Raw genomic sequence first — 144179 nt, 5'->3', positions numbered from 1 at the left:
GTATAACATTAGTTTTTTATTAATAAAAAAAGGGATAGAAATATCCCGTGATTTTCTACGTCCAAGTCAATATTTAAGATTAATTTATAAACATTAGTTACGGTACAAAATCTAATAAACTAAACCAATTCAACACACACAAATCAAATACAATTTTCTTAGCCATACAAATCTACACTCACGATGATGATTCGACAAGAGTACAATGTTATAAATCCAAAAACACATAATCGAACGATGATGATTGTTCGATTCTCAATCGAGCATTACATAATGAGTTCATCTTTTTTCAGGACCGTTACGAATCAACCGAAAGCAAGTTAATTAGCGACTTTCGTCTAAAAACTAATTGCTGAATTGCGATTCGATTACATGGCGAGTGAACCGTACCGAGATCGTCGACTTTAAACTATACCAAGTTTGTTAAACTTCGTTTATAATTAATCGAGCGATGCACAATTAAGATACATAAGCAAATGAAATATTTGCTCGTGGTTTCACTTTCGAGCAATCATCACGTTCATCGGGTTAAAAGTCAAAGTGGCGAAGGTTGTGCATTATTATGTATATGTACGAGAGCTTTCAATATATATTATATAATATAATACAAGCTTCGACCTTTACGAAATGAAATTATATTATTATTTAACGCAACCAACCCCTATTGATTGTTTTATTTCGCATTATTTGATATACATTTCGAATTGTATTTCATAGTGTAATCTATTGAAGGTGAGTGCATAATTCTCACGAGAAAATTTTCATTATCAATAACGACTTGGATGCTCACGAAGGTTGTACTTGGGTTGAACTTAAGACATTTTTTTCATGGATTTACTCCTTTTTCTCACGTGCAAGCCATAATTTAACTAATAGAACCCGCATAATGGAAGCAATAAGGATCGTCGGCAGGGAGTAGAACACGATTTTGTTTAACGAAAGCACGTGACTTATGGCCAGCCTCTGTTTTGATGAGCTTGATCTTATGGGGCGCTGCGAATAAGCTGAGTATAATAGTTAATTTTTTTATATGGAATGATATAAAGAATAATAAGTAAAATAAAACAATAGAAACATAAACTTAATTTAGAGATAAAGTAAATTGTATAGTTTATAAAAAAATATATTAATGTAATCTTATGTTTGAAGCTATATTAAAATAGTATAATGATAGCTATTTGTTGCTATAAATATTGTTTTACTACACATTATTTTTTTGTATCGTGTAAATTACAATGTAAAATATAGATAATCTATTGTGAGATACATATATTAAATAAGAAGTTTCCTACATACAAATAAATAATATATTCCTGAAATAAGAAAACAATATTAATACCTAGTGGAGTTTTAATGTTTCCAATAATAATGAGAAACTGAAAGATCTATCTTATTTAAATTTAGAAAATATCACTGACTTGACTTAAAGCAGTTATTTTAAAATAAAATAAAATAAATTTTTTAAAGATAAATAAAGTTATTTTATATCACTTATAATTTTTAATTTAAATATTTTTTTCATTTTTATGATTTTTTATCCAAAGTGCTCAAAAATATTTGTAAGAATTACACTTTTTCAACATGCTAATAATAAGCTATGAACAGCTGCTTTATATTAATTATACACGTTTATAATATAACCACAAAATAGATTTATATGCCAACAATATTTATATAAATATTTTAATATATAAATCAATTTAAATATATATCAAGCACATGCAAAAAATGTGTTAAATATATATGTTAATCCATACCCACAAAATCTAACCACAGATTAGTACATTATTGTATTCGGTTATTAAATAAAGATTTATAAAAATAAATACAACCGAACTTTAAAATTATTAATACTTCAGAAGAAATGTACTATTTATTATTAATATATTTAACTGCCTAGGACTTCATGATAATACAAATATGTGTTGTTTGCTAATTTTCTTTTTATTTGTCAAAAATCTTTTTACAATTTGTCAATACTATTACAACATAAAACATATATTTTTACAGGAAAAATAGTATGAAATTATATACCTATTGGTGAATTAGTTATAATATCTTTCTGGTAGATCACCGGGTTTGTATCTTTGTAATTTTTCTTTGATTATTTTTATATTTTCATCACTAAGTATTCTTTTGTTAAAAATGTTTTTTTTAATTTTATAGGTCCAAATCGTTGTTTTTTTGATCAAGGAACCTAGCTGCAGAGTCTTCATGTGAATCAAGGATCGTTGTGTCATCCAGGAATGTGGCAGTGGTGGTGTCCATAGACGTTAGAATATCTGCAGTATATATTAAATACGGAGTTGGTCCAATGACGCTGGCTTGTGGAGCTCCGGCGTTTATTTCGTAAAGCTATGATAATTCCTCTTTATGATTCACGAAGAATAGTCTTCCTTTAAAGTACGACTTTAGAATTGTTAGTGTGTTAAAATATATTTTTATTTTATTTTTTTATCTATAAATATAAATGCAGCAGAATTCTTAAATTCTATGTACTTATTTGACAGTGGCATGCTGGTGACAAAAACTGAATTGATGTTCCGTAATTAGGTTTGCTAAATGCAAATATAAAATTAATATAAATTAATAATTAAACTATAATGTTATTACATTATACATCTAATGTTTTGCCTGTAGTGTCGAAGTAATAAATCCTTAAAAGTGGAATATTAAGATGGAGAATTTACTCTTTGTACAATAAAGTCTGGTTTGCTTAAATTTTATTTTTAATAAAAATTGCAGACTGAAAATGAGTAAAATGTGAGCTTTACTGATGGCAATGTTACTATGAGACAATTCTACAGAATTTGATATTTAAAATAAAAATTAAAAAATATAAAGAAAATACCATTTACACAAATATGTGTAAAATATTTGGCGATACACACACATATATATTTTGAAAAAATGTTATTTGCAAATTGCTTGAATTTTTTTTTAAATAGACATCGAACTGCTCGTATATAAATCCAAATTTAAGCCAAAATGAGTGTATGTAGTACAAATATGAGGTTAAGCAATAGCTCTAATATTATCTTATATCCTATTAAGCTAAAAACTAACCACCAAAAATCAATAAAAATGCTAGCACAGCGTATAAAAATATCAATAACATGTTAACGAATTTACTTTAATCCAAATCACAAAATAAATGGATATACTATATGTATAAAAAAATAATGAGTAAATAACAATTTAAAAGAAAATGTTTTTTCTTGAATTTCCACAAGGTTGCAAATTATAATTTTAAGCTAATATTATTTTTACACTAATTTTATTCGGGAGTCTTAAGATCCACAGTACTTTGAACAATACTGTAAATTTATTAACTGCAGTAAAAAGTATCACAAAAACTTCTTAATCAATTTCGAAATAATGGAATCCGACAATTGTTCGAATCACGCAGAACGTGCTGTTAATTTGACAAGTTTTTTCAACACAACTGAGAAACAATCATACAATTACGTTTTTTTACGACTTGACACTTCTAACAAGCCAAAAACGGTATTCCAATCCATTATCAACTGCATGCTGAATTATGGCAAACTAATTCCATGGACAAAATTTTCAGCGCAGACGCATTATATAGTAAGTATAACGGTCTCTCTAACTTAACAGTAAACAAGCGTGCGACTAAACACACGTAGCGAAACGTGACATTTTTTTCACTTTCATATCATACAACAACTGAAGATCGTTCACCCGTCTTAGGGCGAGCAAAGGGTTAAACTGTTAAAATCAATTAGGCAAGGAATAAATTAGCTGTGCATTTCAATAATGGATAATTTCCGGTTAACAGGACACGACAGTAGTACTGTCAAACAGGGAGGGTGGTCGTGCGTTTCCTTAACATCTTAGAAGCATTTGCTTACTGTAATTAATTGTTGATACAAATATTTCACACCATTCATTCATGCGTGGTTCACATAACGTATGACTGTATGAAGGACGTACATTATTTTTATACATGGAAATTATCGTGTTAAACATGCAAAAGGCCTTGCTTTTATCAATGATTAAATTATGGAACAATTTAAAGTACAATAAAATCACTTTTAGTCTTTATATTATTAAATTTAAAACCATATAGTAATATATTTTTATAAGACATAAATAAAACAAAACGACTAAGACTAAATGCAATGGACCACTTCATCGCCAATTAATATATATAGTGATTAAAAATATTGTTTAGCATTATAGTTTAGTAATTAATTATGAATGTAAATAATAGTATGAGAAATAATTTCATCAAAAACAAAAACTGATACATACTTTTATTTTAGTTAAGAGGTATTGTATTTGCTTAATATGTAAAAGCCCTAATTCACACATCATAATAAAATTAACCTTAATCATAAAATCGTACATTATTATAAAATTATAATATTATACTGTTTTATCAAGGTAGAGAATATGTTGTATATTTTTCATACCCGATAAAAGTAATTTTATTAAATATTTTTAATTAACACTGATCTAACAATAATAAAAATTAAAATATGTAGAAAAAATCACTAACTTTTTACTAGATATATAAATGCATGAAAGTATTCTAATAAGCTATTTTTTGCTAGTTTTAAAATCAAAAAAATTATTGGACTACAAAATAAGGTTATAGGAAAACTTAATTGAGCTGAAAAACAATGTTGCTAAAATAATCCAAATATTGACGAATCAACGCGCAGATAAATCACCTTATACAAAAGATACATTCTCATCCATTGTTCATTATTATATTCATAACACAAACGAAACGCTGACATTGAACGCCATCAATGAGACATTGTAAGAGTAAAATCGTATTTTTATCTATTTTATTATGAATTTATCATTGATAAATATTGTTTTGGTTAAAAAAATAAAACACATCCGAAAGCTATTTCCGAACGCGTTAACCCAATTGATTTTCGTCGATTAAATCGGTATGGTTATTGTTTTACGGTCGATTTACATCGCTTAAGGCCGAGTTGAATATTAAAAACGTTTTTTTATATAAAAAAGAGCATCAGCTCGGAACGCTGCTCCGTTATGTCACAGAAGTGTGATTGCAGCTAAACATCTGCAGTATTTTTTTAATTTGCACACAATTCAGCACGGCTCTTTAAGCATTCGAACTGCAATGACACTCATTTTTGTGCAATGAATCGATTATTGCCTTGCCATTGTATTACGCTTTTATCCGAATAAATTTGACTTCTTTGATAATCTTTGACGTTAAATCATCCGAAGCGTCAAAGCGTGAGAATATTTTTCAAATGACGCGACGGGTCATATAAAACAGCGAATTGGGTCCATTAAAACATTACAATTAAAATTGCTCATTTTTAATCGTCGATATAAAATAATTTATATTTTGCTGTCGGGGGGCGCATTGTGTGCTTTAATCTTTATTGCGGCTATAAACTTTAAACAAAGACAGATGCTACCCGTGCGACCTAGACAATCATTATCCATATAATATAGACCACTTTACTTTAACTGGATTTTTATTAATAAATAAAAAAAACATCTAAGAAATCAGCCGTATCAATACTTTATCTAATGAGTGAGATAACTTATATTGTAAAAAAATCTATATTATTAATTTTAACTGATTATTTTAAACCGAATACTTTAAAGCTTTATCTCAACATATAATTTGAAAAATCTTTTTTTTTGCTTTCTATAATAGCTTGTATTTTAATAGTATGCCAAAAAAGTTTTTATAATTCTGGAACAAATAAAAAATCAGTAGATTTTAAATGAATCATTCAGAAATATATTTATTTTATTTAATTAAGGTAAGGTAATAATTATAAATGGCCAGCAACTTTGTTTAAAACAAAAATATTTATTTGTAACAAAGTGGATTTTAAATGAATATAATTAGTTTATTATGTATAAATGGTCAGAGTCCTTGCCATTAACATTAAGTTTATTATAATAATAAAGCTCTGTTTGCTACTTTTAACCCGTATTAGTGAAAAAAAAGGTAATCTATTACTTTATTACAAACATTCTTAAAATACTATTTAAATAAATATGTGTATACATTTGTATGCATTATTTTATTTTCAATTTTATCAGAACCATTTTAAAAGGTCAGAATAGCGTAGTCCGTAAAGTCTAGACTGGTTACCTAAAGGCCACCGGCTCAAGCCACAGCAGCTAACACAATTTATTTATCTATAAAAATGCTTATTTTAATTATTAAAAATAAAGCTAGCCCATGTTCAATTAATTATATCACAGACTTTAATTGTAGATTTTCATTATGTCTAAATTACTTAACCAGTTGGTATATATTTATACCCCTTAGGCGGTATCGCCGTACATGTACGGCGATCGATCCGTTAATTGCTTAGTAGTACCGCCGATATAAATATATTTACATATATAACTGAAGAAATAATACATAAATAACATTATATTTATATAATATTTTTTTTAGATTTGACTTCATGTAAATGGTTTTAATAGAAAATAATACAGATAAATTAAAAAGTACAAAATAAATTAGCATAACAAAAAATATTTTATAAAAAAATATTGAGAGTCTCTGAATTAATATAAAAAAAATCCACAAGAGCTTAATAATATATAAAAAAATATATAAAATAAATTGACGAAATTTATTAACAGAAAAATCTAAAATTAATTATTAATACATACTAATACAAAAAAGTAGTAAAATAAATGACAGCAATAAAACGCTGAAAATCACAGATTTTCTTATGTAATTTACTATAAATTAAATGTAAAATAATAATAAATAAATAGCAACAAAAATTAACTCACTCCCATGTGTATACTAACAAATTTACAGATGTTCTCACTATTCAAAAGGTTAAACTTAAAAAAATAAATAATAAACCATATCTAATAAAATTCATTTGTTATGAAAATATCAATATTAAATCAAATCATAATCTACTATTAATTTAAAAAGCATATCATTAGATATTATAAATAGCCCCTTTAATAATAAATATTATAACGTATACAATCATCATCCCTTATTTTTTTTTTACAGAAAGCTCTCATCGCACTTTTCATGAATCATCAACATACCAACCAAAACAAACGTATACCCGCTGACCCAAAAACTTTATTTTTTTATTAGCAAGTTTACGGCCAGATATGCGTCGTTGTGATGTTCCGGCCATTGACCACTCGGTTACTTAACTTGAATAAATTAAATGAAGAGCGAACGAAACAAAAAATATACACTTTTGTTTTCGTTCATATTATACGAAAGTGGAAACCTTCATCGCGAGTGAATAGACGTATTCGAGTATGATTTTTTTCTTGTTAACTGGGTCAAGAAAAATATTCCACCACCATTTTCGCGGCGGCATAATTAGTAATTGAAAATCGCTACGAGTTTTGCAACCGAATTAATTAAACATAAAACAACGGAGTGCTAAACGTACGTATTTATGATATGAAAAATCTGAGACACGAGTTTAGATTATTAGATATGCTTATATTAGATTAAATTTCATTTTAGTGCGTGACTGCGTACTGTAAGCTTTTATAACAAAATTATAAGTATACTTAACTTTTTTAATAGTATTCAAAAATAATTTGAATTATTTCCAAAGTAAAATAATCTAATAAACTTATAAAATTTGTATCATTTTCAAACATATTCAAAATAGGTTTATATTTATGTTAAATCAAATCGATAAAATTCTCCATTATGCGTAAAACTATTATATACTTATGTATTTTAAACTTCTACTTCAATTTATTATTTGTTGTTACAGTAACGGACACTTTGCAATGTATGGAGACAGTCATCTAAAAGAAAATACAAGTATGTATAAAATTATCTCGCATATTAGCCTGAAGGTTTGTTTTAGGACAGAAATTTCTCACTCTTTTAAAATAAGCTGCAAGGTTGAGTTTAGTTGCAAAATAATATATTTTAATTTAATTATGTTGATTGTGATTCCTGAAAAAATTGGCTAAATGATTTAGATATATTTTAAGACTTTATTAACATATAAATAAAGCAATAAATATGGGATCTTAAAAAACTCCAAATAGTGCTTTATTTATTAAATGTAAGCAATGTAAGAAATGGGTGATACGTTATGCTCATCTGACTGATTAGTACATTTTATATATAAAAATAAAAACGTAAAAATAAAAAAAATATAACATATGTATATAGATATGTTATATTTTAATTATTTTAAGCAGTTTGGCTACAACAGAGTAAAAGTAAATTATGATATTGATATATTTAGAATAAATGGGTCAGAATTAATTGCTTAAATATATTAGTAAAAAGTTTAACAATGCTTTTTATAATAATAAAGAATATTATCGTGAAAATATATTTATTCTAAAACAGTTCTTACAAAAATAGAATATAAAGAAAATAGAAAAAAAAGCATATCACGATTCAATCTAAAGAATCGTTTTCTATAGAAACGTGGTGTGTAATTTCCATTCAATTTGATTTATATTTATTTATATACATACATATATAAAATATTATAAGATGTTTTTTACGACCTTTAAAATATCAATGTTGTTTTTCAGTAGCAGTGCTACAAATTATATCTATCATGAATGGTTTTATATAAAATTAGCCATCAAATTAATTAAACATATAGTTTTATAATATTATGTAGTAAAGTAAACGTTTATATCAGGAGTATTTTTTTCATTATTTTATAACATGGTTTCTACATTATCGTTATAGAAACTGACGAAATGAAAAGGTCTTTTTATTTCAGCATTTATTTTTAATGAATACGACAAAAAAACGTTTCATTAAAAAAAGACTCTCCACTATTATTTTTCAAAAGCATTTTTATGCAATGCAATTAAACTTAATTTTAAAGCTTATAACTGCATAATAAAAATACCATGCACCAAAGAATATGATGTCTCTTTTGGAGAGTACGTTTATTTTTTCCATACAAAAAGTATAATTAAAACAAAAATTTCAGACGACATCTTTAAAATACTCTTTGTATTACTGTGATGCTTTTAATGCACTTATATAGAAAAAACATGCTCAGTGTTCACATCAAGATGTTATTATCTTTTGAATAAAAAGTAAATATGTAATCGATCCATTCACATTTTTTTGTGCGGCAAAATCCAAAAATTTGTACACTCTTTGTTTATATTTATACATTACAATTAAATTCCATGTGACAAATTATCTATCGAAATATAGTTTCAAAATTTAAATTTATTAGTATTTCCTATAACTTGTGAACCATTTTAATAAATTGCATTTTGGATTATTATTACAGTAAATATTTTAAAGTTTTATTCATCATTACTTTAAAATAATTTTTAAGAAGATAAAAATAGCTAATATATTATAGACTATAATAATTATTTGCACTTTGGACAAGTATTTTATTCTAATTAATAAAAAAAATACATATAATATTATATAATATATTTTTATTATATATTTTACACTACATATGTGGTGTAAAATATATAATAAAAAATATGTTTCATTTACCTATTTTTAGTACAGTGGAATTAATTATTTTATTTGACTTTTATTTTAAATTTAATTTTGGATCTGTTCTATAATTAGGTATCAGTTTTTAATCTATAAAATTAAATTATCTTGTATTATTTTAATCAAGATTACAATTAGAAGTGCCAATATGCAACTAAACTTTATTTATATTTCATGTTTTTAAGACAGTAAATAAATTAGTATTTCCTTCTTATAATATATCACTTAACATCTTCTGACCTCTAATTAATTGTTTTTATTTGCTTGGGCTTAAAATTTTTTTTATGACATGCGTTTTAAGTAACATACAGGTTTGAAAGAATTATAGAATCTAAGTAAAGTAAAGAAATTATTTTTCTTGATTTAATCTTAAATTAAAAAGAAATGATTTTAGAATTGGACTATTGGACTATATTGGAAATATAAATAGCATAATATAAAGCATATTATGAATCAGAGAAAAATACGAATAACATAATTTATAATGTATAATATGAATATATAAGATGTTAAAAATATTAAAAATTTACTCAACAAACGCACGTTTTAAGAAAATTGCATACAAATTATTTAAAAATAGTGACTAATTAATCGCATATGTTTGATATGAAAGTTGAGTTACCGGTTTTTGATCTACTCAACATTATCTAATCATTATCCAATCCTTTGAAAAAAATGTTTTATTAAATATTAAGTTTTACCCTAACGATACGTATTTACATATATTTTTAAAATATTATTTCTTCCTAACTAATACTCCAGATTTTACCAATAGGTATTTTTATCTATTTTTCCTAAGCTAAGAACAATAATAATCTTGATTATTTTATAACCTATTTCATCTTCTTTTATCTATTGTCATTTGATCCGTAGCGTGTTAGATAAACTTCCTGGTAATTTTCTTTTTAATCTCTTTCACCCAATCGCGCCGGAAAACCGCCTTGGCGAAACGCTTTCGCTTAAAATTTGGCAAAATAGCCAGTGAGGCACCTCTTAGTACTAGTAATCCAAATCGGCACGATTCCACACAGTCCATTCCACTCCAATTAATCTCGTTCACCTTGCACAACGCATCATCCGCCCATATTGTTCCCGTGCCGTTCATCATCTGAGTATCAGCGCGTGCCTCTACGCAATCAAATCCGTTCACTTGGAAAAGTGCCTGCGAAAATTACGACACTTCTGATTTTACATGAATAATACGAGCATACAATGGGAGATAAAAACGTGCATGTGTTTTAAGTATTATAACGCACAGGTTATCATTGTTGCGGTCGGTTTTGTAAACGCATCTTGGGATCGAACGGTGCACAATGAATGCAACCGTTGGGCAATGTTAAGCATGGTCAGCTTTTGTAGTGAAAAACGTTTGATTTTTGAGGTCATTCTTTAAATTATACTTTTCGGATACGTTTGATATTTTATAAAGCACTAATATATACATTTTTTATTTTATTATTAAGTGGAAAGGAATGTTCTTAATGACAAAAAATTGTTCACAATAAGTATGAGTCAAATTTAAATATATTAAAGCAAACAGAATCCAAGCGTGTTGAATTGCCTTTTAAATTTTAGATAAAATGGTTACTTTCATGTTTTTCATTTAGACATTTAGATCTAAAATATAAGTAATATTAGTACAAAATATTAAAAAATATCATATATGTACTAATTTTAAATTGCCACATAAATGTTAATATATGTATAATATATTTAAATAATTAAATGAGTGATTAATAGAAAATTTTCAAAATTACTGTAAAAAAGATGATGAAATAAATTATAAGAAAAAAATGACTTAGTATAAAAAATTTGTCTGTAGCAGTTTTCGAAATTAAAAAATAACTTTTAAAGCTTAAAAAATCACAATAAAATGAAAATAGTATTTGATAAACAATAATAAAGCAAGAGTGTCGAGAAATCAGTGTTTAATCTTATCCCTAAACTAAAACCATGTACAGATTCAACAATTCATTTACACTAACTGTTTTTCAATTGAAGGGTCAATCTTACGTGATTGTTATTTGTATTTCAAAACTGTTGTGATTTATGTGCTTATATACTTTAATCTAATCTCTGTCGATCTTAAGCCTAATCTGATTTCAAACAAGCGACAAGTATCATGTCTACAAATCTTGCTTTTCATTTTTATTTTGAAGAATTAAATATACAATTTCCCAATCAAGTCTTATGTAGATAATAAGTCTAAATATCTAATATTATTTTTAAATAAAAATCAGTTTTTAAAGCTCAATAATGTTTAATGTTAACAAATAAAATGTTATTAAAAAGCTTTGTTATATTTAATTATAAATATAAATATCATTATAATTATAATTTAAATAGGCATTGATGTATTATATAGCTTTTACTATATCTAATACAATAACTAGTGCTATTGGGTAATAAAAACTCAAATTACACTAAGTAATGTCATTATCGCATTGAAGTGAACCTTAACAATTTAACACCAAAGATACCTCAACCATCAATTACGTCTGATGGTCTATAATTTAGTTGCAATCTTTCTAGTCTCGAATGCGCTGCAATTCCATAACTCACAAAATTCCTAAAAATTGTGACGAGTTTAAGGTCGCTGACATGCAATTTCGAAATTGTCGGTTATGGAATCGCACACGATATAATTGATAGTCATGGAGAGACGAACAACGCGTCGTTACTGACATTATATAACGTCGATTTTTTTGACAGACATTTGAACTTGAACGGTACCGTAACACTACACACATTATACAATAATATGGCACCGTTTTGTATAGCAAAAAAAATGATAACAACAACGGTGTATGTGTGTATAAAAAATATAATTGTTGCAAAAATGCAATCATTTTACACACCACGCGCGATTCGCATCGAGGATGAGATAATTATCTTACCTCGTTGTCTTGTGATGCACTACTTTGGAAGTCGTCGTAGAGTCATTCATTGTAGTTATATTATTATTATTTAAAATTGTTCTTAAATGTCCAAATATATAGTCAATCACGGTCGATTTAATAGCACGCACGATAATGATACATTATAATATTACTTAAATATTGATTTATTTTTAATTTTTTTATAAACTTTATAACACCATTGTTTATATAAAAATATAAAAGTTTCAAATATTCGCACTGATCACTGTGTGTTTGTTAACAAAAGTCTTCTGTGCGGGTTTGCCGCTACCCCGCGCGTCGAGGTCTAAACCGGCGCTTTTTCACGTAGTGGCAAAATTTTCCCGGCGCTGTTCTCGTAGCGGAGGTCTAACGTAGAATGCACACACCGCTGACTTTTTGCATGGTTATAAAACGTCGGTCGGTCGGTATGCCAGTGCTGCAGATACTACGAGTCAAGGAAACGAGAGTGCACCGTTTTTTCGTCTTAATTTGCGACGACAAAAAAATAGTATATAATTGGACAGGTTGAACGAACTGAACTTGCTGAAGACCGCGTGTGATCGACGATTAAATTAAACAAGAATATGCCCTATTGTTGACAATGTCTAATTGGAATGGAGCTTTTAAGGCACGTTAATTAAATATGTTTTTGAATATTAAAAAAATAAAATGTCTATTGTTAAACTAAGAGATTTCTCAGCGTTTTTTAGGGTTTATTTTTAACGATTTGTGTAGATGCTCCCGTGATGTCATGTAGTTATTAAATGCAAAAAATACAACCAGCTATTATATAATAATTTATATTTGTAAAATACTAGATAGCTATTGTATATTTGTGATAAAATGATCAATAAAATTAAAAACAAGATATCGATTTTAAGTGAAACCTTTTTTATAAAAATATAAACCATTAGATAGTTAGTGTTTGTTAAGCCTGTATATTTAACATTTTATTTATTATAATATCTTAAATATGAAAACCTTGTGTATATTTTATATTTGCAATAATCAAAATTATTATGGGAAAAGTATTTATTTTACTGCCACAAAGACAAAATAAAACAATTCAATAGATCTTTCTTAATATATTTTTTTTCATTAATCTATATTTCATTTTATGTTTGATTGTTTTTTGTGTACGTATTAAGTTAATTTAGTTACATTATTTAGGTTATTGTAAATAATAGTTTAAAAAAATCGATATAATACGACTTTTTTCAAACATCTTAAAAACATAATCTGTAATTTTTCGATATTTTTACAATATAATATTAATTGTTATTTTTCTGTAATAACTACATAGTTTCTGTTATAGTTGATTTTATGGTTCAAGTATAGCAAGTGTCGCTTAAATTTACCACAAAAATTAAATTAAATTAAATTTTAATATGCAGTCAGTTTTTGCTTTTAGGTATTTAGCTACACAACATACTAAAAGTGTACAAATATTTTGCTTTAGATATTGAGAAATACTTGGTGTATATAATTGGTCTCTTTGAAAATTTAATCAAATATAGTACTAAATTGTATTATATTATTTGGAACATAGAGCTTTGAAAAACTGTCTATCGTTCTTAATTTATTTTTATGAATTTAGCTCAACAAAGTTTTGAATACACATATCCAAAAATTCTCTTTTTTCTGTTCTCAAGGTCTCTTTTTTAAAATTTTTAGGCTAAGGTTTTTTAGTTTTATTGTTTAAAATGTTCAAAATTATTTTTTAACTTGCCTCGTAACAAAACATGATTTTTACGATATTTATTTTGAAATAAAAAAAACTACCTAAGCCAAGAAAAATACCGATACCATAAATATTGCAAATAGAGGTGCATCTAAATATTTAATCAATAATTAAATATTCTAATTAAATAAATTATGTTAACAATTTAAATTTAAATTATTTACATACATTATGCAACATTACCCATATTGCTTAATTATCAAACCATCTAAAATGTGTAAACGTACATAAAAGCGGCGAAATTCGGAAGCGCCAAATATATGTACCAAACACACATTTAAAATTCATTTTCTCATAATAAATTGTATTATACGTTTTTAGTCAGATTACAATCGCTCAATTAGTGCGCAGATTTAAATTCTATTTGATACAGTATTTTAAAGCTAACAGTGTATTTTTTTTCCCTCCATAGTATTCTGCTAAAATCGCTTTAATTATCGCACCCGTAACTTTGTACCAATTACGTTATTTTTACCATTCATATGTATGTATTTTTTTCTCATAACGTACTTTTTTCGCAAAACGGTAATACGGTACTTTACATAGGTATCGCTCGGAACCTACGGAAGTCATTATGCGCACAAGTCGAGTGACTTTTTTCTATTTAAGCGCTTTTTTCCTAGAGTGAATCGCATTAAAAGTTTTTGTATGCAAAGACATCAGTGATGTGATCTCTTACGCAATAATGTAGCCCTTCATTTAGAATCGCGCACGATTTCCTATCCCTTGATAGGTTAAATTGTCCGTGTAATGCTATGTATACATGTGCATCTTCTCAGCTTTTTTGCTTCAGTATTATATGGATTTGAATAAAAATGTCATTTTATTAAATACTTTCGTGACACATCAGTTAGGGCCACCAACGAATTTAAAGTCATTATTATGCGACAATTTTTTATGGGGTCAAATCCCTTTGTAGCATGCGACAAATTGACAAGGGTCACTGCCTTCAAACGGAACCTTTTATATTTTAATTTTATGCATCGCTAAATGATAAGTCATCAACACACTTAAACATAAATTACAAAATATTTTTAATTGTAAATCGACATAAAAAAAACTATATATGCTTATTTAAATCATTATTTACATATTAAAATGTTTCTTTTAAAGGCCCTGATATGTAAAAAAATATTTAAGAATAATATTTCTATAAGCAAACATTTTTGTACGAAAATTTACCATATGATGAATAGTATAAATTAATTAAATTCGCTATCAAAATATTAAAATATTATATTATACATCTACAATTATAAAAAAATTCTTCAATGTGATTTTGATTAACATACCTCAAGCTACACAATAAACACTCATTGCACAACAATTAGGTGACCCCGTGAAAATTCTTGCTGGCAAAAAAATGTATATACTTCTCTGCGACATTTTCGTGCTCGATTCGTATTGTATAACAAATCCACGACAATTTCACGCTCGTATTATCGAATTAGGCTCGAAACATTGTCCGCGAACGGGTCATGTTCGTCTTTCTTCTCGTTAACCCTACGACTATCCGCTGCTTTTGTCAAGAGTCTGTTTGCATTTCTCTGTCAACTGGTGCATGAATAATGCCTTAGCCATGTCACACTAACCGTTACAGGCACTTCCCAAGTTCACGAGATAAGAACGCTGAAAATTTTCACATGGTCTTCCGGGGAGCCGAATGAGATGCTGACGAGATGAGCTAACAATGCCCGAAAGACAGCATTTCTCATGCAGATTCGCACACGGATGAAATTGTATGATGGGTCATCAAAAACTCTTTGCTAATTAAATTAAATTAAATTTTGTGTGTAAACATTGTGAAGCTCATTAAGTGTGGTTTATAACTATTTTTAATTAATTTAAATTAATAGTTGTATATACCTTTATATAAATCGTTACCTTATTATTAAGACTTTACCACTACATTTCGAAGGCGTCTCCAATCTTATTCGATCTGCTGCCTTTATGGTTCACGTTTTAGAGGAAAAAAGACAGATAGAGACAACTTAATTTATTTAAAACGAATCTTTTATCGTTAAAGTTAAAAGCACTTACTAAAGATAGTCCTAACTTATGCAATAGAACATCTTTTCTTCATAGCACTAACCTCTCGACTTTTTTCAATGAGTTGCCGTATATTAAAAATGAATTTATTGCACTCCTTTCACAAATTCAACATTATCCTTGGGTATTGGCCAACTATTGTATTGATGCAACATAAATAACATATATGTATATAAGAGGCTCTGTAGATTTTGGGGATCATGCGTACAATCCGCGCCGATAGTGATGCATCGCGATGGAAAAACTTTCGATGGCTAAAAAGATATCGCTAATGCTTTCGCGGAGTATTTTTATTCCGTATATAACATATCATATTTAGCTTCCGATTACATTGAAGACAATCCAGCCTCACGATCTAGCTGGTCGTCCGTTTTAGCCATAAACAAAATTTACATTATAGTCATGAAGTAAACTCAAATCGTGTAGTTCCACAGAACTGGACTTCACTCCTAAATTTATATTGAATAGCTGTCAGGTTAATCTTCTTGATCCACTTCGATTCATTTTTAATTTATTGCTTAAAACTTCATTATCTAATGAAGATCCAAGTATGTGACATTATTAGTTCATAGCCAGTTCTCTTTGATTTATAAAAATACCTTTGATTTATAAAAAAATCGACATGATAACTCATTTTAAAGATAAATCGATTTTTAATATTTTGATAGACTTTATTAAAGAAAAAATAATTCCGAGAATAATATCATGAGTGGCTACTGATGGGGCTCCAGCGATTATAGGGTGTAATCGCGAGTGTGAAAAAATTGCTGCCTAATGTATTTGCTGTGCATTGTATGATTCATCGACAGCATTTAGTTAAAAAAATAAATGCTACTTATAAATATTAAACGCTTTTTATAAAATAAAAAATACTACTTACAGAATAGTAGATGCTGGACTAATTAGCCACTTTTTTTATTGAAATAAGATTTTTTTGCACTCCTCAAAGAAGCCAGACCGTTTATATTTAAATTATGTTGCTAAATAAGGTGGATTTTAGCTCAAACCTGGATTTTTCCGCACTTGAATCATTGTCTTCTATTTTTTCTTTTTATTGTGGAATTTGGTTTTTAGAAAAAATAAATTAAAAATTTTATTTTCTTGAAAAAACATAATCTTATTCTTTTGATGGAACCCTTTCTTTAATATTAGCATTTTTTTATTTTAGTTTGTGTTTTTAATGCCTTTTTAATATAACTAGCAAGGTGTTGAAGTTTAAATAGTATTAATTATTTTTAGAGTTGCCTTTTGCTTTTTTTTTATTGCGAATACTCAGTAGTAAATATTTCATATACGTAGCATTTTTATTTTTATTAGTAGAACCATATAAATAATTATTTTAATAGCAAAAAAAAATTTTATTTGATACAAGTCAATAATATTTGTGAAAATCTTGTGCTGGATTTGTTTCTAAATTCATTTTGTAAATATGATAAAAAAAAAAATTTTTATTGAATCAATTTTTTTTTTAAAGAACTAGTAAAACAGGTATACGGTGATCATTGTTAGTGATCCTCTTATGATCAAATTTGTATAAATGTTATTTTGTTGGTCTTAAAATTGTCAAAATGTTATTTTGACAATTTTAAGGCCATCGAGGAATATTTTCTTTTTACAAATATTTATTGAACAATTTTACTAAAATAGGTACAATAAGATTGCTAATTGATTTGATTATTTTTAACTGTTATGCCATCACTACCGGGCGCTGAGTTATTTTTTAATTTGTTTGGTTATCTTATGACTTCTTCTAATTTATTTTTGTGAAAATAAATAGATTTATATTTATAGAGCTATATTTGTAATAATGTTATGTTATGTGATAAAAATGTTTTTTTTATCTGTACTTAAATCTCCAATAATATTTTAAGTATTTTTTTTCTTATTTATATTTTCTTGACTATTTTTGATAATTGTTTTAATATTTTTCCATATTTTACATTGATTATTATTAGCATTATTAAACATTTTATTTTAGCAATCTACTTTTATTTTTCTCTGAAAATTATTAATGATAATGAATGAAACTTTGATAAGGTTTATATTACTTTCGTGATGCTGTTTCGTTACATATCCATATAAACATTGTAGCACATCTAGTGGAACTGATTCTATCTGGAAGAAACTATACAATCTATCCCTTGAGCGGCAAACAAAAAGCAAAATAATAAATAAAGATTGTCGGAGTATTCACGATATCAATTCCTTCTGATCATTCAAATTGCACCTTCGATAAGGTCTTCAAATCGAATCGCGAGCAAAAGAGAGGAATTCTCACGGAAAAGCCGCCGTTGAGCGTAACAAAGAAATTCGTTAACAATATATTACGCACAGTTATTTCACAACGTAAAATTCGAACTGAGCTTCGTGTGATAATACAATAATTTTAACATTAAACTTTAATAATTATCGCGTTTAACTTTTTACACACGGCGACTGGCGATATGGTGTGGTATCACATGCAAATTATACATCAAAACAATGAGAGTTAAATGCAAAACGGATAATTGGCGATGATGATGAGAACGGTTGATACTATTTCATTAACTCTGATTTATGATTCTAGAAATGTGGTTTTATAATGAATCTATTATCTGATCTTATTTTATTTGCAGGCGTCGTTAGGGTGTAGTGTTATTAACCATATTTTTAATAAGAAAATAATATCTAGATAATCTACTAATAAATACTAATTAACTTATTAATTTTAGATGATATTCTGAATTTGTGTATCTAATCTAATAATGTGAATAATCTTTCATTATAAACAATTAAAACAATATAAATGTATGAGAACATTAGATTAGCTATGGACAAAATGTTTAACACCAACTTGCAAAACAATGAAATCAGTAGATGAGAATAATATACCCATGGATTACTTCTCTTTAAAAGTAAATACTCGTCAAAAAATTTATAGCATTTTAATTCATTCTGAAAACAATACGTCGGAATGTTTTTAATTATTGTGATTCATGAGTTATATTGTTAATGTTAACGCAGTTTATCGCTGCATATACTTAATTACCTTGATTTTTTGAAAAATGTATTTATGCAAATTAATTTTTAATACTCATGCATAAAATTTGGTTTTGCTCTAAATATTATACTATGAATTTAGCATTGAATATTGAATGCAATATTATTTAATTTCTCTTTAAATTATTTGTATTTATTATATTTTTAAATAATATGCAAATATTTTTGGTACACAAAATTAACAACCACTGCGGTACTAGCGTTTCACAATGAACTCATTTCCGAATAATAAATAAAAACCTTTACACTCGTTTCAAGGTTAGCCCAAAGGTTTGCGTAACGTTTTCGCAACGAGAAATCATCGGGCGGATCACTTTCGTAACAGTATTCCAAGTTTTCAGAGATGAATCAAGGCACAAAAGCATCACATGAATATTCATCGGCACGAAGAAAAATTCTCACGGCGTGTCCGGCCAAGACTTTCTTAACGGCGGGCATAATCACATTAGACTCGAAGTGTTATCGATAAACGATACAGTGATGGTGAACCTTTGGAAGCGACCTTTACTATAAAAATAAAATAAAATTACTTTTACAATTCTCCACTTAAATCATTATCAGTAACGTATTCAATGTATACTATTAAAACTGACTATATGAATGTTTCTATTGTTAAGTGGAAAGCGAGTTACAGTGATATTTTTCACGTTAAACATATAACAGTTGAATTTAACTCTAAGCGAAGTAATGTGTCTATTTTTAAAATGACTTTATTATTTTTATTGTAGAGCTACTCAAAGATCAACAGTTGTTAACACATTATCAAAATAACGGACGTTATTTGCCCACGAAAGTATTGAGCTTTTACTTTGGAATAGTCGAACGGTATTTTCAATTTTTTGTCAATTTCTACGCTAATCAACATTTATATTAAACAACTATCTAAGAATATCATGAGAATAAGAGCAGATAGTTAATTAAAACATTTATTTTTTTATTTTTTAATGCTTTCTATTTACAATATAGTAACAATTAATATAAATAATGATACATCTATAGGTGGCGCAATTAAAAGTAGCCTAAACATACATAATATTAATCGTTTTATAAATAAAAATTCAAATATTTTATTTATTGATTAATATCGAATCTATAAAAAAGTAACGATGAGTACATAAATCGTATTAATTAGAAAAATAATAAATGATTTTTTTATAAAATATTGTTGTATTTTATAAAATCAAACAGTATGTTACTATGTAAAGATATTTTATTTATTTATTTATTTATTTTATTATTAATTTTATTATTTATTTAGCTTAATAGCTAATCTTTACATCTAACAAATTTAGTAAACATATATAAAAATATAAAAAATACATAACAGAAAGAAAAAATAAAAATATACAATAATAAAGACTTAATATTATAATTTATTTCTATATGTACGAAGGTGTTTTTTTATTCCATTTATGAAACCCGTTATATTTTTGCTGTTTCGGATTTCTCTTGGAAGACTATTATATAAATCAAAACCTCCGTACATAACTCCCCTAGCCGTACTCGTTTTCTTATACTTAATTATCTTTAAATTTTCTCTATTTCTAGTATTATATTTATGTACATCTTTATTTCTTATTAAATACTTATTAAAATATTCTGGTAACATATTATTTTCTAACTTATATATAAATACTAAAACATTCATACTCAATATTTCTTGAACATTCAACCATTCTAATCTATCAATCATACTTTTACAATTAGTTAATCTATTTTTATTTAAGATTACTCTCATTGCCCTATTTTGTAATTTTTGCAACATTTGTTTATCTAATTTATTTAACATATTTAACAGTGTTGCACAATAATTAAAATGGGGCAATATTATACTATTGTAAATTATTTTTTTTGTATTTATACTTAATATATTTCTTAATCTAGATAATAAACCTATTTTTTTACTATTTTTTTTTAATATGTAATTACAATGTTCTTTAAAATTTAATTTTGTATCAACAATTACTCCTAAATATTTTATATTATCCACTATTTCTATACTAGAGTTATTTATTACTATTTTGGTACTATTATCTAACACATTTTTATAATTAATAAACATACATTTAGTTTTATTCTCATTTAATTTAAGTACATTATTCTTTAACCATATTTCTAATATACTTAATTCATTATTTAAATTATTTACAATTTCTTTAATGTTATCACTTATGCAATACATTAATGTGTCATCCGCAAATAGATGAATTTTACATTTTTTCACGTTATTAACTATATCATTAATATACAAAACAAATAACAATGGTCCCAATTTAGACCCTTGTGGTACTCCATAAGACACTAATTTCTCTTCAGAATATACATTATTTATTTTAACTTTTTGTTTTCTTTTATATAAGTAATTATTAAACCATCTTAAAACTATATTACTTATACCTATACTCTCCAATTTCTTTAACATTATTTTTCTGTCTATTGTTTCGAAGGCTCTCTTGAAATCCAAGAAAACTGCTCCAATGATTTTGTTTGTATCCTTAGCCAACAGCCAATCATTTATCACTACTTGTAATGCAGTTTCAGTGGAATGCTTTTCTCTGAATCCCGATTGTTGTTCACAAATTATGTTTTGAGAAGTAATAAATTCCCTTAATTGTTTGATTACTACTTCTTCTATTATTTTTTCTATACACGGTAGCATGTTGATTGGTCTCATTTCTTCAACTTTTTTACTATTTTTTATTTTAGGTATAGGTACAATAGTAGCAATCTATAAATTTTCAGGCATTTCTCCTAAGGAGAGTGCTTTATTTATTAAATAATTTAATTTAGTTCCTATTATTTCCCATGTTTCTTTAATTATATTTATATCTAGTTCATCAGTACTAGTTCCTTTTTTAAATTTACATATTATGTTATGAATTTCATCTAATGATACTGATTTAAATTTACTAAATTTTACAATTATTGCTTTATTATTATATTGTACTAAATTACTAATCCTTGGTATTGAATTCACAATTTCTTCTATGCTCTCAATGTAATATGTATTCATTTTTTCTGCTATTATATAAGGATCTTGATATATATTTCCATTAATTTCCATTTTTATTATGTCGTTTTTCTGAGTTTGATTAATTAATTGTTTTATTGATTTCCACATCTTATTTGGATCAATAAAAATAAATATCACATAGAAATAAATATAAGTACATTTATTAAACCACATAATTTATCAAGAATAGTGATAACAGCTGCATCTAGTACTACTTTTAGGTGTGTATATCTTTAATATGAGGAATATTAATAATAAAAATAATAATAATAAAATTAGTAAGGAAAAATAATAGTAAATATATACATAACATGAAATGGTAAACCTTAAAAATATTTCGAAGCTTTCTATCTATTTTCATAATATTATAATTACTACATAGTTAAAAGTTCAGTACATATAAACATTATATTAGTTTTGTTTTTAAATTTATTATTTTCCATTAAAGTGTTTTTTCCCCACATTTTGTATTAATATTAACGATTGGCCTGACATACGTGACGTCACAATTAAGTTGCGATTAAACTGTTTGGCTTTTATATAGATGGTGTTCGTTATAAATGGATCTAGATGTTTTTTTAAGTATTATTATAACATATTTGATACAAAAACAATGCTAGGTATAAAAGATAATTAAACTTTTCTAGATCAAAATATGTATTTATTGTTATGTAAAGAAAATTATTAAATATAAACTCGTTTTAACAAATATTAACTCAAGTTTGTAAATGGAAAGTTTAACATTGCTTTTCTGCATTTAAAATACTATCAAATTTTAATCTAACTTATAAATAAATTTAGCATATTACAAATTAAAAAAAATGGATTAATTAGTATAATGTATATTAATGTATTAAAAGCAGTTAACGTTGTTGAAAAAAATAATAATATTAAAATTTGTATGTGATTATTATTTTTAATTTATTATTAAGTTATAATTTATAGCACAATATTTTGATGGGCCTTCAAACATTTTCTTTATTTATTGCAATACTAGTACTATAAATTATCACATCCAATGTAGCTCAAGTTTGAAGTCTTAATTATTAAACGGCAAATTATAACTAAATGCACATACAAATATTACAATTTAAATGTATTAACTGGGTGCGCTCACGACCAAAAGCTAATTGTCGATGCAAAAGAGTTAATTTAAAATATTAAATTTTACTTTTTTAAATCAGCATTTACACATATGAATAAGTCATAAAACGTTTACGGTAGTGGAGGATACAATAATGAATTCCGAATGTTGAAAAAAATCGGAGCAAGTTCCGATTGCTCAATGTTCGAATTTAACCAAAAAAAATAAACTTTCGTAGCACACAAAGGTCGTTTGTTAACGTTAAACTCATTCGGATTTGCGAAATCGACCGAAAAAACTGATTGGTATTCAAACGGAATCTGTTTAAAAAGTTTAAAAAAATCGTTCGAATGTTTGAGTTATTCAAAGCGTTGAATTTGGGCGACACGATGACCGATAGCTGTTTTATCTATTTTTACTTGGTCATGACAATGATCCAATTTGATTATCTCTGCCGTTTACCCGCGTTGTGAATTGTGTTTTTTCGCTATTGATTAATCGTTAACGATCTGATGATAAATTGTGTCGGTTAAATTTGCGGAATGTAATGTTATGAAATACATTCCGGTAACAAAGTTAAGTTTACAGTTAAAAACGAACGGAGCGCGCGTCATTACAATGATGAGTTAGCATTAGGATGGCATCTTAAAAGTTCAACTTTTTAACACGTTAACTTTAATGGTGCGCTACCTGTTGTTCCGCCTTCAACGAAAATAATGTGTAATGATATTTTTTCAAACCGCAAATCTGTGTGCGTAATCGCAATTCGTGACAAGGAGACAAACAAGTCGTTATTATTTGATTCTGCATTAGTAGCGTTTTTCGTAAATTTTCCTTTACAAACGTATTCATTTTAATAATTATTATGAAGCTACAAAGCATAAAATAAGTTCATTTCAAAACGTTTATTTTTTTTATATTTTTATATTTATATTATTGTTCAATATCAAAGACCACATATATGTCACCGATTCTCAGACTTTCAGTCTGATGGTTAATAAATACATACTTATATGTAGATATTCATTATGTCTAATTGTCTTACCCAGTTGATACAGATTTACCCCGTTGTAACGCATTGGGCTTACGCATGACAGTTTGCAATGAAAGATAAATATTTAAATATCAAATCAAAAACATGTATTATGATGTAAAAAAAGAATCTTCCCATTTTTATATGGTCAAAGTAGAAAATGCATATTATGAAGCTGCATTGAAATTCACTGAATATTGCAATAATTTTTATTTTATATTTTTATAAATATATATATAAGATCAGTAGCATTTGCTAATTTATTAGTAGCAAATTATGGTTTCGCATTTTATTCTAATTAACACTAGCTAATATAAAATGACGCGCCAATGATAAATCAAACACATTTTCAATCACACTTATTTGCGATACGCTCGTTTGATACAGAGAAACGAATATCCTTCTTATGACAGCACAATGGTTTAATTCTCATTTTCCACGTCAAAGGCGACCAACAATGCGGCAAAGGTAACAATTAAAAAGGATTACTTTCGATTTCATCTTCGGCCGTTAATCACGGTTATTATTCGGCCACTATAATCGCCACATGTGTGGAGCATCGCTGAAAATTTTTCGCTATATACGCTAATAGCAGTATAACTAAAATTCGGGCGGACCGACTTGCCAAGTGGGTGAAGGTGAGCAATTTGAATAAGGCTTATATAAGACTCAGTATACGGCCGTCCGCTAGTACCGTTGCATTCTTATAAATTCAAAATAAAAATATTTTCCCAAAACAATATACACACAAGTGCAAAAGGTTCACACCATTAACTTTGCGCGGGCTTGAACAAAAGAGCTTGAACTGTTATATAACCGAATAAAAGTTAGATAATCGTAAGCAGCAGATATATCATAACCGAATAATCGTATCTGAGTCTGAATCTGCAATGCGGTACCGTTCTTTTGTTATGATCTTCGCTTTTATTTCGACTAGGAGCTGATCTTCTCCTGAGAAAAAAAATAGAGACGCACTCTTCCGTGCGTTATCGCCTCAATTATGTAACAGTAAAAGTTATGTTTATTTTGGGAATATACACTATTTGACGTAACAACGGCGATTCGTAATAAAAGTAAAATTAACATAGGAATATTTTCATGTGTATTGTTATTTTTTTAGTAAGTGTCATAACGGGCAAATTTATCTGAATTTGTTGATCTGATAATAATACAATTGTATTTCGGTTAACTTGATAATTAATTTAATATTTCCGAAGCAATTATAATTAAAGACAAAATTAAGTCTGTGAGACTTTTATTATTTAAATTACGCATTGTCAAATTAGAGACGAAACAACAAATAATTAAATTAAAACGAAATAATGTATTTTTTGTGTTTTTCCGCACCCGCCAGATAAGAAGGCCAGTTAAAAATGGTTGAATATAGATGAAGCTTTTTTTGTAATCCTTAATTTCTGCTGCTGAAAACACTAACAGAAAATTATCTGAAAATAAAAACATCTTTATGCATGACAAAAACACTTTAAATAAATATATGTACTACCACATATAATACATATATATTTAAAGACATTCAATATATGTATGTATGGCGCGTTGCGGAGGGTTTGTATTCCCGAATAATATGATCCGTAAGCCGTGTTTCTAATGAAGTTTTAATCATGTTATTTAGTCCTTCTATATATGTACATATATTATAATTTAATTCTAAAATGTCAATTAATAAATATTTTTTTGAATTACACCGTCACAAAATTATATTTATATTATATATTGATACTAAAATAGTAAATTAATCGTGAACTTGATTGAATCTTAAGCTTAAGTTCTTAAATATAAAAAAAAATATTATATGAATAAATATAAAATCATATTTAAGTTTTTTTTAGATTGAATAATATGTTTATGATTTTCAGTCTCGCTGTATGTAAACGTGAGATGTTACACGATATGACGCCTTTGAATCGAGTAAAAGTGCTTCAGGGGCGCCGTTTCGCAATGTGTCCGACAATTGAAACATTTATCTCCGCATCCGTGACATATTGTTATAGTGATGGAAATTATGCGAATAAATTAAAAATAGCATAGTGTAAAATGTATGCATATTAAACATAAACGCATTAAAATTGCAGAGCTTCCTTAAGTGCCACTGAATAATAATTTGCATATAAAATATTTGAATGCATGCAAATCTTATAGTTACTATTTAGGAAAAGATAATGAATAAAAATATTAAGATTTAAGTATAGATACAATCTTAAGCAACATGTCGAAGTAGGAAATGCATCCTATATATGTTTTTATTATTATTTTATAATTAAATAATTTTTATAAAATAATATTTGCATACATTATCAATATTTTAGAATAGATTATATGTAATTTAGATATTAATAATATTATATTTTAAATACTTAATTTTATTTCTTAATCATTTGTTTTTATCTGTTTAAAAAAAATCCATAAGAATTCGAAAAAAATAGTTTGAATATAAGCAAATATTTTTAGGTTAAGTTTAATTTAAAAAAATATTTTAAACTAATGGCAGCAGAATCGAATTTCATTATTTGAATCGTTACATAAGATAACAGTTATTAATAGTTTTTTCTTAGCATATCTCAAAGAAATGAAAAATTATAATTATGGCGAGTAGACCAATAATCTTATATACATTTTTCAGGCCATAATTCCATATTAAAAATTACTCTAAGGAACGCTTTCATCTCATTGATCTTAGTATCTTTCCAGCTATTCCATACCGATCTTGAAGTTTCGTCATATATGCATATTTATTTGTTTCAGAAATGAATTTGTTATTCAAGCTATTAATTTAAAATAATCGAGAATAATATATTGGTTCTGTACAGTTTGTAGGAACTTGAGAACCAGGTCATTTATCAATCAAAGAATATTAATAAGGCCCATAGTCATTATCAGTAAAAAAATTCTAATTTACTGAATTATTACTACCTGTTTGGGGCATTTTTTCCTCGTTACTTCCATTGCTTTTCGTTTTTGATTAATACCAACAGTTGTAATTTCAACGTCAATCACTAAAATACGCATAACCAAACACAAAATCATTATTTTGAGCAATAGTTATTTTTACAATAATATTTTAATTATTATTATTTATTTGATTATTACACGAATGATGAACACCGAGGTAATCTCAAAAATACAATATAGGCAATAAAACCGCCATCCGCTCGTAAATCACAGACTCAATTGAAGAACGACCGGACACTATTGAGACTGGGACACAACGGAACTTCAATTTTGTCACCGAAAAACTCACATTATCTTGATTATGATTGATATTTACATTTGCTTATATAAATTTATATCTACAACAAAAAATATATTAAGGGTTAAAATTATTCGTTTTGATTTAAAAGAGATCAAGAGAGACACACAAATCAATACCAGCCTTTGCTTTGAGAAAGTCCACAGCTGCACAATATTAACTCAGAAATATAAGTAATTTCTGGAATTTCACAATTACAGCATGTTTTTATTGCTGTTAAGTAACACAAATATAAGTAGATAAATTTCTAAAAAAACAAAAAGAGCACCATTAGGCTGTAGATAATGAAGCTGTTTGTTTAATAAAAAATGTTATGTTAAAAATGTTTGTTTAATGCCGAGAATTAAAATCTCTATTCCTATTAAAGATATATTTTTTTATCAATAGGTAAATAATTCTAAACTCGTTTTGTTATTTATATCACATACAGATAAAACACTTCAACGTGTAAATCGCTGTGTTAGATAGCGGTGCGATTTGATAATAATTAGCCCCGAATTTTTCGGAAGTCGGCACACGTAAATTAGCACGTAATAAATTCAGTTAATTAAACATTTACATTAATTAAAATTTTAATTCGCAGACACGATAATTTGTATTATATAATAACATAAGCTCAGCGTAATAAACACATTCACATTTAAATTGCGTTTTCTGCGCGACGCAACCGACATTGAAAGATCTTGTGCAGTTTCAAAATGTTCTTTAAATTTATTCTCGTCATTAATATTGTAGTGTTGTTAAAAATTTCGTCCGGCTAAGGATATTCAATTACTGTGCTCCATTTCCAAAATAATTGTTAGTCAAAATTGACTAGTAATGCAATCGTTTTGACGAGAGTTTCCCAATATGATCCGTTCCACGATTACATGGCCACGCGATTAATTAGAAAAATTGGACGTATTAATAACACAAACATTTTTAATTTTGAAATTTTATAGAACTTCAATGTAATGTCTACATGTTTTGAAACAAACTAGAATTTTGAAAGTTATGTTATAATTATCTGGAAATTTTATAATTCAATAAACGCAAGTTGATCTATTAGTATGAGTAAATTATTTCAAATAACACACACATGGATTTAAAACTTATTATTATTTTAATTTTAAAATTAAATATGACATTAAGAACTTACTCTGGCAATTTATAGTTATACAATTAAGGTTGTGCATATAATCATTGTGCTACTGCGAATATCCTTATTTCTTATTCATCAATATTTTATTTAAATTAAATTGAACACATTTTACTTTACAATGATTTCTTATAAGGTATCTGTATTATTTATATAACTTTGATTTTTATTAATTTATCGTGTCTTGAGGGTTGAAATTATTAATAAAAATATTTACAATATACAGTAAGATTTTTACTACAATATAATTATTAAGTTTTTTTTCTCTATAAGATGCTATTTATTTTATATTGTCTATTTTGTTAAAGAAAGTGTGTATAAAAATCATCGTTCTTTTTATTATTATGATTATTCAGTAAGCCTTTAATTGTTTTAATTCTTTAAATAGAAGTATAACTCATCATACACAATTATTTTAATACATTAACAGAGATCAAACGATACACTATCAAATATTTTTTACAAACTAGAAAATTCTCACACTTGACGCGAGCTATCATTTTAATACAACGATTGTCTTATAAAATTCACATATGTGAGTTCAAGGCAATTAGTCGATTAACAAATTGAACGCTTTAAAACACATTAATGACACACATTCGTAAATAAAGATATCAGTGTTTTTCATCGTCAAGATAACAATCTACAAACTTCCTTCTTAAGCTTTTACCATACAGTTATATTAAAAAATCCTAAGAACGGCTAATGGAATTCCGGTGCCGAAAGGTTTCATCCAATACGTATTATACACATAATAATAATAATAACAATAAAAATACACATTACGAAATTGAATTATACCGTTTTTGTAAACGATCCGCGCGTTTAATTGACTTTGTAATACAACACTATATAGTTGTGTTAATAAAATTATGTATACGAAGTGGCTCAATGAAATTCGCTGGTACGTAGTACATATTGTAATATATCGTATCCTCGCGTGACTCAGGAAACACTTTGCCTCAAAGGCCAGCTGCGATTTTCTTACACGAATAAACCTGAAGACTGGCTTGAATATTATGACACCAAGCGTTTCCTTCCTTTGACCCACTGCCGATGAGCACCCATCACAGAAGCAAACATGAGCATTAAACATCTCGTGACGAAACTCTCTACTCAGAACTTAAACGTCCTTATTGTCTGTAAAAGCAATATTGGAATAAATGATATATAAGCATTTTGTATTGGGGTAAAGACATGAACTAACCGAACTATCTTGGTGGTTACCCAATGATGAAGAGTGAATATTAGAGCCCTACATATATAGCCCTACCTATAATTATCCTTCATTCCTACATATAGTAAAAACTTATTTTAGAAATCCTTCTTTTATTTATAAACGCATAAACATATCGTATTATACATAAACACGCTAAATATTTGAGAGTGATACTAAGAAAAAATAGTATTTGCGAACACATATGCCACGTCAGAGAAAAGTCAAGAGGTGCTATGTGCGGGTATGTGCGATTCGACGGCAAACATTGAGACGAATTGAACACTATATAAAGCGTTATTTACTTCTACTTGGGGGGAGAGACTGACCAATACCTCCTCCCTGATAATTTATCCCTAATATATCTTTTATGGATCCTTAAATCGATTAGTAATGCTGGAAAAAATAATAGTTTCGTGCGATTTACTAGTGACAACCTAGGTAGGAGGTCGGGCTTAGCCTCAGTGCACGCAGCTTACTTAAGCGAAACCCACCTAGATAAGGGTCGTAGTTTCTAATGGGCCGAAACTCATATGAAACTACTAAAAGTGGACTGGCTACCATAGACCAAAAGTAAAGATCGTATTTGTTTGTGACATACGTATATAAAAAAATAGTTTCACAAACAATGCTGTGACTTTACAAACGAAACAGTTTATTTTATAAATATTTTTAAATAACCACATATATAAAAAATAAATATGCCGCTATTAGACAGTTAAGTTGAAATGGCATGTCTTCGCTAGCGTGTTGAGTTGTATTATTGTCGGCTGTAATTTCGTAAAGTAGCTAGGATATATCATGATGTGTTCTCGCGAGTCTCTGGTGTTTTGACTCCGTGGCTTCTTCCCCTTCTTTGAGCAAGTTTCACATATTTTATAAGTCAAGATAACTCTGACGATCGCAGATGAAGATGTTTGCTAGCCAATTGCATCGCTATTTAGACACACCCCCAAAATGTGTTCACACCTTAATATAAATGGTCCAGATTGCCACTCCAAAGAGTCAATGACCAAAGAACAATATTTTGCACAATATTGAAAAATAAATCAACATTTTCTAATAAAAAATTAAGTTGTCGTTTATTTTTACACTTAATACATAAATAAGTAATTAGTAAAAAATATTTAGACAAATATTATGATAAATTAATTTTACTAGTGTATTAAATAAAGAAAATAATGTATTAAAAAAACGGCATTCAAATCATTAAATAATGAAATAAAATTGCAATAGCCAAGCGTATCTCCCATGTAAAAATGAACAGTATTATGATAATAATCTGATAATTCTGTCCGGTCATTATTGTATTGATGCGATTTGGTTATGATTTATTGTCTACTTTAATTTCTCATATATAATCCTAGCTCTAAAAAAGTATAAATAATATGCTTATACATAAAAAATATTATATATTACTAAAATAATTAATATATGGCTTTCCTTAGTCAATGTAATAAATTATCCTATCAACGCAATTCTCTAATATTACTTATATTGAAGAAACAAGATAAAAATACAAGCATACGTTTATATCTTTGTACAGCATCCGCACATGTACGTTAAAAAACAATCTAACATTCAATTCATCTTTTTTCCGAATTTCAATTATGCTTTCGATGTAATCTTAAACGAAGAAGAATTGTTCTTAAATAAACAACAATAATTGTCTCTACAACTGCGAGTGAGATCTCACATGTGTTAAAAAATGTTTTAAGTCGAATGACCATTGTTCGTGCGGTATTATTGAATTCAACCCAGAAGCAAAACTGAAAACAAATAGGAAGAGGAAGTATAAATTTGATGAAAATGGCAAAAAAAATAATAGCTATTAATGAACAAAACGTCGGACTGCCCACTGAGTTAATTCTTAGCAATTTCGTGTAATAATGTAATAGCTCAATTTTTAACAATTCTCATCAGATTAAATCGAAGCGTTTTTACTTTTATGAATCTTCCTTGTTTATACTATGATTTATATTTATCTAATTATATGCGTTTTTGAACGTATTCATAATTAAATGGTAATTTTACTATCTAATTAAAAAATCTTGCACATTATATGTAAGTACAAGTGTCAAAAAATAATTTATTGTTTGTGCAATATTTCAATATCCCAGGGGGTTGTTATTTATAACCTTCGTTTAAAGTAGTTTTTTATTGGTTCTTGATCATCTCAATTTCATATCCTAAACCTTGACTATCGAGGCTTCACAATACGCACTTTTATTCTTCGAAATTAAAGCACTCATTGTATCCAATTAACATCCGCTATCGGTTGATATAAGATGCGAATTGTTTGCACTTGAAATGACAGTTAGTACAAAGGAAGGTCTCATTGTAGTACCAGGCCCTGAAAAAGCACCCAGTGTACATCTCATTATGTATATGCAAATCTACGTTCTCAGTGTGTAAAAAGAACGAATAATTATCAGACAGATACACGGGTGTCTCACAATGAGCCATATAACTTTATTATTCTCGACAGAACTCGGAGGTGTTGAGAGTTACTGTTGTGCCAACATTGTCACTAATTGTGATCACTTGATGGATTACTTTTGAGAAGTAATGTATACAAATTGTAATTTCTTAGCCTTCTCAATTCATTTATGATAGACTATGTATTATTAAAAATGTATCGGTGGTTCGCATTTATAAAGTCGTTGGCATATTGGATATAAAGCTCAGCCAAGATATTTTCGTTAAACTTGATTATCTCACACAATGATACGAGCTATTTTAGCTTGTAGAGAATATAATATTTGTATTCAATAAAGAAATAATAATGTGATAAGTAAAAAAAGTTAAACTTCAACTCTGTTTGATATTCTATAATATAGAATCTATAAGAACATTGTAATTGCATCATATGATGAAACTTTTTAACGAAAATGATAATTATTTGAGAGAATAATTTGTTCTAAGTCGTTTTAAATATTTTTAGAATCAAGTTACACGCATTGAGTATATGTCGTAATGTAAAAATTGCCCAGATGCCCAAAAATTTGCCAAACGCAACACTTTCAAACACAATTGCAGAATCAATGCATTACTTTAATTTTAAAATTCAATGTCAAAACAATGTGTAAGAAAAACAATATATGTATAGAGAGGAATTTGATTGACCAAAATGTTAACACTTAACCATTTTCTACCTTTTGTAAAATTACAAAATCAGGGCATGATAACTGAATGGTTATCATGCATTGTTTTTTTGTTAGTTTACAACAAGTAAAAATTAATATGTATTCATCCTTTGTAGAATCAAGCGATTAACAAACAATAACCATTCAATCTTACAAGCGATTTAGGGGCAATCTGTTCAATATTATGATGAAACAATATGGGAGTGTCCGAATATTAAGCATCCGACTGGCAAAAATTTATATCTCCGCTCATACAAATTTGTGCCCTTTTCGCTATATTTTCGAAGGTCGATAAATATTTTTTTTATTCAATAAACAACAATTACCAAGATAGTTTCGATGATTGCGTGCAGAGAATACAATGTGGCTGTCGGTCGTCTCAAACGAAGACATGTGGCTTTTGTGTACATTTTTTTCCCTTTCAATTGTCGATCGACAATAGCGATAACATTATAAGCACTTAAACAGTGTCAATGATCATCACATCAGCATCCTCCCAGATGACGAGATGTTGTAACAAAAAAATCGTAACTAAAAATAGTATCGTAGTTTAATATAAGAACAATCACAATTTTGATTAGTTTTTACATTTATTATATACTTCATATAATGTAACCATCAAAGGCAATAAAAGCTTTTACAATATAAGCTTATTCGAACATAAAATCAACATGAAATCCACTTTTTAACAACCAATGGCAAAATTTGCTTCAATATTATGTTAGTCTTTACTTACTAGCTTTTCCCAGAAACATGTGTTCAGATTCTTACATTAAGAAAAATCGCAGCATATGTACCTATATGTTCACACTAAAATACAACATTATCAATTGCAAATTTCTAGAACCTACAATTTTAAGATGCACATAAAAATCCAGGGCTGTGGAGTCGGAGTCGGAGTTGGAGTCGTGGAGTCGTGGTGTTTTGGCCGGAGTCGGAGTCGGAGTCGTGAAAAATGAGCGACTCCGACCATTTTTTTAAATTATGAAATTTATGAATTTTTAATTGTGTAATAATGAATGTGTATAGCGTATGAATATTAAACGTGTAGAAGAACACCAAAAATACCAGATAAATTAAACTTTTTTAAGTCAGAGTTGAAATCGGAGTCGGAGTGGAGTCGTGTTGTTGGTAAATATCGGAATCGGAGTCGGAGTCGTGTTTTTTTTTAACGACTCCACAGCCCTGTAAAAATCACAACAACTAAAATAGATTTGTCCAAGGATTGATCATATTTAATATGATTTATTCTATTAAAATAACTTATATGTGCTATAGAAAGAATTTTTAGATGTGATTTTATTATAGTTTGACATTAATTGATTTCACCAAGTCACCAAGATAATATTATAATTCGGCAACTTGTGCATCAGTGGTGGTAAAGCCTATGATAAAAGTAATTTCATAATAAAACCTCAGAAAATAAAAATAATTAATCAAGATTTAAGTTACAAGTGTTGTACGTCAAGGATCTTGCTTGGATCCCGTGTAAACTAAAAGTCTGGGAATCTGCGACATCTATATAATTAATTACAAACTATTATGTGTTATAAAACATACATTTCTTTTGTACTTCTAATTATTTTTTAACTTCATACAATACAACAAATTTACGGCATTTAAACCTTAATGCGGAGCAAAAATCCCAACGTCTGAGCCGGGCCAGGGGAGGAGATCAACATTCCTATTCTACTACAATTTCTTGGCCAATTCAGATGATTTAGGGCGAAACTGATATATATATCCCATGATAGTATTATATTTTATGGAGCTAGTAGGTACATTTCATTTGAGATTGTATAAATTTGGCGATGGTAGTCCGTAACTTACTTCCTTAGAAACGATACTTTGTGGTACGTGTTTTAGAATTGAATATAACAGTTGTATTTTAAAAGTGCACATTCTTTAATGTTTTGTCAGCACTATAGATCCCGTTTTTTGCATCACAGCTGGTGTTTTATTGTCCTGCGTTAAAGGTCCCTGAGATTCTTAATAAATGCGGAGGACGCAAATCTATTAGTTTGTATGACTCCCTTAACGAGTCTTGTACAGCAAATTGCAATACAGAAGTTAAGGATGATCCAGAAAATACTTAATATCTGTATTTAATTAACTCGCTAAGTGTCATACTTACGATGATTTATTCTTGTCTATTATTTTATCTTGTAAACGATAAAATGGGTATAAACCAGTAACTTGTACTTAATTTTAAAATATGTATTTATCTGTATTTTAAAGAAACATTTACAAAAAAAACATAAAACAGCATATTTGTATTTCTCAAATTTTGTGTATGTGATGTCTTTTGTGTATATATTTTATTTCATTAACTATGCTGATTAGTCGATTCCAGATTTTTATAAGCTACTTAATTGGTTAAAAATTAAAGTTTTAACCAGAGCTGTGAAGTCGTGGTGTTTTGGCCGGAGTTGGAGTCGTGAAAAATGAGCGACCCCGAACATTTTTTATATAAAATGCATTTTTTTAAATTATGAAATTTATGAAATTTTAATTGCGTAATGATGAATGTGTATAGCGTATGAATATAAAACGTGTAAAAGAACACCAAAAATACCTGATAAAATTAAACTTTTTTGAGTCGGAGTTGGAGTCGGAGTCGAGTCGTGTTATTGGTAAATATCGGAATCGGAGTCGTGTTTTTTTTAAACGACTCCACAGCCCTGGTTTTAACTATGTTGGTTAGAATATAGCTACGCTAGCGAATCCTAATTTAATTGTACATTAAAATCAGGCAAATAATAGGATGTAAAATAAATTATTATTATAAATAATTGAATAAAAATACAGAATATACACATACATATGACATTTTATTATATTTTAGATATACATATCAATTGAAAATACACTACAATAAATATAAATGAAAAAAAATCAGAATATAATTTTAAACATTTAGAAAGTTTATATAAATATGCAAATAGTACTTCTTATATTAATTATTCTTAAGAAGAAAAATTCTCTTTTCAGTATTTTTTTGTTTATGTTCAATCCTCAAGAATTTTAACCTTCAACCCATACATATTATAGTATTTTCTTATGATTAGATGTTGAAAAATAATTAAAGAAATGGAATACAGTTTTACTCAAGCTTTACTTAATTATAAACAAAACTAATTAATAAAACATGAAAATGGACCATTAAAATTAAATTATGTGAGGCTGAATTTTTCTTAATAAACATAGCATACTTCTACAAAATAATATACCAAAAATGATAAAAAAAAAAGCATAACATAATTTAACGGCAGAAATAAACGCCGTCTGGTTCCCTCTTCGGCTTCATTCCCGCAAAGAAACCTTTGATGTCTTCCTCCCGAACGACTTCGGATTTGTCTTGGAATGTCTTCAAAAACTCCATCAGCTTTTCCTTCATTTTATTATATTCTGTAATGGCGTTAATTTGCTGTATTCTGTCCAAAGAAGACAGGGCCTCTAATCCTTTATCGTACTGAGACGAAGACGATACTGTTTTCATTTTTCCTAAATTCTCGTAAGCGTCCACTGTATCCTCATTGTCTAGCAAAAACGACAACTCCTGCTGTCTATATAAATTTGTACATTTTGGACAGGAACAAAGCTTTGTTCTCCAATCGAAAGGCCAGAAGACAGCGCCTTTATGATTAGCTTGCGACTCTTCATTTGGTCTTGTGCATACATCTTCAATTTTAGATTTTTTTATTACACATTCATCAGCTTCGCCATTATCTGAATCAATTTTTCTTTTTTTAGTGTTTTCGCCATTTTTAAGCAATTCTTCAGACTGGGGTTTATCTTTTGACAATTTTTCAGATTTAGGTCCATTATTCGCTTTGTTTTCTACTAATGCTTCAGATTTTATTGCGATCTCCGATTTAATTTCATTTTCGACCAATGCTTCGGGTTTTGTTTCATTATTTTCAGATATTTCTTCAGCTTTTGTTTTATTATTCTCAGCAATATCTTCAGTATGTGTTCCATTATATTCAGATATTTCTTCAGCTTTTGTTTTATTATTCTCAGTTATATCTTCAGTATTTGTTCCATTATTTTCAGATATTTCTTCAGTTTTTGATTCACCTTCAGATTTAGTTTCTTTATCTTCAGCTTTTGTTTCATTTTCAACGAATACATCAGATTTTGTTTCATTATTTTCGGCTGGTTCTTGAACTTTAGTTTCATTTTCCACTAATGCTTCATCAGCTTTAGTATCATTACTTTCAGCAAGTTCTTGAACTCTTGTTTCGTTGTCGATTAATGCTTCAGATTTCGTATCATTATTATCTGCCAAATCTTCAGATTTATTTTCTACCCCATCTTCAGATTTAATTTCATTTTCAATTAATGCTTCAGATGTAATTTCATTTTCAGTTTTAGTTTCATTTTTTTCTGCTATCCCTTCAGTTTCTACTGCTGCCTCAGTTTTTTCTTCACTTACAACTGTATCATTATTTTCAGGTGTAGGATCGTTTAATGGAATGTTATCTTTCGCATCTTTAATATCATCTGTAGATAATTCAGCCATGATTACATCATCTGAAGGAGCAGCTTCGGTTGAAATATTTGTTTCCATATTCAATTCTTCAGTGCCTACCATTGGCATTTCATTGTTCTCCAAAGTTGTGGAGTTGGTATCTTTATTAAGATCAGAAACCTCAGTATCCGGTTTTGGCATTTTTTCATCAAAAGTTTCAACAACATCGTCAGCCTTAGCCAGTAAGTCATCGATTATGTTTTTTACATCATCCGTTTCCATTGGGGAAACTTCACTTTCCAATGTGGGTACATCATTTGTCAATGAAAGTTCATTCTCTAAATTAGGTTTATCTACATCTGCTTCAATCGCTGCATCCTCAGTTTCTACTTCCATTTTATCTTCAGAAGGAGATTCAATTATTTTTTCATCATTTACTGAATTAGTTTTTTCATTATTAATATCAGTAACTTCAGATAAAGGTTCAGGTAATTTTTCATCATTTATTAGTTTTGACTCATCATTTTTTGGGTTATTAACATCAACATCTTCAGATAAAGGTTCAGCTAATTTTTCTTCGTTTGTTGGGTTTGACTCTTTTATTTTTGGGTTATTAATATCAACATCTTCCGATGGATGCTCAGTCAATTTTTCACCATTTGTTGGGTTTGACTCGTCAATTTTTTCGTCTTTGATATCATTATCTTCAGATGGAAGTTGAATTAATTTTTCAACAATAATTGGCTGTGTATCATCCATTTTTTTGCTAATAATATCTTCAGATGGAGCTTCAGTTGATTTTTCATCGTTCACTGGACTTGTTTTATCAATTTTTGAGTCATTAATATCAGTGACTGAAATAACAGTGGCGTCAAGCATAGAAGTATCCATCGTCGTCTCGAAACCGGAAGAATTAACGGTAGCTTCGAAAGTCGCATCTAAAGAACCGTCGTCTGGTACTTTATATGCCAAATAATTTTTCAGGAGTGATTTGACATTGACGCAATCTTCGCAGATCATTTCCGAGTAACGATCGTGTGGCGGGACTCTCGCGTTCAAGTGGCGCGAGTGCAACCAATCTTCACATACGATACATTGAATCATCTCGTCTTCGTCTGGCGACTCTGGATCGGGGTATGGTCTCGAACATTTGCAATAGAGGCCTGAAAAATTTTGGTTGTATTTGTTGTCAACGTTGGGCTCGGTGCGTACGCCGCCGAAAGCGCAAGGTTTGTTCGGAAAAGATGGTCCTCCACAGTCGCAGCGAAAGTTTCTCTTAGTATAGAGCTCCACTAGTTCATGGTTCTCGTGGCAAGACAGGGAGCAGGCCAGACAAAGTCCAGCGCGCGTTTCGGGACAGCACGTCAGACAAGCGTATAAAGCTTGTCGCTTCACGTAACCCTTAAACAATTGATAGAGTAATATTAAAATTTGAATATACATAACTTAAAGATATGATGGGAAATTATTTTTGAGTTCAATGGGTCTAAGATCCTTATTTAGTTTTCTAGCTTGACTCCGTGCAAACATTTTGGAACTCGTTACATTGGTTATTTTGTTACATTAATCACGATTTTTTGTCGAAAAAAATGTCGAGCCCACCTCAACACTAGAATTGCTGGTAAAACAACTGATGTCAAGTCCACCTCCACATAGGAGTTCAAAGGGTTAAGGCACGTGTAATCCATTAAGTTTTAGCGTTGATCCAAAATGCTGCAGTTAAATTTTTTGTTTATATATATCTCAAATTCATATTGATTTATCATACTCGTGTGACACATAAAGGAATGTATGTGTGACACAAGTATGATAAGGTATGAATAATATCATTGATAAGTTTAACTATAAATACGGTGTAATTTAACGAATAAAAAGAGAATCAGTCGATCAAATTGGACCCGCCTGGCATCCCTTCCTTAAATAGCGGCCCCCTGGAGGACGGAAGCTAAAGCTACTCTTTTCTAATCTACTTGTATTCGATCCCTTACTCAAAATATTTTTCGGACAGTGGATGACCCTTTTCTAGTTTTTTTGAAATGCACATATTTATAGCAAAAGTTTGTGGAAAAAATGTGAAAGATGCAATATAATGTTGATTTTATTAGTATTATGTGAGTGCGTAATTTTTCGTGGAGATGGCTGTATGTTATAGCAAAACCTTGTTATTATTCTCTTAGCCCTTCAGGCATGTATGACGTGCACCGCACGCGGATCAAAACCACCTACAGCATGGTTTCCCAAACTATGTTCCGCGGAACACTGGTGTTCCGCGGATCCAAAATAGGTGTTCCGCGGAGCCAAAATAGATCTTTCACACAAAATTTAGAGTAAATTAAAAAAATTGTTAGTCTTGCTAATACATAAAAATTGTACATACTGAAGTGAGATGGCTATCCAGAGGAAAAGCACAATTAAGATTATGAACTTCGAAATGAATTATTAGTCTTCTTCAGGGCACAAAATAATTTGTAACATCATTTTATCAAATTTTTAACAAATCCTTCCTGGTTGATACATCTTGCATATCTGGCGGATATTTTTACAAAGTGCAATGGTGTTAACTTATCATTATAAGGAAAAAGTTTACAATTACAATTTTTAATATGAGAGATAAAATTGAATTTTTTGATAAAAAAATACAATTTTGGATTTTATCAGTTGAGTCTAATAATTTTGATTGTTTTCCTGTCTTGGATCAATGTTTTAATGAATTGAATTTTCAAGTTGATAAAGAAGTTTCACAAGTATTTTTATAACACCTAAATAACTTGAAAATTACTCTTTCGGAATATTTTCCGAAAACTAGTAAGGACGATTCCTGGGTTCGGAATCCATTTTCCGTGACAGTTAAACCAGTGGGCTTAAGCGCAAGGGATTATGAGAATTTAATTGATTTAATTAATGACTCTGATTTGAAACAAAAATATAAAGATCAGCCGTTAAATGATTTATGAGCGAGTCTGACTGAAGAGTTCCCCAATGTGTCAAAACAAGCTCTGGTTTGTTTACTTCCGTTTTCCACGACGTATTTATGTGAAGTGGGATTTTCTAAATATATTGAAATAAAAACAAAATACAGAAATAGACTTGACGCCACGACAGATATGATAATATTGTGCCTGATATATTAATTTAACAACCCAAAATCATCAGAGTCATTAGGAGTTTTATTTTTTTGTATTTTTATGTTTATTAATTAATGATATTTCTTTAATAACATTTTTTATTTTTATTTATACTATTATGAATTACCCAACCTAAAAAATAAGCTAAGTGTTCCGCCAAAATTTTCGGATTTGCCAAGTGTTCCGTCGCTCAAAAAGTTTGGGAAACCCTGACCTACAGGGACGTATAATGTGCACCGCACGCCCATCAAAAATCCCACACATATGGAGGGAAGAAAATAGTGTCCTGTTTTATCATCTACTTATAAGAACAATAGTTTCGTTAAAATAACTTGAAGACTATAAAAAATGGATTCAAGCTTTAGATGTAAAAAAAATTTTATTCGAAAAAATGTTCAATTTATCGTTTTTTTCAAAACTACGACCCCAAATTGTCGGCATACACAAAGGATTTCAGTTTTTGACACATTCAAGTCCCATAAAGAATGATGTTTATTAGGGTATTTTAAGTATTATTTTTTTTTCGGATTTTTATACATATGTATGGCATCTTCAAAATGGCATTTTATTCGAAAAGACCACTATTAGAATCATCAAAGGATCGCGATTCAGATTTAGATATTGTACATCGAGTGAAACTGATGTTGAAGAACAAGAGCGCCATGAAGTAGACAATTTTTTGAAAAACCTCAAATATTAATATGAATTTTATCTTTATCTCCATTAAAAAAAAACATGACGTCCCTGGGACTGAAAATCTGTTTTAGGCATACGAGCCTGAAGGGTTAAGCAAGTCAAGTTTTCATTATTTAAAACGTCTTTATATTGTTATATCTATTAAAAAATAAAGGATAGGGAGGCGCGGAAAATTTTTTTTTCAAGTAGGCGTAATAGCATACAGGTTTGAAACCGCTGCGTTGCGGTATATACGCAGTTGGACATGTGATTTTGTTATATGAAGTTGAAATTACGGATGCAACACAAAATTTGTGAAATGCACAAATTTATGCACATGGTATTCAATGTGCTAATTGCAAATATCTCCCCGTATAATTCACAGCGCAAGCAAAATTTTTCTTAAATATTGCTAAAAATGATCTAAAATTGTTGATAAATTCATAAATAGTGTCTACACCGATAATTTGATTGGAAAGTTTTGTATGGATAATTAAATGAAATTCAATTAGCTTTAATTTTATCTAAAATACTTTGCTTTATAATACTAAAATAGAACTGGAGATATTTGTAATTAAGTAAAAACACTTTTTGAAAAATATCTCAATAACTGTTCAACTTTCTTGATTTTCGACTTCATTTACATAATAAATTACTCAAATATGAGTCAAAATCGCTGTAAATTAGTGTTAATAGTGACATACGTATGTTAGGCACATATACCATGACAATATTTAATTAAGAAAATCATATAAACAAGAAATAACTTACCGATACATAAAAAACCTAATGACCATTCATTGGTGAACTATTGAAAACTATATATTTATATCCTTATAAAACGTTTTTTCCTAAATAAATTGGGTAAAAAAATATAATAACCAGCTTTTATATAGTAGTGTTATATTGTTCTTATTCTATAATAATTATAAATAGTATGACAAACGGTTAGTCTGTAACAGGGGATATGTTCTTAAAGCTAAATAAAAACACATTTCTTCAATGTTCAAAGGCATTGGGATTATTTTATGTTTAGTTTTGTACTTTTTCAGTCTTGGTTGGTAATTTTTCAACCCTACTTGTTATCTATTGTGCTTCTTGTGCTTTTTATCAGCCCTATATACTGATCACATGGGAACAGTTTTGATGATTCACTCAAATTGTAACCTTTCACTCCTATTGGCAATTTGCTTACATTACTAGTGATGTGACGTAGCAACTTCGAGACGCAACCATAACGCATTTAGATTTAAAAAATGGTCGCCTAACAAAGCAGCAGGTATGAAAGTTATACGTCAGTCGCGTTACCTTCTGGTAAGTACACTCCTTGTCGTCCGAACCGCCGAGAACGGCGTGAGCGTCTTCCTCGAGGGCCGCCTGTTGCTCCAGAACGTCCACCATAGTGATACTGTCGCTGTTTTCCGCCTCCATTTTCCAAATAACGACGCAGCCTCCCGCCAAAACACGACCGAACGCTCGCCGGCAGCCGGTGCTAGTGATGCGACGTTTTGGTTATAACGACGCTTACTACGACAAACGAAACTGGTTACAAAAATAATTCGACTAAAGTATTTGAAAAAAATTAAATAAAAATTAATGGGTGCTTTACTGCAAATTTTAATAAATCGTCAAATATTTTTTTAAGACTTAGTAATTTTGTCTTAAGTCGTTCACAATTAATCGGGTAATTCCGAACAATTCATTTTATTTTGCCAAACCACCTCTAGTCATAATTTATTCCTTCTTGTATTTTTTTACTTATCTATTTACAAGTTATTATTTATGAATGACACATCATATGACCGAAGTAAAATTTTATTTTTCATTATTATTCTTGATCTTTCTTAATCCGCAATATCACTTCAACATATTTTATTATATATGGAGCTATGTGTATTTTTACGCTTTAACTCTATTTAGAACCAAAGGTCTTAGCTATTTTTATTTTGCATACCTTGTCAATCAGAAAATTTGAAACATTGTGACGATCTTCAACAAATATGATCTCACGCCTCTTTGAATCGTTTCCAGAAACATTCCAAAAACATACGTTTGGACTGGATAAGGAAGCCAAAAAAAAATATTTTATTTGGAAGGCGTAAAATACAAAATATGAGAACAATTATTAAAAAACTTTATTGATAATAATTATTTTTAATTAATATATTTATAAACATTATAGTAAACACGATAAAAAAAATCGCTATATGTATGTACCTACACTAATAATTTATAATATTCTAAAATATCTTTCATCACCCATAATAACGACTCGTTTACTATCGAATTTACAATTTACTTACATTTTTTAACTTAGTTTGATACAAATAAAAATTCAAACAGCAATATGCTTTTTAGTTTTAAACATTAAGCTTGAAATGCATTTTAACATTTATTGCATTCAAAGTGTATTGCTGAGTTTGCATACATAGAAAAATAATAAATTTTGTTTTGAATACTTTTTCATATATATCACACATTGTGAAATATAGTTTTGCAATTTTTCATTATTATTCACATTCAAAATCATAAACATCACTATTGTATTTCATAAGTTTTGAAAAAGATTTTTTATATTTGTATATCAGGTTGTCTCATAAGTATTTGCGTTTTTTAAGGTACGGGTTAAATGAGTTAAAAATTAAAGCGTGTAATACTTAAACTAATTTATATATTCTCCTTTTATTATATAATTCTTATCCACATGTTAATCAATTTTTTATATCTGATTCAAAAACAGAGTATTTTTGTGTCGTTTTCAATGTCGTTTTATATATCCGTCTTTGTAAAATATTTTCAACACTTAAAAACTGTTATTGGGTTCTAAATAGATGATAGACGTTCGGAGGAATGTCTGAAGAATACGGTGGGTGAGAAAAGAGTTCTTAAGAAAATCTATTGATATTTTTCTATCTTCAATATATTGACAAAAGTATTTTTGTCAATACAATGATTTTAGGATAGGCAGAATGATCTATGATAACTAAAATTCAATAATAATTGCTATAATTTTTATGTACTGAAGGCATTACAATTTTTGATGTATTATAGTTGCGTGTTATAAAATCAATTATCAAATTCAGAGTATGTCTCTTCACTGCGATGATTTTATGTATAATCTTATTGAACTATGAAGATATTAATGAATATATTAGAAGATGCAAGGAAATGTCTATAATTATTTTTCATCAATGAATTCCGTTCATCTTTGCTTCGCAATCATAAATTAAATTCAAATTTACACCGGAACTGGTTAAAATAATACAATCGTTTCTCAAAAACAGAATATTTTGTATTAAACTAGTATACTATAAGAGATACTCATTGCCTGTGAGAAAAGGACGTGTTGCACATTTATTGTGTATAAATTAATGAGACATTCATAAGGGGCTGACGAATTTTGTAAATTTTAAATACATAAAAAAGCTACAAAAATTATAAAATAATTTAGGATTTATTAATGTCTTGAATTATTTCCGGCAATTTGAGCATGTGTGAGCAAGTATTGTTTATTATAGCTATGTCAAATCACGATATCAAGGGCACTAAAGGTCACCTTACCCGCTACACACATTTTAAATTACTTTTCATTTTTTCCTAAATTTTACATAAAATTCGAACTCTAAAAATAAAAAAAAACATACACATATAATATATATTACAAAAAGTGCAAAGTTTAATTTTTAGGAAGTTCAATAAATGGCTATTTGTTTCATGATTATGTTTGAACTCAAAATATAAAAAATAAAAACAAAAAATTGAAAAGAAAATATAATATTTATAAAACGAATGATTTGTGCATTAAAATATATCTACCTTCTATAGCCAACGACCGAAGTACTTGAATTTGTGATCGCTTGGTGACACACTGGGTGTCGTTGGCCATAAGGTAAATCTTGTTGCCAATTTACATAACCTTCCTTTTAAATAGATTCGTTGCAGATAGTTATTTATGGAGTGTTCACTATTCCAAACAATGCTCGCTGGCTCGCACCTAATCTGTCCAACAGTTAAATGAAAAACTTGTTATAGTTATTAATTGTATTATTTCATTAAATTACAATGTATCTTCCAATTTCCTGGCATCAGTTACACGACCAGATAAAGTATAAGTACATGGACCACTATTTTTAACGGCAATAATATTCACACTATAGGCGCAAAACAATTGGATCCGTTAATAAACATTAAAAGCATGCGTAAATAAAAACAGTTCACAAAACTCTGTAATTACATACTTAAAATTCCAATTAAAAAAGCCTTATTGACCATAAGTTGGATAATTAATTTTATTGCAAAAAACGGCGGTTGCGAAAACCACATCAACACTAATTAATGCACAGATTATTTATTTTAATGCACATATTATTCGTTTTAGATCACATTATTTTTTTAAATCACATATATTTTATAAAATGCTTACAACAAATGCGAATTTTATTTTATATGTATATTGCTCATTTAGATTGTACACAATTTTATTATATTAAACTCAAATTAAACATTACTTTAAAACATACAAAACTATTCCAATTTGTTTCAACATATTTATTGAAGTTTCTAAAGTAATCTAAGAGGTATATAAAAACACAAACATATTTTTATTGTACGATCAACGCTTTTTTAGTTTTCGGTGGTCGACCGCGCTTTCGTTTTGTACCAATTTCCAGATTCTTCGCTTCCAGAGGCGGATGAATTAATTTAAATCTTATTGCAATGCCTAATAAATGTTTACACACGTAATACTTTAAAAAAAATGGACAAGTACATTGACCATCTTTCCAATTTTTATCATCTTTAGGTAGGGTTAAATTATAATAACAACATTTCTTTCTTATGTATTCATCAAAGCTATCTTCTGTTTCTCCCACTAGGTTGATTTTATTTATTTCGCTGTATTCTCCGGCGGGAATAAGGTATATTCTTTCTAAAGCATTAGATTTAGCTTCAATCTTCTTATTTAGTCGAGCCCACTGGTAAGCGCTTGTCCATGTTTTTAAGTCGAAGAAAACCTCGTTCGAAAATTCTTGAGTACTATTTTCGTACTTTTTAGAAAAGGATTCTATCATTTCCATCAATATATAACAAAATCGGGTAAGTGGTAATCTCTCCCTAAACGTATATTCATCTTTTATTACACGATTTGTGGATTCTAGACTATTATTGGTACTTGGAGTTCCTGGAGAAGCACCTTCATACCAATTATTGTTTTTATTGTACCACTCTTCTTGAAAGTACTTCAGGAATATGGGTTCTTGTTCCCACTTTTTCACGAAAAGCTTGTAAGCTATTGAAAATGCGTTTTCGTTTTCGCTAACTTGCATAGCATCAATATCTGATAATATTTGGTTTACATTTGCCTTTTGAGCTAAAGCCTGTACTTTTTTTTGTACAGCTCTTCTCATATGTGCCCAACACATCCGAATAACAGCTTCTCTACCAAATACGTTTTTAAATCCATTTCCGATGCTATGCGAAGCATCAGCAACTAAAACTTTTGGTGTAAGTTTAAAGTTGTAAATTTTCTGAACAGCTTCCTTTAAGCTTCGAAAAATAAAATCAAAATCATCGATTTCTTCATTACTGCAAACTGCTACACCAAGAAGATGAAATTTCCTATTACGATCTGTAGTGCCTAGTAAAAGAACAGGAAACCCTTGCCAAATAAGTTTATAGGTGGCATCTGCATGAATAATAAGATCTTCTTTTAGGGCAAGCTTTAAAAGAGTTTTACTAGACACCATGAATCGGAAACTCCCATCATTACTGTCGTTAGTTAGATAATTTACTACGAAAGATTTACAGTTTTCTGAAGGAATTTTCCCATGTAGGTTAAGCCATTTGTCCAGTTCTCCAAGATTTATCGTAGAAGGACCATATATAGACTTTTTTAGTTGAGCTACGTATTTTTTTATTTGAATAATACTTGGAGGATTAAAATAATTTTCAATTAGTATTTCTAATATTGCTTTCGGCTTAAACTTCTTTCTATACAAATCTTCAATAGCGATTTTTATTTCGTTCGAAAGCCCAACGCCTGCTTTTGTAACAATTGTATCGCAATTGTGATTTGTTTCTGATCGATGTAAAATAACTTCCGTGCATGATGAATCAAATATTAATTTCAAACCACTTTTACATTGTTCTCCACGACTCTTAACTTTATTGCAGCGATAATATTTAATTTTGCCTTGTTCAGTGTGATTCGTATTTTTCAAGGACCAGCAAAGCTCCGTATTGATAAAATCTCGTACTTCATTCTCACTACCAAAAGTACGTTCGTATTTCCATATTTTAGGTGTTGTTATTTTTGGTTTCTTTTGTGGTTCTTCATTATCCGAATCAGATTCATGAAGATAAGGAACGTCTGTCACGTTCACCTAAAAACGACAATATATATACTAAAAAATTATGCTTTTAAAGTACAAAATATTAAATATTTAAAATATGCTATATATTAAGGGGTGCGATTTAACAGGGAATTATTTAAATGAGATAAATAAAGAGATATGTGCATTTAAATAAATACTTTTTTCTATAAAACGATTTTTTTTGTGGATTACAATAATAATAAATGAGCATTAAATTAATGTATACATGTTCAATAAAAAATATTAGATTAAACAAAATCTTATTTATAGTGTGCACTAAAACTAAAGATTTGTGTATTAAAATATTAAAAAAATGAGCATTAAATAAATATATCTACGTTCAATAACAATAATTAGATTGAACATTTTATTTGTAGTGTGCACTAAAACAAATGATTTGTGCATTAAAATAAATAAGCTGTGCATTAGCGTTGGTGTAGCCAATAATCGAAGTTAAGCAGCATTAGACCTGATCAGTACTTGAATGGATGATCGCTTGGTAGCACACCGAGTGACGTTGACCATAATGCGACAAGTTATTAAACCATTTATGTAAGATAAATCAATAGATTCGTTGAAGATAGTTATTCATGGGGTTTTCATTCGCTCACTCGCACCTAATCTGTCCAGCAGTTGAATGAAAAACTTGCTATAGTTAATATTTATTTTATTTCATTAAATTACAATATATCTGCCAATCTCCCGGCATCAGTTACACAACCAGATAAAGTATATGTATTATACATGGGCCACTATTTTTAACGGCAATACTATTCATACACTTTATAAGAGCAAAAAATTTTGACCCTTCAATAAACATAAAAACCATAGGTACATAAATCACAAAACAGGTTCACAAAACTTTTTAATTATTGTGATTACATACTTAGAACTTCAATTAGAAAAGCCAAACTAACCATAAGTTGGATAATTTATTATATTGCACAAAATGGCGGTTGCAAAATTCACAACACTAATGCACAGCTTATTTATTTTAATGCACATATTATTTGTAACGTTAATGGTAACGTTATATATTTTTAATTCACATTTATTTTATAAAATGCTTACAACAAATGCGGATTTTATTTTATTTTATATATTGCTCATTTAAATTGTAATTAATTGAAATGTATTTGACCATTACCTTGGAGGCGTTGTAAATCTGTTGAGATAAAACGTTCTCACCCATATTATTCGACCCAAGTATATCTTTAACGTCGTGCATTTCTGAAATTATATAATAATCAATAAGTTAATAATATAAACGGTAACCGTATGCTGTATCACTTAGCATTTCTAACCTGTTTCAAACATGTCGTCTACGTTGTTTATGGACGTATCTTTGCTATTGTATTCGCATTTTAAATGTTCCGACTTGAAAAGATAACACTTTTTAATATCATATGCATTAGCAAGGTTAATATTACATTTCATTACCTCGACTTTACATTGAATTTCGTTAAAGGAAGATAATCTTTCTTCGTCGTTTTCCATGTCAGCTTCTGCAAAGATAAAGTTTAATATTAAAGTAGCATTTAATCATCTAGTAAACCATTTAGTGACTTATGAAATGTATGTTTCATTTTTAACTAATAATATATTTAACGTAAATTAAGTGATATTAGCCGAAAAGCACCAACGTCCATTGCATTTATAAATTATTAACAGAAAAAAAATTAGAAAATTGTTTTCTACCGGTTTTTATAAACACCGTTGAAATTCAACATCAAGTTGACAATAGACGTCAAAAATATTTATTACACATGTTTGCTCTAAAAACATAGAGTTCACGAGCATGACCGAAAAATAGAGGGATTAGAAAAACTGCATATAATAAACAAGCATATGTAACATATTTATTCAGATATCATATTCATAACCTTTTTTTATTTGCTTTAGTTATTATTTATTTTTAATTTATGTAATATAAAAATTAATTTCTTAGATTTAGTTAGATTTGGTTATGATGATTATGTTGTGGGGGCCCATTTATATATGTATACGTTTTATTATGGCCATAATTTTTGCAAAATCCTTTTTTTATTAAGACAACAGCATGTTTCCTTAAATAATCTGAAAATTAGTTGTCCACACAGAGCGTAAAATTTATATATGCCAAATGAAATGTGTTATTTTATTGAGAGAATATGTCGAGGGTCAATTAGTCGCAAAGTCTTCATTAATATTTTACATAAGTTACTAAACGTGGAGATATAATTAGCCGAAAATCGCAAAATTATTGGATATTATATAAATTATTTGCCATTTTGAAAATGTTGAGGAATTAGTTGGCCAGAAATTCATTTAAAGCAATACAAAGTCCATTAAATAAATACAGTGTACCGATATTTTTATGTTATGTAGATTAAGGTTGCTTTTTTAGACCATTCATAATATTTTATAATAGTCTTACTCATAAAGTATTAATAATAACTTAAGACTTATAGTTATTTTTAACGTATATTTTACTTTACCACGGCCTTTGTTTCATTATTTATAGCAAATCACTTATTATTTCAAAGCATCAAGCTAAGGAACGGCTACGCGGTCGACTTTTTGGCCACCATTTTTATGTACTAATCCTTAACTTCTAGTCATGATATTGTTGGAACAAATTAGGGTGCCACATCAATCACATTCTACAAATTTCATAAGTTTATAAGAAACTGACATTTATAAAAACATTATATAAAAATACTATAATCTCTTTCATCGTTGAAAATAAATTATGCGGTCAATATATGTACATATTTCGATATTAGAAGTAATTTTAAAATTATATGTTTGAAAAAAAAACAATTTGTATATAAAAAACAATAAAGAATAATGTTTTAGCAGTCATAAATAATTAAAAATAATATTTTTCAAATTGAAATAATATATTGTTCATGGACAAAATGTATTATGTTATGCTCCAAGAACATAAGTGTCACTTCGCTTTATAGGTTAACACGACGAGATTTAAATGTATTTCTAAATCAATGCGCACATTTGACAATGTTGTCGAAAAACGCTTTTAAATTGTGTAAAAATAGTTGCGATATCGTTATTTCAAGATATTTTGCCAATGCAGTTCCGCGAATAGCTTGCAATAGGCAAAAATTCAATTATTACAATAAACCGGCAAAGAAAGATGCTATATTACCTTTGGCTTCGAGCGGATGGGAACACAGACATTCAAGAGGCGACTTCTTTATCGTAAATCCGTTAGTAACTAGACAAAAACAAGACGTTAACGAAGAATTCGATTTTAAAAAGTCGCAATCGTTCGATGGCTTGGGATTCACACAAGTAGTATTAGACGCATTACATTTTTACAAGCTGAAAGTCCCTACAGAAATACAATACTTAAGTGCATCGACTATTCTTGCCGGAAAAAACACTGTAATAGCGGCTGAAACTGGATGTGGAAAAACGTTAGCATACATGCTTCCGATTATACAAAATATATTATTGTGGAGAAATTTTGAAGAGACACCAGCGCTAAATTCACCATCGGCAATTATAATAACTCCGACTCGCGAACTGGGTATGTTTAACCTTCACCTTCAAATCGACTATATAGAGGTAACCAGATGTCCTTCTGTTGCCTTTTGTCCTCGAACAAAAATTTCAAAAACCTTTTTTTTTGTTTTAGTGTCGAAATCTGGTTAACCCATATTGAGTTTTTGACTTAAAATAAAAAAATATTTATTTTATTAAAAACATTATATTTAACAATAGTATAAGAAATATGAATACATCAATATATTTTTTATGCATTTAATAATTACACTTATTACATAAATTTTGATTTTTCCATAAATTTTTCGTAGTGCTCATTTAAATGGTCCTTATATTTAAAGAATTATGCATTTTCTTGTATAGACGAAAATCAAAACCAAAAAATGTATATCTTAATATTTATTTTATTCATATAATAAATAAAAATATATCAATCGATCGCCGGAATTTCAAATAAAAGTATTGCAATCTTTTCATTTCAGATTTTTCATAAAATGATCCAGGTAACAGTTGTGGTCCACACGTTCATCTTTACCATTTAACGTTTCAAACCGGAATGACTAAATTTTTAAATATTTGAAAAGCAAGACGTATTTATACATATTAAGAACTTGTGTTGTATTAAGGGAAATGACCATTCTTTGATTCACCGTTCGTTTCATGTGAAAGATTATTCCCTAAAAATTCATAGACTATTTTTTGTGTAATTATATTGGTAAAAAAAAAGGGTCACAAATAGAATCATTTCAGAGAATGTGTTGGTAAAGTTACTTTTTTACAGGGCTGAAACCACTATTCAGATTTATTTTCTTGCTTTTAACACATTGTTGTCGGGTGATTTCGCGCATTGTCTTAAGCCTGGCGCGGGCCATTTTTTAGCAGCCGCGGAATTTTTCGGAAACGAAGAATTTCCGCGTTTTTTTTCGGAAACTCGCCACAACTTTTATACTATACAATATAAAATTATGAAATTTTAAACACAGACTTACCATAAACAGTACTATCAAATGAAGAAGAAACTGGAGGTTGACAGTTTTATATTTACTGGAAACTTGCGTTTATTTTGCACATAAAAGTACTATAAAAATGTATGTAATAAAAAATCGAATTAAACACTAAATAAAACTAAAATATGTCACAATTTGTTTTTATGAATAGTTTTTCAAGGTATGATATCTCTAAAAACACGTACCGCTTTGTAGAGGTATGTCAAAAGGTACATAGCCACACTTTTGGTCCAATCATCAATAATCAGAAAATTCATCGTCATATTTATTTTCATCGGGGGAAAACATTTCGGGGTGTAAAACTATTTTTTAGAGACAACCGAACGACGGAACATTTACGCGTAACTGTAATGATGTATTTTTTTTTATAACAAGTCACAGATGTCGCAATGACCGTTGCTTGTTATCTACCCTAGGTCAAGTTTCATTGGAATTTGTTTTGTTTTCTCACTCCCGACCATCCCTTCTTTTACATCAGGTAGAAAGTAATTCCTCGAAGCATCTTGAATAGAATTGAACATAATGGAAGATATTTGGGATAACAGGAACTTTTTATAGTTCGTTATTTAATTTTTTGTACGGTATAAAAATTCGATATCAAAATTAGTACAATACTTGGTGGAACTGTAATAAATCCGACGACGAATAAAATAATGTCTTTATTAAATATCAAAGCAGTGACATCTAGCTGCTGACAACAAAAATAAATGCAGTTAAAATTACACGGATAAACACGTGAGCCGACTTCTAGCAACAGACTACCAAAAACGGATTTTTACGGGTCCCGCAATCCAGCAGCAGTACCGCAAAAACGGAAAAATCCGTGTCCCGACAACAATGTGTTAAAAGTGAAAAAATTAATCTAAAAACTAAAGTCACGAAACTACAGACACATATTATTATTAATTGGATATGTATTAGCAAAACAAAATTGTTTTGAGTTAAAAAAAGCCCTGAGGGATGGACGAAGGTTGAATTAATTATTATTTTATAAATGTGTTTTAATATTTCACTTTATATTTTAGCTATTCAAGTTCACGGCGTGACTGAAAAATTATGCGATAAATTATCATTAAAATGCAAATTAATAACTGGAGGCCATATAAAAAGAGATTTGAGACAAATGGTTTTTGAGGAAATGGATATTGTGATATCATCTTTCGGAGCTCTCAGCAAGTACATAACTAATAAGTATTTAAATATAGATAGAACGCATCATATTGTGTTGGATGAAGCCGATACCTTATTGGACAACAGCTTTAATGAACGATTGATCTATATGTTAAAGAAGTTTAAGGTATTATTTAAACTTAATGATAATTTGTGATTTTTTTATGTATGTTAATCATGATTTTAGTTTCAATATCAATTACCCGTTCCGCCGAAAGGATGTCAACTAATTATGGCTAGTGCTACTATGCCTAAGAATATAGTCGAATGTGTTTCAGATATGGTGGATGTGGATTCCATAAAATATATACAAACTTCTAAATTACACCAAATATCGTGTGATGTTCCTCAAAGGTTATAAATTGCTGTCTATACTTTATAATTTGAGATATAGCAAAAATTTAAGATTATTCTATAGATATTTATTATTAATGTTTTTTTGTAGATTTTTTAGGGTTGGCCTAGACATGAAATCACTTGAATTACTCAAGATGGTCAGAAACGATATCGGCAGACAGAAGCCAGTGATGATATTTTCAAATGATTCATCTACTTGCGATTTTGTCACAATATTTTTGAACGAAAATGGTATAGATTGCCTTTCTTTCCATGGAAATATGCCCATCAGTTATAAGAAAGAAAAATTCGCGAAATTTCAAAACGGGGAAGTCAATGTTCTTTCTTGCACAGACCTTGGATCTCGAGGATTGGATACAACAAGAGTGAGTTATTATATAAAATAAACTTCATCTAATAAAATAATACTTGTCTTTTACATTTTCAAAACTATGTGTAACACAACTGCATATATACTACTGAACAGTGATGTCCCTAGGCTATGTGCCGCTCATAGGCGGAGTTAAAAATATCGCTCTTACTATTTTTTTAAATTACATTACATATTATATGTGTAAATTTTTGACAAAGTCCCTCACCTATGATTAAAAAAAACCCCATATTATTGTCAAATAATATAAATTTCAAATGCACTCACAGGATGTAAGTATTAACTCTTCATGATCTTGATAAGTATAAATATACGTATATATTACATATATTAATATTTGGGAAAATATTGTTTTAATTACACCAAAATTAAAGTTATTATCACTATTAAATATGTATGAAGATATCAATATGTGTGTATATATTAATATTATAAAAAAATGTCATTTAAATTTACAATTTACTTTAAACACTATAAATTTAACTTTTCTTGCTTTTTCTTGTCTTCGCATTGTCAATTTCTTCCAAGTCGAGTATATATTTCCATTCGCATCTCAGTTTCAATAGATAAAATTAAAAGCCCGTTTAATCTTTCTTCGGTCATTCGTGACCTTAAATGTTTTTTTATGAGGTTTAATTTTGAAAAACTTCTCTCAGCACTGGCTACAAGTATAGGAATTGTCAGAATTATTCGAATTACAGTCACTGCGTTGGAATTTATCCTTTTTAAATTCTGATCATTAATCAATTTTGGGGCTTATTGTAGTGAAGAATGTGGCTTAACCAATCTGCAGAGTAATTTTAATTATTCACACAGTTCAATGGCATCAATATCCGATGATTCATTATCAGTGAGCTTGTTCTTTAATTTTTACAATTTACATTGATGTTATACAAAAATTCAAAAAAGGATCCATGATATTTCAGTTCATCAAATCTAACTTCAATTGCATTGATTGTCTTGTCTACTATACAATTGAAGAATTCAACTTCAATGTTTTTTTCAATATTATCTATAGGTTCATCAGAACTTTCAAAATCAAATTGTTTCTTTACTTCAACTTCTTTAGGAAATGATACAGGTATTTCAAAAGCTTGAAAGAATTAAACTCGGAAAAAGTCAAGCATCGCTTCTATTAACTTGAGGGCTATGCTAACTGCTTGCTAATTGGATATATATCATACCATAACTTAATATATCATCCATATTATGAGGCAGCACATTATTACAGGTGTTTTTCGATTACAAGATTGCATCAACTTGATTTATTTTGTCTATTTTGATTCTCTTCCATATGTAACAAGACATCATAAATCTCAGCTAGTTGATATCACATAGCTCTAATGCAACAATCCTGGATTCCCATTGCATATAACAAACAGGTTTTAATATATTGTAGTGATGGTACAAATTTAAGTAAAACATCCCATCTGTCGGTGGAAGTCGAAGAATTCATAAATTTCTTGCAAGGAACATAAAAAGCTCGACAATTTCTATCCCTGATGTTTTTGGACCTCGTGTTTTCCTCGCATATTAGCACTGTTGTCATAACTTTGACCCCTCATGTCATCTATCTTGATGTTATGTTCCTCCAGTTCCTTAATTACAAGGTAGCTTAATCCAACATCAGTATTATTTTTTATTTCAATAAAACCAAAAATATGTACACGGAATTCATGAGAATTTTCACGAACAAATTGTATTATGATAGACATCTATTCTATATTACTAATATCGGGGGTGCAGTCTAAAATAAGCGAATAATATTTTGCTCTCTTTATCATATTAATAATGTCGAGTTTTCTTTAATAATGTTGTCAAATAATCCTAAGCATTCAATTATTTAAAAAAAAAAATCCCATTATTTGGTGTGTTAATTATAAAAGAAGGTCTTTGAATAGCAATATTCTAAGCAGCCAATACACGGATAATAGCACACTATAAATAATATTGCACATCACTTTTTAACTTCTTCTTCAAATATATTTTTCCTGGCAATCAATCGTTTTATTTAATTTTAATCTTAACACCATATCTTGCCAGCTCGAAAAATTTTCATTATGTTTTTTTTTATTTTTTGTGAGACGCTTCTTCTTAACAAAAAAATGCTTTTACACCTTCGAAAAAAATTTGTGAATAGAATTTTTATCGGTAGTTTCTACTGTGACCAAAATACACCGAATTCGCTCGTTAAACGAATCAAAATGTTTATTATCGTTTAACGCTAATCTCAAAAACAGGTGTGCGTCGCAAATTTTTACGTTTTTGTATTTGTGGTTTTAATAATTAATTTTTAATTAAATAATATTTTACACTCACTTTATTGATTTTTTGCACTAATTGATTAAATAAAAAAATATTGGTAAAATATTGCCGATCTTCCAATTATGTATGGAGATCTAAGTCTCAATTTATGCGAACTTTTATTTTTGTAATCTATCTTTCATTTTTGTGTGTGTTCTATGCTTCGATTTACGCGAAATTTTGCAGAACCTATCAAATTGAGGTATAACTATATTTGATTGTTATCTCGATTGTTATTAATACTAGTTTTGTCAAAATTAGTCCAGTAATGCTACTTTCATTTTCACACATATAAATATGCAAACATAAAATAATGATAGGTCCAAAATTTAAATTTCTATAATTCAGTTTTATATAAAAGGGTGCATATTGCATTCAGAACATTAGATTTTGTCTGTCAATTTGAAGTAAGAAGTTGGGCTGTAGACCCGCTTCTGAGCATAACAAGTCTTTTTGGTGATCAGCTTAGACTGAAACCTAAGTGGAGAAGTACCCACTATGGAGAGTATTGGTAGCAATCTTGGCCAGACTTATATATTTAATGGGTGAAGATAAGGCTATAACGTTGATGAATGCAAGTGAATGTACTTCGTAATGCTATATTTATCTCATATACACGTTACATTTAGTTCAAAAAAAGTAATGTGACATGTCTGATGTTGATTCTATGTCCCATAATATGTTTGACCAAAATTTTACTCATTTTATATTCATATGTAGATGATATATTTTCCTTACAATATTTTATATTTTTTTTACAGACTAAGCACGTCATCAATTTTACTTTTCCAAAGTTTATGGCCGATTATATACACAGATGTGGACGCACCGGACGAGTTGGCAGTCCTGCCGGTTGCATGATAACAAACTTAATAAGCACCACAGCAGAAATTAAGCTTGTTCAAAAAATTGAAACCGCTATCAGGAAAAATCAAGAAATTCCAAACATTGATGGTAACATACCTAAATTTTTATATCGTCAAACAGTGGACGAAGATGCTATTAAAAAATTACCCGGAGTAAATTGATCTAATATATTTTATGTAATGTAGATAATAAATATAATTTTTATTAAAAGAATTTTATTTTTCTCATTAGGTACATAGTTTGGTCTAAAACAATATCTATGATAAAGACGTTTCACTGCTTTCTTTTTTAATGTATTTTGTACGTTGTCCTTCTATTTCAATGTCTAATTCACTTAATGGTATGCCGTAATCTGCCGTGGCCCACACATCACAGTTTGGATTGCTGGCTGATGTGCTCTTTTGATGTTGATACACGTTGGATGGAATGTAAGATATGGCTAAGAGTCCGCTGCCTCGTCTGCTTCCCGGAAGTGTCAGTGTTGCGTCTTCCATCGACTTCCATTTTCCGCTTATGTTAGGTTTTAGACTTTTGTATACGTGCGGCTGGTGACTGCTTCTTCTCACATTGACGTTCTGTAAAGCGTTTACGTCAATGGTCTGGCAAAGATTGCTGTTGTTTGATCGTTTACAATCATCCAAAGTAGATAAACTGCAAGTGGGGACTATCTTATGTGGAAATCTCGGCGAGCCTTTCACTCGGTCTTTGAACGATAATACCGGCTGCGAATTCTGATGCGTCATTGACGGACGTCTTTGAGTCGGTGGCAACTGAAAGTTAACCTTAGGCTCCGATTCCACGCATATCTTGGCTATGATGCAATCCGTCATTGGTTCAATCGGTTGAAAATCTGATTCTTCTGAATTATCACTTAATATGTTTATAATGGGTCCGCTGTGAGCGAAGGATTCTCTGTGTAGATTCGTGTTAATGTCCGCATCCAATGTGTTACAGGACAAGACCATGTTTTTTTGTGTCCCGGGAACTAAACCTGCAATCATACCCATATGTAATTTTAGTGCAGCGGCGATTCCAGCGCCACTGTTGCCCGTCATAGATGCTGATGACGTTTTTCTACTTGCAGGTCTACTTCCGAAAAGATTTCTAATGCGTGCTAATATACCCGTGTTTTCTTCCGTTTTCTTATTTAAGAGACACAAGTTATAAAGGTCTATTGTAGACTGCGGCTTGTTCTCGTCTAGTTTGGGTTCGGAACTGAACGTCACGCTGCGTCTCATTGGTAGGTGAGTATTTTCCGCCGATGGCCAGCTTGCTCTCGGAATCACCGGTGGTAGTACGGATAGTAAGAGCAATGGTAAACCACCACCTATACTTTGAGTACGGGCATACTCGTCTCTGGAAGGTTTTCGATCATTATCTTGCATTACTGATATCTCCACCTGTTGACAAAATATCATACGTTAATAAATGTGAGATCTTTATACCGAAACATAGTGTTTTAGTCTGGAAAGGGATTTCAATTTAAACCTTTGAGCGGTATCGCCATACCCCAGATAGTTATATATTTATATACTATAAAATTGAAGAAATAAATAAAAAACATTATAATTTAATATTTTTAATATGAACGATGTTAATAGAAAATAATAGCAATAAATTGAAGAGTATGAAATAAATGAACATAACAAAATGTTTTATATTAATTTTATATAAGTATTGAGAGCCTCTGAATTGATATAAAAAAATCCACAAAAGTCAAATAATATATAAAAAATATATAAAATATATTAACGAAAATTAATAATAGAAAAGTAATAATAGAATCATTGATTTTTTTCTTTGGTTTACTATAAATGCAGTATAAAATAATAATAAATAAATAAGAATAGTAAGTGTAAGCTTATGCCACATTAGTTAAACATAAAACTACCTTTTTATGATGCGCCAATGATGTACTTGAAGAAGTGCTTGAATTTGGATTTGAATCTGAAAGCATTCGTTCTAATCTGTTGATCTCTTTATCCAATGCGACAACTTCTCTTCTGTAAACTTTATTTTGAACCTCGACTCTATATTGCAATTCTCTTTTGTCATCGGTCACGAATCTTCTTGTGTTACATTCTAATTTTAAACCCATACTTTGTATTATTAGATCGGTGTTGTCTTCTGAAATGAATTAAGTATTTAAAAAAAAAACTTTAAGCATATAAATTATCCTCATACCTTTTTTTAATATCGCTAATAACTTTGGAAGGAACAATAAGCATAACGTTGCCGTTGTCGATATTAATATAAGCGTTGTTATTGTAACATACGCCAGCGTTGCACGTTCAGATATAATATTGGCTAATACCACAACTATTCCGCTCGTAATTACAACGCTATAAACGCTGATTCCAATGTATTGAGAGTCGTTTAGTGCTGATATTTTAACGTGTCTTGTCTCCCATGCCATATAAACGCCGACGATCAGTAATAGGCCTTTGTAAACGTAAAGGGCTCCGAGCCAGCCGTTTGTATTTTGTGACCGGCATACTTCCACTTGCGGTTGATATACTACTCCTCTATCAACTGGACTTATTTCTATAGTTAGATTTTTCAAGTGACGCTCCATTGGATCGATCACGACCCAGAGAGTCACAATGAGGCCGTCGATCAGTAAAAGTGCACAGATTAACGATATTAATTGAGTGTCTTGTAGTAATTTGGTTTTGCATACTCCACTGCGATTCCTATGTTAATATTATATAAATAAATATTAATACTACATTAAGATAATAATGATTAAATAAAAATGAATATATTTACCCTATAAATATTCTATGTACCCTGTAAGTTTTGGCAAATATGGAGCCGAAAGCTAATGAAAAACCTGCTGATAGTAGATAGACTCGAGCCTAGTTGTTACAAAAATAAATATAAATCTTAATCCTAATCTAAGGGCAATACAATGGATTATTTTATAAATGGAGATATTTATAAGTATAACGTTTATTTTTTTAACAATACTTATGTAATAAAATAATGCTTATTGTATATAATATAAATGTGATACATACTGTACAAACAGCTGAGAATTGTATAATAGATGGTAAAGTGGCATAATCTAAACCGAGCAATCCAACAGCGGCATAAACCAAAACACAACCAACAACAGTCATGTTGTTTAATCTCGGTGATGATAATTTTATTGATCTTAAATACATAAATATCGTGAGTGTATTTATTAATAAATATTTAATTATATTATTATTACTTGATTTTTCTGAAGTGTAGGTTGAATACGAGAAAACCTAAGGCTAGTACTATTCCGATTATTGCCAAGGAGGTTACTGCTAAAAAGGCAGCCGGAGCGATGGTTTCAATTCTGTGCTTTAAGAGACGACGAGCTGCTGGTACTCCTCGCAACCAAGATACTTCATGGCAAACATTGCATTCGAAGTCTAATTGTCCGATGCCTGGCTCGAATAAAGCTATTGGTCGTGCTTCACCGTCTGAAAAAATATTAATAGTTTCATATTTCATAAAATGAGTGTCAATCAATTTATCATTGAGTTATATTAGGACATAAAATTAAAGTAAATTTAAATAAAAGCCCCCTAAATCAATTAATCATTTTTATGACCATCTACAGCAACTATCGACAAATTCAAAACAAAACATATCTTAAAGCATACTGTACTTACAATGGAGGGATTAGTCGATCGCAAGTGTTTTTCTTATGATGACGTGTGCGGACTGTCCATAAATTAGAAGGATTGAAAGTTAAAACCAGTGGTCGGGAATGCCTTGACAAAGGAAACTGTGCAAAAAAGTGAAACCTATTTGAACTCCAACGAAACGAAAGTCTAAAAAACGTACGAGGGTTAACAAATCCAATAACACCTCCAATATTTGTAATTGGCTATTACAGCAAAAGGGGGCAAGCACTAAGCTTCCCTCTGGCTGGTCAATAACATCATCAAGATTTTCAACTGAACTCTTCAACTTTGACTTACTAAGTACATACGAACTAGAACCTAATGAAATCACCAACCATCTACAGACTGAGAAGATTGAGAAGACAGATGCTTTCCTTTCAACGCCAACTCTGGTTCAATTTGACGTTCGAAATCGAGCTCAACCCGCTTCGGCGTCCATTAGGACTTCACGTATACATTAGTAACTAGGCAAAATTAAATTTATATAGAGCAAATAGTATAGGATTAGGCAACCATTTTAGCATTGCAGGCCACAATATACGTTTAATGCTAGTTGGAGGGATAAAAATAAATTTTGGTTTATAGGAAAAGCTAAAACTGATTCGGCCTCCATCACGAAAATTGTTAGTAATACTTAACACATAAACGCAGTATTTACGCCCATTTTCTGAAAACTTGATAACTTTTTGGTAAATGTATTTTGTTTCATTTTACTTTAAAAATTGCAATGCAAAATTAAAAAATAAGGTTTATTAGCATTTATAGCTCAAAATGTTTTAATCATATTTCGTAAAACTGACACTATTTTAAAAGAAAACGTCTTAGCTTATTCAGGCGCTAAGAGCATTTCTTTGTCTATTTTATTTAGTATATTGTTAAAAAAATATTAGCTTGTTTGTCGGCATCGTGACAATTTTTTGAGAATATTTTATTTAGCTTGATCAGTACTAAGCGTGCATATGTATGTGTACTACAATATACGAGAATGACAGCAATGCCAAGTGTACGCCTGTGTACAAACATAAAATAAAATGTTCTAAAAATAAACTAAATGGGTATTATTACTTCAGTAGGACACGTAATACAAGAGCTTCAACAAAAATATAATACGAGCATAAAAAATGGATATTAGCCTAAAATAGTATATTTTCAAAGCATTGCGTAACAATTATTACATGAAATGTAGCAGCCCTAACTTTCGATCAAACGGTTATCAGCAAATTAAGACAACCCTGAAATATACAATATTATTTTTGTACATAAAATAATACTAAATATAATATTTATGTTTTCTTCAACAAAAAGTATTCGAAAAAGGAAAATTTAATAAAAAAACAGCTTTAACGAAACGCTTGGGATAAAAATGATTAAAGAAAAGGTCGTATTAAAATGATATATCGTTTGGAGAATGCGTGTTAGATCATTTAGGTCGGCAGGCCAAGTCCGGCCCGCGGGCCGTAGGTTGCCCGTATGTGGTTTAGAGAGTAAATATGTAAGTTAATTTCAGCAGTGCTTCCTCAACTTTGTGTATGTACTTACATTTAATAACTGTGCTATTAGTTAATTTCTTAATTTATATTACTTTAACAGTGTTTTTATGTTCGTTCAAAAATGTTATGAATTGTTATGTGTTACACCGAATCGGTGAAATCGATTATTGCGTGAAATGGGCATTCGTTCATTCATGAATTAGGCAAATCATCTGTCGAATGCATGCATTAAGCTAATGAGATAGTAGCGCTCCGGTAATGTTTTAGGGAACTAAGTCAAATGCTATTTATTTTATTAGTGTCATTTATTTTAGTGTTGGTCAGAACAGTAACCACCACATGAATAACTCTCTGCAACGAATCATGGGGTTTCACTGTTCAGACCAACGCACGTTCGCTACCGCTTGCGAGCACATAACCTGTGCAAAATACTAGTAATTAAACTTGTACGTCGTCATATTTATAGTTTTAGAATCTAGACTTTTTGCCATTCTAAAAGAAGATCATCCTTATAGTTAATGATTCATTTATTTTTATAAAGAAAATGACATTTGGTCTAGTTACAAAAAGCACCAACGGAGCGCTACTATCTACTTTGCAATTCGCGCATTTGACAGATAATTTTCATGATTCATGAAGAAAGCAACAGGCTTGTACTTTCATGAATTATATAATTTTTTGCTCATGTCTCGCAATAAGCGATTTAACTGATTCGGTGAACATATGCACTCACAAACATAACATGTGACCAGCTTGTCCGTTCCTTCTATGACATTAATAAAAGATCTATTTGATTACCTTGAATCTGATAAAAAGCAGATGTTCCAACTCGATCCGAGCCACTAAAAGATACGGGACCCTAAAATTTCACAAATATATGTATATAAAGAATATTGCATAATCAATTTCTAAATATTAAGCATTCATACCGAAACGCCTAAAAAATTGAGGTGTCCTAACTGCTGCAAAAACTCCTCAGCCATATCTTTCCTGGTGTAATCAAAGTGTCCTAAGCTGAACACAGAAGTAGAAGGTATCTGATTCTTGAAGTTTTTGCCGGAAACCGCGTATTTATAATTGGCGGTCATGTTTTTCGGTTTCTTTCCATCGAATGGTGATTTTAGATCATCAGACTTCTTGTTCAGAGAAAGTATGTTTCTGGCGAAAAAGGCTTGAAAATTTTGCGATTTCGCCCAAGCAGTTTCGGCTCCCTGCAAGGCCAAAGCGATTGCCCAAACTGCGTCGTAAGTTTGCGGAGCGTAACGAGATAGGGGAGCGTCCATTGATTTCATCTCAGATACGAACATTTCGTTGGTCTGAAAAGGGAATTTGCATACATTAACGTGTCGGAAAGGGGAAATAATTAAATGTTTTTTTTCACATACCAATCCCGAATACGAGACCATTTCTTCTCCCACAATGCTATTGTGACTGGATACTAGTATCAGTCTGTTTACGGCCGAGGCCAAATTGCTTTGTGGGCATTCAGTCGAATTTTTCCACCAAGATAACAGAGGTGGACCTTGCAAAATCCATGCATAATCGGCTCCATACATACCTAGCTCGTAAGCCTAAACATTACAATAAAAATATATGGGAGTGTATATTAATGTATGTACATATGTATTTTTATAGCTAAGTTTCCATATCAACATAGGGTTTCTAATGTTTTCTCACAGTTCCTAGACAATTCGCCACACGGTTGATCTCGAGTTATTTGTAACTATGTATCTATAATATGTGTCTTAACTTTCACACGCCCATGCTATTCCGCTTAGTCAGAGAATTTCATAAGAGAAAGATGGGTGAGTATATCGGATCGTGAGTATATCCTCTTTTCTTTTGCAAGGACTCATTCGTATGTGTGCGAGCGAGAGGCACAAGTGCGTGTGACAGAGCAAGAGAGCTAGGGTAAGGTGTCTCACGCTCTGACTCACTCTGACGCACGAATCAGACGGCGTTTCAATCGTGCGTCAGTATTTGTTTGCCTGTCGTCAGAAGAGCTACGTCAAAGCGCAGAATATTCTTGCGCTTCTCAATTATTTTTCGACTTAACAAGTATATTTAATATATATTAATTTTAGTTTAAATAGTATTTATAGCGATGGACGAAAGATATAATGATTCCGATCCGTGTAGAATTTTTCTCAGAAAATCAGACGAAGATTATTGCAATTACGAAGTAAGTACTTTTCATATTTACATTTGAAATTATTATTTATTATATAATCAGTAATAACAATTGTTCATTATTTATAGTTCATATCAAATGTCAGATTCATCGGAGTGTAATGAAAACATAATGTAAGTATGATATCAACATATTGGTATGATAAAAAAATATGACATATATATATTATTTTGCAGGATTTTTTATATATTGAAGTCGGGGCATGTTAATTTTTATAACAGAACAAAAGGTGGAGTGAATATTATTGCGTACGGGCGACAAGGCGGTGGCCATTCAGAATATTTATGGAGCTCATGATACTATGGCTTTTAATGCCTATAAGATATGGATGCATAAATATTCTGAGCGGCGAATCAACGATCGATGCCGTCGAAAGTATTTCATACGCCTCCTATCGAAAGATTTAGTATAAAAACTGCGATTGAACGACAGGAGAATGTTTATTCGCATAAAGCGCAAAAGTCAGCGATAAAATTATTCGTGAAAATATTCCTACATCGTCTTCGCCTAGTAGTACTCGTAATATTGGACGAAAGCGTACATGTAGCTTTTGTTCTGGTAATAAAATTACGCATGTATCGTGTTTTGTTTGTTACAGAGCTGTGTGTCAAATGCAAAAAGTAATAAAGTGCCAGGATTGCTAGGCATTTAGATTTTTTTTAATTTATCATTTTTGTATGTTATATGTTTATAGATGTACGTTTTATTTTAAGTAATTTAGCTTTAATTTTTATTATTTATTTTTTTAATTTTTATTATTTATTTGTATATATTGTGTTTTATTGCGGACAATGACAAAAAGGCATAGCATGGTCTCGTTCTACGCTCGATTAAAAATATTTCGGTCTCTCGACAATTAATACGCTGGTATTGCATATTGATCTATTTAATGCCAGCTGCGAGAAGCTGGTCCGGTTTGTATCATTTATTATTTTATGATTTTACTATGTATTATTTTTTATATCACTTGATTTATATTTGTTTGTGTATTGTTTTTTAACCCGAGGTAAGCTGTTAAGTCATTATGATCTTAATTTCATTTAAATAAATTAATAAATAACTGTCTTTTAAAGTTATCTTACTGATACGCAGCAAAGGCTATTAGATATAAATTGTAATAAAGCAAATTAGCAAGCAAAGGGGTAAGAAATTATAATATGTGAAGGTTATTCGAAGATTATTTTTCAATTTAAACATTTTATTTATGATTTCACTTTTTATACCTCATTTATTATTCAAAATGATCATTATGAACCTCAATGCATTTGGCGAGCCTGGGAAGGAATTACAGTTCTTGACACTTCTTGACATTGTTAACGATATCAAAACATTTTTCTTTCAATTTTCTTAATGAGCCTGTCAGTGAAAACGAATAATATTTTATTTTTTTCTTTATCATGATAAATACTTCATCCTGCTTTAAATTCACATAATTTCACTTTTATTATATAAAGCCTTGTATTTTTACTTTCTAAATGATATTATTAAATACAAAATAATTTCTCATACATAATAATCGAAAATAAAATAATACAATATTTGATTAGTTTATATAATAAATGAATACTAATTTTATGTAATCTAAGTCGATTTAAAATACTAGTAAATAAAATAAATCAATACTAATATATAACCATATATTGAACCAAAATTAACTAAAGAGTAAAAATATAATTAACCGCTGAAAATGAGGGATTTTACCAAAGACTAATTTTAAAGAACAGTAAACTGAGCTTATCTTCAATTTAGGCATTATCATTAACGTCAATTCACTAATGCTCAACTTATAATATTAAAAGTAATAACGTAATATTTACTAACCTCGCAAAATATTTTCGGAGCCATTTCGTGCGAGAAGCTGCCTATTATTATCCTGGTGTCCAATTCCTACATAAAAAAATATACTTATAATATTAATAATAATTATAAGGTTGATATATTTTGTTAATTACGCTAAGCATTTTCAGCTGCTCCTTGAAGTCCGTTTCCGCAAACGTTATAGTGGCTGCACACGTAATATTTGCTTGTTCCAATTCGGTGACCAAATCGTTAACAGCCAAACTGTATATCTCTTCGTTTTGAGACAGAGCCGTCACAGTGTCCCAACCGAAGCGCCTGTAAATATTATACATAATAATAAAAACTCTAAATTGTAATTTTGAGTTTTCTATGTTTTTTATTTGGAAACAGAGCGCCATTTTAACTTGATATAAAACTGGTTTTTTTACCGTATTTTTGAAATGCTGCGAAAGTTGAGAATGAAACCGACCATTTCTACCTGTATCTTACAACCAAAAGGATGAAAAACAAAGCGTTTTTATCTCAAAACATATGTTTATGATTAGTTTTTCTATTTATTCCGTTTTAAAACGCGAAGTGTTGCAAGCATGAAAATGTTTGATTGTTTTTAATTTATTCATCAAAGTTTTTTTTTTCGGTAAGTAAACTTTATTTTGAAGTTATTTTTATTTTCACCCCTGATTGAGATATAACATTATGCCAATTTCCCTATTTAAAAAAATGTCTGTATACCGTTGCTAAATGAATCAAGAGCCTTTGTGTAACCTTTTTAACGTTAACCTTGGGTCTGCCTCGATAAAAAATATCTTATTTGCTTCTTTATAACTATATTTGACACTTTCTTAATTTAATTGTGTCACTTCCCATTGCATTACAACGGCCAATTTTAACAGCTAAACTCACTTTATTTTCGACTCGAAATCCATAAAACTGAATGTAGCATAAATATAATTATTTTATCATTAAAATTATATATAATATTTCACTAAAGCGTAAGCTGATATATCCACCGTTACAGAATACAAAAAATACGTTGAATTTCTATATTTCTATATTTCTATTGTCGAACTGAATAACGATAATGACAATTAGTCTCTCAACGTTTTGTGACATGCCGATTTAAAAAAAGTTCAGGTGGTTTATTTTTGACAATTATTATTCCTACAAAGCTTTCCACCCATGTAAGGATTGTGTTTGCCTAAGATTCAGACGTTATGTAAATATATGTTGAGTTATGGTAGCAGAACATTCATTTTTTAAAAACACAAAATAAACGCTCGGTATTGAGCGGTGCATGGCTTCATGCTATTGAGTGCAAAAAATCTCAAACAAGTCTGCCATATAAAATACATATATTAGAAAAAAAATTCAATATAGTCACAAAAATATATTTTTGAGTTACTCTTTGTTACTCAAAGGTTATAACGATGTTCTTTGGAACGACTTTAAAGAGAAACATTGCGATAAGACCTTTCTAAGAAATCTTGTAATCGTCTTCTGGCTTCCAAAAACCCTTTCTTTTGCCAAATACCAAATATAGCAACAGTAAGCCCCAAACCGTTGATTTTGGAATGTAAAGGAGAGTAGACAGAATAGTGGATTTATTTATTTTTGCCATGATGACAGGTGTTTTTTAAACCCTTGACTTGTTAGGCCACTATTCGAAAAGCGCTTGTCCTTGGCCGGCCGCCATCATTAAAGACTGCCGTATTTAAGGCATCCTCTGAAGAGGGCCCTAGCTGGCGCCGTTTATTGAAACATCAGCCTTATAAGATTCCTCCACAGAACAAAGCCTGCCTTAATAAGCTAGCAATGAGTTTGCGCCATTTTATTCTTCTGAGATGCATGAAACACTAGCTCCTAGATGGCGCGTCGCCGAGAGTCTGCGCCCCAATATTAATAAGTGCTCCGAAACTGAATCCCCAGTGACGTGCTCCCTGTGTAATATAATATAAATTTTGTTCAAATTTTAAAATGACTTGAATTACGTGACATCCAAAATCCCGAAAGAAAAATAAAGATGTATTGATCGGAAATTTCAGAGTTACCTTCTTAAAAATATTAATAAGCTAGATGATTTCATTAGTTAGGCAAATTTTTTTCAATAAAAAATATTTTATACATTTAATCATAATTTATCGTGGTTAATTTTTATTAATTTATTCAAGACTCACCTGATGAAAGCTATCCTTGCAGGATTGTGTGACGAATCAGGAGCAACAGTGCGGTAAAAAAGTGGAAATTCGCTTCTATCGCTCAACGCTGGCGAAGTTGAACCAAAAGACACCTGTTAAACGCAATAATGTATATGTACGTATATATTATATATCTTAAACCATTCACGAACCACTGAAGTTAAATTGTTAAAGCGTAAGCACAAATTAGAACCGAAAACTAACATCAAAGGAGCTTAATCATTATCGAAGCGAACGCGTTGAATCGATCGGAAGTGTTTCAATTATCAATATGCGTTTTTGTCACAAAGATAAAATAATATTGAAATAAATCTTGCTTTTTGCTATTATAGATTTTGTTTTTGAAAAATTTCGGAATAATAAATTATTTTTATTTATTTTTTACTTTGACACAATACTTAAAAATTACTTTTTAACTATATTTTATTAATAAATCCTGACTTTCAAGCTATTGTTAAAAAATTATAATTCTGTAAAAAAAAATCAGAGCAGTATTTTTGTAGTTATTTTTATAAAAGAACTAGGATAATGAGGCTATTAGTTATTTAAAAATGTTGGTTAGTTTAAAAGAACAACTAGTTGGGAATGCACTTCCATTTACCATTAATTGTTAACAAATCACATGAAACACTTATTAATAATACGCGGAAGACCGTCACAAGTTAAAGTAAAGCAAAGAGAAAGCAATTACGCATGGAGCTTCACCAAAAACGTAATAACGTTTAAAGCATTACGATTTATTAACATATGCTGACTATAAGCATCATCAAAAAACGAGGCAAAGAAATCTCGTTTGATGAAGATTTGTTTTATTCTTACAAGAGAAAGAAATTACGTAAGCTTAAAAGGGATATACATAGATAAAATCATTAAATGGTCATGGTTATTATCTCTAAGATAAGCAGTTTAAGAGCCAATCAGTCTTGAATTTGCTGCACATAAAGCAGCATTAAAAATAGTTGCTGAAGGCAAAAAATAGTTTGTTCATTTAATTATTTACTTCAATGTCTAAACTTCTTTGGGATGACAGACAATTATTTAAAAATATTTTGTTTCATTGAGAAAAAATTGCTGTCAGATCGTTTTCTTTCTATTATAGTTTGGCATTTTGCTTATCACAGCCTAGAATTATCAGTACGTTATGCTGTCAATGAAGCTTTAGAAATAAACAGATTCAAATACTTTATTGATTCACTTTACATCATATACCATGCTTCGGTAAAGAATAGTAGACAGGGGTGGGCTATACGGGCGGTCGCCCAGGGCACCAATTACTACGAATGGGGGCGCCATTTGATTATATTTCACACGGTCTCATCTCCTTGCTTCCTCAACAAAAAAAATCGGAAATGGTATTTGAAGAAAATATTCGAAACTACCTTTTTTAACTCTTGCAACAATATATTCTACTCAAAACAAAAAATCCTAGATGAATTTTAAACAAGTTTCCGCAATGACTCTTTTTTAGCTCTCTCAGGAAAATATTCGCAAATGACCTTTGTTTTTTCATAGTAGAGAGTTGCATTTATGTGCAGAAATACATAGGACTGAGCTGCTTAAAATTAGAAAAATTTAAGTACTCATAAAAATGCGTAAAGTTTAGGCTGTGTGGTATAATTATTAATTCCTCGTGTATCATTTTTAAATGCATGATCCTACAAGATATAAAAATGATAAATGTATTTATGATGGCTTGAAAAAAATATTACACCTACATATATTTTTTTGATCTAAGATTAATGTGTGATGCTCTACAAGAATTGTCAGAATTCAGTGTCGACCTATAGGAGCAAAACATGTAGGTGTACATGTACAAGGAAAATCAGAAAATAAAAACAATTTGGGCCCTATTTTTGCTACTGTACGAGATCTTCGATTTTGTGGGGTTTTATATTACAGAGAAATTTTTCATATTTACCTGTACGATGTTCCAATAGGGAACCACCTTTGCCAAACTTTCAGTGACTTCGGAGCACGCCGATCCCAACAGCATAACCATTCTCGTAGACGTCTGGGTGTAGAGAGCGTGAAAAAATCGATCAACTCCTACGCCAGGATCGCACTAAAATAAAATAAATTGCCGATATAAGAACCGTGATATATATCGGGGTTGGTTTCGTTGTCACATTGTGTTGATCGATAGTCTCACGGGGTAGATAAATCTTTCAGGGAGTATGTGTCAACTTCGTTGATAGTGCGTATAAAAAGTTTTTTCAATGTATTAAAGATGATGTATTCAATTTAATTTATCTATTATTGAAGTAATTTGTACCCTAATTTGAAAATTGAATTTTACGTACAAATTTGTTAAAAAGCTGATGTAATAAGGATATTTTGTATTCCAGGCCTGGCGCGAAGATAAAGCGCTCGAAGGCTAAATGTCTTATAATATATTACGCAACGTGAAAATGCTACTTTTCGGATTCTCGCCAATTTCGAAGAATATCAAAGGTTCATCCTGGAGGACACATAAAAAAGTGTTTACCTAAGCGAAAAGAGAAAACATGGACATTTTGTAAATTCGTCACTCAACATTCACTTTTGTAAGTCGATCTTTTGCCCTCATTGATTTTTTTATAGATATAGTTAAATATTTGTATTATATAATTGAATATAAATTTCAGCGGTCTTCGTATATTTGTATTAATTTAAAGACCCGCAGCTCGAGTAGTCATAACGTTTGCTCTCTTTTGAGAGATTTAATTTATGTATTTTCATCAAAGATTTTCTTGAATAATTTGAGTGACTGTTTTAAATAATTATTTTTAATTAGATAAATTATGCAGTATCTCAATAAATAATAAACTATACAGGAAAGCTACCGATTATAAGACAATTTTTTGATGAAGCACTTCCATTCATACAAATCCATTCTGAAGGATGATCGCTTGTATAATTCATGTTCATATAATTATAGTAACAGTTATTAATTTACCCTTTTCAAATGTGTTTCTACATATATACCCCCTATTAAGGCTGATTATATCACCCACATTAAAACGCTAGTGTAGTGAATATTATACATATGTAGAGTTTACAAGGAATACCTTAAAATATTTTCTTTCTGCTGCTTCCTTATCAACGCTGAAAGGGTGTTTAAAATTATTTTAATGGCTAATTAAAACGTAATTGCCTTAATAATCCACGTTCTTAATCCTAAATACCACTGTTCCATTATGATACAAATTTACTAATTCCGTCACTTAACGCATTTTCGTTATAATTTTATTTTCACTAAACCATAAGGTTCTGCCATCTTTTGCATATTTTAAATGCTCCCTTGGAATGCTCTAAAAAGCAAGTAATATTATACTCTATGTTTTCCTTTGAGAAACTTCATAGACAACTACAAAGAATATTATATGATATAAAAAATATAGATACCACATAAGGTTTCTGAAAGTGTATTATTAATAATGTCAATATAAATCGAAAGTATATAATATCTTGTAGAACAATTTTAGTTTCAAAATAATGGAATGATTGATTTTCTATTGCCACTTTTTTTTTATCTTTTTGTTAGATAGTGCTGTTAAATAAGCATTATTAACATTACAAAAAAGCACTGGGTACAACATTGAAAATACAAAAACGTCTATGAGTATATAATAATATTTTTTTCATTATAAACTTGATATGTGAAGTCACTTATTAAATGTTTAAGTGTTTCAAAATTTTGGTGAATCCGATAAAATATATATATATATATAAATAAATATTTTGAGCCACAAATAAAGAGAAGCACATTTCAACTTCAATTTATTAAGCATATCATTAGATTACATCTCATTGATATTCAAATTTATTTAACAGGGATGAAATTTAATAACAACATATAGAATAAACGAAGAGAATTTTCATATTATATTTTGATGCGATGGCAATATCGTTTTTAAAATGTCACTTCGGTATAAATAATACATATACATATGTATTTATAAGATGGTCGTTCTTGGTCGAAAAAGCATCTATCAAATTCAACTTTACGACACTCTTCACCTTGTTCTCGCTTCCTGAGGAAAAAATCGCTGATTTAGTTCACTTTGAGAGAAAATGCAAATTTTCAAGTGGCGCACGGATCAAAGAAGTGCACTCGAGCGACATTGGCGTCGACAAAGAAAATCCAAAAAAGAAAGTTTAATAATGATCTCTCTCTCTTTTACTCTGTCTATCTCGCTACACATGGAAGCTTAAAACAGGCTTTGAAAAACGTTTTACATTTACATATTATTGAGTAATGCATGCATAGTTAAATAAATTTAAATGTAAAAGCTTATCAAGCCCAATAATATAAGTTATTAGCTTAGTTCCCAGCATCGCCCGCATTTTGAAACAAGTTATATAATATTTTTTTGTTAAAATATTTTTATCTGCAAGCTCTTTAATTCCAATTAATGTATTTTTTTTAATTTTAACAAGTCGATGAATTGATTACAAATTAATATAATTTGTAATATCACCTTAGATAATGGTAGATTATTGAGTATTTAATAAAACTTCCCATTAAACAATAAAAGTCAGATGGAACTATTCTTTCAAAAAAATTTGCCATTTTTTAATGGTAATATGATAGGAAAAGTTTTTACCACATTGCTAGAAAAATGGTAATAAATACCAGGGGCATACTGTGAGATACATTTCCTAAGTGACGAGAGTGAGCGAGTTAAGTGAATATATTATCTGCTTTTTTAATATACATAAAAAGTTTTAATATTATATACAATACAAGGTGAGCCAAAATTCACATTATCTTCTAAAAATTTAGTAACTTTTCGTATTTAAAAAATATATTATTATTTATCTTTACCATATTATAAAAAAGTACTGACACTTGTAAATGCATCTATTTAAAATTTTACAAATGTGATTCAAAGAAAGTGTTCAATAATACTCTCTATAACTACGTGTAAAATACGTTTTTCTATTACTCGGATTTCTCCACGAATACTATTCTTTAATACAAGAAAAAAATCGAGGCTTATAGAAAAGCAATTTATATTTAAAAGTATCTTCACGAAAATACATCTGGAGCAGTGAGATCAGGGGAACGTGTTGAACAATAAAAATCAGAATTCATAGAAATTATTCATTCTAGTCTTTGTCATTATAATTCACGTGTAATCTAAGCAGCAAGAAGCACAACGTATAAATATCTCTGTATACATTTTTTAAACACTATTTGGGGGGGGGGTCTTCCATTTCGTATGAGATTCTTAATGCCCATGAAAACGCCAGACAAATGAAATAATTAAAAAATAATTAGTTTGAAATTAATGCATAACACTCTTGTGAGAACAATGAAGTGCTAATATTTAAAGCAGTGTTTAAAAAATTGTCAAGTTTTAAATGTTTTCAGTATACAATCAAATAGAATCGAAGTCACAGTTTGTGACATACGTAATACCCAACAGGTTTTCGCTGAAAGTTGACGGTGTCTCTTATCTGAGAATCCTCTATTACATATATGAGAGGTAAAGTACATAAAAGTTATTTTATAAATATTATTTTTCCATTTGAGCTCACCCATCTATATTATTTTATCATTGCCACGAAAATTTGAAAAACACAAGCAATTTTCGTTTACCGCAAAACTGAATTTAATAAATTGCCATTCTCGAGAGGAGAACATATTCGGCGGATGCGCTTTATATCTACATAAACAAAATATTATGTATACATATATATACACAACCATAAAAAATATTTAGACAGCGGGAAAAATTTTCAAGCGGAAAACTACGTGACAGGTTATTTGCGAAGCTCTCGCCTGAAAGAAGGGACGTATGTGAAAATAATAACGGTAAGGATTGATGAAAGGGTACCGTATATATGTACCTACAAGGTGATCTATAAAGAAATTTACTTTTGTACGAATATTTTTTTAGCGGTTTTTTGTTTTCTGAATTGGAGAAATTTCGCAATTACAGTACAAGGTTTGTTAACGTGTTATTAGACGATATTCATGAAATGTTTCAATAAGTTGATTTTAGGAATAGGTTATGTTAACTTTTTCTTACGTAGCATGGATTTAGACTTTCTTAATTTTTTAAATTATTTTAAGAAAGCCTAAATAAAATAATTTAAGAGAAATTAATATATACACACATTGTGTGTAACGTAGTTTTTAAACAATTTTTTGAGTCGCCCGGTATAAAAACACTCACACGCGTATAAAACATTACAAGTGCGAGGCTGAAAATCGGACAATAAATATATATTTTTTTTCAGCCGGCGAAATATTGCCGTCGAGAAAAATAAATCGTACGGTCGGCGTAATGAAACGGCGCCCTGTTTTCGCATTTTCGCGTTCATTTATAGGCTCATTCGCATTTTGGTCGGAGAGCACCAGTCAGTTTAAAAAATTGCGTGGTCATGGCTTTTTTTGATCTGAGCAATTTTTTTACACAAAAGAGTTTATGTTCGAACTAGTGCTATATTTTATGTCACTGATGTTACACGATATATCAGGCGACTTGAAAAGCGATAGCTGAATATATACGTGACTAACTAATAAATTTTCGCAATTAAAAAAAACTGGAGCAAAAACTCTAATCTAGACCTGTCCTGTCTTTTCTCTAACCGCATAAAAATGTAAAAACACAAATACAATTAAATTGGCTTACGCGAATTATTTTTATATTAAGTTCTAAAGGTCTACGTAAAAATAGCATATATATTTATCGACTTTAATTATTTAAAACACAATATTTTATATATGTATTAGTTTATTAGTTTACAATGATTTATATATTTTGTAAATATTTTTTATATTAGGGATAATTACAATACTTGAGATGCAATAATGTTGGTTTTGTAGGGGTTTTAACTTTTTTACCACCTGAATAATTATTTTCGGAGGTCATTCAATACCAACTCTTCTTGAAACAAAGCTCTTACAATAAAAAAAAAATATCTCTCGAAATCATTCGTAAGCATAAGTACCAGAAAAACTACTCTTTGTTAGTTAAAAAGTAATACAATTAGCCCGCCAACATCTCCATCTACAATTCGTAAGAGCGGTTTCGAACCAGTAATATAATATATACCACTTGTTCACAGAGGGACAGATGGGCATAGAGAGGCAGACGGAAGAAGATGTGACAAGAAAAGCACCAGAATAGACGCTAAGGTTTCACAACATCAGCGGAGCATCCAGTATCATCATAATAATACACAACCGGCGATAATTCTACTCGATACTCCAGCGAAGACTCTCCGACTTCCAAGATCTGCCATTTTACCTCTACCAAGAGATAGCAGCAGCTGCATTTCCATATATTATATGTGGTAAATAATATATGCTTATCAATAAATTTGTTACTAGATTTTCCGGCCTCTATTTTGGTTTCAATAATATATGCTTATTAACAAATTTGTTTATAAATTTTGAAGATATGATGCATTTAATTCCAAAGTAAATGTTCAGTATGAATGTCAATAGAGAAAGTCTCTTAAAAGTGATTTCTTGGTCGTATTTATATTCATAAGATTTTTTTTGTCCGACCGTTTTCAGTGGATTGACCAATTATATAATTGAAAATAACCATTAAGAAGGCAAACCCTAATTCATGCGTTATCTTTTCTTAAGGCCACTGATATTTTTTTTCTGATTTATGACAGGTACTTTGTGACTTAAGCTGTTAAAAGGTTTTCCACGGTGGTGTCCCATTTTAACAAATTAATAAATATGTTTTTATAAATATATTTCTAAATAAACTGCAGGATTTTAAAAACTTCAAGAGCGTTAGGTGTTGAAAAACAGCAGGCGCAAGAATTCTATGGCACAGAAAACAATAGATTTGTGCACAGGGCCTTTAAATGCATTAAGGTTTATGATAATATTCTCTGCTGATATATTTTGTAGTGAAACTTAAAAATGTTAGCAATGTGTAAATAACCCAAACAGATTTTGGTACAAAAATGACTTTTAAATTCATAAATTTACAACAATTTGCAGCTAATTATATATAATATTATATTTCAGCATATATTATAACAAAAAACAGCGTAAAGTTTTTCGTAATTTTAAAAATCGAAATTATAATCTAAAATATAACTAATTTTACTATTAAAAATAATAATAATTCCGGTTCGAGCTGCAGAAGTTAATTTTTAATGAAAATTATATAAAGCGCCCAAGCAAGACCATGCTAACTAATATTATAGTCAGAACTGTGTTATATTATCCACTAGACTTTCGAATGAATTCACTCACGTTGTTTCATAATGGCAAGAATGTATTAAACTAGGAAGGTAATAAGTTTTGATCTCAATGTATTTTGACATTTGGCTCTGTAGGCTTGCGCTTGATTTTTTTAATTTAGAAAATTACAACAAGAGTAAAATATGTTTCATGAATTTAAAAAATACAAATTAGTTAATTAGTGAATTTATTTATCGACAACATATAATAAAAGTCTTTATAATTTATTTATTAAATTATGGTTTAGAACTATTTTTTCAAATTTTTAATAATATCTATCATAAACTTTGTATTTCTGTTAGAAATGATAAAAATATAGGCTGATTTAAAAATATCTACACCTGTTTTTATCTCGGGATCTTCATATTAATATATTAAATATAATTAATTTTAATATTATTAAAAATATATTCTATTCCCAGATTTTGATTGTCTAAAAATATTGTACGCTGTTGGTATACTTTGAGTTCAAGCTTGTTATGTTTCAGCGCTATTATAAGAATAGCAATAACAATATTATCAAATATCATATATAACTTTGATGTAAAAATATATATGATACGATTATTCGTTTTTAAGTACACTTATTTCATGCTAGTAAATTTAGTAACTTAATTAAATCGTTGTGTACGCTGAAATTATTACAAGGAAATTGTACTTCGCTTTTAATATTTTTAATAAGTAATAAAACATAATTTTATACTCTACAATGTCAAAGACAGAACGAAAATTAAACGTTAAATTGTCTCGGCGTCGAACGCCTTCGGCGATATGTCAGAGATAAGTTTTATTTCTGTCCAAAAGTACACGCTTATCTTTGTTACTATACTTGCAGCAATAAAGATATTTTTTATATTCTAATATAATAAAAAATGGGGAAAAAGCTTCCACAAATTTAATTGAAGGGTCCAGGACGACGAACATTTGTTTGTAGCAACTTTTTGAAGCAATGCATGAAAACGTCACGAACCGCTCATTAAGTTTAATTATAAAATATTGTATAATTTGAGGTTTGTAATTTTTATTTATTTATATCAACATATGCACGACTTATTAAAAATGTATAATAATTGCTTTCGTTAAACAACACTCGTAGAATTGGATATACAAACAAAAATTATAATATTACAACTTTTATTAAATTAATAATGAGAAACATAACACTGGGCGCTATAATATTTTTAGTACCCAAAAACTCGGATACATTAGGGACAGACACACTCCAGGTTCGGAAGTGCTTTCAAGTTGAGGGTGTAAGTTAAAATATTCGAGTTTATCACAATCATAATATGATAACATTATTTGCTTCCACCATGAGTTGCATTTATTAAATGGATATACATAAATACAGTTTGTCTTATAATTGGATTTTGTTTGGATGAAATGCTGGATTGGGCGAATTGAGAAAAACGTTAAGTATCAACCGGGGAAAAACTTCTAAGCTGAACTCAATCATACTAAAAGGTATTCGGAATTGAGGCACTCTCTCGATACGTTATTGTATCAAATTAGTCCTAATTCTGAGCTTACATATAATATTATATACACTTTCGGGGCGAAACTTTTATAGACGATTGAAATTAGACGGCATTTGGACAGAATTTATTTGGGAAATAAAATTTGATACGATATTGAGCCGTAGAATAGCGATAAAAAATGTAATTCTGTATTGCGAATTACGGAAAAACAAATAGGATTTAGATAAATGTCTAAGCTTTTTTTATATACGTAAATCGTATATTTTTTATTTAAAATTAGTAATCATTTTTTTTATAAATAAGTAATTTTACTTACAATATTTTTTTGTATTGTGTATGAAAATAGATTGTCTTATAATTTGTTTATGTTCCTGACCTATTTTATGTACGCCTCCAAAGAAAAATAAATAAAGTAAACTGAATATTTATTCATATGTCATAATTTAATACGTAATAATAATAATAATTCACGACAAATAGTCACTTATGTTGTGCAAAAAACGTATGTATTTATATACAAGTTAAACACTTCGCTATCCGAATAATAAAAAACGGATTACAAAACCAAAAAAAAGAAGGCAAAGACCCATCTTGGGTTGTAGAGCCAATAAAAAAAAATAGAAAGATTTTTTTATGTGCCACGATGTGCAAAGTATGTCACTATTCTATGTTGTTTTGCTAAGTATTGAACTCTCGATACCGCGTAAAATTCTACCTGGGGTATGCACAATGCATTACAACGGAGTAAATTTGTATAATACCAACTAGGTTAGCCAATCAGACATTTTAAATACTTAAAAGTATTAACCAAAACACTGAAAGTCTGGGAATCTGTGACATTTATTTTATTAATTATAAATTAGTATCTGTAATATAATATTCAATCAATAAATGTCATTGCTATTAGAGACAGTTTTTAATAATCACGCATTTTTTTTATAAATAAAAATTCGATTGTCACTACCGGGGCTCGAACCCTAAACCTCAAAAGTTACTAGTCTGAAACGATACGGACTGCGCTATTCCGTCCTTATGACGTTCTTATTTAAAAAAAATACTGATTAATGTACGCTGACAACACAGAAATAATACAGTCTTAAATAAACTAAAATTAAATCATAAAATTGCTGACAAAACATATGTTTTATTAAATGGAAAATTAAAACTCGAGAAATATTTTTTACAGCTAACAAATAATCTTTACTAACCTCTTAAAAGTTAAAAAAAGAACATGCATTAAATAAAGGCAAACGTCAAATGTATAATAAGTATACATTTGAGAAGCTTCAATTTTCTAAACGTATCACAGAAATTAGCTGCAAAAGGCCTGCTGCCACTGAGACCCTAAAACCAATATTTAACATAAGATATGTATTATCACGGAATAAATGTAATTTTACTACAATATATAAACAGCTGATTAGACTTATAATAATATACACTTGCTCGGTATGGAATTAAGGTATTAATTATTTTTTTTATTAACCCCTAAGTCATTTGAATTAATTAATAATTTCGTCTCCAAAATCAGTAAATATAAATAGTCCAAAGTTAAAGTTAAGTATAAACATTAAATGCTTAGACATACATTAAATTTTCGGTAGCTCCAGTCCCTAGTAAATAGTTATAAATAATATAAAGCTTAATAATTTAAAATAATTAATTTTATTTTAATTCTTACTCTGTATCGTATTATTACTTTTACTCTATATATTTTTATGGTTACATATATCGACTGTTCCTGAAACATGACACCAGAGATATAAATAATACCTAAATAGTTGGAAGCTTTTATAAAATATATGTAATTCGCTCATAATGACGTTAGTCTACTACGAGTAAGTGAGTAACGTTTAAATGTTTTTTTTCTTAAAATACTCATTTATTGCTGAGAAATAATAATATACTACTAACATAAGCACAATAACAATAAAAGGTTAGATAAAAATAAACTTTGGCTAGACTTAACTTACTGCTCAAAGTCAAGAAATGCCTCTGCATTTGAAATACCACGCTTTACGTTATGAATATTATAGTGAGACAATCAGAACTTAATACCTTGGTGTCGTTGGTGAGCAGGTGAAGGTAATATCCAGGCAGAATTCTTCGTTGGTTCACGTGTCGGACTGCAAGTCTAGCTGCTGCCAGTTCAGAATGCCCTTCAGGTCTCTCGCCCCATCTGGTGCTTAATTCGAATAAACCCAAAAGCGATACTCGCCTGCCGTTGCCTGGTAAACACATCATACATGTATTATTTACAAAATTTAGTTTAGGTTCATATTATATATAGTATTATTGAACTAGTTTTAAATTAATTAATAAATACGCGAAATTGGTTGATATATGAATGTCATTTAATAGACATAAAAATGTGATCATGTGTATTAATAGGTTAAAATATAAGTGATATCTATGCAATAAGTGATGAATTTAATTAAATATTTATATGAAATATAAAAATGGTACTGTAAAGTTGATCCCTTGAATTATTATAGTCATAGTCATAGTCTCTCCACGTAGTCTGGTTTAAGTTTTTATTAATTTTATAAAAATGTGTGTAATGTAGAGAGGTGTTTAAAATATGTTAAGCTTTTTATTTGCTAATGGTTTATATTTAAGTTTAATTCAAAGTATATATAAAACCAAAACAACTAGTTTAAATTATTTTATACTAATAAAATAGTACATTAAAATTAATTATGAATAAAATTAAAATCACATTTTTTTAAATATTCATAATCATCCTAAATCTTAGTTTTAAATCAGTGAAACATATACTATACCATATATTAAATAATAATATAACCAATAAAAACATTTTTTATTAATAAAAATAAAATAAAATAAAATCTACGTCGTAAAAAATAAAAAAAAAACAATGCCAAATTTTGTGTTTCGTAGCAAAACAATTTTTTGTACCGTGTAATTTAATTAAAGAAGTAAACAAAATTATATTATTTTATAACTTAAAAACCCACGAAGTTTATAAAGTTTGTATCAAAACAAATAGTAAAGATAGCAATATTTTTGGGTGCGTTAATTAGTATTGTGAGTAAGATAAAAGTGGTTAAAATCCTTCACACAGTTTAATACATATAATATTATCTAATAAATTAATTAAAAAAATATAATTGTTATATTATATTTATTTTAAAGCACTTAAATTTATTTTATACCATCATTTTGGCATTAGTAATTGAAATTAACTAATGCGGTTAAAAGCTCTTTATAAAACTACATCCATAAATATTGGTAAAATAAATTGCCATATAAATATTTTATTTAAAAACAATGCTTTTCAAGCTGAAAAATATTATTGATATTAATATTTAATGCGTTAATTAAATTTAAACACTTAGAGTTATTTTTAAATTTGTTCATGTTATATCTAACTTACAATTACATATTTTTTAAAGCATAGCTTAGTTGAATAAAATATAAATTCATGTTAAATCAACTTCCTCAGAGAGTGCATAATCCCAACTAATTGAAATTATTAATAATTTATAAATCCAAATATTAAATACAAAAATAAATAAAATAGTCGCATTTGGAACGAGATGCGAATAAGTTTCGTATTTGATTTCCATCGAATTTGCATAGCGAAAATACATCATGTATCGGCTGCTGAAAACGGCAAGTGTAATCTTCGCGGTTTAAACTTCGTTACCTCTACGATGGAAAGAGGTTAAAGGTTACGCGACTTTTTCCTTTTATAATTTCTTTCCTCTCTCTGTGCAGGCGAAGATTTCCGCTCGCGACATTGATTGCATTAGTCTTTTTAATTTATTTCGTTAAAGCGAAAGAATTGTACGATAAAATTTTACTAACAAGCCTCTCTTTCACACTGTGAGTAGTGTTTTTGATTTATTTTAAATTATATGAAAGATGCTTTAGACGTGATGATCGATCACATAAATGTATACATATGAACCTTATATATTTCCGCTTCAACTCACTTTATTTGCCTTTTTTTAGAGAAAAAAAATAGCACCTGTACTAAGGTCAGACCAGAGAATATACGTGTTCTTTGTTTTATCGCGAGGAAAAAGAGAACTACTCAAACAGACAAAAATAACTTACCCTTTCCATCTCGAGCTTTTCTCTTCGAGTCGGTCGGAGCTTTCCGTTCGGAAGTGTGATTGCCGTCTGTTATATATTTTTGCAGTGTTTCGCCATCCTCTGTCGATCTTATTAAACGATTAAATCTCTTTACTTGACGTAATTCGCTCCTTTCAGATTTCGAAGCTTTGATAAGCTCCGCGAAAGTGCCGTTCCTCTTATGACCCAACGAACTATAACTATCATACAGCCAATATCTTGAAACTTTCCGCTTTCGTTTGGCTTCGTACGTCGATATCAACTTTGTTTTTTTATTATTAAACACATTTCGTTTGACTTGATCGTGTTTGCGAATCAGGCTGGCGTAAGTCAGCGGGTTGTCTTTTATGAAATTAAAATTTGGCACGAACGTTTCATAAGACAGATTCTTATACGATATAAAACTATCGGATTGTTCCCTGTAAACTTGGCCCTCTAGGGCGCACTCCGTCACGTTTGATTGTAAACAAAGCAAATATACGAAAATATAGATATATAAAGTTCTGAACAATTTAGTAATTTTTAAAGTCAAACATCTATAGCTAAGATTGCTTTTGAGCTTATCCCCCTCGAGTCGCCTCGGAAGTTTATTTGCAGACTCTGCTGCAAGCATCGAAGGAGCGAAAATAATCCGAGATGACAATACATGATTAAAAGGGATGAAAGGAGATAGGAAGACACTAGGAACGTTCTTGCGGATCTCTTTAGGGCTCATGCCAGTCGCCTGCGATCGTCCGTCTTCAGAAGGCTATTGAAGACATCTGAAAGACAAAAAATAAACGAGATTTAATATTATTATTATTATTAAACGCATAGGGGACAATATCTCACTTTAAGTATAACTTGAAGACTTCTCTTTCTCTTGACAAACAAGTTCTTTTGTGCGATATAAAAGTGCGCGATGTAAAATTTTGAAATTCACTCTTTTTGTCTTTAAAAATATCTCATACCTCAAAGAAACCTGGCTTGTTTTTTAAGAGGGTTTTTGAAGGGGGTTTTTGAAACCTTGCAAAGCCGAGTGTTCAATGATGTTCGGCTCGATTATATTTGTTGTTTATGGCAAACTTTTATTCAATAAAAATACATTTTTTTCGTAATATAATATTTGTAATACTATGTGAGTTTTATAATATATGTACTTATTGTTCAAAAATCATAAAAAAAACAACGCAAAAATATCTCTAAGACAGTTCACTTAATTTTAACGTGTCCCAATTTTCTTGCGCTCACTTGACCCTTTGATCGTTCAAGTGAAAAGCATAAAACTTCTTTTCAAGTCAAATATAATAAAAATATAAATAAAACGACAGTGTCTTTATAAAAATATAAATAAAATAACAAAGATCTTTTTCTTAATATTAATAAAATTATTATTTATTATGCTCTAAAATTAAATTTTTGATATAATCCCGAGATTTCAAAATATGTACATATATATATATATTATATATTATATTTATATGATAGTCACAAAAGCTTCGCCATATATGTATATGTTATGTTTACTTAATAAATAAAATAAAATCATTTAATTATATGTTTAATGACGCAATATGTTTTTATTGTTCAAATAAGATTTTATAATGTAGTAATCGTCAAGAAGTTATATAATCCTATATACCCGGAACGTTTAATCATGAAACTAACATAAAAGCGAGCACAGCTTGTACTCGTATGGAATTTTTATACTAAGTGCCCGCTATAAAGGAGATATACGCTAAATCAGAGAATAAAAATATATTTGTTTAAATTGTCACATACCAGAATAAAAGTTTTAAGTTAATTATCTGGGTGGAACGACAAAATAAAACATAGACTGTGTCCGTGGGGAGTATGCGTCAATAGTAGAAAGATAAATACAGTTTTTATAACAACAATAAAAGAAGCAAAAGTCAAACAGAAAGCGTGGGAGTTATCTCGAGCGCCGAGGATTATTATATAAATATGTTTGTGAGATTTTATACTGAATAGTTGGCAATCAAGAGCGAGGATCTCAACACCCAAGGGAACTCGAGGGTGTAACGACAGGGAAATTGTCGCTCGTATATTTGCCACTAGATAGATTTTCTCATATACATAAATATATTGCTTCTTGCTAATGTTTTTAATTTGTTATAAGACGTATATGTATTTATATTTACAATTTAAACGTAAATTTTGAACCGATTTTTTACAAAGTTAGAAAACATCATTCTTGAAGTTTAAACTTAAGGAACTAAAAAAGTAATTAAAGTTTTCTCAAAGGATGTCGCCTGTCGTATGTATTTTCCTGAAGGAATAGAAAATACAGAATAACTTAAATTACTTTCACCATTTTAACGGCATAGTTTTTAAAGACGAGAAAAACCTTCACCGTTTGCTGTCAAAAAACAGTTAAAACAACCTGTAAGTTAAAGATGGCGTATGCAATTAAATTTGCTAAATATATTATATAGAACGCAGAAATAACAGTTTCCGCAAACATACATACATACAAATATCAATTAACTATGAAAATAATTGTGATGTTGATATAATTAAAATTTGGTTTTAAAATAGTCTATTAAATACTATTTTTTGTATTACTTCACTTTAAAAAAAATCATTTTGATATCAAATTCAGAAGTAGATGAAATTCTATTAGTTCTAAATTAACCAAGTTTTGATAGATGTAGCTAAATATGAACAGCATTTATGGAAAATGTTGCAGCTTTTTTTAAAATAGTAATCAATACTTCGCCTATTAATATTTTTATTTAAAATAACCCAATATATGAATTCATCGTGAAGCCAAATTTTGTAAACAACCGTTACGGCGCAGGTGAGCTAAAAAGCAATTAAACGGGGAATGTTATGAATTCCTAACGAAACAGAACGAGAAACCGTACACCGTTAAGGGAAAAACCCTTTGTTAATTTCCCATTTGAACTCCACTTACGTATCACGGTTAAAAACAACACAGCCTCTCATTCAATGCGACCAAGCGCTGTGCGATATTTTATTTGATTTTTATGAACGAGAAGTAAAAATCAAATTATTATTTTGATATTCGCTTCGTTTTGTTTTTTATTTAATAAAAAAATACACGTTATGTACAGCTTTCGTATTTGTTATTTAACAGCCCTTCTGTACCCGAATACTCATATCTCATATTACCTCGTATTATTAAATAATAAATAAAACGCGCGTGCACGGGCATTATTATTAGTGTAATATTTCACGGTAATTGCCGGAAAATATATGGAAGACAATTTCCAAAACAATAGAAAGTCAAAGGAAAACCGGTTAATTTAGCGACCAAATCTCACATAGGGAAACATGATTAATTTCCTATCAAGAAATTTGGTACCGATACTTATTCGGAGTGATGTATAATAGTTAATTAACTTCATTTCTTATTGATGCTTTCCACAAACGTTTTAAAAGTAATTAAAAAGATGTTTAGTTTAAGGGGCGCAAGAATATATTCGTCTTGATAAGAAGCCGTAAGTAATTAATTATGAGATGAACATTTCTCTTTCGTAAGAGTTTGATAATAATTATTAAATTAGAGGAAATAACAGGTGTATATAAAAAAGACCGTTTTTATTACTACACAATTTTTAATCATGTTATATTAAATTTAAATTAAAAGTTTGTGTACAAAATAATAAAATATATACTTTTCATATATGAGTAATAAATTATCCGCTTTCAAGCAAACATTTTTATTTATGTGAAGCTAACCAAAATATTCTTAAGAACATATTTTATATATATATTATGCGTTATTTAATATGAAAAGTTCCTAAATGATAATTATAATTAGGTTTTAGTTATACTATTATATTTTTTTATCAATAGGAAATTCTTTTCAAATGATACAATTCTACATTGGAGCTAGTAGATATATTAGAATAATATAAGTTATTTATTAAAACAGATTCAAATCTTTGAAATCTGTCAAACGTGTGAGCATTATTGATTTTAATAATATTTAGATAAGCTACAAGATGTCTATTTAATGTATTTTTTGCTATAAAGTGCAAGGCCTATCTTCATTCATTAATTTTCTAGGTACACAGTTTGACCTACTTTAAAAAACATAATCAAATTTTTTACAGAAAAATATCATCACAATAGCCTTAAAAAAATGACAAAACATTTCCTGAAAAATCTTTATAATATCATGAGCACTTTTTACGCAAATTCTTAATTTCATTCGAAGCTTAAAATTGTATTTTAATATCATAACTTTTAATTAATTTTAATATATTATATAATCCCTAAAATATGTATGTTAAGTAACCATAACTTAATTAGTTTCTTTATGCTACATACGCATGCTTTCAAACTATTGTAAAGATAATATGCTCTCTATATCACAAAGCATTGTGAAGGGATTATGTATGCACATATTGACATACATTGTATTTACACTGTGTTCAGGCAACACGGTACAATGTAAACTTAAAACACAAAATATATCACTCTATGAATAGGTGTATCTAAATTTTATCTCAGTGGGTTAATTAGAAATAATAAAATGTAATGTTATAACATTATTTTTTATTATGTTTGCATAAAGGAAAACTGCAGGTAGATTGAGTGCAATTAAAAGGTAAATTGCGGCATTTATTATCAAGTGTCGTCAGATTCATTAAAACTGCTTTCAAAGCTCCGGGGGTTACTAAAATCGCTAATTGCTTTTTCATTCGTGAAAAATTATACGGAAAATCTGCTTGCTATTAACGGTCTCAATTTAACGACTAGATTAAATTACGTATTAATGCGGCCATTCAGTATGACTTTTATTACAATGTAATGATTTTCAGTAATTTTAAATAAAAATATATTACAATATTTTTTTAATCAAGTAAAACAATTCTCTATTTAATATAACTGTTCTAATAATTTATATCAGATGCATGAAACAAACCTGCAAAAGATTTTTATTATAATATTTTCATCTGAAAATTAATTTATAGCTATATTAGATTACTAAAAGCTTAGTGACCAAACCCCGGTGTGATATTAAAAGTGCCACTAAAAATTAAACAGCCCAAGTTTGACGCTTCCAACTTTCAAGCGTTCAACTTTTACGCCCGACCATTAATGGACATCTGAGTGCGAATTTTCAGCGCCTGAAATTTTATTATAATGCGTCGTAACTTACGTTTTTCGAATATTTTGTAATATAATAAAGCAGCGTATTGAGTCTTTTTAGTGATAAATATTCAACAAGGGTCTCTCTGGGGTGTTTTTTTTTAAAAACGACACATTCTTAACAAAACGGTCGATCGAAACGTATGCATATCACGGTTTATCAAAGCCTTACACGACACACCTTCGACCCCTCAAGGGGTTCCAGATTCTTCAGTCAATTCGTAATACATTCGAATGGAGCTTTTGGGATTTAAAATATTTATATGTATCGAAAGACCCGCCACTTTATTCACACGCGAATAGATTTTTTCTATCTTGCTTTCTTTTTACTGTTGGGAGATGATGTTTCGAGTTTTGATGTAGAATATATAAATATAACAATATATATATATAGAATTGGTTAAATATAATATACTGTCTCATGTGTTATCAAGTGATAAATATTTGTATAATATATGTACATAATTTAGTGTTGTATAAAATTATTATTTTTAAATATTTGGTAAGGCATATGCATGCGAGTGACCTGTGTAGTTCTACATAAATAATAACAAGAATTATCACTGAACACAAGAAGAAACAAAAGGTTAGGTTTACCGACAAAAAAAAACAAATTTTATGGCGTAACTCTGTGAAAGCCCTCATACATTTTCGCAATCTGCCGACTCCTACGCAGAGCGGTTTTTTATTATCTGATTAATAGTTGAAAAAATACTTTTCTTTCAAAAAAGCATTAAACATATGGCAGAGCCTTTAAAACGTTTAAAAATATTTTACAAATTTAATTTTTAACAAAAAAAAGGCTCTAAGATTTATTTTGTGAAATGAGAATTTTCGATTTTGCATTTTTCTCGAAAAAATTCCTAATAAATTTTTTAAAACAAATACTAGTCAAGGCCCATGATAATGTAGTAACAACTAAATATTTTGTATTAGGTATATACTATTTTAAGCAATAAAATAAAAAAAAAACTATTTAGAAAAGTCTTCAATATATTGTATATAAAATTATTGGCTCTATCTAATAAATATATTAATGTATATCTATATACTTATATATAAGTCACAATATGTTTTTTAAGAATTCTCAAATCGTAATTATAAAGATAAAATTGAATTATCAATAAAATAGAGATGGTAATTTAACAGCGGCAACTTCCATTCTGGTATCCGCTCAATTTCCGACCCAGTAATATTTGCCTCGCTGTAAACACGTACTTATTTATAGGTCATAAATTTATCTAACCATTTGGTCATTAATCACTATAAAACCGAACGCCCATATTTCAACATAAACTGTCCCAATTAAATTTTTCCGCGGTTTTCCTGGCTCACGTTTGAAAAAAAAGCTTTGTTCGAAACGAACGAATAAAAAGTTTTCAACGACGTGTTTATTTTAAATTTATATAAATATATATTTATACATATACATGTATACATATATACTTTGATTTAAGGAGTTCGTGAAAGAGAAAAGTGAAAAACGCAGAAAGTTGAATTTTTTATGTAACCCTAGGGGTATAATTACAGAAGCATGTCATCGTTAAAATATTGTGACTAGATAAACAAGAAAAAATCAAAACATGTATTTTCATATAAATTAATAATTCAATTGTAAATGTAATATTTTCGTAATTTATTAAAGCTATTTTATATTTAATACTTCATATTTAAATATAATATATACTCGTTGACCCTGGGAGCATATGCGTAATAAGGGTTTTCTTTTCTTGACAAAGGATCCTTTTACGATTTAGCATTAATCAATTCCAGATTAGAGTTCGGTTTTCTTTTGGGTTCATTGGTTTTGTAAATTATGTAGCATTTTTATCGTTAGCTTAAGCGGATTCGTATATACAAAGGCGATTCAAACATAAACGTAAAAAAACATAACTTGAATATATTTTACGTGTTCTCCATCGATTATAGGGTACTAAAATTTCATTAGGAAAATATCTTATGTTCGTGTACAAAGCCACTCATGCACCACCTCTATCTAAATTGGAACTCAAAGTCTTTTTACTTTAGGGGTCTAAAGATGTGATACTCTCTGGAGGATAAATTTGACGAATACATTGGATCAAAGAAGACACTCAAAGAGCTGGTACTCAACTACTGTAATTTACTCTAGTGTGCCGGACCCGGTTAGGTAGATTCAAAAACTCATATTTCAGTCATACATTACAATATCAGTTTCAGTTTTTACTAAATTCATTTACACGTTGTTCCAATAGTCATAGAAACACTATGCGCGATAGTTTAATACAAAAAACTTAATTTTTACAAAAACAAGAAAATATTACAAACAGGTGATATTGATCTGATGACTGCATTAGATGGTTTAAAATCATAAACTATTTTTAAATTTACCATTTAACATATGTATGTTTCGGCAAATCTAAAAAACAGCAAAGATGCCTCTTAAGTGTTTGATTTATTTACAGCATCAAATCAGAAATAAAACTGTTACATCATATATAATCTATCATGATTTTCATCGTGTTTAAAAAATATCTTTTGTATATATATATGTATAAAAATCACTGTGTACTAAACATTGCTTGAAAAAGCGATATCCTGGTCAAGTACCTTGGCTTCTATTTAAACTACCGACTGAAGTGGAAACATAAAACTAACGTTACTCGATATAAAGTCTCATATCGGAAATAGTAAGAGTCGCTCTATGTAATATCGCTTTTAGTGGTAAATAAAATATATTTTTATTTAAATTACTTGTAATATTCCTACTGCGTCCTCAAAAGTTTTGGTGAGTAGACCCTTCTGGAATATATTTAAATACAATTCAATGCGATTGCTTTTCGATTGGGTTAAAGGTAAACTCTTAACAAAAAAAACAAATAAAGAGAATCGAAGCTTTCTTTGTATAATATACTATTTATTTTTAACGCAGAACTTGTTAAGTGGTTATATATTTTAAATGTGGAACACATTTCAATTAAATCTAGACACATCGTATAAATGCCTGGCGACGTAATGAAATATTTTGCGTTATCAAAGGTCACCATTACACGATTTGAGCTTTTCGCTCAAAGGCTTTGCGGCGTTTTTTGTGTCCGTCTCGATGCGAACAGTGAAATTGAAAGGGGGTTCGAAGCGTCGAGGGTCAACCAACAAGGGTCAGACCCCGAGGCCCGTAGGAAAATGTAATTTCCAGCGGTCACTGTCACTTGTACGTGATACAATGCCACCAACAATAGTAAACATATTAATACTAACTAAATTAAATAAAATTAAGAGAGTGAAAAACTTTACACCAGCTTCCACTATTTTTCCGCTTGCTAAACTGTTTGATATCATGTCAGCAGACTTAAGTAGACCATGAACATGGTTTTTGTTCACGTCATTTCATAGTCACTTATGAATCTTAAAGACGGTAATAAAATTCATCGATACGAAAGTTCAGGGCGAATTTGTCTACACCGACTTTCAAAAAGCATTAGACCAAGTTGTCATATTTGATATAGAGTGCTGCTTTAATAACGACATAAATGTGTTAAATGAAAATGTTTCATAGTTTTGGAACAGATGCGGATTCGTTGTCAAGCTTTAGACACTCTGATGTTTTCTGCGATGACTACAAAGAGCTAGGTCAATTCATGTGGAATGGTACTCATCTCGTCTATATATGTATCTTAAATTAGACCCATATTACCTTTTAATTCTACCAATGAAAAGTTAAGGGAATAAATATAATGGATTGGTGTGCGTTTATAGGGTTTACAATTTAGAATTAGCTATACACGCACCAAATCTAAGTCCTATATAGAATATATTTGTTTGAAAAAAATTTTACTACATACAATTTTTTTTAAATTGCAAAAACAAATTGTTTCTGTCTATCTGTAGGCGATTAGTTAATATACAAAAAAATAAGATCTATCTGGTTTTAAACATAACGTATTTTTATAAATGACAATATTATTTTCCATAACATCGACTGTTCACTATGTATTAAAATTGAAAATAAAATATTTGTACATAATTGCATCTACAAATTTTGGACCATTGTGTATAGATCCACGTCTGTCGTTTGGATTATCAGGTTTCAAATTAGTGTAGATTTAGAAAGCATTAGTTATTCCATTCAAAAGCAATGGTGGATTCTCGCAAAGACCGCAAGGAAAGAGGGTTAACCCTTATGTGTAAGCCTCGGACTGATTTAACTTAATGGCTTTAATGAATTCTTGGGTGTAAGCAAAAGCGGTCCGGGGTTAGTGTTTCATTTTCGTGTGTGTGTTTTTGGAATGCTAAGTGCGGGTCATACATAAGACCTTAATAATCTATACAATTGTACATAATATGAAATACATATATACATATTCGAAAATAAATATAAATACGACCCTGCAACTAAGGGCGCTATAACAATGTCCCAACAATTGAATCCTGGAGTGGAAAATTTCGTGTCAAAAGAGCCAGCCCAACAGGGAAAACTCAAAAAAGTTATATAACGAAGTTTATTTAAAGAAAATTGCCGTAATATAATTTTACAAAATTCATACTTTGACTTTGTGACGTTATTTCACAGACACAGACGACTAATCAATATTGTAATGTGCATGTTTAAATGTTTAAACATCAATGATAATTACAGTATGTTTAAAATTAGATTTATAAGGACTACGTGGAATGTCAGCAGATCCAAGTAAAGGTTTTTTTTAACTAAAATAAATATTCTTAACTAAAAAATGACTAGCACATATATTTATTTTAGTTAAAATAAAATATTTTTAACTAAAATAAATATATGTGCAGGTCATATATAAATAAATAATAAAAAATATAAATAAATATTATTTTTAATAAAATAAATATTCACTACACCAACGTTTTAACGCAAATAAAATTTAAATTGTCGCCGTACAACACAGGGATAATAAAATAATCAGCCTTAGGGGAAAAACAAATTTGTACAAACGCATTAGGAAGAGGTAAACTAATAACGGTTGTTACGGCAATGTATGCATGTGATAATTACATTCCTCATCTGATTGTTTCAATTATTTTTTACTTAAATACTTCAGACCTAATTAAAAATTTCCAAAAAACCATGCATATTTTTAAACATATGGTACGGATCCACCTTTTTATGCAGCGGTATAAAATAAATTCAGTGGTTGTAAAATTACAATATTAGCACAAATTTTATTTTTGACAAAAAAATACTCTATGAAATAAGAATTCTCGATTTGCCATTTTTATCGAGAAAAAACACTAGTTGTGCTGTTGCAGCCACCGTATTCGCCAGATATACTAACTACAGATAAATATGAACCTGAAAAAACAACGTTACGAAAATAATCGCAAAAATATAAAATGTTTAAGATGTGAATAATACTAGTCTAGCCGCGTGAATAAAGTTTACAAATTGAATCGCTTTCAAAACCAATTCGTTTCGAAGAACTTACAGTACGTACTATATATTTAGTTGTAACTTTATTACACCGCTGAAAATAGACGTAGCTTAATACGATTATAGAAAAGACATAACATTGGAAATGTTTCTGCGTCTGGTTGTGTTGTTGATTAAATATGCATGAGATTGTAATTGTACAATTATTGATGTGAGACGTATTTGCGTAAAATCTAATCTCATTCGTTCATATAGAAGATAACATCCAATAATAAAATATCAGAATAAAAACATATCTTATTCGCTTCGTTGATATGCATTTAAGTAGAAAATTATTTTTTAGGCTTTCTAATATTTTTTGAAAAGATCAAAATCTGATCGATATATACCGATGAAACTTTGCAATATCCGTTTTCAAATAATGTTACATAATGTATACCCGCGAAGCGTTTTGAATATGAATGTAGACATTTGTAGCAGGTGGTGTCATGATTTCAGACACTCGTATACGTTTCGCGAACGTACGGCCGAGACGAAAGTACTGTTTTGCGTTAAAACCGCAGAAAGCCTTAAAACGCCGTTTTGACACCTAAAAGCTTTCCCTAAATATTAGAGGGAAGAGATGAGAGACAAAGAAAGAGTGAGCAAAACGAAAAAAATAACATCATTTATCATTTTATATAATAATATCGCCGGCCGCGAAAACGTGAATATAAAAAAATAATATAATCATACGAAATGTGCCTTAATATAAATCTGACGTTTTATTACGTTTTTATTCGACATTAATATTTTATTATAATATAAATCCAGTTAAATTTAAACCGCTCTGGATTTGCATTAATTTATATATTTATATATATTTTTTTGATAAGTCTTTAAAATAATGAAATTGTAGCTACGAAAACTAGAATTTTTTTAGTAAAAAAGCTCATTTTTAAACCAAAACAATAGACCAATGATATATGTTGATGACTAGTACCTGAAAGACCTGGGTTCGATTGCCATATTGACATAATTTTTATCTTGTGGGAGATCAGCATTAGTGAATAATATATAATTTCAATGAATAAATCTAGCCATATCTAGTGACATCCATTGATTATAATCTGCAATAATAAATTATAATTAATATAATTAATGTCACTAAGCCCGAAATAACGTCAGTATTGTTTTGGCCGTTTACACTTGTTATATTTGTGTTGGTGCACATCTCTATTCTACATTACGTTATTTAAAAACAAACTGGACCAAAAAATTTACGATGGCAGAATTGTTACCAAGTAAATAAAATCGCATGTTATATCAATTTCCTTAAAAAAAATTGGCAAACACAGCCACTAAAAACATTTGTGAAATGATAGATGATTCCTTGGATATCTGCAAATTTCAAAGATAGTTTTAAAAAAAATATAGTTCTGGACCAGGGAGACTAGCAAAGAAAGACGATGATGTTTTGGCTGCAGAAATGGAAGCAAATCCTACTCAAACTATCAGCTGGCCGAGAAAAACCAGCCCAATTTTATCGAATAAAATATTGTGCAATATTTAGCTGCAACATAAATGTTCTATATTACTACATAATCAAAAGCGACCAATTTGTAAAAAAACATTTCAGGAGCATTTGAAAGAAAAAAAAATAAATGATATTTTAAAATGTATTTAGGACATTAAGCAACAATAAAAAAATAAAAAGTTAATAATTACAACTTAATTATATCTGCAGTTTCTACAGTAGTAATATACAATATTGTAACAATATCTCAATAGTGCTATTTTTTTTAATAAAATGGTTTAGATAATGCAAAACTAAAGTTCTGTAGTAAATCTTTAAAAAGGCAAAAATAGGCATTCCCTAAAAACCCGGAAAAAGGCTGCAAGAATCAATAAAAAAATGTTCTATAATACTTAATTATTAATCTGGCGCTTCTGATTAATGATATTTATACAATATTATAATAGTAATATAAACTTAAATATCTAAGTCACTTTTCTACGAATTAAATCTATTGCAGCCATTATTAAAATAAAAATTAGCTTAAGCTAAGTTATTTCATATTTGTATTATCCAATGATTTAAATTATACAATACAGGTAATAAATTTAATTGGACATCATCAGTAAAACAGGATTATAGCTAGATTGATATTTTTAATAAAAAAACTGATATATTACTGAAAACATCATATTATGGTTAAAGCATTGCCATTAATGTCAACAACCATCGTTAAGTGAAACTTTTAACAAAACAAACCAATCAAAACAACTTTTGATATATCTTTTTATATATATGTATATATATGAAAAATACTGTATGTATTTTTTATTGTTGATAATTTAATATTTTTTATTTTATTGACTTGCTACTTTTTTATTCCTTATATTTTAGATACACTACAGAATCGAAAATACTCACTAAAAAGCATCAATATGTCAATATTAATGATAGTCGCAATTAAAATAATATTATTTAATATATATAATTATCCGCAAATTTATAGTATAACATCAAGTTAGACGCAAATGAAACAATAAATATTTTATTATTAGCTTTAAACCTGAGGAAGATTATTTATTAACCAACTATGTTAATAGCATATATTTTTTTCCATAAAAGATATGTTGCAATATTATAATGAATTTAGTGCAATAATAAAACATTTTTTTTATGAAACACAACATTTTTGAGTTAATATTTCAATACAGCAATATTTCATTGTTTTTATGATGTTACAAATTAAGAAGTAAACCACCTATATTATTTTTTAAATAAAATAATATTTATTAAATAAATAATATTTTAATTATCTTAATTATTTTAATATTAAAAAAATGTGTTTTATAATTTTACTATCAATTTAATTGAACAAAGATTAATTTTTCATTTTAATAGGTATATACAATTATAGGTAAATATCATTAATTAAGTGCACATTTTATTACGCAATTTTCATTATTTATTTAAATAATATAAATAAAATAGGTATTTTATATATTATGTATATTAATACATAAAATTGATTTATTTTTTTACTCACATGAATTAAAGAAGTTCGATATTGCCTTAAATATATAAGATCATTCTTGCTGTTTGAATATTTTATCACTTCCATTTCCTAAGTATATACTATGTCATTATCTTATTAATATTGAATCACATTGAGAGAAAAGACTTCTACATAATCGACTACACTATTGTTTTTTTTTTATTTTGGCTAATTTATTTCACAAGGATATGTCTAAAAGTTACTTTATGTACCTTTATATTTTTACTTAACTTTAAATAAGTTTATATTTTATTTTTATTTTATCTAATATATACAAAGCACATCCTTCGGGGAAGGCTTTCGCGCGTCCGCCGAGTGACACGCGTCGTGCCCGACTGGCCCGCGGGCCGACGATGCGCGCCCCTGTGCGCTGGAAAATAATTATTAAGGGCAAAGTGCACTCGAAATCTTACCTGAACAATAGGGGTCCGTTCCGAGGCTACCAGACTCATTAAAAATCCATAACTGAAGCACATTGCAAAAATTCAATCAAACAAGCGAAGGGGCGTCTTTCAAACTTATTATGTGTTATAAACTCGTTGAACATATTTGTCATTCACGATGAAATGTAAAGTAATTTTGTATCTATTGAAAAGGTATGTATAATATATATATACCTTATAAAAATATCAGTATTAAATAAACAAATTATTAATTATTTTATAAATAAATAAAAATTGTTCCTCGACTTATCACTTGCTGTAAAATATATAAGCCCTTAATTTAAAGAGAATATATGTTATAAATATCGTTTTTAATATAAGATATATATTCAATAAAAAAGCTCGAAAGCATTAATTTGATGTCGGTTATAATATTTTTTTTAATTTTATTTGCTTTTAATTAAAAAAAAAACTATCAATACTACTGATCCTTACTAATTCAGCTAAATTAAGGTTAGTGTAAATTTCTATTTCTAAAAATACTATATTTACAGTAATTATTTATTCATTTTATTTCGATAGCTATACCTGAACATACATTTAACAAAATCCTTAATAGAACTATGCGAGTTGAGTTTATCTATCTACCTTTAATTCAATTGATCTGGCGTATTATTGCTTTACATTTCTTAGCAGCAATCCATTATGAATGCCTTACAATCTAGATAATTGGCGTTAATAATTAATTATCACCTTATTATCCAACGTAATGCTGATTTCCTTAAATGTTGCGCTTGCTCGACTAGATAATTTAATTATATGATGACATGATCAAATAGTTGTCCCTATATATGAATGTATAATATATATGTAATGTGTCCACATGTATTATATATTCTCGATAAATTAAAAATATATTTTTTGGTAAAAATCCATTTATCATTACGGAAATTCCAATTTATGAATGTGTGTAACTAAATATCTTGTGATTAAATCTAATAGCAGCTATCTGTTATTGATGGCCATAATTAATCAAAACAGATAGCTGCGATTAACCCTTAAAGATAAATGTTATGTTTTTAAAAATATATAATTTTAAAAATATGGCTATACAAATTAATTGGACGACCTAATAGTACAAAGATCAGAAATATCATTATGTGTAATGATATAAAATATAAAAAAATATGATAATATTTTTCTAATATAATTTCAAGGAGATCTAATTTAATGATTAATTATTAATTATTTGTCATGTTGTTACAGAAGATTTATAATAAATAAATAAATTCATAATAACATATGTTTTTTCTCAGCCTTTCATGTTAAACATTGATAGATAATAACTGAAGTTATGTTTTAAATTATTTGCGCTTTTAATACATAGTGGCAAAATAATTTATAAATTACTCTACTAAGTCGTTTTTTATACTAAGATTTAAATATGTACGTATAATAATTTCTCTAGAATCGATAGCATATGATTGAGTATTGTATAGATAGAACACATTGATATATCAGCGGAAACTTAATTGAAAATTAACCTATTTTCCAAATATTTGTCGAATATACTGATTTATCACAAATAAAACTAATATAAATTATCAGGTAAACGAAATTATAATATAAATAAGCAAACGTTCAACGAATGTAAACCTAGCTTAAATGTGTGTTTACGCCAAAATAATTAATTTTCTATCTTCAATATTACGTACTTGATCTTTTAATTAAAATAGAATTTAAACATGATTACTATAACAATTTAGTACTTATTTTATTTCAGGAAAATATTACGCGTTATTTTTCAACCTGTATATATTTTTTTTTTGGTAAAAGTTTAAATTATATAATATAGACTTTTATTAATATATAACACACAATAAGGATATAAAATATATTTATAACCATTTTGAGAATTTGATTTAAGTAAGAGTTATTCTTTTATATGTTATTTATGTGAAGAGTATTCTGTTAATATTTTTTTATATTAGTCGAACCTATAATTTCTAACAACTAATTTTTTTGCACTAAAATATTCTAAATCAATATTTATATGTAAAATTATGCTATGTAATAATACAAAGAGCAATGCGTCAAGTGTAGCTGTAAAAAATTGGGTATATTAAATAATGTAGAACCATCAATATGATCACAAAAACAATAATTTTAGGTAATCATGACAAGCATTTATTTAAATAAATTTTATATGTATATAAAATATTAAAAAGTAGGGTGATTAGAACAAAATGAAAATAATTAAGTTATAAAGTTAATAAATATTAGTTTGAACTAAAAATATAAGCTAATAAAAGTTGAATTTTTCACATTTTTCAGTTGCCATTTTATTTTAGAAAAATGTGCAACTGAAAGTACTCATCTATTCACATCGAACATTCACATTCCGGAAACGATATTTTTCTCTGAAAAGGAATATCGTGCCAAATATAATATTATTTATAACGTAATTGAACTACATTATTTACAATATTTCAATTCAATGAGCTTATATCGTTTCTATGTGTTGTTTTTCTTATGCCTTGGCGCTCTACGTTACAAGCAAAATGTCAAATAAATAATATCACGTACAATGCCTAGCCTTTTTATATTACTGGCTAAGCTTAAGAAATATATTTTAAGCCTAATCTAATTTATGTCGAAATACATTTTTTTTTAAAAGAGTTAATGATATATTAACCCTAATCAAATACGTGACCTCTCTTAATCACTGTAGTCAGCATTTACTCTTTTGCGTAAAAAAATTCTTATCATTTACGAATTCCAAATAAAAAAAGCATAATAGCCTCACGTTTTTTCCTGCGGTTTTTGCAACGCTAAAATGAATGTGCGTACGTCTATTACACGTACGGATTACTTAGTTGAATACACAAAGTTACCGAATAAAATTTATATTCGGGAAGTTTTTGAGTTAAATGCCACCTAGTCTGTCACATGTTTACATATAAATGTATACGTATATATATATATATATATACACGCGTATAAAAACGAAAGGTAAGAAGGCGTTAAATGGATTCGCGTCACTTTTCTCACGCATCACGAATGACACGACAATAATAAGTTTACTTTGGCCGACGAAGTATAACATATTATACATTAATAAAGTAACACAATAATGTCTGCTTGTGTATACATAAACACGCTTACGAAACAACGTGCCGAATAATTTAGCGATAAAGCCCAGCATACACATTCGTTATTACTTCAATTACGCTGTGTAACGCGTCGTACCAAAGTTTATCCTTCGATTGTGTGATTTCTGTTTTAAACGTCTCAGTTAGTCTTACCAAAGAGTAAATTTAAATAGTTTAATGTTACAAGTACTTCATCCTAAATGATTTAATTCCAAGAAAAGCTGCGTCCCAATATTTTTTGATTATATATAATACATTGTATTAAGTCTGGAATTTACAAACACGTAAATCTATTTTATTTTCTATACGATTAGTAAACGCACATATTCAGTGGTGAAAAATTGAAAAAATGTTTTTTTTTTAAACCTTAAGATCCATAATACAAGAAATATATAAAAACAAACAACCTCAGGTTTCTCATTAAATTATATAAATTACTTCCAAAGTTACTAAATTACATAAGCTATTTGTATTATATGAAATAGTATGAATCATCTTTTATTTAACATTTCTTTATATTTATCAAAATTGCTGATGTTTTAGAGGTTCCTTATTCAAAATTAAGTCAGCTTTGGGGTCATTCCCTAATAAAAAGGTTGGGAAATACTAATCTATATTCAAAAACCATTTCGTAAAAAACAGCGCTATTTTTTTCGAGACTACAAATTTAATTACATTTTATTTGTTAGCTTGCCTAAGAAAAATCTAATTTATATGGTAATATTTAAGAACATAAACTAAATTTATTTAATTGTCAATCTCCTTGCTTTTTACAGTATTTCAATCAAGTAACATAGCATCTTCACAAAGTGTTTTATTTTAAGAAACTTTAGCTAAAGATGTATAATATAATAAATTTAAAAATACCATACAAAAGCAATTTTATTTTTTTCTACGTGATTTTTTATAAATATTCCTAAAAAAGTAAAAATGCTCACTTTAGATTTTGAAGAGATATATTGTAGAACGTTTAATGTGACAGCAAAATATTGCGCAATATTAAATTCCCAGAAAGCATGTTTTTTAATAGAATACTATAGCTATGAGAAAAGAAAAAATATCGAGCACTATTTTCATAGCAAAAAATACCGATCATTAAAAAATGGAAATTAAATAAAAGTGAGCAAAATATATTATTCAATTTATAACAGAAGTTTATAATATTTTATATCAGGCATAATAACAGGCGTTAGCCCAATGCGTAATTAAGGTAACAGGGTAATGACAATCGAATACTACTAAGTAAATATTGGGACACCAGACTGAAATCAAACTCTATAAATCAGAAAAGTATATTTAAATTATTATATGCATGACTCTATTTTATTTTATTTATTTATCTCGAATCTAGAAAAATATCATCTGTGATGATCGACTGGAATTATAATTATATAACTGTCATTAATTGCGACATTGCTGACTCAATAGACATTAAAAAGAACATTAGGGTTAAACCCCAGATCTTTCAGACATAATACTAGTATATCATGCTGTTCAAATAGGTTTTATATATCCGTTTTTTAAATATTATATAATGATGTTTCGGTTAAGATAAAAGTCGCAATTATAGACATCACATCACAGTTGATATGAAACGTTCGGTGAAAAAGTGAGAAATGATTCTGCTTAACAATCGATATGCTAAAAAACATTCCTAAACTCGATAGAAAATATCTTTACTATTAATAAAATGATGAAATACCCTTTTATAGATTCTCTGTATATCTGAATTGAAAGCATTAATACTAACAATAACACTATTAATGCTAAATTTGCGAACATCACGGCGATATCTATTATATATTACACAACGGTTCCGCAGTTTCATCAAGATGTCTTAAGAACAACATAAACAAGATCTATAGCAAAATTCATTCTCTGCAATAAAAAAATTGTCAAGCGTGTAAACCTCTTTAGAACGTTTTTCTGTGAATATTGTTGATGTGTGTTTCGATGTACATAAATAGTTTCAGCGAACAAGTTAAAAACTGAAGTCATAAATCAACTGGATTAATCACCATTGATGAAGACATATAAAGGCGTGTGATTGATAAACAACATTGGTAGACGTCTATTACTGTTAGACGGTTGGTCGGGTTCGAAAGAGTGAGTAATCTCGGTAGGCGGAAAACAAAGAAAAGGGTAAAAAAGCGCGACGGATAACCGCTCTGGGGTGCTTTATATAAATGACGCCCAGAAAACGATTTTCCGCGTTTTGTTCGTATGAAACTAAAGCGTCTTGTGCAATCAATCAACATTTTATGAATTGTCTCAAATTTCATAGTACACAAAAATATTTAATATTAAATAGATTAGATGGGAAGTTTATAGGATAGCCATTACTAAGTCAATAATAATTTTGCTATATGTTTTTTTTATATATATTAACATAAACAGATAAAATAAATGGTGCTCTAATTTCATAATAAATAATCAGTTTTAGAATAAACGCGGTTACAATAATATTTTATATCAGCATTGAGGCAGCATGTCATTAGTAAAATATTGGTTGCCTTTACCCGATCGACTACCACTTTAATTTTTCATAACACACCCTAACGACAACGGGCATTGTAAAGCTAAGAAAAAAGGAGTGCGGTATTGTAAAAAGTTTCTCGAGTCCCATTAACACACAACGGCCTGTAGAACAGCAGCGAGCCCATTGTTATGTCCTTGTTGGCGAATTTCCTTAACCAGCTCCGGGGATAAGTCCCCCGGGAAACTTTCTGAGCGAAAAACATCTTCACTTTTATACATAAGCTCAGTTTGGCGGCGAAAAGTGTTAATAAATCACTCGGTAATTTTTCGAAATAAAGAAAATTCCGCGAGAAAACTTATCGAAAATCTGATTTTTGAGCTCCTTAATCTTGGACGCCAGAGCGTCACCTCTGAATACCTTAAAGTACTTAATTAATAAACTTTTTATTCACGATATCTTTTTATTTCCCTTTCTATTAAGTTAAAATGAATATTTAATTGGGCCGCAAATTAGCGCTTTCAATATTCCCTATTTCAATTATGCCACCAAGAAGCCAATTGTATGAAGAATAATGTAATTTGATTTAATGCCTTTGTTTTCAAAGATTTGCAAACAAAAGTTGCTTGTACAAATCATAATAGTTTATGAAATATATTTCGTTTGACATAGCCAGTATTAATTATAATGTAGGTACTTTCGATTCAAAACATTTATAATAAAGTTTTATTATAAATCAAAGGTAAACATTTTAAGCAAATATACATTTAATATAAATCATTATGTATTATATGATAATGCTTAAGGGTAATTGTTTGTTCTATTTAGTAATTGCTTTACTAAATAATAAATAATAATATGTACTTGTATATATGATAGATATGAATCGTAAAAATCCTTTGATTTAAATGCAATCAAAGTTATCTATAAAGGATATTTCAACTCTAATTACTTAAAATTTAAATGATACGCATTTTTTCAATCATAGGCTCGTAAATTATTAAAATAAATTAAAATAGTGTCATAAAATTCATGGAACAGAAGTCTGAACTTTTTAATTAGTTTGAATTAAATATAATATCAGAAACTAGTTTTGAACTTCATCTAAACTTCATCTTTCACTCATAAACAAATATATGTACAGGTTAATAAGCAGAATATGTGAACTTTATACTTCATATTTCTATAAAAATTACGAGACTCCTGTGAATTACCAAAAAATATAAATTTATATTAATGACCACTTCTGCAATTGACGTCTCATATATGCATCATATGTATAAGATACTCATACTTTATATCCGCCTGGAGTGCGGACATAGTTTTCACATATGTTATATGCTCTAAAAATACTAGGCATTCCAGATAAATTAATGAGATTGGTTGAATTAATACTGAAAGGCTCAAAAGCGATAATTAATATATTTGAGAATTTGATGTAAAATCGTGTGCAAATAAGGGAATGCATTATCTACACTCATGCTAAACTTGGTAATGAAAGCCATAAATAGATATTAAAATTATAATACATCTTAAGTATTTGCATATGTTGATAATGCGATAATAGCAATTAAAAGTAAACAGAAAAATAAAAACGTTTTCCATCTCATGGGTTAATAATAAACCAGGACAATATGAAATTAATGGTAAGTCAACAAGATACTGATCCAATTGATAGTATCCAAATGGAAGAACGTGTATATGTGGGCATGAATAGCTCCACTTATTTAGGATCTTCAATTAATGCTCGAAATATACTAAGCGAATAAATTAGGAGACAAATGTTATTATGCACTCTCGAAGGTCCTGCATTTCCAACAGAAAAACGAAAATTACTATATATAACATGATTATCTGCTAACGCTTTGTCTTTTGCTTTGAACTGATTTAATTACGAATTCACCTTGCCTTCATCATGACAATAAAAGTCGCTAAATTTGGCAGGATTTGATTTGATATATAAATGTTATTTTTGTGGTTAATTGTACGTCATAATGAGAATACAAACAGCACCAAATGTAATTTAACATCAAACAACGATTACAGTTAAAAGTTGAAGGATTCTTACTTCAATCTTAGCAATTTTATTTTTATTTTGATTCCATATTCAGCTTACTTTAAATAAATCACTCAAAGCGACAAGAACATAAAATATAAATGCTTCCCTCGTGGTCAAGTTTACGTCGCAATGTCACGAGTGGAGCATTTGAAACACCTATATCAAAGGCAATTAATATCCAAGTATTGAAAGATACAATATAACGAACTATTCGGGTGAAGCCAAGTGTGAAGCATCATATTTTTATCACTACCTAACGCAATTTATTACAATACATAAATTTTGACTCAATTTATATATAAATATAATAATATAAGATAAATACAAAACAGCGTGTCAATATAATATAGCAAAAAACAATATACTATTTCATTGAGATAAAGACATTTGGCATCGAACCGCGTAAGAATTATTTTGTTAAGACGAAGTTTAAGTAAGAAAGCTATTTTTGGCGATGTAACATTCGCGTTAAGCGTACTTTCGATACTGCTATCAAAATGTTTAATTCCCAGAACCAAAAGTTAAATTTCAGCAAGCATTGTTGCCCGACAGTGGCAGTGATCCCCTGCGGCGCGGTTATTCGAAAGTCAAGAAAAGTTAAGACAGGTTATGAAATTCGTGCCAGTTTACAGACGAGATGTATCAATTTGCAAATGATTTTTAGTTAACTAAATACATATAAGTTTATTTTTATAATTTTGAAATGCATGTAAAATTGAAATATAATGATAATAATAATTTTACGAATTATTGTACTAAAAATAGATATAATGCGTGTAGTTAGTAATATATTTATTAACCTATTCAACAATTATAGGTTGAGGTTTAGTTGAAATCTTATTATAACCTGTGAGTAACAAGTGTATAAGATTGTCCTAGAAAATTATTACTACTTCTATCTTGGATGTAAAGCGATTAAAAAAAAAAGACCAATAGCCTAGACCGAGTTTTATGCTCCGACCCTTAAAAATAATTAAACTACGTTAAAATTTAATTATCGGACAATACAATAAAATTCTAGCATGTCATACATATATACCATTGTGAATTAAAATTAAACCATTAAAAGTTTTTATCGCCAATCTGTTAACAACTTGGTTGAACTTCAAGCGTTATTCGTTTCGCCGAAATATCTTATCATTTTTAGACATAACGAGTTGGTTTTCTCCCAAGAGTTTTCATTGCTCGGGCGTTTAATAATTATCACTCGGCACCAGTTGATCCTATCGAGACAGCGAGATTAGTCAAAGTTGTCACTTGACAAATTATTCTTTCGTCGAATCCACATCCAAAGAGGATTAGCCGAGAAGTTTCCCTTTTGGTTGCTCCCGCAGTTGACTTAGTGGAAAATTCAACGTACGTGATATCGTCCTTTTGAAACTTTCTTAATCACGCTGGGGTGTCGCGTATGCAAAACTTTGCACATTTAATTACGCAAACACACATATGTATGTATGTATACGCAAATGTCTCCACAGACATTCCTCAGAATTCACGCTTGATATAATGCGGATCAATTTGTGAAATGGGTAAATATTGAATGCCCTTTGTAGGTAGCTTAGATCCATTTAATCACCCCAATTTATGCTTATCTGAACCATGACTGTTTTGATTGTATAAAATTTATTATTCTTATTGCAAAAGGTAAATGAAGTTACATTAATAAATAATTTTAATTATTTATAAATATATTTATTTGATACGAAGTCGGCGAATAACTTTATAATATCAATCTATTGAACGATTTTTTTAATTTTAATGAAGAAAGTAAAATTGTAAAAAATGGCAAAAAATTAAATTTTCAATTTTAATTGGTTTCATTATATGAATTGAGATCTGTAGTCAGTGCATTTTTATCTCTGTCAATTCGTACGTCAATTAATAATTATTTGCCTACCTTTACTTTTTCACAATGGATACAGGCGTGAAATACTAGTTATTTATTTTGTTTAAATACTATTTTTCGGGTTTCAGACTAAAGAGGTGTGACTTTGTAGTCAAATAGACGCCAGAAAATCTGATAACAAATATAAATTACCTCATTTATACAGAATTGTAGATCCTGCTATCAGGTGATGAGGTTGAAATGGCAGGTCATGGAAATCAGATAGTCTTCGCTGGCGTGTCGAGTTGTATTATTGTGGCTGTATTCTGTCTCGACTCTGCTACTGTGACTCCGTGGCGTCCTTGTCGCCTCTGTGAACAAATGTCATATTTTATTACTATTATGTTTTGAGACAGCACTGGCAGATAAAGATGTGTGTGAGCCAACTATCTAACTTCTTGGACATACTCCAGAAATATGTTCACGCCTTAAAATAAAACGCTTAGTTGTCTTTTCCAGCGATCGGTAACCAAATAATCTAAGAACAATAGTTTTATATGCAGGGTAAAATGTTTTGTCTAGCGCGTGTTTTTTCCAAACAAAAAGTAGTTTTTGGCGGTACTTATAGGTGATTAACGTAGTATGTAGTTCATGCAATATTTATTATCAATAACACAAGTTTTTGGTCACGAGATCTCTCTTTAATTGTGTTATGCATTAATGTATATAGCCCCACTTTCGAAACAAGTTAATCTCTCTTTTTGTTTGTTCAAATAGCCTTTGTGTGCCCTCTAAATTATAGCAAATTCCCCACAATTCTATGAATGTTTTATTTTTCTCTAAAGCAGAATATTAAAAATTAACGTATATAAATATAAAATATTCTGTATCGAAGTCCGTAACGGACTTAATACGCTAATACTAGAAATATAACATTTTTGAATTCTGATTTTACAAAATGGATTAAAGTGGCATTAAACCAAAATATGTAATATATATTTATATACATTATCCATTTATGTTTTATATCAATCTCCCTCATTTTTAAATAGCTAAAAATATAAATTAAATTACGCAAAGAAAAATACGTAAGCCAGGACAAATACAAAATAAAGAAAAGTCATGTAGGATTTAGTTCCAGAATGCACAATCATTTCGCCACCGACTTGACTTAAGTCAGACATTTTTTATTTTCAAAATACGATATAAATTGCCGTTACTTTGGCTCACAATCTTGTCTCTATTTTTAGATATTGCCCTGGACCATAAATAACATTCCCACTAACACGTCCAACGGAGAATTCGCTTCGTAACTATAAACTTCAAGGTACGAGGAGGTACTGAGGTCGGTGACATTTAAGGCTTACGTTTTAATTTTCTGAGACAAAATTGATCATATTAACACGTAATATTAAATTACAACAGGTATATACAGCCTTAGCCATAATAGTAGAGAGCCCTTTAAAACAGTGGTCACCAACCGGTGGTATATGAGAGAATTTTTGTGGTCCGCAGAGAAATTTAAATTTATTTTAAATTTTCGTGAGTAATTAGCACACATGAATTTAAAGTACTGACCATAAGAACAATAGCTCTTACGCATTAAGAGCGCCATAAATCCATTTATATTTTATTTTGTCAGCTACTACGGACTGTACGTGACAATATACGGACCATACGTAACTATTTTATTGCACGAATATCAATTAAAAAAAATAACTTATTGTTAAAAAATCTTTGATTTAGACTACACTCGTCATTCTGAATACTCATTCTAAATCAGCACGACTTATAATGATATCACGGTATACACTTATTATCAACAGTATCTATTACAGTGATTTAAGTAATCAATCGTATTTTTCTGATGTTTTAAGCACGATCTATAGAAATCTCATTGCACATATACTGACGTAGGTCTGACTGACTGTGATAAATTATAATATATGCTACTTCACTTTTGTGTTGAATGTATCATGTAATAAATTTGATTATATGATTGTGAATGAACTTACATATTGACCCATATAATAAAATAATGTAATAATTTATACGTGTCGTTACGTTCACGTTTATGCGGTCATAAAAATTTCACTTGCTACGTAGCGAACGCGCATCCCTTGTTATTTATCGTTACATTTGCGCCTGTCCGTATTTGTATCTATATATTTATTTTTCAACCGCAATTTTCATTTTAAATTTATTCCTAATTTGATTTTTATGGTTATGAGGATGAACGATGTATACTTTTTTTTCGTCGTTCGGGTAGCGTAAACGCTTTCCGTCGTCGGACATTATTTAAAAATGCCTTTCTCTACCCTCAATTACGAAATGCGAGGATCGTGTGATTTAAAACGAAAACCGTAGAGTTTTAACTTAAATTCCACTGAATGGCAAAATGGGCTTTTTAAGCTTTATGGTGTTCACAAAAAGGGAGAGCGAATCGAAGTGAAACTCTTTCGCGTGACACATTTTTTTCGACACATGTGAACGCACTCGTTTATTTCGCACACACGATTTGGGAAAAAGTTGAGTTTTAAAAGTATGAATGTGTGACATCAAAATATATATATATATATATATATTATTTATTATAAGTACATATTAAAAGTTATTGTATTTACGTGATTTAATTCGCGTTCATGTCTTCTGGAGTCTATATATTTCGCTAAAATTTCTTTGGCACCATCAAGCGAATTTTTTATACACTTTTTTTAACGTCGCACAGATAGAGTTTTAAAATTTGCACTTTCACTAATTTTTTGCTTTTTATATCAAAAACACTTTAGTTAGGATTATTATCTAGTCTCCTATCTGCCCCGCGGATAGGACCGTACTAAAAAAATATTCGATTGTTGTGTTCATTTGTCACAATTATTTTATTCGATCGATTAATTATATACGGCACGTAACTGTTTATATTTAAAATTATTATTTTTTTATTTTTACGCGATACGTATATTAAAAATTATTGTATGGTAACACTGGTGAACCCCCGCTTGACCAGGTCGAGGAAGAGAGTGACAGTTAGTCTCCGAGAATGAAAATCGACCGACTCCTCGAAACGTCAGACACTCACATACAAGTAAGATCGCGATGGCATCCGTAGCCAATATTAGTCTAACCTAGTCCATTCTTGCAAAAATCGATTGGCTTACGATGTTGCAGACACGTTCTTATTCCAAAGATACACGGGGATTGAATCGCGAATATTAAAACACTTCGTTAAAAATTGTACATCTTATAATATATAAGAAAAATAACAATTTTCATTTGTTTTATAACATTAAAATATATTCATTATTATTTAAATTATTATCACGTAGGTATACATTCAATTTTTGTAATTTATAATGCGATTTTTGTGAGGCTATTTATTTTTTTACGAACGCTTTCAAACGCAGTATGGTGATTATCTTCAGGTGCTGAAATCGAATGCTTATAATAGTTAATCAATTTGTGATTTTCTGGCGCCGTGGTATATAAATAGCCTTATTTTTGTACACTTCTGGGTCGGTTTTAAAGGTCACTGGTCGAATTGCGAATCGCTCATTCTCCGTCACAAAGGCCATCCCCTGCCCCTGGTAGTTTCTTACCTGAACGTCCCCCTTCAGTACGGCTTCATGCTATTACGTAGCTCTATATATACTCTTAATAAAGCAGTGGCTACAATTTACAATGGATTTAAAAAAAAACATAAGCTTAAAAAATAACCTAATATAACATCCAAGTTCTATTCTAAAGCTACCTTAACGATCGCATTATACCATTTTCCAAATATACCTCAAATGGCTACTAATTAATCCAGAGATTTGTTCCGAATCAGATAGTACAGTAAAGTAGTCAACCACCAATAGGATTGTGGATTACTTGCCATTTATTTTGTAAAAGCTTACTTACAAAAGAACGCGTGAACTTTCATAAGTTACTTAAATTAATAATGTAATTACCGCTGTTGGCTATAAATGGCTTTGAGATCGTAATTAGTGAAAATATTTTCGATCTATCATCACATCGTATTTTTAATAATTATAATATTTAAAAATACATGTAATTTATTACTATTAAAATAATCAAATCTAGATAAAAACAACTTTATTGTATATAAATAATAAATTAAAAAAGAATAAATTATTATGCATGTACTCATCTAATACAGAGTGCCGTTTATATCACTGCGAACCCTTTTAACCAAATCCGATTCTAAAATTTTCCATATTTTTAATGGAAAACACATTTGTCGTGGATTCGGGCAAGTCGTCTACATTTGAAACAATATGTTACGTACTTCCTTCAGATACGTTAATACGATAATAAAAAACCCTTTTAACCAAATCTCATTCTGAAAATTTTCATATTTTTAATGGAACACATGTTTGTAGTCGTAGATACATTTGTGACAATATACTATATATTCCCTTCAGTTACGTTATACGATAATAAAAGCACTAAATTTTTATTACATGTTTTTTATACTGCATAGAGCTCGTGTCCAATCTACTGAATCTACTCCCAGGGGTAATATTTTCGCGCAAAACTACGCTTTTCATCCGTTAAACTGTAGCATTAAGACAAAATGTCGCGATAAGAGACAATTGAAATATTAAGATAAAAACCATGATATTCCATTCGTTCGATTCCGATACAAATACATATCCATAGTGATATAATACAATATGAGCTTTCAAATGCGAATGGCATGCAAGGGAATAAGTGCATTTAAGCGTACGGCGTGGCGCTCAGCTCAGTTAAACTTCTCTAGTAGCAGCAGCAGGGACATTCATTCAATTTGAATATCTATGCAATTCACAAAGGACGATATCTAGTTGCTGACATCGGTCTTTACAGTGAATAATCTACGGAACTCCTCTTTAATCCTTCGGTTGTGAATGTAGTTTTGGTGGCCAAACGTTATACTCGTTCATATTCCCTTTATGTCTCGGAAATTGTTTATCAAAACGTCTACTGTAGTATTATTATAATACTAGGGGTATTCCAAAAGTAAATAAATAAAATCCAGAAAATAAATAAAGATTTTTATATAATATATTTATATAAAACACTTCTATTTATTTCTCTACATAGTCACAATTTATTATAATGTATTTAATGAACCAGGGAACGAGTTTCTTAATTGCAATGCCTTAGAGATTTGCCTGCTCTCTTTTATACACCCAACGAGTGCACCTAAACTCACAAACTAGCGGCGATTCTCTAAATAAATTGGAAATCTTTGATTCAATAGTTTTTAGAACTTTTTTAATATTATCTCTCTATCAAAGCATTTAGCCAATGATGATGATATGTGAATTTCAAACCATAAGAAATATATATCACATACTTGAACGGTTACATATGATCTAAATCAACTTAAGAAATTGATATTATTATTTATGTATAAATGTATGTGGCTAAGCGCATAAGTATAATACATCATATATGTGTGTTATATTTAGTGTTTGTAACTGGGCCAGTGGCGTTCCAGACACGAGGGCTGCGTATCCCAAATGTACCAATTACACTGGTACCAGTTGTACTCGGGACAGGTTGCTGTCAAGTGGAGTGACTTCTGTGAGTGACAAGTAAAATGGTTTTTCAACACAATCTGAAAAGAGCCCTATAAACTCAACGATCTAAGCACGGATAAATATTATTCCCAAAATCGAGGGGTGGTCCATGAAAGTTTTTGAGTCTTATAAAAAATATACTGACGTTGAGTGTTAATTTTCTTATTGTTGTTTTTTATTGTAATAATAGATTTCAAACTCGACTTTTCTATATATCATATCACATTTTTTAGTTGGACTTTAATGAATATAATTATTTATATCATCATTAAAATTCAGATTTTTAATTAAAGCTACGACACTTTAGCTCTTAAAATATTTATATTGAAATTGAAAAAATATTTAATTGAAAAAATAATAATTACAACACATTGACAAACTTCTGGTATTGTTAAAATATCGGTATCATATTTACTCTATTTGTTTACTTATTTATTTTATAATAGTGGTGGGTACAGTTATTGTTAATTGTTTTAAGATACATTGTAAAATTTCAAGACAGAATTAAAAATAAAATTGATTTGGAAAGCCCGATTCTAAATTTATATTTTCATGATATATATTTTTGCGGTTTTATAATATTATCGGAATATTGAAATATTTCTTATACAGTATATTTGAATAGTGGCAAAGCATATTCTAAGTGTAGAATTATTTATTTTTATTTTATTTTTTCATTACTCGAAATACAAAGAACTAGTTTTCAGTTGCAATAAATTTAGATTCAACGCTTCACTGCGTAAATAAATAAAAACGAGAGGTAATAAAAGTTTTTAAATATTCAACACGAACCTTTTATCAAAGACGCAAATGAGAGCTTTGTCTTCTCAGAACACCCCTTTTCTACACAGCATCACAATTTGTCGAAACCTTTGTTCTCACCTAAACTCTTTCAGCGCCCACACACATCGAAACGAACACACGCACACGCCACTCAGACCGATTTTTGCAAACCTTATATACTCGTATGTGTGCAAATTTACAAATATTTTTTTGCTCATTTCCCACACACCCAGAAAAACCCTTACGCGCCATAATTGCCCCGGTGATTAAGTACCGAACATTACTTTGCCGCTCATATACCGCAAGTCGCGGGTTCTTGATTCTCTTAAAAGCGAGCAAGTACTTGTTGAATAAAAAAACAACATTTACTGTATATATATATAGTTAACTTACACGTATGTACAATAATAGTATGCATATCTAAATTCATAGTAAGGTATTCACTATTAAACCCGACTTCGATCGCTCTAGCTGACCCTTGCATAAATAACATGCTTACTAACAAAAGGCTCATTTATTGTACTCTAATCGATTTTGGGCCTATCTCTCTATATTCAAATAGTTTGTATACAAAAGACCCTATTGTATTTGATACATATGTAGTAGAGTTCCAAATATGAATTTTTGAATATATGTTTTTGTATTGAATATTCACCTAAAATATTGAAAATTTATATAAAATATATTAATTTAAATGAAGTAGTAATTTAACTTGTAAATAAGCTTCTTCGGTACGCCTAATTCTTCTATGGCTGTATTTATCCCACCTTTATTTATCAAGTCATATGCAGCTTTGAAATCAACAAATATATGATGCGTCATATTCTACAATATATTAAATAATATTATACTTCTGTAGTTTGAATTTATCAATGGGTCACCCTTTTTATGTATTGGAAATATAATTCCTTTATTTCATTCAGATGGTATGTTTTCATATTGCCAAATATTTAAATAATTTTGTGTATGTGTTTCAGATGAGTGACCCCACGTATTTTTAACATATCTGCAGAAAGGTTTTCCGCATTAACGCTTTATTGACATTATCAACATTTGATATATTTGTTTGTGTCTCTTCGGAGCAGTAATTTTATTGTTCTGAGTTCCTCTCTACATCATTTAAGTGGTCATCAAAATGCTCTACCCAACTATTTAAGATATTTGATTTTTCAGCTATGATGGTTAATTATTTATGCTTGCACGTGGAGATCTTTGATTAAAATTGATTAACTGTACAATAAAATAATCTACTGTTATTGCTTTCTCTGAGCTGTTCAATTTTGTTCAATGTGTGTTTATCACAGGGCTGTGGAGTCGGAGTCGGAGTCGGAGTTGTAATCGTGGAGTCGTGGTGTTTTGGCCGGAGTTGGAGTCGGAGTAGGAGTCGTGAAAAATGAGCGACTCCGAGCATTTTTTTAAATTATGAAATTTATGAATTTTTAATTGCGTAATAATGAATGTGTATAGCGTATGAATACTAAACGTGTAGAAAAACACCAAAAATACCTGATAAAATTAAACTTTTTTGAGTCGGAGTCGGAGTGGAGTCGTGTTGTTGGTAAATATCGGAATCGGAGTCGGAGTCGTATTTTTTTGTAACGACTCCACAGCCCTGGTTTATCATGTTGTCGTTTTTTTCAATTCAAATATGCTTTAGGTTCTTCTTATGTTGTTTTCGTAGGTTCAAAGCCCTTTTTAATTTTTATTTATACTGTGTTGCCACTTCTTCACTTTTTAGTTGTTTGATGATACATTTTCTAGTTTCTCTTTTTTGGAATCGGATATGCGAGCACGCAGTTTCTCAATGGTTATGTAGTAAAGTAATTTCGTTATAATTAATATATTCAAATTTAAAACATAGTACTGATTTGTAAACATTTTTATGTTAACAATTATTGTGAACATAAAAATTATTAGAGAACAATAAAGATATATTTATTATAATGCTCGTCTGCTTTTTAGTATACATTTAAAGTAGTCTCTGATATTCTTCGAAATTAGAGGGTAGATGTAGTTACGCAAAATATAACAATTAGCAACGTTTTTTTAATCGTTAATACTTATTACTTATCGATTATTATAAAAAATGAGTCTTGAAACCGATTACCGGACACAAAATTTAATAGCGCTTGCCTGGGCTTAGAAAAAACCAACGAAATACCAACTTTAAATTGAAGATTAGCAAATGCAATTCAGCAACAAAAAATCACTAATGTTGTTGCTTTATAAATATATAAAAAAATAACTAGGGCTGAATATATCACAAAATTATGAATATTTCTAGGTGTGACACGGCATCCGAATTAAGTTAGGTTTTTCCAGAATTTTGACATATGTATGTATATACTCATATACATATATACAAATATATGTATCTCTCAATGACATACACATATTTACATACGCGCCAGAGCATTGCAACTTTTCTGCGGCGGGAAAAGAGTAACGTAAACAACAGTAGGTTTTGTCGTATCCAAAACAAAACAAAAACTATTCTGCAAATGAGAAAATATGCGCCATTTCCCAGCATGTATTTCCCGCAGAAGTAAAGTCTACGGCAAAGCTATTCGCATACATTACACCGTGCTATATTACGACGTTGGGCAGTAAATGTGAGATTCGTTTGAGCCATATAAAATGTGCGTAAAATCGTCAGTTGACATTGTTATATTTTTAATTATATAATATTATTATACAATATCACTTTCAGTTACAATGAAATAAACAGATGGTTTTTTGTTGATTACAATGGATGACCTTAAATTCACACTCATTGTAAATTTTACTATTAATAACATATAATATATGAAAATCTTGCAAATATTAAAAAATACTTATTTCTAAGTAATTTTACGACTTTTTTTATTATATATACATATATTGTATAAACTTACAAAACTATTTATAATTAAAATAAATGCACAGAAAAATTTATATTTACTAAATTTATATACAAATTTATTCAGAATGGACCCAACATTAGTCTGAAAATTCAGTCACATTTGCAAAAGTTGGCGAAGCGCCGTATAATTTGAGAACTAGTTTAAACGCATCAAACTTTGAAAATGACTTTGTCTACATACACATTCGAATATTCCGATCCGAAATTACTAATGTTTGTACATATAATAAGTTTAACGGTCAAAGACAAATATGTATTATGCATGAAAGACTATTTGAAATTGTTTACTACATGACTGGAATGGTTATCTGTAAAGTGCTAGACTGATTTCCGCAGCTGAGTCGAATAAAAATGCGCTCAAGCTGCATTGTAACATTGAGTAAATAATTTACAATTGATTACATATTTATTAAAATTGAATTTATTTATTTATTAATTAGGACCATTGTTACCTAACAGGTGACCTCAATGTAATATTAACTAATCGAAGGCCTTTTCAAAATCCATATATACGACGTCTATTTTTATTCCCGCATCAAGAGATTTTGTCACTGTTTTGGTGAAAGGCAGAATATTAGTAACAGTGAAACAGGCGGGACGTAAAGCAATATGAATGATTATTTCGAAAAAGTCAACAGGAGCAGACAACACTGCGACTGATCTATAGTTCTTTATACACAATTCGTCACCCTTTTCTATGAATATGGATGACTTTTGTGAATTTCCAATTTGTAATAATTCTTACCCCATTATAATGCAATAAACATTATATATTCAATAATAATAATGAAAAATAATAATGGCTGCATTATTTGAGCAAAAGTAGTAAAATATACATACCACGTATTACGTTCGTATTCATAGTTGTGTGTTTTGTGCAAACAGTAGCTACAGCCGCAGGCAGCCAAAAGCGAACGACACTAAAACAATATATGCAACGCTTGATATTTTTGTGAAAAGAAAAAGAGGTACATAAACACACATGCCGTTTACGTAGGTATCGTATAAAATCGCGTAGATGTGTTTGGGTATATTCCGAAAACTGTACCGCTAGAGCCTACTAGCACTCTATTGAATAATAAATATTTGGTTAGATATGTGGGTGGAAAATGCTACAAATAAAATTACGCGAAACTATGGGAAAATTTTATAGTTCCTTAAGCTATAAAAATAGCAATATTATTTTATTAAGACAAGAAAGTCTCGGTACGTAAAGGGAACAGAGAACGAAGCGATGTTTTTACTAAAGACGGTAATTTGCAAATCATCCCGTTAAATTAAAATATTGTACTAATCACGCACCACTTACCATAAAAATTCAAAACACGTGTTTTAATATTATAATATTATATAAACGTATACTTAATGAAGCTAATGCAATGTTTTAAATTATATATACACAAAGAATTTATTTTAAAAAATATATATATATAATATGAAACATATATTGTAAAATTCTGATCACAATACATGTCATCCCACCTATTCGTGATACTAGCTTAAAAGATTTATGCAGTGCCCTTGTTCTCTCAACGTCACATATATTCTCATCCAGGCGAAACTCTTACAAAAGGAGACCGATTTTTTTCAACATTCTAGTCCCTCTGAATAGTTTTATAACATTGAAAAAAATATTCTACGTCGCTTCTTCGATATTATAATACGTTTTGTCATCTCGCAAGCTTGCGGCTGTAGAGTTGCGGTTTTCATAATTTCACAGGGGCTAAAAGCCCTATTCCCCTAGATTCAATCTGACTCGCCCTCGTGAGGAAGCACAGTGAAGGGAAACAGTTTCGTTTTGGGTAACTAAGGTGGAACGGTGCGGTTTACCCTTCGGGGCATAATCTCACTCTGGAATAAAAATAAATTGAAAATTACAAAATGCCGCTTAGGCCGTTTGCATAATTCGATACCTATCTTATCTCAAATTTTAATTATCGGAACGGCTTTTATGGAATAATTATTCAATTACAACTTTTCGTTGATGATACGGCGCTTTTATATTTATTTATTCTAAGGAAAAAAATAAATTGGATTATTATTAAAATGTTGAGCTTTACGTCATTTATAACGTAATTTATATAAGTATAAATTGGACATCTTGAGAAAGATTCCTTAATCAAGTTATGGGAAAAGAAAAAATATAAGCGAACTCGTTAAATTAAAATATGTTCGCAGAGGATGACGTAAAAAACATGTGACGTTTAAATTAATTTCTTGATTTTTAAAAGTCTTATATAAGTAGAAATATATAAACAATAAGAAATATTTTTTATGAATGTAGGACACGAGAAAAGAATTTTGAGGACCATTAATATGTATCTATTATTATAATTTTTGTATGAATGTATTGATTTTACACATTCACATAAAGAGAAAATAATTAGATATTTTAATTCGTAAAGTATTAAATCATAATCGATTCATGAAGTCAGCTGTTTTTGTGTTAATGATTAAGATGATTAATGATGGTGTTGAGAAATGATAAAAACATGATAGTTTGGACAGCTCCAAACGAGTGTGATCTGGTCGTCTCAAGTGACCAGGTGTATTTGAGTCAAACTATGATTTATTTAATTTCGGTTTCTAAACCAGAGTTTTTATTCTCGATTCCGTAAACTCTTGACTAATCACATTTAAAATAGTTTTTGTCTATTTATTTACTTTGAAAATGGATTCGCTTCTGCATTCGATGATTCTTTGTATTTATTCTTCTTGAGCTCTTTAAATATCCATATTTATATATTGTTTTTTAGTGAGTTTATGAGTTGTCCTATTACAACCATGACTTTCTTGGCCTATGTTTTAAGTGTGTTTATTTTGATATATAAAAAATCACCCTTAAAAAAAAATATTTTTACATAAATACGTAAATTATATAAAAATAAATACTGCCTACATTTACTTGTGTTCAAACATCGTATATAAATCTATTTATGTATTTGATTAAATCGACCTTAATGGCGGTTTCGAGTGTCACGAATTACATCTCGATAGGTTTCAGCAAATATTTCTTTTTGCCTAAATATCGCAGGTAAAAAAATATATAAATATATTTGGAGAAACGTATTTACATTATTTGCGTGAGCTTTAGAAATAGGTACTCGAAATTCATTATAAATTAATTTGAGATTGCCCCATTAACATTAATTATTTTTATTATGTATAATAATTTTAAATTAACATTAGTATCATAAATTAAGTTACTTGGACATATATTTAAGCAAAACTATAGTATCACTGCAAAGTTTAGAATTAGATGTAACGTATGTGAGCGGTTACCCGTTTGTTCTGTAAGTCAGACAAATATTTTATGAAGTTAACCGTTTCGTGTTTGCTCAGCGCACTACACACTCTGAAAGATTATCTTGTACAATTTTGAATTGAAATATTCAACATTGTGGAAAAAATGTACATGTATATACTTTTAAAATAAAATCAAGGGTAGAAAGACTATAAAGTTAAAATATTATAATCATTATATTGGTAGGGTTGACTGATTCGGAAAATTTCGTTCTTAGTCAATAATTTAATGAATAAAACGTTATCCTCGTTTTTAATAATTTTCATATAAAAAAAATGCTTTTAATTAAAAATTTACGGTAAAATAGCCAACGTTTCAAGCATATATACATTTATAATTACGCCCTTTAAAAATAATGAGGCTTTATTGAATTATTTTTATTTAAAAGCATATATGGATATTTGCTTTATGACATGTTTCTATTAGACCAACCAACCGGAAAATCATCGATGCATATCTGAACGTTCCGCATAATTGACAATTTATCGTTGCACAGTGAATACACAATTAGTTTGAAAAGTGAAAAAAATGTATAAAATTTTATTTAAAAATTCAAGATATATTTATTTTAAACACTAAACCATTGAATTCGTCGTTTTGTGTTAAGTTAGAAATTTGCAATACAAAAGCTAAACGAACACCAACGATCCTTACTTAGCTACGCTCCGATAGGTCTAGGTTTTATCTTGCAAACGAGACGAAATCGGTGATGTTTGCAAAATCTGCATAGTCTAATTTAAATTTTAATTTTAAACATAATTCTGATCCTCGCCGTTTAGTTTTATTAATAATTATTTTATATGTTTTGAATTTAAAAAATAACTTGTCTAGTAATTTAAATCAATTTTAACGGCGTTTCGTTAAAAATATCACAGTGTATCCTTCTTATAAACATATAAAAACCGTTTTTGTAACAAGTTTTTTAAGTTTTAGTTTAGTTTTAGTCATTGAAAGAATATTTCCTTGTTACGAAACGGATATAATAAATCACTAGATCCACAAGATTCCCGTTGCAATGAAATACGACCTTGGACAATGCCCATTAAGCGAATGTCGTTTTATAAAGGCGTATACCCATAGAATAAAGAATGTGATATTCTTTACTCTATGCGTATACCTATTTCGCTGCTCTAATAAACGAGTACATAAAACCGCCCACGGACAACATACTGTCATTGGTGCTCACATCCCGAGATGATCTCCTCATCATGATAGAGGGATCAACTTCCGCTGTACACTCGCTGACATGCCATCTACTAGATCTTTGAGGACTCCCACGGATATCAACCCTGTGCCAGCTTCTCCACCACTGCTTTAAAAAAACATCTTGACATTTATCGTCTGTCGCAATTGTAATAAATTCAAATAAAACTAGATTCCACTAAGCGTCTTACTGGCTACAAAATCACACCTCTAGAGTTCTTAAGCCTTAAATAACTAAGGACTCCAATTCGAATATACGGATATTCGTTTATATTTGTAGTGTACATACATTAGATGAATTAATATTTCATATTAGTGATACAAAATAAACCATTTTCACTAAAATATAAAAATATAACTGTCGCTTTCCATAAAGTAAAAGTTCAATACTTACTTTTACAAATATTTTTAAACCATATTATTTTGCTATGATACAGTGAAAATTCGTGCATTGTAGAAATACGTATCTTTAAATACGTTAATGATCTTAGTTTTAAAGCACAAGTTAAAAATATTAGTCAATTTTGATAAACAAATAGTTTACGGCTCCCTGATAGGATTTCTAACGCCACCAAGTTTGAGAAGCATTGCAGTAAACTAAGCAAGAGGCAAAACAATTCTTAACCATCGAAGATTTGTTAGCAGAAAATGACGTATTTCATTTTCTAGTATGCAAAGGGGATATTGCTTTTTGATTATCTTCCAAAGGACAAAACGATAAATAACTAGTCGCATGCTAACCTTTAAATCAACTGAACTTAAACACCGTGAAAAATACTACATTTATCAATGACCCTAGCAGCAAAATAAGCATTAATATAATTCACATAATGAATTTGAAATGGTACTAATTGGCGATTTTAAGGGGCATTGTTTTATTATCAGGATGATAATTTTCTTATTTTAATCTTAAATAAAATATAATCAGAGATTATTATTATTAGGCAATATATTATATTATTGTTATTTCAAGCTATAATTTAAGCTGTCCCACCTTTCAGAATACGTCATTTATAAACGTCATTCCTAGAATCTCATTACAACTTGCACCGCAACTGTCCGTTCCACAACTAAATCAACCCGCCAGATAACTAGTATATTCACTGCATGCAAACCAGCTTAAGATCCCAGAACCCATTTGGTAATTACATTCGACATGTGTAATTAGGACGTGTGTGGAAATTCGGCAAACGATAGAAGCAGTTTGCATTGCCGACAGTTAGTTGATTAACGCGGAAAAGCAGCGGAATATAGTCTTGGTTGCAGTTAGATGTTAGCACGGTCTTATCTGTCGATACGAACTCGCTTTGAACTTCTCTACATAATATATGTATATGTAGAATAGTGCAATTTGTTCCAGACATTAGCGACGATGTACTAAACGCCTTGTCTGGTTTTCAATTTGCTAGCAAAGACACAGATAAGTGACAAGAAAACGGACTTAAGCTGTTTTAAAATAAGTTTAAATTAAGTTGAGTTGCCCCTAAAAATTTCAACGCCTCATGTCACATTGTGAATTTGTCTATATATTGGCTTTGAATATCATAATATATGCGATTTAAAAGCAATAATTTTATTACATACCGCAATTTGAGAAATTTTACGTGTCATATATGTAAATACGCCACTCATAAATTACATTCCCAATATGGGATCTGGTTTAACGCACGTGTATTATTAGGTAGGCCTCAGCCGATACACGAGCAAAAGCACGCGAGCTTAGATTTATTACTTTAATTATTATCAACTCGCGGCCATCATTCAAAAGCTCTTATCTGTTTTATAATAAATGTTCTGATTATGCGAACTTTGCCCTTGGTTCCCTTCAGAGTCGCTTCACAAATCCGACTGAACAATAGTCGCTCATTACGGTCATCACAAAGCGTCTAAGAAAGTCTTTGTCTTTGGAACCGCAAACGCAAAATTAGTTTAAAATTATGGTCTATACTTGTGTATAAATTACGCGACATTAATAACTGAATGATATTACAGACAAAATATTGTGAAGATAGACTACGGTTAATCGATAACCGTTTAAGTCAAGGTAAATTTATCACTTAGAATGGTTCTGAGAAGAACGCAATTATCTCGTTGCCCAGCCGTTGTTTATGGATGGCAATTGGCCGCCACACTGCTTCGTATTTAAACTTATTTAAAAAATATTCCGGATATCCCTAACTTATAAATTGTTATTATATATTATTAAATCTTTGCGGTTCAATGTATATTTTTGATTTTTTCTCATATTCTGCCAATTCAAAAAATCATTCAAATAATTTCATAGGATTATACTTATACAATAAGACAATACAATAATGAAATATAACTAAAATATTTAGAGCTAGCTTGTAAATATACTATGACTTTCATGTATGTATGTAAACATAAATGTTTGAACCATAAATTAATATCCGCTTTAGAGGAAATTTGCCAGATAGGTACAAATATCCTATTTATGTAAGAACAGATTGGAATTGACAGTATTGCATTTAAATATGTACATACATATAGTATCTACTCTTAGATAAGCTTCTTTGTACTATCAATAATAATTAAAAACACCTTAAATTAAAATTTAAAACATAATTTTCCTATTTTATATTAAAATATAAATGAGAATTATTCCATTACTTGTTCATTGCGACGTTCGCATTTATTAAATCTTAATAAAGCCTCCCTAAAAATAGCTTCAATACTTAAATGAAATCTTCGATTATAATTAGCGAAATAAACTGTAGTAAATTGCTAGGGGAAAACTATAACCCAAATAATAGAAAAAGAGAGAATTATGCCATAAAAAATATATTACTTGATTTTAAAGTAGATAATTTGTTCTAAGATATTTTCCATTTATAAAAATAAAATTATCACTTAAAAGGATAGCTTTCACTCTCGATTAATCCGTTTTCTTTTACTATATCACTAAACGACTACATAATGTATACTAAGAAAATCAATAAATTGTATTAACGACCCCTATTTTTAACTGCTTTAAAAATAGTCAACAAAAAAAGTAGAGACAAGAGAGTTTCCACTGCATAAAAATTATTATTGTTATCATTATGTATAGCTGAATATATGCAAATTTCCTTTTGCTCTTGGTTTTTTTAAGAATAATATTTATAAATCCCTAACAATATTTTTTTTTGTCTGTATCATTAAACGTCTATTATGTAAATTTGTATTTATATTTTGAATACCAAACTATAAATACACATTATATACAAACAATATTGTAATGCCCTTATCTGCTCTTGTCAGTAAGATGAATGATTCTGGGTCAAGCTTGAAAATTAATGTTCCGATCGCAATGTTCTTTTCCGCAAACGACTTTAGCTTATGACACTTAATTAGGTTGTTCATATAAACGATAATAATATTTATATATACATCACTTTTCTACCTTTCGTTTCGAAGCACGGATTAGTATAGCATATGCTTTTCCGCATCCTACTCAAATGTATTATAGGTTGTATAAACAGTCCCACTGCAATTACCCGGTAAGCTTCTTTTTCAGGATATTAACTCCGAGATGAAAACGTAACTTTATCTTAATCTTTTAGAACAAAATAATATGAGTTTTCGCATACGTAGAGTAATCCTCTAGGTGTATTCTAAATTGCGGGGCCTGGTGCAAATCTTTGGGCGTGGCGTGGCCTTTTTCTTTGAATAGATACTTATATATTATATACTAACGAATTGTGATATTACAGCTATGTAGTCTTATATATGTAGATGAACGCATTAACAGATTTCTCATCGGAATCTGTTAAGGCGTTCATCTTTTTTATTTATATTTTTATTTCTCTTCTCAAGAAACCAATATTATTATGTTGAAATCCATACTTCGCAAAACAAACAAATTGAATAAAAATTCAATAGCAAAAGTAAACTAGTGGCTAAAATTTCGTCCCAATGTCATATATTATATTATCTACCTATTAAAATATATTAACAATTATTTATTAACTTCATTCAATAGTGCTGCACTTTGTTGCAATATTATTTTAAAAAATGACAATTTAGTTAATTAAACATATACAGAATTGTTTAGTCGTGTAAGATTTGTTCAAATATCATGTTGTCTAGTTCAATATTTATATATTTATTTATTCTTGTATGTGATATGCACCTAGCGCCAAAAGTAATAATGCGAGGATTTTTTATAGTTTTTATTTCACTCTTGTTTGTGATTTTTGTTTGAAGTAATCAGCCATAATGACTCAGTGGCCAAAAATATTCATATTATTTGCCAATAATATTAAACCCCTCAACGCGCCTGTATTGTATTGATAATGTCCACTTTGCTGTTTCTCGAACTCTCTATAAAAGTAACCATTGTTATGGATTGACTTCTCTCAGTAAAAAGGTGTGTTCATTATTAACAGCTATGCTTACTTGCGAAAGTTCATTTGTATATTAGTGAATGGCTTTGTATACGGCGATTTCTCCAGGGGACCTTACAAATACATTCATATTTATCAATGTGACACTGAAAAATAAGCTTTCATATAAATATTATTAAAAAAATATATTTTATCTTGTAGTTTATACTTTCGAAATGGTGTTGCGTGGTGGTGACTTTCACAATTAGTTAGACGCTGGAAAAGTATATTGTTCAAAATTAATAATCAAGCGAAAATGTGTACAAAATAAATGTAGATGCCAGTATCTACATTTATTTTGTACACATCTTAAGAGTCGTCGCTGTGGTAGTCACTAATTTGATTGGTGATAAGTTATTCGTATCCGAGAGTAAATATTGTGACTGTTGTTGGTTGCCAATTATATGATGATGTGACTTGAGCATCACATCTTATATAATGCTCCTTTGAGGAAGATCGCATTAAGGTCCAATTATATTTTAAAACTCACCCATTTCAGTGAAAGCTGGTTAAAGGTAGCTCATTGTTTGAGCGACCATTCAATGCTTCAAACAACGCTGATCTGATTCAAAACCATTAGTGTTTTATAAACGAGTTTTAATAATTAGTATATTGATGGTAATTGATGACTATCGAATGTCTGCGTGGCTATTGTGCATGTAAGTGTGTTCTGCCGATTTATAATGTAAGTAAGACGGTATGATGGTTTCTAAAACCATTGATGAATCCCTCGCAATAATTCTGGAGTTCTCTACTTTATTTATATATCGGTTGGAGAGTTTTAACATACAATATCGTATATGGTTCGAAGAAATATAATTTAATATTTATTTTATATAGTTCATTTAAACCACACATGTTAAGTTGAAAGTTTGATAAGTTTATCGTAATGTTATTACAAAGCGTCAGCTAAATTGTTTCCTTTCTCAAAGTTTTACGAGCTTTGAAGACCTGACCACTTTAGAAAGGCTACCGCCAGACAGCTGAGTTACTTGCGCTCATTAATCAGGCCAAGGTTAGCTCGAAAAAGGGAATGGTGTGCTCAGGAGGTGGTGAAAATACGACGAAAGTGGCTTCCTTTGGTTTATAACCCGCTAGCACTCATGTTGAGTATATCTGTTTAATATTGTGTACAGATGACCGAAACAATGGAAATCATTACCAGTAAAAAACTTGAATATACATACAATGTATGTATAATATATTCCTATGAAACAAGAGCATTCTACTTTTTTATATACATACTGAATAATACAGTTGTGAAAATGTAGTAGTTTTATATATACACATATAAAATAATATGTATTATAAAAGTATATATTTACTATTTTTAAAAGAGAGTTAAATTTCATAGTAAAACCGCATTGTATACACACAAAATAAATATCCGTCTTTCAATCTCTACATTGCAAAAAGCCTTCATTGATCAACGACATTACAATTTATTTTTATTTTTTATTGTAGTGTTTTATATATCATTATATAATACATATTTAAATTGCATCCCTTAAAATATTACATTTAAAATTTCAATACACGCAGCTGTATTTTATTTTATATAATGCTGTTTTAAATTTATTGTCTAGAAAAACGCACCCTACTATTTTTTTACGTTACAAGCATTTTTATTTATATGGTTTTTATATAAATATATGTATGATCAAGTATTTAAAAAAATGTACAGGAATGTGCATTTTCATTTCATTAAAATGTCATCAACGTTAATTTTGAAAAGGCTTTTGATCAAGTTTATCACACAATAATTATTAAAAAAATGTTAAAGGTATGATGGTATTTGCTACAGTTTTGTGTTTACCTCTCCGATATAAATTTGTGTCTATCTTTCAGATAGGAATAGATTTTAAAGACGATGTGTGGAAGCAGTCCCTTAATTAAGTAGTCCAAGGTGCTACACTTTGTCAAAAGCCTTTTATTATATCTAAGAATACGTCTGAGTCTTCATTGATATATTTTGCTAACAATGCACATGTTCTATTGAAGAATGTTTATTCTTCAATCCAAATTGCTGATTTGGTAAGAGATTAAGTTTTTATCAGTCTGAATGAGGCAATATCATATGGTTATTTACATGGTTTCAATAAAATGATAATTTGAGGAACCTTCCACTGGGCTTAAAAGTAGTTTTATTCAATTACTAAGTTTAATATAATGGTCATTAATCTCATGACTTTCACCGACACTCTTAGATTATCAATCAAAATGAATTAGATGCTGAAAATATTAAAACACATGTGGTGGGATAAAATTCGTGTCTTACTATCTAAAAACAATGATCGGTTCCATAGTGTATCTAGGGTGTAAAATACTTAAAGTAAACGCGTGCTCAAGTGCAAGTTTCTTGAAAATGTTTGCAATATATAACTACATACTTTCACGAATTTATGCAACTTTGCTCGCGAAACACACATTTGATATTATATCGATTTTTTATAAAATTTGCCTACATAAGGAATTTATTAACCTACTCCGGTACTAAAAATAAGACAACATGACACTCACCAGAGCATATGTATGTAGGTCAACAGACAAGAATATAAAGAATATAAATTTTTTCAACTATAGTACTCGCGTATGCCTTGAGCAATAATTAAATGTAAACATTAAAGCAATATTATTTTTTTGTATCAAATATTTATACGCGTTTTAACAAATCTGAAATATCTTACCTCGGATTCTGAACCGAGATAAGCATATAAGCCCATTATCCTAAACAAACGTACAAGATTTTATGTAGTAACTCATAACGAATTAACTAAATAAACGCGCCTCGAAAGGCATAGGCTTTTTCGAAACGTTAAACGAGATCAAGTGATCAAAGATGGTGAATAAAGAAATAAAAGCACACGACCCTCGGATGAGAAATTAATATTTTAAAGGCTCTCACGGAAAAGGGAGGCTAAAGGTGATTTTGTAAAATTAAATAACGCACTTTCTAAATAAATTACGCAAGTAACGAACGCCGTAATTAAGAACGAATAATAATTAAACGCACAAAAGCTCCATCGACGAGTCTGCATGGAAAAGTTCCTCTTGACAACTTTCAGAGAAGCTCAAAAATTAATATCGCAAAGCCGGAACTTGTTATCTATATTAATATCGGGATAATATTACGAGATATATTCGAAAATTAAAGGTATGAGGTTAGCAAAAATTTAATTCCTCCCTACTGTAGTTTCCATTAAATTCTAGAGCTTACCAGACGGCATTTTTTTGGAAAGAACGCGGGCTAGACAATACATTCTACCCTGCGCGAATTTTACTGTTTTTTTACCCTATGGTTATCGGTCGCCAGAAGACATGAACACATTTTAGCAATGCAATTGGCCCCACCAAAATTCTCATTTGCGATTCGGTAGACCTGTCTCAAACCACCATTTTAAGAAACGTGTCACTTGAGCACCAAACAAAAACAAAAATCAAACTCCTGAGCCTAATGCAACTACTGAAAAAGAGCTGCATCTCTCTTTCAATAGTTGCATAAGGCTCAGGAGTTTGGGCTCATTATTATCTACGACTCTTACATATATTTCAGTACACTTTGTGGACTAAAGCTAGGCCCAACCTCCTACTTAGGCCGTTGCGAGTGACAGCCGCAGTCGGATATACCAATATGACACTTTTAATGGTCTCCAGCATCACCAATTAATTTAAAGAATCAGAAAATGTATAATAAGCATAAAAGAGCAGGGGGGTATTGGTCATCGCGCTTCGTTTAGCAAAAAACCACACATAAAAAAAAAAAAAAAAAGGCGCTTAAAAAAATCATCGAACATTGCATCAACAGTTTTATACGCGATATATGACAATGCGGAAACAATAAATATATTATTATAGACTTCTGATATAAGTATATTCAAACTGAATTTTGGTCAATAGGAAGGTGCAAAAACAAGTATCACTTCTCAGAAGTCAAAAATCCACGTCAAAAGCAATAAAATCATATCGGTGCCGTTGCAGCTACCGAGCGTTTTATGTCGTGACGACACGATTTTATTGCGTCATAACGCATTGGGATAACTAGTTAGATCATAATGGCCATAATTTAAGCTTTTAAATAAAATAAAAAAAATTCAATTAACGATAAAACGAAGCTTTTCTTGTGACTTCTAAGCAAAATTGAGATTGTTTCAATCGCAGTTAAAGAAATTGTGGGACTTTGTGTCGATATTTGTGACTTGTAACGTACGACGTACCTAAATGATCGGAAAGGATCGTCGGAAGTATATATTATATGTATGTACCTACATAATTACATACATATATAAAATATAGATAATAATAATAATGTATTCCTGGGGCGAAGAAATGTGTACTTTATTAGTTCGAGACTCGAATCGACGCACGTCAAATATCGTCGTTATTTTCTAATATCAAATCCACATTTACACAATTTCGTTATCTGACCATCAGTTTCCTGTCAATTCGCTTATAGCAACGAGGCGGAAATTGAGGTCCAAATCTTTAGATGACCTCACTACATTTCTTACCAATCAAACACAGCTGAAATTGTCTAATAGTGAGGAAGAAAAATAAATACGATTATATTATTACAATGAAATAAAAAATATGTATTCTTATATTTAAAATTTAATATGATTTAACATGTTTATGCCTATATTCACAAACAAGCTTCCAAGAGAAAATAATAAATTCTGGAAGGAAATTTCCGCGAGAACGTGTAATTTATTTTCTTGTATTTTTTTGCTTCATCTAATGTGATTTACAGTAATCTTATTTACCAAAACGTAATTTGCATTTATGATGTTTACTAACATATATAATTTTGTTTTTAATTAACTAGAAATAATAAATAAATACTTAATTTTCGATATATGATATTATAATATTTTTTTACAATTGATAATTTATTTATTATAAATATGACCATAATGACCTGACAAGTTTCCCCAATCCGTCAAGAAATAATACATAAAAACAATAAAAAATCATTACAATAAATATTAAAAAAATAAAGTTCATCGTCACGTAGCTAGATAATAACGATATAAAAGTTTTTCTTACGAATAATTCTCTAAAAAACATTATTCATTATTATCCTCATAGAAGGCAATAGGTAAACCACTTTTGTGATATATATACTCCCTATAAAGCTATACCATTGCCTACTATATGGAAAGATAACAGCACCTTAAGAAGAAGAAATATTTATTTTTATTTTTATAAAATACTGCAATATTTTAATAACAGTTTATGTTTACTTTTAACATTTTTAAACCCAATATTGTTGACTATATATGTAAAATATATTCGTTCGCATATACTACATATAACCTATTTATCAAGCCATCTCTCTATGTACATTTATAACATACATAATATCACTGTGCACAGGTGAGTTGCTTGATTTTACTCAGATATCGTGTTAGCACGTGTGGAGAATCTACCATACAACCGCGAGATGAATCGAGTGCATCTGTGCACAAGCTTTGTACACAGCAGCTCAACTGTGATGAATGACCAGACTCAGCTGCATCTAAACCAAGCCATCTCATCCGAATTGGGTATCCTGACATGTCACTGTCCTACTTTTCCTTCGTTATTTAATTTTGTACTTGCTTCCTATACAACACAAAGAATTTTCTATTTACACTATTAAACCTAGAATATATGCATTTATTTTTTAATATTATATAAATTAACAAGTTGGTCCATCTTTGATCTTTGTTTGTTACAAAATAAATAGGATATAATCAAACTTTGATCGACTTCTAAACCGACGCACGATTACCAAACTAAATTGCCAAGACGTTAACGCAAAACGAGTACGTTTAATGATCGGGTTTTATGATGTGGGTAAAACGGGTGTAAGAACAACAGACTGACTGCGAAACAAAGCCAAGGATGAACCCCAAGGGGGTGGGTCTAAAAGGTTTTTGCAAAGTTGGTTCACGCACGCGTTCTTTTATTGTGTTTTAGTAATTTGCTTTTTTCTTATAGTTTGCTGTGTTTGTGAAATACTTTTAATTGCACTATACAACAAATCTGTACTTTTTTGCACAAAGAAAAGTTGAGTTAAATTATGTATAAAACAAGTTAATAATATTTCCATATAAGACATCGTTCATTAGATATAGAAAATTATTCCATAATTTAAAATATTTTTTAATATTATTTTCAAGAATGTGTTGATTTTTATAGACAAGTCATAGCGTAGTATATTTAAGCAAAAATAATCGGAAAAACAATAATTTTCAGTAAATTTTAAAATCGATGAAATAAGTGCATAAATAAAATTTACGCATAATAATAAAATGACTAACTGCGTTTTTCTAACACGCAAAGACAAGAAAATATCTAACTGTCTCTATAGAGTTATTTTAAAATATTCCTTTACAAATATGAACGAGTACTTTACGAATATATTTGGATTGAAATCTAATGTCTATATAAACATTAATTCGCAAGAGAAGCATTTAACCATTACATAATTAATATCGAATTTATTTGCGGATCTCAATATACTAATGCTCTAGTTTGCAATAACTAACATGTACAATTTTAACCATAACACTTTTTTAATACATTTTTTGTGCAATTAACGTTATATAAATAGCACTAAAGTAGACTCGACAGTATCTTACATAAACACTATCGTATATGGCTAGTTTTTAAAAGTAAAAAAAATACTTTCGAGCGGTTTAGAACTATTTTTATGTTGTTTCCCAAAAAGTCATAGTTGATTAATATTTATAAAATGTATATGGTTTAACATAAAGACAATACATAAACGTTAACATTTTATTGTAATTAATTTTATTTTATTTCTTTTAATTATGTCGTTTAAATTTTAGTAATAATAACTGTAATATGCTTAATAAATCTTTGAATAAGTACAGCTTAATTATATAAAATAATTAATAATTTCCATATTTTAACAAAAGTAATATTAAGTAGATTAATCATTAATATTACATTATAATTTATTTAATGCATGGTAATACTTAATACATTATGGTACTTCATGAACAAAGTCTAGCTCAAATTTGAACGCTCCTTGGATATAAATTAAATTGATGAGGGACGTCGACGAAACCCAATTAAGTGGTCAGATAAATTATTGGCTTTGTTAAAGGGGTAGGCATCTCTTTTGCCTCCTGCTTTGTAAATATGTAGTGCGTAAGGGCCTCAAAAGGCTACTCGGCAACGCCAAGGTGTTCCAACAAGAAATAGGTAACTAACCATTAATCTCGCAACATGCCGTCTTCGGACACCGCAACGAAAATATAAAATAGACAGCCAAATATATTATCTATGAACGTAAAGGGGCTCAACGTTAATATTTTTCACGGTTTTTCAACGAACGAAACCCGTGAAATATGCTTTCGCACTTCCTATCGAGCGGGGCTTTCTCAATATACCTTTGTGAAAAAAATCTTACGTGACAGAATAAAAATTCATAGTACGAATATTATTATATGGTAGATCATGAATATTTTACCTTTTTCTCTTTAAAAATAAATATATTAAATTTATTATTTCACTATTATACCAATGTAATTTCAATAATTTTTAAACCTATTTTTATATCTCATGAACTCGCAAATGAATGTACAAAGTGTAAAGAGATAAAATTTGTATATTATGTATTATTGCAAATTTTGAAGTAAACTTTTTTTTTTAATTTGACCCCCTTATAATATGCAGCCTGGGTACCTTGCACCCATTGCACCGCCCTGATGATCGTCCCTATGTGTACCTGAAGGTATAAAATTGAAAACACGTGTACATAAATTTTTATTTTTCCTTAACAAAAATCTTAAAGTTAGGCTATGTTAGGCTATGCTACAATAGTTAGGTTATGCTATGATAAATCGTAGCATAACCTAACTCAACCTAACTCAATTCCTTTTAAAAACACATTTTGCCTAAAAATATAAGTTTATATATGGAATTTACTCAAAATTCAGGACACGATAACTTCCACTGCTTTTATTATATCAGCATATTTTTTTGCCAAAAAATAGACATTTTCAACATCTCAGATATATTTGTTAGCCAGTTATATCCACCATTTTGTTTCAAAATGGTGGCTATTTAAAAAATAAAAAAAACTCGTATCTTTGTTAAAAAACGTTTTAGAGAAAAAAGTAAAGAGAGTAAATATGTTTTATATTAAATTTAAAAGCAAAATAAAACTTAAAATTTTTTTTTTACATTATTGTCAATTATCTGTTTTTAAAACACGATCACTGCCGCAGTTTTTAAAATTTTAATTTTATTCTAAAAAGAAATTTAGTATTTATTTTTGCTCAGTTTGTTAAGCATGTTAGTTTTTTCATTTTTAATACACTGTTGAGTATTCACAAATATATCAGTTTATACTTTCACTTGGCATTTGACATTTCTCATTGTGAGTTTCACGAATGAGACTAGTTTTTTGGTACACCCTACTATGTACTGATTATTCCACGCGTAAAAAAATGCGACGAAAAATACTACAAATTTTTAAATACCCACAATTGCACAAAAGTGTATCGTGTCAAATATAATATTAGATTACTTTTTTTTTAATATTATTTTTGAGCCCATGTAATGAGTTATTAAATTATTAATTGAGGGAGGGGCGAAAATTCAGTTTTTGCCTGGGGCGCTAAATAACTTGAGGCCGGCCCTGTGTATATTAGTGTTTATTCTCGTTGTATTATGGCACGTATATTAATTCAAGGGTTAAACCAGAAGATTCGGTTGAACTTTTGGACTTTGATCACTTCTCAATTGCACCTGGTATAAAGTGGCTTATTTATTTACTTTTTTAAATTGTAACTACTTATTTTTTATTGTTATTTACTTAGTATATTGTGTTAAAACATAACGCAATTATAAAATAAAAATATTTTATTACATTTTTATTATTAAAAACTGCTCCACAAAAGCATGATAATCCGCATCCACCTATATATATTGTTCTTTGTGTTGAAATAAGAATTATATAAACATAGGCGTATTTTTATTGCATTCTCAGGATGGCATCGTACTTTAATCTGCAAACGGAATATCCGCGTGAAACAATTTCGTTCTTCGGGTTTTTGTTTTACTCAGGAAGTAATTAATGTTTACATTGTGGCGCGTATCAAAGGCTCTCGTTATGTGCGAAATTTCTTCATCGCGGTTCTAAATTGTCGCAAACTGAGCTTAAGCTTCCGTAGTTTCCTGTGGGAAACGCTGGAAAACCTCCGGCAACATTTTCAACACCGGAGCTGAAAATATGTACACCAAAGCGAACGCTAGCAACTTGAAAAAAAGTATTATGTGATGCAGGGAATTTCAAATTGCCAATATCCTAAGAATACACGCCTGTTTTTGCATAGAAAATTTTAAGTTTAATAGTAAATAATATGTGATACTAGAAGTGGTAGTGTACTACCTGTCCATTTGACAATTTTTACACTAGAACGCCTATTGAAAGTTAAATACGTATATTGTATTAACACTACATGTATGTAATAAAAAAATGACGCTTCAACCTAAAATGTTTCGTTTAAATATTTTAACTTTTTAATTAAGATGAAGGGTTGGAACAACTATATTTAATAAATAATGCGTTACATACTTTATACAGAATATAGGACTCATTTGCTATATTAATCTTAAATTATGTTTAATTGTACGTTTAACTGTAAATAGGTAAATAGTCATTTCCATATATCATATTTTAAGTTTGCATTTAATTATATGTAAATAAATAAACTCGCAATCTGCTTTTCTACTGTGCGAAAATAAAAACATCAGATTTATTTATTGAAACGATCTCTTGCATTGTCCGACATCCAATATGTCGCCACAAATTGCACAAATATGTTTTGTAGTAGCCGCAGCTTAGTATATATTGTTCTAAACTAAAAATTTCTACCATTATTTTCTGATCACATAAAATTGTGTTTTTTTTTGTTGTTTTAAAACAAAGATTAGCAAAGGCCAAAACAAAAAAAAATTGAAAATACGCGTTTATACTCAACAGTCAAAAGTAAAATATTTTTAAAAACTAAATGTTGAAATAATAACATTAATTATGGGTATGGAATTTCCGTACTTCGTTTAAAATCGATTCTCAACCCATTCGGAGCTATTTAGCATATGTTTGCGTATTTGAATGTATTAGAAAGAAGCAACCATAATATTTATAAATTAATTCCTTAGCGAAAATGTTTATCACATACTCAATTCCTACGAGTAATGTGAAAATAAGCGGCTGTTCAAAAAAAATAGATCACCCCAGCTTAAAACTTTATTAAATAAATTAACCAGTGATATCCGCGTAAAAATCCAAATAATTAAAAATGATTCATGGTCGCGTAAACTGAAAAAACTAAATCCAGCAGATAACTCATTATGGAAAATCACTAAATCAATTAAAAATAAATATTCAGACATTCCGCCGTTAAAAAATGGAGACGACATAGTAACCTCGAACATACAAAAAACTGAGGTATTAGCTAATGCATTCTCTACATCCTATGTGCTAACGCAAAATTATACGCATCTAAAAACCCAGAGTAAAGTTGATCGTTCAATTCAAAGACTTGATAAAACTAGAATAGATAAGAAAACTATTAACGAAATTACCCCGTTCGAAATTTATAACATTGCAAAATCACTTAAAAATAATAAAGCTCCGGGAATTGACCGATTAGATAACATCTTAATAAAAAACTTTCCATTTAAATGCTTTCATTTCCTAACTAACATATTTAACTTTTGCTTATCTATTGGGTATTTTCCAGGTATTTGGAAAGTTGCAAAAATAATTCCGATAAAAAAACCCGGTAAAGCTGATAGCATCCCATTAAATTACCGACCGATTAGCTTACTACCGTCCCTAAGTAAATTATTTGAAAAGATTATCTTATCACGTTTAAAAGAGTGTCTAAATAGTAAAATCATTGACGAACAATTTGGCTTCCGCGAAGGACACTCAACAACGCATCAACTTAATAGACTCACGGAGCACATTTCTGCGAATTTTAACAGGAAAAAAAGCACAGGATTTTTAATGTTAGACGTAGAGAAGGCATTTGATACTGTGTGGCACGAAGGGCTAGTATACAAACTAGATAAGTACAAAACCCCACACTATCTTATACAAATTATCCGATCATACCTCCAAGATCGAAGCTATGTCGTCTCCTTAAATAACGATAATTCGACACCGCGTAAAATACCAGCCGGGGTTCCTCAGGGGAGCATACTTGGGCCGTATCTTTATATAATATATACAAACGATATTCCAATTTTAAAAAACACCAGTCTCTCTATTTACGCGGACGATACGGCCGTTTTAACTAGTTCATATGGTCTTAAACCAATAGCAACAAAACTACAAAAATCTTTGCATAACTTAAATAAACATTTAAAAAAGTGGAAAATAAAAATAAACGATGATAAAACTGAGGCAATCATTTTTACGATGCGCCGGCAACCGTTGCCTCCGCCTTTAAAAACCGAGCAGGGCAAAAACATTGAATGGAAAACGAGTGTTAGGTATCTGGGTCTTCACTTAGATTCTAAATTAAAATATACAAAGCATATAAAAGAAGTACGGTCTAAAGGGCTTGCCGCCATTTCAGCTCTGAGACCCATTTTTAACAGAAAAAGCGCGTTGACGATTAAAAACAAAATTTTATTATATAAACAATTAATACGACCGATATTAACATACGCTTGCCCAGTGTGGAGTAATACGTGTAAAAATAATTTTAATAAGTTACAAGTAATTCAAAATAAAGCTGTAAAAATAATTTATAACACCCCATATTATACTAATTTAAAGAAACTCCACACTCGATATTCTATACCTACAATTAAAAATCACATTATTAATAATACGATAAATTATTACAAAAATATCTCGCGTGAACATAATAATAAATTAATTGCAAAAATTGGTAACTATGACAAAGTCACACTAAATTTCAAGTATAAACATAAAATGCCTAAGCACATAATGCTTTGATAGCAAATCTGTAACCACGACTTCAATAGCCCCAGTTCGTAAGTGTTATTTTTAATTATGTATCTTATATTTTATTTATTTTATTTTCTTTTTCTTATTGTATAAAGGTTTTAGTATTTTCTCCTTAAATTTTACTTATTAAATATTGCATATTGTTGCCTCTATTTTTATTTAAACTATTGTAATTTCGCTTGTAAACATGATAATGGCTAAAAGCCAGAAACATGTAATTTATAACTTGTATAAAACTAAATTATTTTTGAAATAAACATTTAAAAAAAAAAAAAAAAAAAAAAAAGCGGCTGTTCAAAAAATAGTTATTTTGTTTACTGTTTTCACGTGGTGGAACATGTCGGTATGGATTCGTTTACACCCACTGGTATATATCTATGTACATACGTATAATATAAATAGCAAACGAAAAACACGTTGAAGGTAAAATTGTAGATTGTGCAAACGTTCGTAGCCATTCGTTCGGACGAAATGAGCGTTTGAAAATGAAGTCATGTATGCAAATTCGGCTTTTTGTGAGTTCGCGCTTTTAAAAATTATCATTCGGTTGTGTACAAATTTGTGTATGTTACATTTGGATGAGAATGTTTAAAACGAAATAGTTTACACAATATTTTTGTTACTATTAGATAAATACAAGTTTTAATAATGCGATTCGACTACACTAAATAGCTATAAAAGTGCATTTTCTGTATGCAAGATATAAAATAAAATATTGTTGGAATAGTTAATATATCAGTATAATTAAAATGATTTTGCTGTCATAGAATACAAGATTTAAAAATACCTTTTAAATTTTCATGTGGACTTGAAAAGTTTAAACTTTTGAGGTTTAAACGAAAATGGGAATAAAACGTTTTTAAGAATAGACCAACAATATAATTTGCTTATTGTGGCAAAGATGGAAAGCAACGTTTGAGTTCACTTTGAAAAAAACATTTTGCTTTAATAGTGAATTAAAGAAAAATACATCTCAAACAACTGTAGATTAGTTTAGAGTCATTAATTGAAGTCGGTTTTTACTTTTTTTTATACATATATCCATGTTATGATTTTTCTCCATCCTCTCGGCAGGCCTGTCTATATGTGATAAAAATTATATTTCAATTAGGATCTAGGAATAATGTGTAACGCTCTCCAAGAATTATTTTGTTTGGACCTACAAGACCGCAATATAGACTTATACAAGACACATAAGAGAATACAAATACTGGTACAAGTTTTTGCAGAAAGGCGACAGAACTTTAGACCTTAAATAAATGCCCTGTTACTGCTGTACGTGATCTTTGCTTTCGTGGAGCCTTACTTTACGAAAAATATTTAAGAAAGGGTTCTTCGATTGACCCAAATACCTTTAGTACAAAATTGAAAAAGTCAATCGAAAAAAAGTTGCTTGATAGCAAATATTTGATCAGAAACATTGGCCTACAGATGGTAATAATATAACAATCAGACTGCAACTGAATGAAAGAGAATTGACTCGTGGATTATGTGAATTTCATCTCGAAAAAACATATCCTGTTGCATTTGATACGTACTTTGAAAACCATCCCATTCAAGTGAATATAAACACGGGTTTTCGCAGAATAATCTAATTGCCACCACAACAATTTAATTTCTGCACTTTTGATCAATATACTTTTAAGACTTTTTCTGAGACTTTTCGATCCTTCAATGATCTGTGATTACTCAGAGGACGGCATTCGGCCATAGATACTAACGGCAAGCAATGATTTGAGAAGATTTGTCGGATGAGAATTAGACAAACTTTTTGAATTTATAATGAACATTTGCCTTATATAGAATATATTAAATTTATATTAGGTATTGAATATATAATTTTACTTATAAAAATATACAAGTTTCGGCACATTTTACAAAAAAAAGGCATACACTTACAATAAAAAATTGTATAGATATATATATAAAACATACATTAAGTAGAAATTTAATTTCCGCATTATCGCTGCATACAAAAATCATCTGAAAATAGAACAAACTAAAACATTATATAATATATAACAGTCATATCAATAAAAAGTGGTTAAGAGAAGATCAAATAACTGTCAGTTTCAGCTAGCGTGTACATCATGTTCCTGTCAGACGTTATTGAGCATCGAATGAGTATTGAAATATATTATAGAAAACTGAAGCATAAACTGCTTAACAAATTTGACCACAAAAGATGGTAAAATTGTAACAGAAAAAAACAGAATGATAATAAATGAGTTATTTAACATAAGATTTAAGAAAGGTTACAATTTTGTTAGTTATTTTAGCATAAGTGCCCATTCATCCTTCATTCTGATTACTCACAAAATACGGCGTTGTTAAGATCAACCCATTTCACATGAGTTGCAAAAGGCAAAATTCATTATCCATCCTAAAATGAAAGCCTTTCTTTATAATACCTATGAGATATTAAGAAAAATGTTCCATTAAATATAAATATTAAATAATTTAATGTTATATATGAAACTACCACATCTAGATAAAATGATATTGTATATTTTTATCAGAGGTATAAGTAATTTTTAAATGTGTTAATATTATTGATACACATACTTAATTTATGGAGTCATTGCCCAATTGTATATTAGCATTTTTTGTGTAGCTATTTATTTACTCAATTGTAAAACTTTTGCATTGATTTCAACTCGCAACAAAATCAAAATTTGCTCAACATTAATTCTACTCCAGCGTATATAAAATATAATAGTCTCTTTTTATTACATAGTTAAAGTTTTGCAAATGAAAATTTATAACATTTCTATTGAAACGATTTCGAACAAAATGCTTTCTCTATTATGTTATAATTTAATTCGAATAATTGTATAAAATCTTTCATTACTACAGTTAATTATAACTTGCTTATAAAACACGCCATTAGATTTCGAATTACATTTAATAATTAGTTACCCATATTACTTCCATGTCTACCCTTTTAAGCCCTATATATACATATATCACCCTAAATTTATATTACACATAAGACAAACCGGAAAACTATACAGAGCGGCTCAAAAACTGAATTATGTAAAACATTAATCGTCGATTCTATAGAAAAATAAAGAACATTGCTCAACCTTTTATACGAGTTGTGGTAATTTAATTCGGTTCTATTTTCAAAGTTTGATTTTTATTATACGTATGTAAAGGTATGAAAAAAACATTTAATTATCCTGGTGCCAAGATAAAATCAATATTAACAATGTTCCATAAAATATTATTCAAGTACTAGAAAAAGAACCAACTACCCTTCAAAAGAACATTTTTGCATCATCTTTATATTTAAGTACAACTTATTTACATTAAACTGCTATTATTTAAAAAATATTTTTTAGCACAATTTGATTATTTTTAAAATTATTTTTTAGAAATATCTCCTAATCATTTTATCCACACACTAATCACATAGTTTCTGTAAGTTATCACGTCACGCTTTACCTAACGAAAAAAGTAATTCGACCAATTTTAATATTTTATTGTGGTTAATCTTTTAAAATATATGAATATGTTTATATAGTATATATACTAAAGTCCTATAATAAATTAGAGAGACTTTCAAGGCAACGTTATAATAAACCTTGCACGTTTTATTTCATATGTTTACACATGAATGTGTTTAATTTTTCATAAGATGCGTAAAATATTTTTATACCAAAAGCTCTTCTCTCGTGAGAGGCAAAACACGTATCATATAAAATTGAACATATTTCTTAGAATAGTTTACTCTTGGGTTTAGAACCGCATCATCCATTTATTAGATCCTTTTTGTATTCTCATACATTCTATGCCCATTCCAATATTAATATATTGCTTTTGTGTGTCAATAAAAAATATGTTCTAAACCATTTACAATAAAAAGTAACATTATTTATGTTTAAAGCTCTATTACTTCAGAAACACGATTGATAACTGCATCACGTTAATCATTTACATTTATATTTTCATATTTGGTTTTATGTGATTAAAAATGTTAAAGGCGAATTCACGCAGCAGCATGTCACTAAATGTCGACAGTGCATAATTTAGCAAACGTAGCAATTACGCCACAGGATTATTTTGAAAATCTCCTGAAGGATATCAAAAGCTGATTTTACATGTGTCGGTGTACGGTTGGAAAATTTCAACATAGGGGGATAATCCGACGTTAATCCTTAGAACTAGGATCAAATTTTCACACCGTTCCGTTCGTGTTGCTCGTTTGTTTTTACACAAATTATATAGTATGTATATTGTGTATTACTTAACTGAAAGCTAATTAATACTACATAACTCAACAATGTATAAAACTAAATATTGTAATTTTCCCGAAAAGTATAAATGACATTAATTTATTTGATTCCATCAGGTAATTTATTATACAATATACTCTTTTCAATGTATTTCTAAATAAATATATATAGCGATAATCATAAGTCGACGGATAACTTAACAAACAAAAAATAAACTATCTGAATTTTACAACAGGTTTTGAACCAGCATTAACACAATGGAAATATTATTATGCAATATTTCCATTTATTAACGCAATTGTTTGGTCACTAGATCTCTCTTCTATTGTTAAACTTAATACGATACATATTGGTTTTCTTTTTATTTGTTCAAAATGGTCGTTAAAATGAGCTTTAAATTGTGTATGTGGTTAGAAACCTTACATTAACATGTAGTGAAACCGCAATTTACTAGTAACTCGACTTACGAGTATTTCGAGACGCAATTTTTTTAATTTGACTCGATATACGAGCAAAAATTATATTGTTTAATTTAAAAAAACTTTATTAATAATTTACGTAGTAAATATTTATCATTTTGAGTGTCAATAATCCATTTTAGTTTTCTCCGTCACAGAACGAATTAAACTCGTAAGTCAAGGCAATAGCGTATGTAGTTTCCCTTGAATCAATCCAGTACCATTGATTTTGCAGCGCGTTTTAGCTCTAGTAGCGTCTTCACAGCTGCAAATCTGAAACGGCTTAAAACCTACATATGTCAGTAGCTACACCGATATTGTGTAAAGGTAAATTCTAGAGTCTTTTATTAATAAAAAAACTTTTAAAATTACAGAATTAAATATGATTTTTTAATTTGGTGACTCGTGTGGCAGTTGAGATGTGGCAACTCGTGTTCGTTTCACGTCCTTATTGTGATACTCAAAGTAAGCGCTTAAATTCTCAATTCAATGAATACACGCTTTGATAAGGTACTGTATATGGTTCGCTGCACGCTTAACGATATTACGTGTAAATGCATAGTATGGGTCTTACGGGTAATGGATCCCCATCGCCTGCCCAAGATTCAAGGGGATTTTATACCCATAACTATATTATACGGTAATTGAATATTCTAACGTTTATCGGGTTGGAGAATCTTGAGTGCATCGCCGTCTAGTTTCATCGGCTCGAAAGCGAATCTATCAAGTAAATAGTTACTCGAATGTACTACATCATAAGCAAGTTAAACCGCTCGATACAGCTTTTGGATATACGATTTAATATAGAGTACGGTAACCATTCGAAGCCACCTACGCCTAGTTCATACCGATAACTCAATTGTTGTGGCTGGCGTGATTGCTTTGAATATTTAAGTGAACTTATATAATAAAAGCTTATTATTCTCAGGTGAATAATCTTTATAAGCTTTTATTATTCCTAAGGCGTGCATATCAAACATGTACGGAACTTTTTTCGCCAGTAATTATTCGCCTGGAAAATCTATCGCCGCATATATTGAAAAAAGCGAATTTGTTCTTATCGACTTTAATTATGTATATTTTTATTCAGTTTTAGATATTGTATATTTTTTATTTTTATTTTCCATTTCTAATATATTTTTTAAGGACTTTGACTAATGTCTTTACAAGCACACATATGTGGGGATATTCTAGTTTTGAGTAAGAAAACTTACAAACGATAAAAACATTAATTTCGATAAAATTATCATACAACAAAAATTCATCACACATACATAGAAAAACACAACAGTATTAATCAATATATTTATGTTACATGACAAAAGTCCATAAATGTCATACAGAGGCCAAAACTCAGCATTGACTATGCATATGCATAGTTTTAATTATTGCTATGCGTCAACAAAATAAGGTATCATATTTTTTATCAAAACTTAAAGATAAATATACTAAAAAATGAACTATAAGAAAAAACTGTACGACAACCTTTTTAATGTAAGCGAGTAATTTTTTTATGTAAATTTGTTTTTCGTATTTTCTGCAAAAAGATATATTTTTCGGCATTAGCAATGTATTTGATATAAAAAAATGCCGATTTCGGTTTAACGGCTATTGCGTCTACCAGGATTATGGAATATTTTAGGAGGGCTTATAAATTTCGCCGATCCAATAAGCAGATTTGTGTTAACGCGATTGAAATATTATTTTAGGCATGCAAATATTATAGCAATCATTATATCGCTTCGACGACTAATCCCTAAATCCCAAAACCAAGTCGCCGAGACAACAATTTAAGCGGAACAATTTTGAATATTAGGGATTGAAATCTTATTACAAATTGTATCGTTGAAAAAATCTTTTACAGTTGATTAGCTACCTTTACTTCTTAAAGATTATGATATATTTCAATAAAAACATACACAAATATCAAGTGCTTATATGATTTTTGGTTAAAGTTTGAATAAATGTATTATTCCTATGACATAAATATATGAGACCCAAGTATTTAGAAATATGTATGTAAGTGGATTTTATTATCCTTGAAAGTTTTTGTTGAAGTAGCATATATCAATTCAATAAAAAGAAGAAAACACATAAAAAACTTCGATATGAAAGTATATAACCTGATTCGCTCAAAATGTTTGTTTTGTATTACATAATATGAATCATAAAATATCATAATATTAATCATAAAATATATCCTCTAACATATTCATATTTAATTATTAAATATAATATATTACTGAATTCTAAAAGAAAATACTACACTCATTTAAAATTAGGTCTCATTCAAATGGTGAATGAAAGCATTCATCACCGTCAGGTGTATATAAGTGCACATCGCAATACATTAACGTTTCTATACGCGACTGAATATCTAATTGCGGATTATTTTGAAAGAGTCTAAGGTAAGAGTTTTCTCTTCTTTAAAATCTGACTCGGCTGCAATATATTCCTTTCGCTACGAAAAGAGTGAAGTTTCGCGAAACGAATGGTTCAAAAGTTGGACCTCAAAATCTGCGATAAATTCGCCACGCCGACAGGTAATCACGTCGGATTTTCTCTTGAGGAATTTATAAATGTTTTTTGTATGTTCAACAAAATTTTAACTTGGTCATTGTAGAAAGTTTATTATTGAATTGCGAGAAAAGTTCTTATATCATAAAAAAATAATCGTTACAATTTTATAAAATTATCTGTCGTGCTAGGTGATCCATCAAGAAGTTTACTTTTCAATAATATATAATAAATACACAACGTCTTATTTTACATTGCTTTTAATAATTTTAGATTTTAAAAACTAAGGGATGTGACTTTGTGACGTATCAATAACTACATACATATGTATATGTACTATATAGAAATGTAGCTGACGCAGCGTAAAACGATTTATATATATTAAAATTAAAATTAAATGGCAGCTTATGAATATTATTTATAGACACATTTAAACATTAACTATTTACACTTAGGTCTGCCGGTAATAAAATACTAAGAATAGCCTATTATGACAATGTTTTTCATAAACTTTAATATATGTTATTTTTAATTTAATTTATTAATTTTTCGAAATTTGTGCGAAAATAATTTGGTTAATCTATGTTTTACTATGTACCTGATTCCATTCATAGTAAATTAAGCAATCTCGAGTTTCGAGCCGGTTGTTTCATGTCATTGAATCAAGCTTTTATTTACTGCTAGTTAGACAGTATGAAATAAAATAATTCACTTTCGCGAAGCTAGTAATCCATTCTTTGAACAATCACATCGTTTTAGTATAGAATACAAAATATAATAATATATAAATATGTTATATTCAATACAAAATACGCGAAATAAAATATATTAAAATAACTTTTTTGCGCGTCGTATTTATTTGCATCTTAGAATCATTTAGGGCGGATTTGAAGCGTGATAAACGTTAAACCGGTTCT

General features: G+C 29.3%; 4 protein-coding genes across 6 annotated transcripts; 1 reads left to right on the top strand and 3 right to left on the bottom strand.

Moving 5' to 3' along the window:
* Positions 1–35926: 35926 nt before the first annotated feature.
* On the bottom strand, positions 35927–42885 carry LOC148228477 (uncharacterized). 3 transcript variants are annotated; one of them, XM_088199019.1, is made up of 3 exons: positions 41644–42885; positions 40928–41471; positions 35927–39810 (listed from the first exon to the last, which is right to left on the bottom strand). In XM_088199019.1, exon 3 carries the CDS (start codon positions 39029–39031, stop codon positions 36377–36379), a length of 2655 nt encoding a protein of 884 aa, XP_088055145.1. In that variant the 5' UTR covers positions 39032–39810; positions 40928–41471; positions 41644–42885; the 3' UTR covers positions 35927–36376. The 3 variants fall into 3 exon arrangements, with proteins under 3 accessions (XP_088055145.1, XP_088055144.1, XP_088055143.1); XM_088199018.1 differs by having other exon boundaries at positions 40928–42885; XM_088199017.1 differs by lacking the exon at positions 40928–41471 and having other exon boundaries at positions 35927–38989; positions 42697–42885.
* A 2532-nt stretch (positions 42886–45417) lies between these two features.
* LOC148228476 (uncharacterized) lies at positions 45418–49543 on the bottom strand. Its single transcript, XM_088199020.1, has 5 exons — positions 49458–49543; positions 49200–49264; positions 49064–49136; positions 48907–48989; positions 45418–47768 (listed from the first exon to the last, which is right to left on the bottom strand). The coding sequence occupies exons 2-5, from the start codon at positions 49254–49256 to the stop codon at positions 45990–45992; spliced, it is 1992 nt and encodes a 663-aa protein (XP_088055146.1). The 5' UTR covers positions 49257–49264; positions 49458–49543; the 3' UTR covers positions 45418–45989.
* A 1134-nt stretch (positions 49544–50677) lies between these two features.
* Dbp21E2 (putative ATP-dependent RNA helicase Dbp21E2) lies at positions 50678–57551 on the top strand. Its single transcript, XM_088200114.1, has 5 exons — positions 50678–51291; positions 53299–53570; positions 53631–53797; positions 53889–54165; positions 57236–57551. The coding sequence occupies exons 1-5, from the start codon at positions 50760–50762 to the stop codon at positions 57500–57502; spliced, it is 1515 nt and encodes a 504-aa protein (XP_088056240.1). The 5' UTR covers positions 50678–50759; the 3' UTR covers positions 57503–57551.
* On the bottom strand, positions 57540–96130 carry GABA-B-R3 (gamma-aminobutyric acid type B receptor subunit 3). The gene is made up of 16 exons (XM_088200113.1): positions 95998–96130; positions 82444–83222; positions 80419–80588; positions 70598–70741; positions 68659–68771; positions 66637–66799; positions 66506–66571; positions 63879–64064; positions 63423–63809; positions 63292–63352; positions 60559–60796; positions 60362–60497; positions 60111–60199; positions 59526–60034; positions 59233–59468; positions 57540–58741 (listed from the first exon to the last, which is right to left on the bottom strand). The coding sequence occupies exons 2-16, from the start codon at positions 83174–83176 to the stop codon at positions 57599–57601; spliced, it is 4374 nt and encodes a 1457-aa protein (XP_088056239.1). The 5' UTR covers positions 83177–83222; positions 95998–96130; the 3' UTR covers positions 57540–57598.
* Positions 96131–144179: the final 48049 nt, after the last annotated feature.

This window comes from Plectrocnemia conspersa, unplaced genomic scaffold (genome assembly GCF_051122295.1).
Source record: "Plectrocnemia conspersa isolate PC_06_02 unplaced genomic scaffold, ASM5112229v1 ptg000012l, whole genome shotgun sequence".
Taxonomy (NCBI): Eukaryota; Metazoa; Arthropoda; class Insecta; order Trichoptera; family Polycentropodidae; genus Plectrocnemia; species Plectrocnemia conspersa.
Note: the sequence above shows the minus strand (reverse complement) of the source record. Positions and strands in the feature narration are given on the sequence as shown.

Excerpts from the sequence above, each read along its gene's own strand:
- LOC148228477 (XM_088199017.1), bottom strand. The coding sequence starts at position 42,819 with ATGGAGGCGGAAAACAGCGACAGTATCACTATGGTGGACGTTCTGGAG. Across the intron at positions 38,990-42,696 it reads AGGAGTGTACTTACCAGAAG|GGTTACGTGAAGCGACAAGC; the intron begins GTAACGCGACTG and ends CAATTGTTTAAG.
- LOC148228476 (XM_088199020.1), bottom strand. The coding sequence starts at position 49,256 with ATGGAAAACGACGAAGAAAGATTATCTTCCTTTAACGAAATTCAATGT. Across the intron at positions 49,137-49,199 it reads AAATTCAATGTAAAGTCGAG|TCGGAACATTTAAAATGCGA; the intron begins GTAATGAAATGT and ends TATCTTTTCAAG. Across the intron at positions 47,769-48,906 it reads AGATTTACAACGCCTCCAAG|GTGAACGTGACAGACGTTCC; the intron begins GTAATGGTCAAA and ends TGTCGTTTTTAG.
- Dbp21E2 (XM_088200114.1), top strand. The coding sequence starts at position 50,760 with ATGTTGTCGAAAAACGCTTTTAAATTGTGTAAAAATAGTTGCGATATC. Across the intron at positions 53,571-53,630 it reads ATATGTTAAAGAAGTTTAAG|TTTCAATATCAATTACCCGT; the intron begins GTATTATTTAAA and ends TCATGATTTTAG. Across the intron at positions 53,798-53,888 it reads TCGTGTGATGTTCCTCAAAG|ATTTTTTAGGGTTGGCCTAG; the intron begins GTTATAAATTGC and ends GTTTTTTTGTAG.
- GABA-B-R3 (XM_088200113.1), bottom strand. The coding sequence starts at position 83,176 with ATGAGCCCTAAAGAGATCCGCAAGAACGTTCCTAGTGTCTTCCTATCT. Across the intron at positions 68,772-70,597 it reads CCTATTGGAACATCGTACAG|GTGTCTTTTGGTTCAACTTC; the intron begins GTAAATATGAAA and ends TGCGTTTAACAG. Across the intron at positions 60,035-60,110 it reads GTACATAGAATATTTATAGG|GAATCGCAGTGGAGTATGCA; the intron begins GTAAATATATTC and ends ATATTAACATAG.